Source organism: Ipomoea nil, unplaced genomic scaffold (assembly GCF_001879475.1).
Source record: "Ipomoea nil cultivar Tokyo-kokei standard unplaced genomic scaffold, Asagao_1.1 scaffold1043, whole genome shotgun sequence".
NCBI classification, from domain to species: Eukaryota; Viridiplantae; Streptophyta; class Magnoliopsida; order Solanales; family Convolvulaceae; genus Ipomoea; species Ipomoea nil.
Window position 1 is genome coordinate 13,854,949 of NW_017617471.1, and position 129,205 is coordinate 13,984,153.

The 129,205-nt window shown below is 37.0% G+C and overlaps 3 protein-coding genes, 2 long non-coding RNA genes and 1 other non-coding gene across 13 annotated transcripts; 2 read left to right on the forward strand and 4 right to left on the reverse strand.

Moving 5' to 3' along the window:
* Positions 1-10,161: 10,161 nt before the first annotated feature.
* LOC109181371 lies at positions 10,162-25,037 on the reverse strand. The gene is made up of 3 exons (XR_002054181.1): positions 24,770-25,037; positions 17,173-17,179; positions 10,162-10,172 (listed from the first exon to the last, which is right to left on the reverse strand). It is a non-coding gene; the product is annotated as an uncharacterized LOC109181371 (long non-coding RNA).
* A 7,802-nt stretch (positions 25,038-32,839) lies between these two features.
* TRNAQ-CUG lies at positions 32,840-32,911 on the forward strand. Its single transcript has one exon. It is a non-coding gene; the product is annotated as a tRNA-Gln (tRNA).
* Positions 32,912-34,345: 1,434 nt separating this feature from the next.
* Positions 34,346-35,048, reverse strand: LOC109182192. 2 transcript variants are annotated; one of them, XM_019332293.1, is made up of 2 exons: positions 34,611-35,048; positions 34,346-34,574 (listed from the first exon to the last, which is right to left on the reverse strand). In XM_019332293.1, the coding sequence occupies exons 1-2, from the start codon at positions 34,944-34,946 to the stop codon at positions 34,476-34,478; spliced, it is 435 nt and encodes a 144-aa protein (XP_019187838.1). In that variant the 5' UTR covers positions 34,947-35,048; the 3' UTR covers positions 34,346-34,475. The 2 variants fall into 2 exon arrangements, with proteins under 2 accessions (XP_019187838.1, XP_019187837.1); XM_019332292.1 differs by having other exon boundaries at positions 34,346-34,553; positions 34,590-35,047.
* A 16,141-nt stretch (positions 35,049-51,189) lies between these two features.
* Positions 51,190-74,585, reverse strand: LOC109182193. Its single transcript, XR_002054340.1, has 3 exons — positions 74,573-74,585; positions 64,160-64,162; positions 51,190-51,337 (listed from the first exon to the last, which is right to left on the reverse strand). It is a non-coding gene; the product is annotated as an uncharacterized LOC109182193 (long non-coding RNA).
* LOC109182191 (glucose-6-phosphate 1-dehydrogenase 4, chloroplastic) lies at positions 53,342-58,551 on the reverse strand. Of its 2 annotated transcripts, XM_019332291.1 has the most exons (13): positions 58,309-58,551; positions 57,947-58,051; positions 57,805-57,901; positions 56,964-57,103; positions 56,652-56,746; positions 56,315-56,429; positions 55,755-55,960; positions 55,550-55,658; positions 55,421-55,461; positions 54,775-54,895; positions 54,495-54,697; positions 54,105-54,305; positions 53,342-53,748 (listed from the first exon to the last, which is right to left on the reverse strand). In XM_019332291.1, exons 1-13 carry the CDS (start codon positions 58,426-58,428, stop codon positions 53,511-53,513), a joined length of 1,791 nt encoding a protein of 596 aa, XP_019187836.1. In that variant the 5' UTR covers positions 58,429-58,551; the 3' UTR covers positions 53,342-53,510. The 2 variants fall into 2 exon arrangements, with proteins under 2 accessions (XP_019187836.1, XP_019187834.1); XM_019332289.1 differs by having other exon boundaries at positions 57,805-58,051.
* Positions 74,586-82,418: 7,833 nt separating the features above from the next.
* On the forward strand, positions 82,419-86,899 carry LOC109182136 (pyrrolidone-carboxylate peptidase 1-like). 6 transcript variants are annotated; one of them, XM_019332205.1, is made up of 5 exons: positions 82,419-82,535; positions 83,270-83,555; positions 84,628-84,732; positions 84,827-84,874; positions 86,427-86,899. In XM_019332205.1, the coding sequence occupies exons 2-5, from the start codon at positions 83,292-83,294 to the stop codon at positions 86,664-86,666; spliced, it is 657 nt and encodes a 218-aa protein (XP_019187750.1). In that variant the 5' UTR covers positions 82,419-82,535; positions 83,270-83,291; the 3' UTR covers positions 86,667-86,899. The 6 variants fall into 6 exon arrangements, with proteins under 6 accessions (XP_019187750.1, XP_019187748.1, XP_019187753.1 ...); XM_019332203.1 differs by having other exon boundaries at positions 82,423-82,535; positions 83,232-83,555; XM_019332208.1 differs by having other exon boundaries at positions 82,426-82,535; positions 83,292-83,555.
* Positions 86,900-129,205: the final 42,306 nt, after the last annotated feature.

Genomic DNA, 129,205 nt, shown 5'->3' on the forward strand with positions numbered 1-129,205 from the left:
TCTCGTTTTTGTCGTGTATCCCTCCGGCCGACTGGTTGAGGAGTCGGCCACATCATCAGGCCTTTTTCAGTCTGACATCTGCAAGATTCCCCATATCTTGGGTGAATCTAATCTTTTCTGCACAGCGTGCGAATCTTGCTCTTCCCGGGCGGATTTGATGGAACTAATCTCTGACAGAGATTCGCGCCTTCCGTCCAATCTGGCTCAGTCATGTCAGTTACAATTTCCTCCGTGATTCTCGCCTAGGTATTCGCTTCCATTGGGCTATATAAGGACCCTTCATGGTTCGTGCAAATCACAATACATCTCATTTTCGCAAGCACGGAGCTATGAGCTACAGAGACGGTGATCGCCACTGGTCCATTCGTAACCAGGAGCATGCTCGACTGGAGAAACTGAAGCAAAAGAGGCTAGCTAACGGAGGTCGTCTGGTAGGCGACTCGGCCTCAGACCCCATTGTGGTGCCCCCGGACATGCTGGACCTGATGTGCAAGGAGCCTGCTGTCGCGGAAATGGAACCAGTGGTGGACGACCCAGGTCCAGAGGATGAAGAAGTGTGGGAGGTTCCTCCGCTCTTTGGGGTGGCTATGTCTCCGAGTGCCCTAGAGAGGCCCCTGCAAATGATCGATGATGGGAAGTCGGCCGTGTATCTGGACGAGGCGTCGGAGCCTGAGCCGAGTCCTTTACCTTTTCGACCTCAGTACTTCTTGGAGGGTCCTCCGCCAGCTCGCCCGTCGGAGGAGAAAGAAGCCAAGTCCTGATCTACTTTTTCCTTGTATCTTGCCTCTGGCCGAGTCCTCGGCCTTGTACTTTTCGTGTTTTATCGAATAAACTGTATGCTTTTCGTTTTGTTTGATACTTATACTTTCTTTAATCGATTTCTACTCCCTCCCTAATGGGATTTTTCTTGTTGAGGAGTCGCCAGATCTGGTGATCCGACTCCGAGACTGGAATCTTCTCGTGAGCCTTGCTTGCGTTGACTGACGGACCAGATTCCTTCGGATTTTTTCTGGAAGCTTCCAACTAGACCCGGTGGGCCCAAAGGCCGTGGCCTACGATGGGCTTCTGGCTTAGCAGGCCGGGTCGGTGTCACCGGATTTAAGCCTAGGGTAGACGCGCCGCCTGCAGGCTAGCCCTAGGCCTGAACCGTCTTTCCGCCTTCCGAGGCATTAATTACAGCGTCCTTTCACTTCTTGTCACTCTTCTCTTCTCTAATGAGAGGGTGACACGTGGCCGTCCGTTGGGATTCCCCCCCCCCCCCCCCCCCCCCCTTTTAAATAGCCATCTTCTTTCACTTCCTCTCACTTTTCTCTCAACTCTCCATACTCAGCGTCAAGAACCTCCGATCCTCTTCTGCATTTTCCTCAGTCCACACACTCAGGTTGGTAAATGTCTTCCTCCTCACACTCTTCTTCTTCTCGTCGTCGCTCGGTCGATAACCCGGCGGCGACTTCCCCGTCTTCTTCTTCTCCTTCCTCTTCTTCTTCTTCTTCTTCTCCTCGTCGCATGGAACTTCCGGCAGATCTTCCATCGACGTCTTCTCTTCCACCGACCCCCTCTTCTTCGGGGGCGGTTACTCCTATTAGCCCCGCTCCCCTAACGACGGTGGCGGCTCTGCCAGACGGTGCTGGACGGCCGCGAGGCAAGTTCGATTCAATCGTTCGGCTGCCCGGGCCACCGTCCGTCGTTACCGCGGAGGACCTGGACATGACCCGCTTTCTGCTTGGGCCTTCGGCCTTAGTTTTTGCCCCAGAGGGCCAGCCCATTCATGACCTGCCGGAGGGTTGTGTGGGTATTCACTTGCACTCGGTTGCCTTCGGCTTCCGTGTTCTTCCATGTCCATTTCTCTCCCTCTTCTTCCGCCACTATAATTTGGTTCCGGGTCAACTAGTGCCCAATTCTCATCGCCTCCTCACCTGCTTCATAAATCTCTGCCACTGGTGGCTGTGTGAGCTGGATCTGGACCTGTTTCGGTATCTCTTTACCGTGAACAAGGTTGGCTCGCACTCGCCGGGCTTTGTTCAGGTTGCCGCTCGTCCGGGGCGACAGCTTTTCGAGGGGTTGTCCGACTCCATCAAGGACTGGAAGCCCCTCTACTTCTTCGTTCGCCCCACTCTTTCTTCCTTCACCTTTCCGACCTTGTGGCCGGCTGCTTTATTCAAGCCCTGCTCTCGGCGCGCCGTCTTCTCTCAAGATGCGATCCAGGGTGGCGAGTTCTTGAGGGGCTTTGGGCCGTACTCTGTCAAGTACTGGTCTCAGGTCCGAGCTATGGCCAAACGAGGCTTGCTGCCAGACGGCGCGACCACCTTAGGTAGTTCTCCCATACCTTTCTTTTTCTTTTCTTTTCTTGTCCGACTGTTAACACTAATCTCTCTTCCTTACAGGTCCTTACAACTCCGACTCCACCAGCTCCGACGAGGCTGCCGCTCCGACTCCAGAGATGGCGGACAGAGCTGAAAAGATGAGGCGCCGACTGACTCAACGCGCCACCGACGCTGCTGCTGCCTCTTCCTCTCAACCGTCGCCGGCTCCAAGGTCGACTCCTCCACCACCACGTACCGTGGTTGACTTGACGTTATCGCCTGTCGTCTCGCCTACTCGACAACCGCCTCCTCCGCCATCTGAGAGTCCAAGCAACAAGCGGCCGGTCGAGCAGTCGGATGCGCCGGCTCCAAAGAGGATCCGGTTGAGTCACGAGGTGGACGAGGATGCCCAGATCTGGCAAGGCACCTCCTCCGTCCGCTCTTGGGCTGAACATGTCCTTCTTCCTAAGGACATGGAGGCGACTGGCGTCATGCCGGACGAGTACATCATCGAGGCCTCTCTTCGCCAATCCTACCGTGTGAGTGTTTCCGACCTACCCTTTTTTCAGCTCTTTTTCTTCTCGTTATCTGACTTCCTGTCACTTTGCAGAACCTCACTTTCCAGATGGAAATGCGTAGGCGACTGAGGGAGTATAAGAACGGGCTGCAGTCTCTGGCCCTTCGGGTGTGCCAAACTGAGGAGGCTTTCCTGGCAGAGCAGGCTAAGCATGCCAAGTCGGTGGAGGTGCACACCGCCGAGATGCTAAGGGTCACCCGCCAGTGGGAGGAGGAGCGGGACAAGGTCGCGACTATCGCTGCGACTTCGGTGGAGGACTACAAGAAGTCGGCAGCCTTCGAAGCGGACGTGAAAGCGGCGGTGGCAGCTCGACAGAAGGAGATCGCCCAGGAGTAGCTGGCGACACCGGAGGGGGATGACTACCTCCTGGATCTGGGCGAGCGTGACTATCGCCTTGGTTTCCGTGAGGCTCAGTCGGAGACTTATGCTGCTCTGCTGGCTCGTGATTCTGCCTTTACTCCCGAGAGCTGGGGCCTCAAGCCACTGCTGGACCTTCTTCTGGCGACTGATCAGCCTGCATCAACTGTGGATCCGGCCGCTCTCCCCGTGGTGGAGTCCGCAAATCCGGCAGCTCTCCCGGTGGCGGAGCCCTCAGAGCTTGCAGAGCCGCCTCCTTAGGCGGGAGACTCCTCACTCGTTCCTCCAGCTGGACCAACGGCAGGAGGGCAAGTTGAGAGGGTCGACGTCGACACTCCCCCCCCCCCCCCAGTAGCTTAGGGCTAGTCTTTTTTTTTTTTTTAGATAGCCTTCTTTTGTATGGGCTGGCCTCCCTCTCGGGCCTTTTTTATTAGTGAAATCTTCCTTTGCTCCCTTTGATTGTCTTCATCTCTTTTCCGCTCTTGAATTTTCCTAAAATAATTTAAGGCATCGGGCTCCTTCATTCTGTTGGACTTTCTTAGTCAAGGATTTGGTCTCGCCGAGTCCCTTGGTCAAGGCGACTTCTCTGTGCCTTCTTCACGGAAACGACTAAGGGTCTGGGCCCTTGTTTCACATCTCTCTCGCCGAGTCCCTCAGTCGAGGCGACTCCTTAGGCTTTTTCTTTACTTAGAAACAGTTAAGGGTCAGTGCCCCGTTGTTTCTTGATATATTCGCTGAGTCCCTCAGTCGAGGCGACTCCTTTTGGCTTTTTCACGGAAACGACTAAGGGTCTGGGCCTTTGTGTCCTATCTCTCTTGCCGAGTCCCTCAGTCGAGGAGACTCCTTAGGTTTTTTCTTTACTTAGAAACAGTTAAGGGTCAGTGCCCCGTTGTTTCTTGATATACTCGCCGAGTCCCTCAGTCGAGGCGACTCCTTTTGGCTTTTTCTCGAAAACGACTAAGGGTCTGGGCCCTTGTTTCCTATCTCTCTTGCCGAGTCCCTCAGTCGAGGCGACTCCTTAGGCTTTTTCTTTACTTAGAAACAGTTAAGGGTCAGTGCCCCGTTGTTTCTTGATATACTCGCCGAGTCCAAGCGGAATTTGGCCGTAATTCGTGCTCTTTTTATTCAAGTTTCGAAACTTAGGTGCGTGTACATGGCTAACCTCTTTCTACTGGTAGAATTTCTTCAAATGGATGACGTTCCAGATCCGGTCTACGGGCTTTCCCTCCAAGGTTTCAAGCCTGTAAGTGCCGGCTTGGACCACCGCGGCAATACGGTACGGTCCCTCCCATTTGACTGCGAACTTGCCCCCTTCCGTGGGCTGACTCGCCTGCCGGTCTCGTAGCACGAGATCTCCGACTTAGAAGGTTCGTGGGCGGATCCTTCGATCTCGATACCTTTTCACGGCTTGTTGGTATTCAACCATCCGGGTACCCACGACTTCCCTTCTTTTTTCTTGGAAATTCTTCTCAATTCGAAGGTTCTCTTCGTTCTCTTCTTCGGAGTAATTACGAACTCGATGAGTGGGCTCTACAACTTCTATCGGAACTTTGGCCTCGAAGCCATATGCCAGGGAGAACGGGCTCTCGCCAGTTGCTCGTCGTTGCGTAGTGCGATAAGCCCACAGGACTCGGTCAAGCTCATCCGCCCAATTCCCTCCGATGTCCTCTAACTTCTTTTGGATCCCGTCCACTATGGTCCGATTCGCGTTCTTGACTTGTCCATTGGCCTGGGGGTATGCCACGGATACCTTGGTGTGACGGATGTCGTGTCGGCGAACCCTTGACTGTCGAACTGTCGACCGTTGTCGCTAACAATATGCTCGGGCAGGCCAAAACGGCAAATCACCTTCTTCCATAGGAAGCGTCGACATTGATATTCGGTGATGGTGGCTAGCGGCTCGGCCTCGATCCACTTGGTGAAGTAATCGATGGCCACCACGCAAAACTTCAAGCTTCCCGGGGCGACTGGCAACGGTCCAAATAAGTCGATTCCCCATTTAGCAAAAGGAATGGCCGTGGTGATCGGGGTGTAAAAGGTGGTTGGCCGCGTGTCCTTCATAGCGAAGGCTTGGCACACGCCACACTTTGCTATCCACTCGATGCAATCCCGCATCATGGTCGGCCAGTAGTATCCTTGGACGACTAGTTTTCGGGCGAGTGTGTGGGCACCCTGGTGGGCGGCGCAGATGCCTCTATGGGCTTCATCCATTATCTTCTCGGCCTCGGGCCTGAGCAGACATTTCAAAAGAGGACCTCCAAATGACCGCTTGTATAGCTGTCCATCGAGGATTTGGAAAGAAGGGGCCTTCCGTCGAACCTTAGCTGCGACTCCTGGGTCTTTGGGTAACTCGCCTGTTTCTTTAAACCGTCGGATATCTTCGATCCAGAACATCTCGGGGTTCTTTTCCCGATCCCATTCTGCGCGGGTCACCTGCTGGACTTCCAACGGCGTCTCCTCGATACTCGGCCGACTCAGCTCTTCCTTCTTGCAAATCTTAACGAGGTGGTCAGGCACTCCTTCCAATGCGATCTTGGACAGTATGTCGGCTTCCACGTTGTCTTCCCGACAGTATCCTGAACTCTTTTAACATCTCCACCGCCTTTTCTTTGTAAAGGGTCATCCGGGCGTTCCTAGCTTCACACGTGCCGGAGATCTGCCCAACTACTAATCTAGAGTCGGTTTTGATCCGCAATCGTTCGACTCCCAGGGCCTTGACGAGCCGAAGACCATTCAGCACTGCCTCATATTCGGCCTCGTTGTTGGACGTTGGGAACAAATAGCTCAGGGCGTAATACAGCCGGAATCCTTCTGGGGTGATTAGCATGACTCCACCCCCGCAATGTTGTCGACTGGCGGCTCCATCCGCGTGCATCTCCCACCATTCGCCGAAGTCATCTTCCGAAGTGCGTACCTTCTTTTCTTCACTTGCTATGCATTCGACCAAGCAGTCGGCCAAGGCTTGGCCTTTTACGGAAGGCCGTGGCTGATACTCGATCCAGTACTGGGTTAATTCCACGGCCCACTTCACCAGACGACCGGACGACGAGGGGTTCCGCAAGACGCTCCCCAAAGGTTGATCAGTCAGCACTCGGACAGTGTGGGCTTGGAAATAAGGCGCTAACTTGCGCACGGTGATCACCAGCGCATAAACTATCTTTTCTAAGGCCGTGTACCGGGTCTCGGCGGCTTTCAAGGAGCGGCTCACATAATACACCGGGTGCTGTGCACGTTCCTCTTCTCGGACCAGCACAGAGCTCACCGCCTTCTGGGAGGCGGCCAAGTATAAATACAGAGGTTCACCCACCTGTGGGGTGGACAACACGGGAGGCGTAGAAAGGTATTGCTTCAATTCCTTGAACGACTGCTGGCACTCGACTGTCCAGGCGAAGCCTTCCTTCTTCTTCATGGCCTTGAAGAAAGGTATAGTTTTATCCGCCGCCTTACTCAGGAACGACTGAGGGCAGCCAATCGGCCCGTCAACCGTTGCAGGTCTTTGACGGAGCTGGGAGGCTGCATATCCACGATGGCTTGGACCTTCTCAGGATTAGGCTCAATGCCTCGCTTGGTGACCATATATCCCAGAAATTTTCCGCCTTGCACCACGAAGGCACATTTCTTTGGGTTCAAACGAAGGTTATATCTTATCATCACCTGAAAGCAGTCGGCCAGATCCCCCGCGTGCTTGCTCTCTTCCCGGCGTTTGACGAGCATGTCGTCCACGTATGCGGCCATGGACTTTCCCAACAGATCTTGGAATAGCCGGGCCACCATCCGGGTATAAGTAGCTCCGGCATTCTTGAGTCCGAATGGCATGACTCGATAACAATACACTCCATCCGGTGTCAGGAACGCGGTTTTCTCCTCGTCTGCAGGATGCATAAAAATTTTGTGGTACCCTCTGAAGGCGTCCATGAAGCTTAACAGGGCCGACCCAGCGGTTTCGTCGACTAGCTGATCGATCCGAGGCAAGGGAAACGGATCCTTCCGGCAGGCCTTGTTGAGGTCGGTGTAATCAACGCATATCCGCCAAGCCGGGGGCTTGGGTACGAGAACTACGTTTGCCAACCATTCTGGATATTTAACCTCTCGAATGTGGCCCGCAGCCAACAGCGTGCTCACCTCCTTCTTCACAAGCTCCCTCCGATCATTGGCGAGATATCGCTTTTTCTGCACAATCGGCCGATGGCCGGGATCTACGGCGAGTCGATTAGCAATGATGGATCGGTCGACACCAGGCATGTCCTCCGGACCCCAGGCAAAAACCAGCTGTTGCTCTCGGAGCACTCTAATGACCTCTTCTCGTACTTCCTCAGGGAGGCCGACTCCAATTCGGACCCGCCTATCCTGCTGATCGGGATCGATCTCGACTTCTTCCAATTCCACCGCCGGCTCAGGGCGAGGTATCATCGTCTTCTTTGGGGGTCTTTCCGTGATCTCATGGACCTGCATCTCACGCTTGCCCATTCCTCTACAGGCTTGTAGGTAACAGTCGCGGGCGACTCTTCTGTCGCAACGCACCGTCCTTATCCCATTGGGCGTGCGGAACTTCAAGCAAAGGTGCTCGATGGAAATCAGGGCTCCTAGGTCCTCCAGACCTGGTCGGCCGAGTATAGCATTATGCGAACAGGCCAGATTCACCACGATGAACTTCATACTGAGTTTCTGTACGTCGGGATAACTGCCAATCTCGACTGGTAGAGTGATGGATCCTTCTGCCTCCACCGAGTCCCCTACGAAACCGGCGAGTGGAGTTTTGACGGGGTTCAGCTGTTCTCGGGTCAATCCCATTTTGATAAAAGTCTCGAGGTAAAGCACGTTGACGCTGCTTCCGGTGTCGACCAGGATTCGCCGAACAACCACTCCGTTCACATCCATCGCTATAACCAATGTGTCCCGATGCGGTGTCTCTCCCACGGGTAGATCTTTGTCAGTGAACGTGATCGGTTCTCGGCACGCCTTCTTCGAGCTCTCTTCACGCCCGTATATCGTCCCGACGTATAGCTGTCGAGCCCAAGCCTTTCTGGTATTCGCCGAGTCGCCGCCCTCGGGCCCGCCGACTATCATGTTAATAACTGGCTTTTGACGCCACTGGGTTTCGTCCTCTTCAGAAGCCGGCTGCTTGCCCCGGCTGCACTCCTCGGCGGCGGTGGGATCCCCGTTTCCCCTAGTAGCCGACTTCCGCCTCCACTGATTAGGAGGCGGGGTCCTTTGCTGGATGATACCTTCCATGATCTTCTTCAAATAGAAGCACTCTTCCGTGCTGTGAGTATAAGACTTGTGGTAACGACAATATTTAGAAGTCTTACCTGCCTTATCGCTTATCGCGTGGTCGTCAGTCGGCGGAGGCGGGGGAGGAGCGACTGCTTGTATCTCATGTACTGGCCATTCGGGGATCGGCCGGTAAGGGTGTGCGACGGGCTTGTCGTATGGTCGTCTGACATCTGGTCGCCGGGTCGCTTCTGGGCGCCTTTCCTTCGTTTCGGCTTGCGTTCTCTTCCCGCCGGCGGATCCTCCGACCTCGCGTTGTCGTTTGTGCTTCATGGCTTGCTCCGTGTTGGCCCTTTTATTGGCCATGTGTATGGCTTCCGCGTATGTGGCCGGGCGGTTATCCCTCAGGTCTCGGTATAGCTGACCGGACCGTAAAGATTCGATGAAGAAGGTGAGCGCAGTCTGATCCTCGACCTCCTCAATAGATTGGATTTCTTTCTGCCAGCGAGCTAGATAGGTTTTCAGAGATTCGCCTTCCTCTTGGTGAACGTCTCCCAGGTGAGTCAGGTCCTTCTGAGACTTGATGTTGGCCGCGTAGTGGCTCATGAAGCGGTCGGCCAATTCTTCGAAACTATGGATCGACTTGGAAGGCAGCGCCACTAACCATCTTTGTGCTGAGCCTTTCAGCGTGGGCAAAAATGCGCGACACATCACCGGGTCTCGCACTCCCAAGACCTGCATTTTGGCTTGATAGCTAAGCAGATGTTCGCGTGGGTCTCCGGATCCGTCGATGGTGGCTTGTTCCGGAAACTTAAAGTCGCCAGGTACTTTGTAGGACATGATCTCGGAAGAGAACGGCAAAGCTGTGAGCAACGTCTACCCATAAGATTTGGTCTTTCCCCCCATTCGTTCTTTCTTCTCGGGCCAATTGGGCCACGTCGCCTTCATTGTGAGTGCGGTTTCCTGTGGATTCCGTACTTTCGCCGACCTCAGATTGGGCCGGTCGATCATCGTTGTGCGTTACTCGCTTGGTGCGTCTTGTCCGAGTCTTAGTTTTCCTGGTGCGAGCTCTTTCTCGATCGGTTTCCCGATATCGGGGCCCTGCTGGTGCGCGACTGGCTCCCTTTCTCCTAGTCGTTCTTGCGCAGTCTGCCGCCCAGCATTCAGACCCAGCCTTGAGTGGACTGATCGTACTGGCTGGCTTTCCGCCCGTCGATTTTCCTGTCCGTCTTCCGGCCTCTGGGACAGTTGTTGATGGCGAGGCATCGGCCGAGAAACCGACTGTTTCCTCACTCCTCGACTCGCGTCGGCGAAGGCTCGTCCGATCGCGTGGTGTTGTTCCGGGGTTAGGGGTATCATAGGCGGCTGCCGGTTCACCGGTGCCGTTTCGTTTCCTTGGCTCTGAGCATTTCGTTGGTTCAACTGGTCTCTTAGATCTGCCTCTATCCCGTTGTTCCAGTTGTTTGTTTGGTCTCGTCCTTCCGACATGTTTATGACGCTTTTTTGTCCGACTTCGGGACTCGCCTAGCTTAGAGAGTCACGTAGCTCTTTGTATCGATCCCCACGGACGGCGCCAGTGTTGGTTTTTGGATTTTCAGGCCTAGGGAGGTCCAACACAACCTTAGTTGGTGGATTCACCTTTCACACAAAATTGCAAAGAAATGGCAGAACTCGTAATAGCTTTCAGTGTGTCTCCCCTCTCTCTTGGGATGAACTTGTCCAGACTACAAGGGTGGTGGAGCCTTTATATAGCAGGCTCCCCTCCTACCGACTTGAAGGCCATTAATGGCTGACTTCAAGGCTAGTTACAACTATCGAGCCGTTGGGTGCCGTTACCGGATCGGCCAACGGCTCTTTGGATCCGTAACAGTCTGACCGAGTCCTGCCTTAAAAGCCTCCAACGGCTCCGGGGCCGGGTCTTCTTAAATGAGGCCTCTCGACGCTCGCCCAACGGCTCTGAGCCGTCCCTTCGTGGACTTGGGCCTGGGCCGACTCCTGGACTCGGCCCAAGTCCCCACTGGGCTTCTTTCACTGCTAACCCACGTTCCTTATCTTGGATTCCCTTCTTGGGCCAACCCATCTTGGGCCGGGGTTCTCACCCCATCAGTCATCTCCCAAATAATAATGGGATGTTTTTTTTTCCTTGTAAGAAGTGTTGTAATCTAAAAAAAATTAGGTGCAAGGGACATATATGGTCATCTAATTTGTGATGGAATTAATCCAAGTTATACAAAATGGATATGGCACAGTGAAGGAGGATGAGGGACTAGTACATCTAACATGTATGTTGACAACGAAGCAAATGAAGATAATGAGTCTGAAGATAGGGTGGAGGAAATGTTTCGTGATGTTGGAGAAGAGTTCACCAATCGATCAAATGAGTTGGATGAATTATTAAATGATTCAAAACAACCTTTATGGCTAGGTGTAGTAAATATACTACTCGGTTATCTGCTGTTTTGAAATTATTCAACTTAAAAGCTAGGAATGGATGGAGCGACAAGAGCTTTACTGCTTGAAACGTACGTGAACTTATAAGTATTAATAGTTATTATTAATAAGGTATGATGTCATAAAGTATTTATGTATACTTATCTCTTATAATTTTAGGTGAGTGAAATCAACAAGTTTGTTGAATGGAAAGTAATCAACTCGTCCACAAAATTGGATTAAAGTTTTGGTAAGTATTTTATACATTTGTAAAACTACACATATTTTATTGTTTTTTATTAAATAAAATTTTAAATATAATTTAATTCAAATGTAGTGTACCCAACAAGTTGGAAGTACGAAATGTGGGTATTATGTGATGAAATACATGCTTGAAATTTTTTTCCAAAGAAGCATGCATGCGCAGGGACGGAGCCAAAGGGGGGTGGGGGCAGCTGCCCCCCTCCCCACCCCACCCCCACCCCATATATAATCTTTGTATGTATATATGTATATATAGTATATGTTTTAGTATTAATATAAAAAAATTAGTAAATGTCAACAAGTAAGGAGTTAGATTAGTTGGTAAGGCATGTGTTTGGTAACGGGAAAGGTCTTGGGTTTAAATCCTTTACATATTTTTGAGTCCTTCCCCTATGGCTTCAACACAGTCACTTTTTTAATATTTAATATGTGTAATTTATAATGTATTTTCTATTCAAATTATTTTATCAAATTAATTATGTTTAATATTTTGTTATGAACATTTTTATAAAGTTTCGATGTGTTTTATTTTTCGCACATATCCAACAATATTTACAACTATATTTCTTAGGTAATGGTTATAAAAAAAATTCTTAGGTAATTTATTTATTTTTTTAAATCATCTCTTTTGTTTTAATGTTTTGCTTTTACTGGAAAAAATTTCTGAATCCGTCCTACTTTTTCGCCCCCCCCCCCCCCCCCTCCCCTTAATCGAATTTCTGGCTCCGTCCCTGTGCATGCAGAGGAATGAATAAGGCAAGTAATTTAATAAAATACCTTTCTCATTCTAATTTTAAAAATGCTAGCTTACTAATTATTTATTAATTATCAACTTGTAGATCATTGAGAGAATTGGTAGATAGAGCTACAATCAACAAGAGATTGATCAAGTAATAGACGTATGAGCCGACTTCTTAACTTATGTATGGTTAAATATGTGAAGTAATATTTTTTGAATGCATATGTGAAGTAATATAAGTGATCTTAGATTGATAATTTTAAATCGTATTATTAATTAGTAGATATTTATTACTTTTATTAAGCTATAGCTTATTTTAAGCTACTAATAAGTTATAAGCTCTGTTTGGTAATGTTCCAAAATAAGCTCTTAACTTAAAATAAGAGCTTATTTTGGAACGAACGCTAACTAAGCATTTCAAAATAAGCTCCTAGCTCTCTAGCTTTTTTCCCATCTTTATCTTTATTATTTTAAAGAAATGACATAATTTACGCTTTTCAATTAAAACTCTTTTCTCTTCTCTTTTATCCACAACTTTTATCGCAATTATTATTATTATTATTATTATTATTATTATTATTATTATTATTATAATATCTTAATTCGTACTGCATGCATGAAACAACAACAACAACAACAACAACAACAACAACAACAATAATAATAATAATAATAATAATAATAATAATAATAATAATAATAATATTGTTTGAAGCATGTAGTTTTATTATTATTATTATTATTATTATTATTATTATTATTATTATTATTATTATTATTATTATTATTGTTGTTGTTGTTGTTGTTGTTGTTGTTGTTGTTATTATTCTTATTATTTTATTATTTTATTATTATTGGTATTTAGGTTAATAATATTAATTATAATAATAACAATAATTAGTGTTTATGGTTTATTCTATAGTGATATTACTTTTAGCAATAATATTATCATTATTAATATAATAATAATTATTATTATATTATTATTATTATTGGTATTTATTTTATTATTAATAATTATAACAACAATAATAAAAATTAGTGTTTATTAGTAGTACGGAATTTGGTTGCATTATTATTATTATTATTATTATTATTATTATTATTATTATTATTATTATTATTATTATTATTATTATGAGTATTGTAGTGTAGTACGTAGTTGTTGTTGTTGTTGTTATTATTATTATTATTATTATTATTATTATTATTATTATTATTATTATTATTTAATGTTAAAAGTGCGCTTTTAATATGAAATAATATATTATTTATTTTTATTATTATTATTATTATTATTATTATTATTTATTATTATTATTATTTAATGTTAAAGGTGCGATTATTATTATTATTATTTTGAAATTATTTTTGGAAAATGGTGCTTAATGTATTAACTTAGAAAGAATACAATCCGCAAGATAATAGGGAGGTTGATCCAACCATTCCCCGCAACCTGACACAGAAACGGCTTCCCGAGCCAACAGGTGGGCAGCACGATTCGCAGATCGCTTAACAAAATAGAAGTCGACTCCATCAATAGTGGAAGCCACTTCTTTAATATCATCAACAATAAAACCAAAAGCAGAATTAAAAGAGTTTGTGCGTATAGCATAAAAAACTTGTTGTGAGTCCATCTCCACATCCACATCTCCCATTCCTGTCCCTTTGAGCCAACTCAAAGCTTCACGTACACAAACTGCCTCTGCCACTTCAACCGTATACTTGCCCGGCACACACAGCCCCTTTGCAGCCAAGAACCGGCCACCATGATCCCGCACAACCCATCCCATACCCATTACGTTAGCATCCTCATTAAACGCCACATCCGTATTCATTTTTATTCGGCCAAACGGTGGCGCTCTCCAGCTGGGCATATCACCATTCAAGGCCGCATCAGTTGGCTCCATGTCGTTAGCAAGTCGCCAATTCTTCCAGAAAGTGACCGCAGCATGCACAACAGCCATACAATCAAAAGCCTTCCCCTTCCACAAACGATCGTTCCTACTCCCCCATATAGCCCAGCACACCATGGCAAACATACAATTAAGATCATCCGCACGTGCAGCTAAGAGATTAAAGAGCCAATCAGTTACCGTACCTTGGGCGTATGTGGACATCGGTATGCCCATGGAAGTCCATACTGGAGCAACAACCGGACAGTCCACGAACATGTGCTTCACCGTTTCTGGAGTTGCTCCACACATGTGACACTGGACATTGCAGATAACACGCCTAGTAGCTAAGGCATCACTGGTTGGCAAGACTGACATAGCCAATTGCCAGCAGAAAATCTTCACTCTCGGGGGTACCTGCAGACGCCATATTAAGTGCCAAGGTTTATCGTCTTGAAACTCACCCATCAACATTCTGTAACTAGACTTTACGGTGTAATTTCCTCTAGACTCCCCCATCCAAACCCAAGCATCATGAGGTTTACGGTAACTCACCGGGCGGTAACTCACCGGGATATTAAGAATAGCTGTTGCATCCTGGGTATTAAAGACATCCTTCACACAATCATGATCCCAATCTGTTCCGTTTTCATTCATTAGGGAGGCCACCTTAGCACTCCTTATTGTCTCGTGCAAAGCAGTAGTCACGTAAGGGTTCCCCGCGCATGGCAGCCAAGGGTCAGCACCAATTACAGTACGTAGTAAGCCCATTGCCCACACTCCTATAGCAGCCAGCCTTGATAGCATTAACGGCCTCCAATAGCCCCTGCCAAACATAAGAGGGGTTACTCCCAGAAGTGGCCTCAAACAAGGAGCACCTAGGAAAGTAGCGACATTTATATACCTTCGCCACCAGAGAATCAGGCCTCGTAAGCAAACGCCACGCCTGCTTGCCTAGAAGAGCTAAGTTCATCTCTCTTAGTCGTCTGAATCCCAACCCCCCTTTTTCTTTCGGTGCACATAGACCAGCCCATGATTTCCATCTCAAACCTCGACCACTAGAAACTGAACCTTGCCACCAATATTTATTCAACACTGCTTCAATATCATTACAAAGTCCCACCGGTAGCAGAAAAACCATCATGGCGTAACATGGCATCGCCTGTAGAACATTTTTCAAGAGCACCTCACGCCCAGCACGAGATAGGAATTTAGAATTCCAGCCGCGGACCCGGTTCAAAATCTTGTCCTTCAGAAACCCGAGGATCATGCGCTTATTCCGACCCACCAAAGATGGCAAGCCAAGATATTTCCCAGATGTTTCACCCTGCTGAACCCCAAGTATTCCGACCACCTCCCTCCGAGTTTGCTGGGCCACATTACTGCTAAAGCACACAAGGGATTTATCAAAATTAACATGCTGGCCCGCAAGCAAAAGAAAGCAGTCATCCGCGAACAATAGGTGTGAAATCGGGGGGGCTCCGCGAGCAACCCTCACTCCATGGAGCAGACCACGTCTTTCTCGGTCCTCTATTAGGGCACTCAGTCCTTCAGCCACCAATAAGAACAGATATGGAGAGAGCGGGTCTCCTTGCCGGAGCCCTCTCCCTGGCTCAATTGGGCCCAAATGACTCTGCTCGTGTAGGATATGGTATTTGACACTGCTTATGGTCTCCATAATAATGTCCACCCACTTCTGAACAAACCTCATCCTTAACAGAACCGCTCGGAGGAAACGCCACTCTACTCGATCATAAGCCTTGCTCATGTCCACCTTGAGTGCGGCCACCCCTTCCCTGCCTTGTGTTTTGCGTTTTAGATAGTGGTGCGCCTCGTAAGCCAACATGATATTGTCGGTGATCAACCGCCCCGGCACAAAAGCACTTTGGGCACTAGATATGAGGCCTTCTAGCAAAGATTTCATTCGATTTGCACAAACTTTTGCCGCCACCTTATATATGACATTGCAGAGTGCAATAGGGCGCAAGTCTTTCATAGAGACCGGGGGTGTTTTCTTAGGAATGAGAACAATATAGGTGTCGTTGGCCTTATTCGGTAGTCTGGCTGTCTCCACAAACTGGCGACAAAATAAGGTTAAATCTCCCCCAATGACAACCCAAAAGTGTTGAAAGAACCCCGGCCCAAAACCATCTGGCCCCAGTGACTTGTCGGGGTGCATCTGGAAAAGTGCCACGCGAACCTCCTCCATACTAACTTGTCGAGTGAGACATGCATTCTGAACAGTAGTGACTTTAGAAGAAATGCATGAAATTACCTCGTCCATGTCCCCATCTTGTGCCTGAAACAACTGCTGGAAATAATTCAACATAACATCACCCACAGCACCCGTTCCTTCCACCCAAACACCATTCTCATTCTGCAACTTCTGTACTTTGTTTCTTCTCCTTCTAGTCTTGACGGAGTTGTGAAAAAATTTCGTGTTCAAATCCCCGCCCCTCCACCAATGCTCTTTGGCCCTTTGCTTCCAAAAGATTTGTTGTTGATCCAGCAAAGTAAGAAGTTCCCTCTCCACCCTATTGTATTCCCGTACACCCTGGGGGTCGCTGCGAGGGCGTAGAAACTCCAATTGGCGTTTACACCTCTCAATTCTCTTCAAGAAATCCCTATTAAACTTCCTGCCCCACCTCCAAATATCCTCCCCACACGAATTAACTCTGTCCAGTAACTCCCTTCCCACTGTATTTGACCAGCTAAACGTGACAATTTCTCGGCAAATAGACTCCTTCAACCACATGTTGTCAAAGCAGAAACGACGGCGTGTTGCTGCTCGAACAACCACAACCGGCACTAGGAGAATAGGAAGGTGGTCACTATACGGACTAGCAATAGAGCTTGCATGTGCTCCTTCGAACAAAGTCATCCAAGAGTCAGAAACAAGGACCCTGTCAAGCTTTTCTTCCACCATTGAAGGAGTACCACGGGATCGATGCCATGTAAACTGATACCTCGCAAAAGGGAAATCAAGAAGTCCGGAATCAGCTACCACTTGATTAAACCCCGTAATCCGCCACTGAGGATGTGGGACTCTGCCCTTCTTCTCATCTTGATGCAGTATATCGTTAAAGTCGCCCATTACCACCCATGGGAGATTACTCAGGCCAGAAAGCGAATGCAACAAATTCCACGAGGCTCGCCTCCGCGCCCCAAATTATTTTTAAATAAAGTACCCGACACGTCATAAAATAAAATCAGAAAAATATGGCATCTAGGAAGATGATCAAATGCTTAGTAAGATAATAAAAATAATAATATGTTGTTAACCTTGTTAAAAATTCTAATTACTCTTTTTTTTCCAAGTTCATGGATGAATTTGGAGCTTATTCGAGTTCGATGACTTAATTACCATCCCTAAATACTTCAATGACCTATTTGTACATTTCCCCTTCATAAATAACGTGGCGGTTTGATCAAATTCATCTAAGTAGGCTCTGGTCCTCCGCCATATCAAAAATGGGATCAAATTACGACACTCCTTTGATCAGTAAAGTTATAGACACAGGAGATTTAAAATAAAATAAAATAAATAAAAATTATGGCTGTTAGTTGGGTGTTTTAAACAAATTAGTTGGGTGGCCTCAGTGGGTGGTTTTGGAAAAATCTTGCTCCCTGCAGTGTCTAGAAATTTATGCGATAAAAGTACCTATGAAGTCTTTGTACTATAGTGTTTTATTTAATTTAGTCATTGTACCTTTATTTTGTTCAATTTAGTCTATCTATTTTAAAAAGTGGTGAAACTAAGAACAATTGTCCAAATCTCATTAGAAACATGGTTGTAATTATTTATTATGGACATACTAATTTAATATATTGGTGGTAAAAATAATTAATTTTAGATATTTATAAAGTAATATATGAGTAGGAATATAAATATCGTCAGCACCACGTAACTTAAGTTAACGGTAATATTAACATTGTTAACTATTGTCCTTAATTGCACAACTTTTTAAAATATAGGGACTAAATTGACCAAAATATAATATAAGAACCTCATAGGTATTTTGACCAATTTCGGCTGGCTGCTGGTCAAGGGTTTATCGAATTATTGACACCAATTTTAGTGTTGGTGTCTTTTAATTTGCATGTCCCAATTAATCCATTTTGGGGGGGGTTCATGTCCCAATTAATCCATTTGGGGGGAGGGGGAGGAAGACAGCTTGTACAAGACAATTTGTAAGAATTATTATACACTGAGACTCAAAACTTAGACCTCCCACATAGGGGAGCAATCCAATACCAATGAACCATAAGCCACTTGGTTTTAAGGATTATTATATACTACAATGAAGTTCGCAATGCGATTATAATTGGTAAAAAATTACAAAAGATTGGTTAGTTTAAACTAAGAAAGTTAATAGACAGGTTCACTAGAATTAAACTTAGAACCTTGTGGTTATCAAACTAACTGTCTGACCAATTTGGATGTGTTTGCCTCCAAATGCTACTATATGTTGAAAATATAATACACAAATATTAATATTATCTAAACTAAATTTAGGTGAACTTAATAGTTAGTTGTTTACATATATTTTTAATTATATTATATATGGATATAAATTTGATTTAGGTATAAAATGTATAAATCTTACATATATTAGACTTAAAAGTTAAAGAGTAGGGGTGAGCATAATTCAGATTATCGGAATTAATACCTGAAATTTGAATCAAATTTTAAATGTTGGGTGAATTCAACTAGTTATCAACTTGGATATTTTTAATAATAGTATATTCAAATATAAATTTAGTTGTTTAAACAGAAAATATAAATTTAGTTTGAATATTTGGTGTTAAAAATTTATCCATAGAGGAAATTTTAATTTTGGTTATATGACTATAAGGCTCTTGTTAATTTTAGTCCATGACTTTCAAAAGTGTCAATTTAGTACCTTAACTATGCAATTTTTGTCAATTTTGGTCACTCCGGTCAAATTGCCGACCAAATTTCGCCAGAAAATTTTAATAGTTAAAATAATGAGGGTATTTCGGTCATTTCACGCCTCTTTTCTTCTTCTCCGGCGAGTCCATCATTTTCTCTCCCGTTTTCGGCGTTTTTTCTCCCTATAACCCTATTTTTAATATCATCAAGCCTCCTTCCCACATCATCTTAGTTCATTGCATTTGCCGAAAATGGGAGAGGAAGGGATGGACACGCCTGGAAAGAAGAAAAGAGACGTGAAATGACCAAAATACCCTCATTATTTTAACAATTAAAATTTTCCAATGAAATTTGACCGGCAATTTGGCTGGAGCGACCAAAATTGACAAAAATTTAATAGTTAAGATACTAAATTGACACTTTTAAAAGTCATGAACTAAAATTAACAAGACACCTACAGTCCTAGGACTAAAATTGAAATTCTCTCTTTATCCATATATAACTTAGAATTTTTTGAATGCATATAACTTAGAATTTGAACTAACACGATTTTTTTATTTTTTATTTTTTATTTTGTAAATATAATAATACGAATTATATATTAATTATTAAATGTATTTCATGATTAATATTATATTCTGTATTAATTTTTAAAACTCTCTTACTTAATTATTATTATTATTATTATTTTGTGCTATTTTTTAGTTTGATGGTATATGAAAAATATAAATACATAAATAATAAAATTATTAAAAAATTTAAATTTGATAAAAATAAATTTTCAAACATCAAGGTATCAAATACATTATTTAAAATTTTCAAATATTCAAAATAAAATTTAGATCCCACCCGAAGTGACACTCCCCGTAATGAATAGGACAAGGTGAATGTAATGATAATGTAGCTATACATACATACTGGAAAAGGGAAATAAAAATATCATTTTGTCATTAATCATTATATAATTGTTTCCATGATTTTATATTTGTCCACAAAAGGTGAATTCTTTCATCCTAAGAGCCTATATTCCGGTCATAACTTGATAAAATGGTGAAGGGATAAACTATGATGACTTAATGCTATCTTAAGAGGGAAGACCATTGGAGAAGACGACTAGTCCGGTCGTCTTTTCTTAGAGAAGACGATCAGTCGTCATCTTCTTCGGGAGAAGACTCTAGGAGAAGACGATCGTAAATTGCAGCTTTTTTTTTTTTTTTTTTTTTTTGGTTTCTTCCAGCGGTCAACATCAATAATTTACCGGTAACCAATAATTTAGGTTTATTTGACTTAAAATGACAAGTTTAAGTGTTTAATTAAACTTTTTTAAAGTTCAAGGGCCTAATTGCACTTTTGAGTAAAGTTTAAGAGTGTATTTGACCCTTTTCTCATTCTTTTTCAATACATTTGGCGTGAGCAATGGATAAATAATATAAGGATTAATATTTGATATACTGTTAGTGTATAAATGTTATACACCAGCTGTGAAGAAAAATATGTCACATCATTTAAAAAAAAAAAAAGTAATATTGACCGGGTCTTTTCTTTCAAAATATTTATTAATTTCTAAATTATTATGTATTTTATTAGAAAACTCTTTGTTTTTAATTAACAAAATCTATCTAATTTCCTAAACATATTTATTACTTATTATATGTCTAATTTTCATAACATATTTATTACTCCATAGTCCACACAACAACATCCAATAAAGTAAAAAGAGAAAATGACACTTTTTCCCCTTTAGTTATATACTTATAGCGCTTCCTCCCTCCCCTCCCCCTCTCGAATTATTTAAGTGACTGTTTTTACCCCTGAAATGTTAAATGGACATATTTACCCTTAAAATAAATATTTTATTTATTTTTCTTCTCCAACAAATTATGACAACAATTTCGTTCAAACCAAACAGACACTATAGCAACCAAACCGAAATATTCTAATTACAATTTAGAATCGAAACCCGATTCTTAGAGTATTAAAATCGCGAATCGGGACGGACGGTTCATGTTCCGAACTGGAAAAAATAAAACACATTTATTATTGAATTTAGATTATTTAAAATAAAAAATAAAATTTTAAAATAAAGACGGTTCAAATTCGCGAACCGGATCCGGACAATAAATGTATTTTATTTTGTTCAGTTCGGAACATGAACCGGCCGTCCCGGTTCGCAATTTTAATAAACTCTAAATATTGGGTTTCGATTCTAAATTGTAATTAGAATATTTCGGTAATTGGTTGCTATAGTGTCTGTTTGGTTTGAACCAAATTGTGGTAATAATTTGTTGGAGAAGAAAAATAAATGAAATATTTATTTTAAGGGTAAATATGTCTATTTAACATTTCAGGGGGAAAAACAGCCACTTGAATAATTCATGGAGAAAAAATGCTATAAATATATAACTCAGGGGAAAAAGTGTCATTTTCTCTTATTATTATTATTATTATTATTATTATTATTATTATTATTATTATTATTATTATTATTAACTTCTACTTATTATTATTACTATTATTATTTTTTTTCTATTTTCATTTTTCCCCCTCTTTATGCACACAAATTTGTTGTTGTTGTTGTTGTTACGTTGTTGTTGTTGTTGTTATTATTATTATTATTATTATTATTATTATTATTATTATTATTATTATTATTATTAAATTATTGTTATTATTATTTCTATTATTATTAATATTAATATTATCTTTGTTGTAGAAATGTACAAATTCTATATAGGATAATTGTATTTAACAAAATTGAAAATTTGAGAAATGAAAAATTGGAAGAATGGAGAAATGGAAAATTGAAAAAATGGAAAAAGAAAACTGGAGAAATGGAAAACTGGAAATGAAAAAACAGATAAATGAAGTAAACGACCCCGTACTTTTGTTTCAAGCTTCAACCTCTATTTTTATGATATATCGAGATTGATTGCATTATTTATTTTTATTTTTTAATTTGAAATTAGAATAAGAGTCAAATAGGCCATCGAACTGCACACAATAATGCAATTACGTCATTGAACCTAAAAAACCAACAATTAGGTCCCTAAACTAACCAATTTCAAACAATTCTTTCAATTTGTAAGTTTCCAACATGTTATCCTCTCAAATTAATTATTTAAAAAAAATTAAAAATTAATTATTTAAATTTTTTAAAAAAACAGATTCCCGGCCGGATTCTGTTTTTTTATATATATATAAATTTTAATTTTAATAATTAATTTAGGTTTTGGGAATTTCTCTCGTGGTCACAGATGCACGAGAGTTGTGCTCTCGGTGCACCACAACCTCTCGTGGGAGGCATAACTTAGCCCGTAAGGCCAGCCCATTTCCGGACGACATTCGTGCCCGCAGGTGAGCTCGGGCTTGATTTCAAGCCTTTTTGATGTCCTCTAGTTGGATTTTGATTTTCTCAAGTTCTATGAAATTTGCATTACTCTCGAATTAAATTTTAGCGATACGGTGAATCTTCAATCTAATTAAGGCATGGAGTTCTTGTCGGAACTCGGAGCTTGTTGGGGCGGCGCTACCATAACGCCGCCTCCGGAGACGGCCGCCGGGAGTCAGAACCGCGCCGCCACTAGGCATGAGTCACGAAGCATAAACCCAACGAACTGGAAACCGGAACTGCATGTCATCTGGGAAGAAACGGTGTTGTCTGATTCCGATTTGGCGGTTAAGAAATCGTCGGTCAAAATCAAACCTAGTTCTATGACGACTAAGGTCTCAATGCTCGGCGAGGGTTGCAGGAAATCATATCGAATTGCCATGAATGCTTTCGTTCCATCGCCATACATGATATGATATATTCAGATCGTATGTATATGGATCTTTAATTTGAACACTTAACAGCCCCTCCTTTTATAACCTTTACTTTTATTGTAAACTGCAATATTTGGGAAGAGATTGAGTTGGAGTTGGCAAGCAAATTCAAGCTTTTGATTATATATTATTGTGAATGCGATACATTATCATCCCAATTTCACTGCAAAATATTCTATCTGAACGAATTTCGCAAAAAAAGTTTACTGAATATTTGTGTTGCTTCCACCAAGTAATAATTTTAAACATCATTAAGAGGGTCGGAATGCATGTATTTGATGGAAAACAAAATTAATTAGGAATAAGGGTCAAATAGGTCATCGGCACATGATAATGTAATTAGGACACTGAATCTAAAAAAAATTAATAATTGGGTCCTTAAATTAATTAACTAATTTCAAACAATTCTTTCAATTTGAAGGTTTTCAACAGGTCACCAGGTCATCTCTCAAATTAATTATTTTTTAAAAAATAAATTTTAAAAATTAATTATTTAAATAAATAATAAAAAAAAAAAACTAAAAACTAAAAGCAGGTCTCTGGCTATGGAGACGAAGAGTTTCTTCTTCTCTGGCCATGGAGACGAAGAGTTTCTTCTTCTCTGGCCATGGAGACGAAGAGTTTCTTCGTCTCCAGCCATGGAGAAGAAGAAACTCTTTGTCTCCGGCTTTGGATACGAAGAAACCGGCGGGAGACGAAGAAGGTTTCTTCATCTCCGGGGCGGAGACCTGTTTTTAGTTTTTTTTTTTTTTTAATTTAAATAATTAATTTTTAAATTTTATTTTTTTTAAAATAATTAATTTGGAAGGATGACATGTTGACATGTTGGAAACCTTCAAATTGGAAGAATTGTTTGAAATTTGTTAGTTTAGGGACCCAATTGTTGATTTTTTAGGTTTAGTGACTTAATTGCATTATCGTGTGCAGTTCGATGACATATTTGACTCTTATTTCAATTATAATTATGTTTAGTTCGCTTAAGCTTTCTTTGATTTTTTTTTTTTAAAAAAATCTCTAATATATCATTGTCATATATAAACATTTAAAAAAAAAAAAAAAAAAAAAAAAACATACCCTCTAACAAATAATTGAGAGTTTAATAAATCACTTGTAAACTAATAAATGAGCAAATATCAATTTTAGTCACACGAGTATTAACAAAATGATAGTTTTTGTCCACATGTTTAATTTCTACCAATTTTCATCCACAACTATTATTTTAGTACCAATTTTCATCCACGACTATTGTTTTAGTGTCAAAACTCATCCGCCGGTCACTCATTCGTTTAAGACATGTCAAAATCTAAAATTTTTAAGGGTATTTTTGTCTTTTTCAACTTAAGATCTCAATTTGAGCATGAATAATAAAATTGATCTCAATTTGCAGTTTTCCTCCTCATCCATCCTACCTTAATTTGAGGATGAGATCTGTGAATTGAGATCAATCTTATGGCTTCAATCCATTTATTTATCTTCAAATTGGGATCTTAATTAACCCAACAGGGTAGTTCAAGTGGCAAATGAGCTCTCTTTGTGGGGAAGAATTCCGGGATAATCGGGTTTGATTCCCACAAGTGACAACTCCCTCTGGGCTAGCTTCAATGCCTCTCAGAGCAAACCGGGTGGACCACATTGTGGTTTACATAAAAAAAAAATGGGATATTAATTTGAAAAAGAAGAAAATACCCTTAATAATTTCATATTTTTTGCATATATAATAAACAAATGGGTGACTGGTGTGATGAATTTTAGCACCAAAACAATAGTCGTGGATGAAAAGCCAAAACAATAGTCGTGCATGAAAATTGGTAGGAATTAAACATGTGGACCAAAACTGTCATTTTGCTAATACTCGTAGGACCAAAATTGGTATTTGCTCATTAATAAACCATATACAAAAAAAAAAATTCAATCTGAACAAATTTTCTCGATAAGCAACGTTGAAATCTTTCCAAACAAATTTTTTATATTTATAAGGGACTCTTCACATGACGTCGAAAAGGATAAATACATAATTAAATAAATTTAGTAGCTTCCCACACACTCGGAGAAAAGAATCTTACCTCCCATTGAAATAGATTTTCACTAACCCAAACTTTTCTAAGTCAAATCTTACACTATTTACTTTCCTTGATATCATTGAAATTAGATTTCCATTGAATTAAATTCTCATTGACCTGAACTTTTCTAAGTCAAATATTGCACTTGACGAGTAAATACGCACAAGGACTAATCCGTGGAGCCGATTTGTCTAAAACCACCCAGCAAGTCCGTTACAAGTTACCCGGTCGACGGGCTACCTACTATCAACCGGTCAGCGAAGTAATACCATTCGCAATATGGGGGTTGACCTGACCGGGGCATTCCCAATGGAGGCCGATCGAAAGAAATATGTGATAGTGACCATCGACAACTTCACCAAGTGGGTGGAGGCGAAAACATTGACAACTATCACCTCTCAGCAGTGTCAAAAGTTCCTATGGAAAAATGTAATCACCCGATTTGGAGTACCCGTCTACCTGATCACAAACAACGAAACACAATTCAACAGTCAACCGTTCAAGAACTTCATGGCCCACTTAGGCATCAGACACTCCCGGGCGGCCATAGCATACCCACAAGCTAATGGTCAAGTGGAAAAAACCAACCAGACGATCTTAGACGACTAAAGAAGAAGTTGCAGAGCGCGGGCCGAGGTTGGGTGGGGGAGCTCTTATATGTTCTTTGGACTTATCGAACAACTACGCGACAGGCGTCCAACGAGACACACCCTTCTCACTGACCTACGGATTCGAAGCGAGAGTGTCGATTGAAGCATGGCTCCGTACCGCCCAGGAGATAAACTACCAACCAGATGAAAATGACGAGTTGCAAGGTACAAAACTCAACTTCATATATGAGAAGAGAGATATGGCAGCCCGAAGAATGATTGAGTATCAGAAGGCCGCCAAGACCTACCATGACAGACGGGTGAAACCGCGCTACTTCCAAGTAGGTGACTTGGTACTTTGACGGAGAGAAGCTAGTAGACCGACCGATCATGGAAAATTTGCCAAAAAAAATGGGAAGGACTCTACAAAGTCTTAACTCTCTCCGGCCGACTAATTGACTTAGTGTGGAACTCCGAGCACCTCATGAAATTCTACAAGTAGTGTAGGGTCACTAGTATGTTGTTTGTATTTGGAACGACTAAATTGAAGTCCTTTTAAGATCTCATTGCAGAGTGTTCTCAACCCTACTCAGGGTGATTCGACTTGCTAAAAAAAACAACAACCAGTCCACTGACCGAATAGAAGTAAAAAAGCAAAAAATCTCCAGGCCTTTTCATTTGAGGTTTTGCCCGATTGCGTTATCCGGGCCCTACGTGCACGATCTAGCCAAGTCGAGTGGTTGATTAAATTAATTCACTTGTTATCTCCTGGACGTTTCGTTTGAGGTTTTGCCCTGTTGATTTATCTCGGCCCTACTTGCACGATATTGCCCGGTCGAGTGTGTGATTAAATTCACTTGTTATCTCCTGGACTTTTCGTTTGAGGTTTTGTCTAGTTGAATTATCCCGGTCCTACCTGCATGATCTTACCCGATCGAGTGTGTGATTAAATTCACTTGTTATGTGCTTAAAATCACTTGTTATCTCCCGACCTTTTCGTTTGAGGTTTTGCCAGATGGAGTTATCCCGACCATACCTTGCACGATCTTGCTCGGTCAAATATGTGATTAAGTTCACTTGTTGATTCTCGGAACTATCGGTTAAGGTTTAATCCGGATGGATTTTCCCGGCCTGATCGACACGATCTAGGCCAGTTGATCAGTTGGTTATATCCACTTGACACTCATCTTTACCATTAAGTTTGCATTAAACAAGTGACCTCATTAAGTCTTACTCATTGGCTACTCTGTATGGCTGAGGATCAATTATTATGCTTAACCACTAAACTTGATTTTTTGCAACTAAGTTGCAATGTCTTTGTAAGACATGTACCACGATGGCCAGAGTGGGTGACACCCGGTCGGTTGAATCAAACACATAAAAAGAAAGCTATATACAAATCACGTCAGATGAAGAAACATATGATACTTAAACAAAACAGACAGTCTGACATGCACAAGAACAGGGTCGGCCACCCAAAAACAAAAGTCAAGTCTAAGCTAAAAAGCAAACTAACTAGCAAAAAGAGTGCAAAGCATACAAGTCATCAACTCAAGGGTCTTGGGTTCTGGAAACAGCACTAGAGGAGTCGGTCAGACCTGCTAGAGGATCGTTGAAAGGTTCTAGACCAGGTGATGCTATATCTGCGGGTAACACAGCGTGGACCTACTCCCAATCCTCCAGAATGACCTCTTCCAAAGTTTGGTGCAAGGATTGCTGCACGGCCCTCTTTCCCCAATGGTAACCCCAAGCGGTCACCCTACGAAGCATTTTCAGCCCCACTAGGTCTCGTCACAACACATGAAATAGGGGGAGAGCAACATCCTCGGATGAACAAAGAGATAAGACCAGACTAGGTAGGTCGGCCGGTCGGGAAGCGAAGTGAGAGATGGCATCCTGAAGGAATTGATTGGAGCCCGGATATTGTCTCAGAGACCTGAGCTGGACGTCTTGTTTCTTTAGCGTTTCCTTGAGTTTTCTCAACTCCTCCTCATGCTCCATAGCAGAAAGTCGAGCCCAGACGAATAGCTCAACGCCCGTACTAGCAACCTAACATGTGCACAAACATATATAGTGGAAACAATTAACAATAAATAAATAAATAAGTAGTAGTTGGTCTGTCAAAGCAAGTACCTGGGACAAAGAGTGGGCGAACTGCTCTCCCACAAAGTCAGTTGTTTCGTTAAGGAAATTAGCAGGCGGAGGACTCAACTGAAACAACCGCTTGAACATTTCAGAGAGATTGACCATGCCATCGTACTATAAATGACTATTTAAAATTTTAAAATCTTTGTTTATGTGATTATTTTTTTAAAAAAAAAACTTTATGTTATTAATTAATATTTAATAAAATAATTTTTTAAAAAATAAATTCGAAGTAATAAAAATTACAAGGATTGTGTTCTAATTAAATATAGAAGTAGGAAGAACATTATAAATTCTTTAATTGCTTTGAAGATCATATAATCACATATATTAAACAAATTAATGGTGTTTGCAATTCTAAATAATTAATATATTAGTAAAGAAGGCAATACTATTGCCTTCTTAACTTTTAATTAAAAGATAGCGAAAAGAAGGCAATTACATTGTCTTCTTTTGTCGCTTTTCCCGGTCAAAGCAAAAACACAATAAAAGAAGGTAGTCCAATTACCTTATTTTCAAATAGTATAGGGTTTTAAAAAGAAGATAATGACATTAGTACTTTACACATTTTTGTCTAGAGTTTTGAATTATTGACACATTTTTGTTCAAATCATGTCAATATCACACATTTTTGGCTATGTCTCAAGCACAACAAACACATGGGCAAATGTAGTGATCTAACAGAGAAGCAGCAGCAATGAACTGAATGGTAAATGTGAAGATATTAACCAATGCGGCAATGCTACACAAGCAAGCTAAGATTTCATAAAACAACATACTTTTTCAACCTGAGTATACAAATTAAGCTCCTCTCCTTATTCCTCAATACACCTAACATAATAGCTCCTCTCCTCATTCCTCAACAAACAAACACCTATTATACTATCTCCTGAATAATAATGGTTTTTTGTGTTTTGGGTATTCACGACCATACCAAATCCTCGATCTTAGAAGTAACAAAAAATTTATTCATGATTAATATTATATTTGAAATGACATTTGTGCATATAAGTACTACATTTTTATCTTAACCCGACACGTCTCACGGTGATGAGACGGTCTCACATAAATTTTTTCCATTATTTATATAGGATGATGAGAAGAATACTACACTAAAAGAGTAAAAATAAAATTCCTCCTCCCCAAAAATTTTGGGAAACGTGTTAAATATAAGAAAAAGAAAAAACTGTTTTTCCCTAATTAATTAATGAGTTCTACTACATAGACTCCCAAAATTCTACTCCCTTATTTATAGTCTCTGAGGTGGCAAATCAGGATTGGTTATTTTCATCACGTGGGTCTACAGCAAAATGTCTACATCAAAAACATGTGAGAGGGAGTACAAGTTAAAGGTTTAAAATGAGAGTACACCAAGTATTTTCCTTAATTATATGACCAAATCATTTTGCTAAATGGTAATGACTGATGGGTTTGACTTTGCCATATCTTCATTAATGTAAAAGGTTAATCTCAATCAATCAATTCTTAATATCAAAACTTTTTTTTTTTTGAAGACAATATCAAAACTTTAAAACGAGCAAAAGTCCCTACTCATATTATGTTATGATATGAAATTATATAAATAAACTAACTTGCCAAGCACATTGTATTCAGATGATATATAATGACCTCTTCCATGTTGAACGTCATGAGATCGAGCCTCAGTGGAGGTAGACAAACTACCTTCCTTTAAATATAAAACACAAAAAAAAAAAAAAAAAAAAAAAAAACTATTATGTTATATATAAAGGTAGTTTCGATGTTTGAGCGTTAATATAATTTAATTCTGATCAACGTTTCATAACATACGTTTGTAATTTCATGGTATTAATTTTTATTCTAAATAATAAAATTAAAAAATATATATTAAACTTGCTTTAGAATTAATTATATTAATCACAAAAAAAAAAAGGAGAGAGAATTAGAATGATTCATTACAATTGCAATTATAAATAGTTAAATACATTGACCTACGGATTGATGGGTGAATGAGCACATCAAGAAAAACACAAATGAGTCATCACAATAAATAGTGGAGAAAATGGTGATTGATTCCAAAAGATTTGATCTTTGATGGTAAAGATTTGATCCCCAAATATATTTTAGGTAAATTGGATTTTTCCAATCAAATCTAATAGAGTATTAAAAATGGTTTTTACATTATATAATTTTGTCCAATTTAATTATTGTCTTTGAATCTTAATTAATATGATTTTTTATTTTTTAATATGATTTTTTTATTTTATTTTTTTGTTTCAAAAAAATAATAATAATAAAATAAATAAATAAATAAAGACTTAAATAATTAACTCAAACATATAATGATTTGTTTGGTCTCGTAACAATAAGATATCAAGCCTACTCATATGTTACAGGAACGTTATGCTGTGGAACCGTGCCGACCTTTCAAGGTCGGTACGGTTCTAAATTTATAATTTTTATGCTATAGATTCATAATTTTTAAACTATAGATTCATAATTTTTATACCGTAAATTTATAATTTAAATACAGTAGATTCATAATTTTTATACAGTAGATTCATAATTTCTATACTGCAGATTCAATAATATTTGTACTGTAAATTCATAATTTCTAAAATATATAGTTATCAAATTATGAACATATAGTTCTGTGATTTGTGAATACATAGTTCAATAATTGGGAATATCGAAAATTATGAACATATAGCTCTATAATTTTGAACATATAGCTCTATCACATGTTCACAAACCTAATACTGTAGATTAATAATTTATATACGGTAGATTAATAATTTCTATACTGTAGATTCATAATTTCTACACTGTAGATTTATACTTAAGACGAAACAAGGTGGGCACGTTTTCACAGCATAAGTTGCCTATGTCACACTGACTTTTGAATATATGAATTATACATGCTATTTTCAACTTTACCTTTCAACTAAATTTTAAACCAAGTTTCACTCTTGTATCTTTTTGAAAAATATAATTATTATGTGTGATTTTTTAAAAGTTTGTTATTAACTTAAATAAGAATTCGAGGTTATAAAACATAATTTTTTGAGTTAACTCCCTATATCTTGATTACTGCAGAAGTATGACACTATTATATTTGAATAGGAAGCAGTTGAGCAAAATGGATTGGGGTGCGGCCCTGAAATTGGATATGGCCAAAGTTTATGATAAAATGAAGTGCACTTTTTTTTAATAAGATATGCTTGTGATGTTGGGGTTTGCAGATAAGTGGATAAATCTAATTATGTAAGTGTTACTACAATGTCTTATAATGTTATGATCAATGGTGTTTGTGGAAAATAGGTTATCCCAACCAGGGGCTTGAGACAGGGAGATATTCTTTCTCCGTATTTGTTTATTATTTGTGTTGAGTGGCTTTCTCTCTTGTTACAACAGGCACAAGATTTGGGGGCCATTTATGGGTGTAGAGTTGCGAGGGGTTGCCCCTGCAATCTCACATTTGTTCTTAGTAGATGATAGCTTGCTTTTCTTTAAAGTCAATACTGAGGAGGCTAGAGTGATTAAGTAGTGTCTACATACTTATGAGAGTTTGTCTGGTGTCAATTTTCATAAATCAAATATTTGTTTTAGCAGGAACACCCAAAGTTCTGATCGTGATAGTGTGGTTGTCCTGCTTGGTGTCCCTCAAGCTGCAAATTTTGGTAAGAACATAGGCTTGCCAGCTTTTGTAGGAAAGAATAAACGGACAGTTTTTTCTTACATGGAGGATAAGGTTAAGCAGAGAATTGAGTCATGGAATAAGAAGCTGTTAACGTGAGAAGGTAAGGAAGTTCTCCTTAAAAATGTAGCTCAGGCTATGTTCACTTTCTCTATGAGTGTGTTTTGTTACTTGACTCGTTATGTAAAGCTTGGAGCATACTATGAACTGTTTTTGGTGGGGATCAGGATGCACTAATGGTAGGGGAATCCACTGGATGGCTTGGGATCGCATGTGTGTCCCGAAGATGTTTGGTGGTTTGGGGTTTAATGACCTACGTGCTTTTAATCTAGCTATGTTGAGAAATCAATGCTGTAGATTCCTCACTAAGCCACAATCTCTTGCCGCCCGTGTTTATAAAGCAAGAGACTTTCCAAATTCTTCTTTTATAGATGCTACTTTGAAAAATTGTCATAGTTTTTGTTGGAGGAGTATTATGGCCTCTTATGATCTTATCTGTAATGGAGTTAGACGAAGAATTGGTAATGGGGCTACTACTTTAGTTTGGGGTGATCCTGGGTTGCCTAGTGATTCAAATCCTATATGATACATACCATTATGCCATAGCACCAAGCCACCAACGTGGGGCTGCAATTGACCCTATTGCACAATATTGGGAGATTTTTTTGCCTAGTGACATTGATGGTATTACATGTTTACCAGTAAGTTCAGCTCCTGATGACGATTTGTGGTTCTGGCATGGGGACCCAAAAAGGTTGTTATTATGTTAAGAGAGGACATAAGAGTATTATGGGAGAACTAAATTCCCAACCTCATGATTTTAAGTGTTGGTCTAAACTGTGAAATTTGAAAGTCCTCCCAAGTGGAAATCTTTTCTTTGGAGGGCAGTAATGAATGTGCTTCCTACCATCACAATTTATATATATAACATAAGAGTGGATGTAGTCCTATCATGTCCAATGTGTGGTGTACTTAATGAAGATGTATTCTCTTGTTTTGTGCGTGTATGCTCAGCAAGTTTTCCATGCGTCGCAACTGGAAATTTCACATTTGGGAGGAGCAAATTTCGGTGAATGGTTGGAGAATGTTTTTCGCATGTTGGAGGGTGGTGACTTGGAGCTGCTTTCGGCTCTTCCTTATCGGACTCTGTGACCTGACTTTGTTTCAGCTCTTTTGTAGTAATATCTTTGATATTTATCCTAAAAAAAAAAACAAACAAACAAACAAAAAACAAAACAAAAAACTCCATATTCTACTTTTGGTATGTCTATTTTTAGTCCACAGCCTAAATAATTTTTATATTTGGTCTTCACTTATTGTGGCAATGCTACTTTTAGTCCTTCGTAAAAATAATAATAAAATAAAATAAATCTTTAATTATAGAACCACTGCAAAAATAATTTGTGAGTCGCCAATCAATCCACCTATCAAACACTAGTCCTCATGGGCACACAAGAGATCTAATTCACACCTTCCATCATCCTAATTTTTTTTTCTTATTCATATTTCTAGTGGGATTCAGACCATACACTGTCGCCTTCAATCGTGACATCAAATCAGACGTCTTATAGGCAATTTTTTGTAGTGCTCTTATAAAATCTCAAATAAGGAGAAGGAATTGGCAGTTTCCGTGGCTACCTGACGGCCCTATAAATCCCATGATTGAGACTTCACCCACACCGGAGGGGTCACAGCTCAAGGTCGCCATGCCAATCTGATAAGTCCAAACACAGGAGAGTAAACATTTTTTTTTATTACTAACGAGAGGAAAATCTGATAAAGAGAGGACAATTAAAGTACATCAGAATTCAGAGGCAACAATCCTCCAGCGAGGGAAGCCAAGAAAGACATCTTCTAAGATACCTAAAACATGGAAGGTCCCATGGTCTAGTGGTTAGGACATTGGACTCTGAATCCAGTAACCCGAGTTTAAGTCTCGGTGGGACCTTAAGGCTCAGTGAACAATTTATTTAACAATAGGGATAAGAGGCTGCTGCGTATAACATTATTATTATTTTTTTTTTAAATGACATTACAATTCCTAAAATTTGAGGTCAGGAGTCGCAAATTCCCCAAAGAATTGCACTTCCACAATAAAGTTTGGAATGTGAGGACCAGATTATTCCCCTAATAATCCTATATATTTCTTTAAGAATTGCACATGCATTTTGATCTTTATATTACTTATTCTCTATCAATTCTCATATATACCATACACTATAATTGAAATTCTCTGTAATTAATTCTATTCATGTTTACTAAACAATGAAATTTGAATTCTTACTTATTTTTTTCCCACGAAATTACAATTTCTTTTCTCTTAATTCCCTACTTGCAACCAAACGTCATGTGAATGTCTAAGTAAGTTGTTCAACCAACTTACCAATCGTGTCTTTTAGTCAATTGATTTTGAGAATGAAACTACTATTTTAATTAATTAATATTGAGACATCCAAGTAGCTTGTAATTCAACAACACATATGTGACTCTTCCAAATGGGAGGTTAGGTTCAAATCACAATGGAAATACTTCAATAAGAATTTATCTAACAACTCAATAATCCCACTAAGAGTTAATTACCGATTTGGCCCCTTAAATATGAGGATTTCACCAATCATCCTTAACTTTCAAAATTTCTCAATTTAGTTCTCGACTATACCTTTTTTTTTTATTCGAAATGGTCCTAACCGTTAGAGGTTCGTTAACTCAGGACCAAATTGATAATTTTGTCACAAGGGACCAAATCGTTAATTAACTCAATCCATTAAACTTTAGATAGATATTTATAACTTTTATTTTTAAATAGAAATAGAGAGTATTTGGGGAGAGAAACAAAAATTAAGACATCAAATTAGGTGAAGGACAAATCATCCCACCTAGGGTGTTCAATCGGTTAACCATTCTGTTAACCGAACCGTTTTAACCGAACCGAATTAATCGAAGTTCTTTTTTTCTTTAACCGTTAACCGAACTGAAATTTTGTCTACCGAATTCACCGAACCCAAAATTTTTTCGATTAACTGATTAACCGAACTTTTTAAAGTTAAAATTTAAAATTCTAAAAATAATACCAAAAATAGTAAATCCAATTAAAATAAAATACATATCATAATAAATTCATAACAAATATATAAAAAAAAAACATGAATTATAAACTCTAAACATCAATAACTTCAAATTAGTATATATATATTAAAAACTTCGGTTAACCGTTCTGTTAATTCGGTTAACCAACCTTTCGAACCGAATTAACCATTAACGGAAATTTTAAAATTTCTTTAACCATTAATCGAACCGAAAAATTTCGATTTGAAAACGGTTAACTGAATTTTGTTAATTTGGTCGGTTAACCGAAAATTATCCAAAATTTGCATACCCCTAATTCCACCAACAAATTATCATTAAACGCCTACCATGGAAGCCCAAAGATTTCTAAAATAGAATGTTTAAAAATGAGTATTACAACTTATAAGCCTCATCAAAATCTTGAATGACAAATGACTAGTACCATACTACAAAGAAAGATTGAGATCCAAGTTATGGCGATGATCATAATCTTCATATTCACTGTCAGGACCTTCTTTACTTACATTATTATTATTATTATTATTATTATTATTATTATTATTATTATTATTATTATTATTTTCTTGTTGTTTATCCTTTGAACCAGAAGGGCCTGCTGTTGCTTCACTTACAATGTTAAGCGGCTGTGTATATTCCTCCACGAAATCCTCCGGCCGAAACGACGGATTCCAAACTCCCACCGGCGACTGCGGCGGCGCCTTGTCTTGGCAGGCGCCAGTAGCTTTGTTGTTGTTGTTCTCCTGCGGCGGCGGCGCCAGTTTCCCGGCCATTCGATCCCGGAGATCTTTCGTGCTTCTTATCAGAGCATAGAAATTCTCTATCTTTTCTTCTTCGGTCTCTTCTTCTTCTGCCGCTACATTCTCCATCATCTTTCTCTTTCTCTTATCTCCATCCATTCTCTCTCTCTCTGATCTCTCTCTCACAAAACGTAGGGATTTGGGATATATGGAATTGGGAATGAAAGCATTTGGCTTAATATTTAAGGGAGTGGGGGAAACTGAAGGATTAATGGACGTGGTCCACGCGCAATTATTGTTACTCGGAGAATCGAGATCATTGAGAATTTTGATTTTGTTTTGTCGCACAGTCAATGCAAGTTAATTTTATATTATCGAAAGCGGCCTGCGGCCATTATTATATTTTGAAAAAATTGCATCTTTGGTCCCGGAAGTATACCAAAGTTCTGACTCAGTCCCTAAGTTATGATCGTATCCATTTTTAGTCCCTCGGTTATGAATGAAGTGGCGCATTTGGTTCCCGTCAGTTAAATTGACAGAAAAATTAAAAAAAAAAATTAATTTGAGGGATAAAGTAAGAAATTCACATTTTATTCTCTTTCTATATCAAAACCACTTTCACAACATTATTTTCACTTCTTAGGCTCTTATTTCAAGATTGTTCAATTCTAAAAGTATTTCAATAACATTCTTGTTAGGAATCTGGCTCTCGTATAACAAATTTAAGACTTAACACAAACAAAGAAACACTTGATCATGGTCTTCAAACGTGTCAATCATACTATCCTATCAATTTTCAATTTTCTTTACTAAGCAACAAAGGTAATCAAACCAAAACTTTTGAGATATAAAATGATGTCAAATTTCTCAAGTTGCTTTTATGAGAAATTCACCAACGGAATAACTTAAGATTTTTAATATGTAAAATTTTTTTGTATGTAGTAGTTTAGTCAATAATCGTTTTTAGAAATTACAAAAGTTTTTAGAATTTTCATAATTGAGTCTTAGGTTCCTTATTCATTACTCAGGTTTTTAGGAAGACAGAGGAGGTGAGGGATATATATATATATATATATATATATATATATATATATATATATATATATATATATATATATATATATAATTTTCATATATTGTCAGGATATACGATTCTTGATTAAGTTAATGCAGAGTTTACGAAATAATTTTACGTACTAAAATTCTCAAATTACTCCCTTGGAGAATTTGTCATAAAAATAACCTGAAAATTTTGATATCTTCTTGTATTTCAAAAGTTATGGTTTGATTAACATTATGTTTAGTAAGGGAAATCAGAAACTTTTAGGATGATGTATTTTACATGTTTGAAGACAATGATCAAGTGTTCTCTTGTTTGTACTGAGTCACAGGTTCCTTATACAAGACTCAGATTACTAACAAGTAATACGAAGATTATTGAATTGCTTTTGGAATTGGAGAACCTTGAAATATAATGCTAGGAAGTTGAAAATAATGTTGCAAAAGTGGTTTCAATATAAGAAAGTGAATAAAATGTGAATTTCCTACTTTACACCTAAAATTTTAAATATTTTTAAATTTTTCCGTCAGTTTTAATGGTCAGGGATCAAATGCGCCACTCCGCTCATAACTGAGGGACTAAAAATGGATACGGTCATAACTCAGGGACTGAGTCGTCACTACCACTATAACTCAGGGACCAAACTTAGCCATTTTCCCTTATATGTTAAAAGAGATATTTTTTAATTTATCTTTTTGATTAAAAACTCACACATCATTGTCCCTCCCTGTTTGGTAAAATAGTTAGTCTATCGGTCAATTTTAGCTTGTTTGATCACTATTAGTTGTTTGACTTGGTTAAACAACCTATAACAGGGCGTTTGGTTGGAGGGATTTTAAATTCCCTTCCCACTTAATTCCCACCTAATTTCAAAGGCCATTAAATTCCGTAGTTTGGTTGGAGGGAATTACAATTCCAATTCCCCCATTTTCATGGAATTAAAATCCCATGTCCCCCCTGGTATTTTAATTCCTGGGAAAAAAAGATAGTGATGAGTCAACATTACCCTTTCCTTTTTCAACTTAAAATTAATGTCTAACAACAATAATGGACATTTTTGACTTTATACTACTTATTCCCTTTCAATTCCCATGTATACCAAACATTGGAATTGAAATTCTCAGTAATTCTATTCCTGTCAACCAAACACTGGAATTTAAATTCCCACTTTATTCCCAGTAATTCAACTCCCATGGAATTACAATTCCTTTCCCACATAATTCCCGCCCTCCAACCAAACGCCCTGTAAGTGTTTGGTTAATTAGCTTTTTGTAACTGCTTATTGCTCCAAAATGTTAAAATTTAAAAAGTTGTACACCTAATAAGCTAACAGCAAATTTACCAAACATCTTTCTACAATCACCCAATACTATCAACTAATCAAACTCACTAATTCAATCAGCTAACAACTATCAGCCACAGCTATTTACAAAACACCCTCGATCATATTTTACTTGCTTTATCTTAGGTTTACCGAATTTTTGACTTAAGTGCATCAAACCCATGAGTTTAATTATTTTACCTTTTTTTAGCATATAATTCGATGGCTTATTTGAATTTTTTTTTTATATAAAAAAAATATGATTTCAATCTTAATTTAAGAAAAATTGCAGTTTTTTATCTTCTAATTTAAGAAAAATTATATTGTTGTTTTATAAATTATAGAGTTAGTGTATGTTTAGTTCCAATTTTGACCATTAATAGTTACAAAAGTAACTATTTATGTGTCGAATGTATTTTTACAATATGAAAATAGTCATTAAAGGCCAATTTTGAACTCATAGGCCCAGTTTGGTAAAATGGCTGTTAGCTGATAGATGTTAGATATTAGATGTTAGCTGATTGTATTAATTAGAGAGTATAAATAGTTGATAACATTAGTTGATTATAGAAAAATGTTTGGTAAATTAACTGTTAGCTGATAGCTATTTGGTATAATTTCTTTTAATTTCTCATAAAGTTAATTAAAAAAATTGCTTGGAGTAGCTTTTTGAATTTTAGCCTTTTAGAGATACAAAAAGCTAATTAACCAAATATTTATATTGATATTTTAACTAAATTAAACAATTATAGTGGTCAAATAAGCTAAAATTGGCCTATAGGCCTTTTTTTTTTTTTTACCAAATAGGGCCTTAATATTTATAGGCACAATTTTTGGGCAAATTATGTTGTGCATCCGTATGCACCATGCATGGTGCATACGGATGCAAAAACGACGTCGTTTTAATAAAACGCGCGTCTCCCCTTTAAAAAAAAAAATCAGATTCGATTCCCAACAACAACATATGAACTAAAATTCCATAATCGATGAACTATAATTCCATAATCGATGAACTATAATTCTATAATCTAATCTATGAACTAAAAATTCCAGAATGAATGAACTAAAATTCCATAATCTATAAACTAAAATTTCAGAATCGATGAACTACAATTCCATAATTGATGAACTATAATTCCATAATCAATGAACTATAATTCCATAATCTATGAACTAAAATTCCAGAATGAATGAACAATATAATATTGCTGCTTGGAATCGAACCTGAATTTTTTTTAAAGGAGAGACGCGCGTTTTTTTTTAATAAAACGACGTCGTTTTGGCATCCGTATGCACCACATGCACGGCATAACTATTGCAATGTTTGACAAACCTAGTTGAAAAGGTAGCTGAAAGCTGAAAAGCTATAAGGTAGGAGCTGAAAATTGAAGAACTGTTAAGGTAGTTGTTATGCTTGAAAGTGTTTGGTAAAATTAGTTTTTTGATAAGTTGATAAATGTAAAAAGACAAAAGATAACATATTCATAAAATTTAAATTAGTTTGTTTACATATTAAAATTTAACATTTTTCTTCAAAAAAATTAACATTTTGAAATAAAATTATTAGTATAATCATGATCTAGCATCCCATAATGAAGTAGCAATATTGTTGTGAATCTCCTTTATCTCATAATAATAATAATAATAATAATAATAATAATAATAATAATAATAATAATAATAATAATAATAATAATAATAATAATAATAATAATTGCGGTGAAAGTACAAAGCTCACGCACATTAGTCAACCGCACGGGAAGCACCCAACCGCACTAAACCTTTCATTATATATATATATATATATATATATATATATATATATATATATATATATATATATATATATAAATTGAAAATACATAATATGTTAATTTTAATAGGTACATAATTTATTAATTGTTACCTTGATACATAATGTCACTCTAGGTACATAATACGTTAATTGTAACATGTGCATAATTTATTAATTGTAGATATATAATACTCCCTCTGTCTCATTTTGGATGTAGGTCATGTTTACTATTCATTGGTCAAATCAACTCTTTCTTAATTATTTATTTTCTTTAATAATTTTTTAAATTATTTTTATATTTCATTTTCTGTATTTAATAGTACTTTTAATATAGTTTTTAAATATATAAATTTTATATACTAATATTAAACTTAATATTATGAAAAATTGAATTAAAAATAACTTCAATCAAGTCTCATTAACCAAATCAGACAAACAAAATGGAACGGGGGAGTATGTAATATGTTAATTGTAATAGGTACATCATTTATTAACTGAAAAACTGAAAAGTATATAATATATTAACTACAAATACATAATTTGGATGTCATTTTGAACCAGAGTTCAAATTGCAATGTGGATCTTGGTTTATGGTATAAAACAATTGAAGTTAATACTCAAATGGTCATCGACTATGGTGATTTTTCTCGATTTCGTCCTAAACGACTTATGTGACCCAATGTAGCCCTAGACTTGTGAGTTTTTGCTCAATGTAGTCCTCAGTTTGTTATTCCGCCTACTTGGTGTTAAATAGAGGGACAATTTGGTAATTTCAATATTTACCTCTCATTAACCTCTTTCACCCTTGATAGGGAATATACCTTGAGAACTGTGCATAAATGATGGTCAGTACCGGATCCCTTGCCCGAGACAATAACGACCCGACCTGAACCGACCGTACCCCTACTTTAACCCGACCGTATGGATTACCGATCAATTACTGGCACCACGACCACAAGTTCATCTGGCCTCGAGGCACACCCGACCTACTTTGATCGGGAATTAACTACTGACCTATACATAGAAACCCAGCGTTGACTAACAGAAACATTACGACACGTGAAGAAGCTCCTTGGGACCCTGGTTTGGGCCTGTGCATGGGCTCCACGTGCCCTTCATGCCGCACGATTGGAATTTGTCCCCTACCTACAGCTATAAATACCACACTTTTGGGAAGAGAGACTTTTGACATTTATTACTACTTGACCTTTAGCTCGAAAATCTCTAACCCACTGTTACGTGGACCGACCTTAAAGACTTAAACCAACAAGCAAACTAGACATAGGACCCAAGCCCGTATCGACCTAGGACCGTATACCGTATAGTAGATCGTTCGTATTTACTATATCAACCCTCTTCAATTTAATTTGTCACTCTTAATTTGTCATTTTCAAATTTTAAATCTTTCCCATTCTTAATGCCATAATTCTCTATAGCTTCTTTAAACTATTTCCTACTAGTAAATGTTAATCATTTGCAAAAGATGGGGTTTTCCATGTTAGTTTAAGAGGGTAAATGAGAGACAAGTATTACAATTACCAAATTGTTCATTAATTTAACACCAATTAGACGAAATAATAAATGAAGGACCATATTGAACAAAAATACACAAGTCTAAGACTACATTAAATCATAAAAATCCTTTAAAACAAAATTGAAAAAAATTAACATAATCGAGAACTATTTTGGATATTAACTCAAAACAATTGCTATATACACGCACCTGCAGAATAATGCAGATGCCTTCAATTTCGCTTTTAATTGAATTAAATTTTGCCACGTAACATCTAAATTATTGCATGTACCCTATATTTTTAATTTTCTGAGCAAACTTTAATAAATAATTTTTTTCCGTCTACGTCAACGTTGTAGAAGCGTTTTATATATAAAAAATAAAAATTAAAAATTAATAAACAGTGCGGGGAGTACCTGACGAATAATGAATAAATATATGAGTGAATTAATTAATCTTCGATTTTTGTAAATTTTAAGGTCCCGTTTAATTCGTAAAAAATATTTGAGGAGAAATAGAATTAGAATTACATGGAAAAGAAATTATGAGAAAGATTGATTCTGATGTCTTGTTTGTAGAAAACAAATTACTAGATGTTTGGTTGAGATTGGAAAAGTAAGGAATAATGAGTATAAAAACTAAAATACCCCTATACAATGATAATGATAAAAAAGTAAAGGGCAAAATTATCCAACTATGTGACACTTTCTTCCCAACTTTCATGAAAAACAAAATATATTTCTTCAAAGTAACAATGCCGGAGACACGACCCGGCGAATTAAGACCAGGAGCGCATCGCCAGCAGAAGGGACGAGACCGACCAATGACCCTCCCCATAAAAAACTTTTTCCTCAAAACTAAGAAAAATATTTTCTTGTGGAAAAATTTTTCTATAAACCAAACATAGGAAAATTCCAATTTTCCTCAAATTTGAAGAAAATTATTTTCTTGAATTTTTTTTTTTTATCCAACCAAACATGTTCTAAATGTAATTCTCCATAAATAATTTTGTCTCAGTTAACTTTTTTGATTTTTTTTTTTTTGATTTCATTAATATTTAATCTTTCTCCGTATAATTTGTCCCTCTATTATTAATTTTATGGAAATTATAAATTATGAATAACATTTTCTTATATTTGATAGAAAACAATATACTACTGAACTTACACCCACAAAGAGCTAATAACGCCTCCACTGAGGCTCGAACTTACAACCTTCCAAATGGAAAACCAAACCAGGTATCATTAGACCACATAATTCTAGTAAAACAATTGTTAACTTCATTTATAACATAAAACATTAATTCTATATTCCTACATCATATACATTAGGTTTTTGATTGAGTTTTCATGGTCCGCTTAGTCCAAATTGACGTTGTTTTATATTGAGTGTCAACCAATTTATCATATTTATTAACATTATCCTGTATTATGTTAATAATATATTATTTGCTCCATATGTTCATAAACCAAAACCTTAGTATACATAAAAATATCATATGTATTTCCGATCTAATCACTCTATTGTAAATTTATAATGTTGTTTCTATATATATGTTCATAAAAACAAAGTTTAATGTATATAAACATTACGTACACTACATGCACATCATGTTTAATGACATCTATCATGTACTAAGTTCATAATATTTGTTCTAGATGATCATAAAACTAAACTTTAATAATGTATATAAATACGACTAAACTATATGTACATCATATCTATTTTCATTCGCTCTATAATAGGTTCATAATGCTCATTTTATATGTTAATAAAACTATAAAAGCAAAGATTTATGTTTCATGAAGATGTTATGCACCCCCTCATTGAGTGTGATTATGCATGCTAAACTTGTTTGGCATGAATTCTTGTATGTGTGTATGGTGGATCTTTTTCAGAGTGGTTCCGGAATGCTATGTGTATGTTAACGTCAGATATTCTTGTTAAATTGGTTGCAGCTCTTTATCATATTTAATTTGGAGCACAAGGAATGGTGCGGTTTGGGACGCATGTATGCAACCACCACGACGGGTTTGGAGTCAAGTCTCTGCTCACACTAGTTCTATGTTCTGGGACTCTGTTTCTTCCCTTTTGCAGTAATTCAATCATTTGTTGTTTTGCTTTCAAAAAAAAAAAACACAGATTATAATATGCATAAAATTAAATTACATGTGCACCATGTTGTAATAATATTAATCATTTACTATGTTCAATTCATAATATGTGTTCTATATGATCATAAATCTAAACCTTAATGTATATAAATACTAAACTGCAAGTAAATCATATCTATTTACATTCAATATATAATAGATTCATAATGTTCTTTCTTTATGTTCATGAAAACAAAGTTTAAATAAACTATAATTAATAATTTCAACTTCTCTATAATTTTAACATTATTTATTATTTTATTCACTTCTCTATAATTAATAATTTCAACTTTATGATTATAATTATAATTTTAAATACAAATAAATTTAAATAATAAAATAAAATATTTATTGAACTTTAAATATCTTATTTCATAAACTAATCAAAATATAATTTAATAAATTAATATTTGCCTTCAAAATCGTCTATTAACATTTGTAACTGAGTACAAAATTTTAAATATCATATATACCAACAATTAATACAATTAAAAAATTTAAAATAAATCAAATATAAAAACAAAAAAAAAAAAAAAGAATAACAAATAAAAAACTAAAAAACAAACAAACAAAAAAAGAAACAATGTGCCGTTGCAAAACGGCTAAGAAAAAAGCAAAACCAAAAAAAAAAACATTATCTCTTTTTTTTTTTTTTTTTTATATTAATGGCAGCCTGTTCCCACCATTCGTGTTTGCGCAGTTGTTATATCGTAAACCGCGGTGCACATGCACAACGGTAAAGAAATGGCCCGCCATTATCATTAACGGAGTCCGCATGTTTGGTGTATTAAACACCAACTGACACTACAGTATATCTAAACTGACACTGGCCTCACGTATTATTTTTATATTATCAAATGAAACTGCATTTATATCAAAATGATACTGTAGTTGGGGTGAAATAAAACTGCAATGTATATAAAATGAAACTGAATAACATTTCACATATTTGAGTGTATATTGTACAATGAAGCTGTAATTATATCAAAATGATCATGCAGTTGTGTTTCAATAAAACTATAGTGTATATAAAATAAAATTAAATAACATTTCACATATTTGAGTCTATAAATATCGAATTAAACTGTAGTTATATCGAAATGAAACTGTATTTGTGTTGAACTGAAACTGCAGTGTATACAAAATAAAACTGAATAACAGAGTTACTTTTTTGCGGAAGGGTACAGAACGGCGGAATACGGATGCCGTTTCTTTTCATTTAACAAAACGACATCGTTTTGATGCGCGGTGCACGATATAATTTGCCTTGTTTGCGCGCTTGGGCTATACTTTCCCCCCCCCCCCCCCCTTTTTTTTTTTTTTTTGAAAACGGGCTATACTTCCCTTTTCATCCGGAGATAACTTTGTCTCCTAAAGATAATATTCTCTCCCTTCCAATCTGTTTTTCCATTTTTTACCTCTTTTCTTCTATTTAATCTCCACCATTAGAAATTCCTTTAAGAATTAAACTAATTAACGGTGATGGTGTGACGAAACTGCCCTCCTGAAAGTTCACGGGTAGCTGCCAACAACCCGGTGGCGTTTAGTTGGCATTTTTTACGACAAGGAATCTTTCACTTCATCATGCCTTACGACAACCATCATACCTAATGCTAATGGTGTGTCATGTGTGACGAACATACCATGACATCTCTTTGATTATTGCTTTCTTTTTCTTCTTTTGGTTGTTAAATTATGATTAAAATAATGTTTTGTTTTTCTTTTTTAGCCCAAAGAATCAATGCCTCCACCGAAATTTGATCATGCATGTGATCAATCATTTGAAATAGTAAGAGATGTATCATCACACTATATAGTACTCTCTCTGTCCCATTTTGTGTGTCTGATTTGATTAACGAAACTTGACTGAAGTTATTTTTAATTCATTTTTTTTTCATAATATTAAGTTTTGTATTAGCATACAAAATTTATATATTTAGAAACTACACTAAAAATATTACTAAACACAAAAAAAAAATCAAAATTAAAAATAAGTAAAAAAATCATAAACAAAGAAGAAATAGTTGATTTGACCAATGAATAGTAAATGTTGGGTAATAAGTTGGAAAAATCTCAAAATAATAATCCTACAGAAAGATTATTATCCTATGGGAAAAACAGAAAAACTGGAAAGGAAAAGGTGGAAAAACTGGGTAGAGGTTAGCACGAGTTTGAACACAAAGTTCTTTTCCTTAAAACCTTATTTGCTACCTCCCACAAGGGCTAGGAGCGTTGTAGCCTAGGTTTCCCATGATAAAACGTGCTACGATTCTTTGTTTAAGCACCTAAACAAAGAACCCGGCAAACAAAGCAAAGTATGAACACCGGTTGGCTAAAGAAGAGAGTAGAGGCAGAGTTTTGAGAAGCTAAAACTTTCTGGAATTCCTTTTGTTTCTGTAGTGTAAAAAAGCTACTGCTCTACCTCTCTTTATATAGGGTTGTTGGAAGGGATAGCAATCAATATGGACATTAAATTGGTATTAAAACAAATTATGTAACACTTGTAACAGCCACCCACTAACTAAGATTAAACTCAGTTTTAAAATTGGAATTAAAACAATATTAATTCCGTAACACGAGAGCACAAGGACCAGCAACACGAGAGTGCACCTCTCGTGTTCACCGTTGCACGAGAGTTGTGCTCTCGGTGCACCACAACCTCTCGTGTGCTACAGTTGGAAAATGATATCGAAGTTTGGCATAACTTATGCCCGCAAGGCCAGCCAATTTCGGACGACATTCGTGCCCGCGCACACGAGCTCGGGCTTGAATCAAGCCTTTTCGATCTCGTTTCTAATTGGAACTTGATTTGCACCCCCGCGCGAGAGAGCCTCTATGCTATACAATTCTACAAGCTAAAGAGCTCTTGTATATAAGGGGGCAAATCCACTTTCCAAACCAATGTGAGACAAAACTCACTTTTTCCCTTCATTTTCCAACTCAAATGAGTTTACTTTGAGAATCAATATCTCATTCACCCATTATTCGTTTTGAGCGTACAATATATCAATCTCTTCGTCTCACTACGAAGAATCCGAATCTACTTTGACTCGACTCAAATCGAAAGTGAACCCCACTGATAATTGTACCACAAAATAGCCACTTAATATACCATTTTATGTCATTTTAAGCTATTTTTTCTAACAGTAAATATGACAATAAAATGAGTCAGAGGAGAGTAGTTAGAAAAAATGCTTTGTTTATGGAGGCTTTGCAAAATATTCATTCAATTATTTCATCGCATCTCTTTTCATGGGATTAGATTATTAAAAGGGGAAAATAGCACTTTTTCCCCCTGAGTTATATACCTATAGCATTTTTTCCCCCTAAATTATTGAAGTGGCTGTTTTTTCCCCTGAAATGTTAAATGGACATATTTACCCTTAAACTAAATATTTAATTTATTTTTTTCTCCAACAAATTATGACCATAATTTGATTCAAACCAAACAAACACTATAACAACCAAATCGAAATATTCCAATTACAATTTAGAATCGAAATTCGATATTTAGAGTTTATTAAAATCGTGAACCGGAACGGACGGTTCATGTTCCGAACTAAAAAAATAAAATACATTTATTGTTAAATTTAGACTATTTTAAAATAAAAAATAAAATTTTAAAATAAAGATGGTTCAAAATCGCGAATCTAATCCGGAACCGCCGGTTCACGGTTCAAGATTCAGTTTTTTTGATACATAATTTTAATAAATTGACATTTAAATATTGGGTTCTAGATCTGAATTATAACCGGAAACTATTAATTCGATTGTTTTAGTATCCGGTTCAATTCAAACCGAACCGTGGTCATCCCTACGTATACGCAATAATTTGTTGAAGTAGTAAAATAAATAAAATGTTTACTTTAAGGGTATAAATGTCAATTTAATATATCAAGGGGAAAAAACACTACTTTTAGAATAATTGAGGGGACTAATGTGCTTACCTAAATAATTGAGGAGGAAAAAGTGCTATAAGTATATAACTCAGGGGTAAAAAGTGCCATTTTCCCTTATTAAAATTAAACAATACAAATTCAAATTTCATATTCAACGCACATATGTAGGAGATTTACCTTTTCATTACGAACATCTTCGCCATCGTCTAGTGTGACAGAAGGTTGTAACGTTTTCTTAATTATCATTATTATAACATTAGGATAAGTTTTGATAATATTAAGGTCCTGTTTGGTAAAAATTGGCTTATAGGCCAATTTTAGCTTATTTGACCACTATTAATTATTTGATTTAGTTAAAATATCAATATAAATGTTTGGTTAATTAGCTTTTTGCAACTCCATAAGGCTAAAATTGAAAAAGCTACCCCAAACAACTTTTTCAATTAGCTTTTTTAGAAAAGAAATTATACCAAACAGCTAACTAACAGCTAACAGCTAACAACTAATTTACCAAACACTTTTCTACAATCAGCTAATGTTATCAACTATTTATACCCTCTAATTAACACAATCAGCTAACAACTAACAGCTATCAGCTAACAATCATTTTACCAAACAGGGCTAAGTATTTTATATGTGGTACAATACTAATAATCTAATAACAAAAGTTCCATAGCAAGCAAAGCAATAGTCTAAAGTATGTGACTGTGTACAACATCACCTATTATACCAGAGGCATCAAGATGGCTGTGAAGATAATGATACCAAGACCAATTTTAGACAAATTCATTCATAGTAGAAAGACATTATATATATGAGTTAATACCCAATTTAGTTCTAAACGACTTTTTGTGTTTATTAATTAGGTCTTCAATTTTGATGATTTTACCCAATTGAGTCATCTGTTAAGATAACTTAGTAATTTCATATTTATTACGACTATAGTAGTATTATTCGAATTAGTCTTCGATTATAGTGGTTTTACTCAATTTAGTTTTTGACTCTAATAGTCGAGGTCTCAATTGAGTAAAACTAGTTATCAAAGTCAAAGATCTAATTAAGCATAAAAAGTCGTTTAGAATTAAATCGAGAAAAACCACTATAATCTAGAACTATTACTCCGTATACTCTTATACAGATTGAGTAACAGAAATTTGTTACCCTGTTGTAGTTTGCATCCCAACCTTTTCAGAAATTATGACCTGATAAACGTATTTAGTATAATGTCAAGAAATTAAAAGAGGTAAGATACAGAAGCAGATTTGGAAAGATTTAGCCTATGGTAATATTAGTACCTGTACACTTTGAATGTAATTACGATTCCATAATGGCATATAAACAAGATTAGAGAATCTTAGGATGGTGAGGTTTTCGATAGTGTTCCTTCCTAGAAGACGTGGAATACCAAACTGTTCACAGAAGTCTTCGATGACTTTCTTCACGAACTCTGTTTCTTGATCTGAACGAATCTTCACAATATTTATTCTTTTCTCATTTTACTACTATTTTGACAATTCAGGTAACCTTTCGGTCTCATTCTTTCTCTTCAAGAATAAGGTTCAAGTATACTTAGTGTACTCATCTACTACGTACTATACCCCTCTAGAGTATATATTTTTTTAGAGAATTTACGTGCAACTTAAAATGATTTTGATTTTCAAATAATGAGGATCACCAAGCACTATGTTACTTATATAAACCGAAAGGTTACTTAGACGATTCAATTCATTGAGAATGCACAATGGAATAGTTAACCATTTTTAGTGGTTTGCACTTATTTTTGTTCTTAAAAATTTATGATTTGAGTGTGAGAGAGTATGTAAGTGACCAGTAAAAACACAACACAGATATAGATATTTTTATAGTGGTTCGGCTAAACCAAGCCTACTCCACTCTTCTCTTTAAAATTCCTCAGGAGGTTTGCACTAATCCTTTTAGTACAAAAGATGACTCAAGCCTTGAACACTAAGCCGACCTTGAGTATCTAGGTTTTTCAACTCCACACGAGTCTACTCTGCATATTTCTACTTCTACTGAGTAGAGTTACAAAAGATTGAAAATAAAGTTCTTCAATCTTCAATTAACTAGAAGTCTTTGCTTTGAATAATCATGATCTTCTCGATTTGAGCAGCACAAGCTTCTAAAATATGGATATCTCTTTGTAGCTTTGGTTCTCACTCACTAGTCACGAATTGTGAAACTTTGACTGCTTTGAACGCTTAACAAATTTTCTTAGATTGACTACTTGCACATTCTTCAGTCTCGGAATGAGGTATTTATAGGCATTTTGAAAATGATTGGTTGGAGGGAAAACCCATTTCAAAAAGTCTATTATCCAATGACTAAAGACCAGCTTGTAATCCGAAGGTTAGGTAGACTTGTCAGACTTTCCTGTCATTAGAAACTTATTTTGCGATGAACATATCTTTTTGCTCTGCACAAAATGTCTGGACTTTTGAGGAAAATCTTCATTGAGATGTGAACCTAGGACTCTTTTTGTCTTAGTCACATTCACTAGTATTTTTAAGGTTTTGAACTGTTGGCTTAGATAATTTCTCGAGCAATTCATTTCGAATGGTTAATTTTACTATACAAGTTAACATTTCGAACCTTAACACTCTATAACCTCTCGGATATGAATGGTTGACTTTACCATTCATTCCACCTTTAACATTGAAAGGCAAACCCTTCCACCATTAAGCCTTTGCAACCTTTCGGTCTTCCAGTCTTCTATCCTTCGAATCTTCTTCTCGTACTCTTCAAGCCTTCAACTCTTTGAGGTCTTCATCTTCAAGCTATTCGAAAGGTAACCATTCGAGTTACACTATTCAAACTTTTGTTGAGACTATCCGAATTGAAACGTAACCTTTGGAGTTACTATTCGAATTATTCAAAATTGAGCAAAATTGATCTAAGTCTAAAAGATAAAATAAATAGGAGACTAAAATTCCTAACTTTTAATATCATCAAAATCTAAATTACAAATGTTCCTAACATCCACATCACCTTATAATCTCCTCTCCTATTTTCTCTCAAACCCTTCTTCCATGTTCTCGCTTTTTGTGGACCCTACCATCCACACTCCCTACACATCATTTATTATTTTATCCACTACTCTATAATTAATAATTTCAACTTTATAATTATAATTATAATTATAATTTTAAATAAAAATAAATTTAAATAAGAAAATAAAATATTTATTGAATTATAAATATCTTATTTCATAAACTAATCAAAATATAATTTAATAAATTAATATTTGCCTTCAAAACCGTCTATTAACATTTGGAACTGAGTAAAAGATTTTAAATATCATATATAGCAACAATTAATACAATTAAAAATTTTAAAATTTTGGGAAGAAAAATTTTAAAAATAAATTCAAATATTTAAAAAAATTTAAAAATAGAATAACAAAAAAAAAAACTGAAAAAAAAAACACACACACACACAATCATTTGCCGTTGCAAAGCGGCTATGAAAAAAAAAAAAAAAAAACAAAACAAAAAAACTTTTTTTTTTATTTTATTTTAATGGCAGCCTGATCCCAGTTTCCCACCATATATGCGCGTTTGGGCTATACTTCCCTTTTCTTTCGGAGACAACTTTGGCGGTATTTGGTAAAATAATTAGCTTATAGGTTAATTTTAACTTATTTAATCATTATTAGCTCTTTTATTTAGTTAAAAAATTAATATAAGTGTTTGGTTAATTCGTTTTTTTTATAATTCCAAAATGTTAAAATTCAGAAAGCTAATTAAAATAATTTTTTCAATTAGCTTTTTGAGAAAAAAAATTTTACCAAACACTTATAAACTAACAGCTAATTTACTAAACACCTTTCAACAATCAGCTAATGTTATCAACTAATTATACTCTCTAATTAATCTAATCAGCTAACAAAACAATTATTAGTTAATAGCCATTTACCAAACAGGATCTTTGTCTCTGATGGATAATATTCTCTCTCTTCCAATTATGTTTTTCCATTTTTAATTTTCACTCTTTTTCTCTTATTTAATCTCCACCGTTGAAAATTCCCTTATGAATTAAATTATTTAATGGTGGTGTGATAAAATTGTCCTCCTGAAAATTCACGGGCGGCCAACAAGTCAACAACCCGGTGACGTTTAGTAAATTCAATTGGCATTTTTGATGACAAAGAATCTTTCACTTTATCATTGCTCACGACAACTATCATACCTAATGGTGTGTCATGTGTGAGTGTGTGACGTCCATACCATGACATCTCTTTGATTCTTGCTTCTTCTTTTTTCTTCTTTTGGTTGTTAAATGATGATTTTTTTAAAAAACATGTTTTTTTTTCTTTTTTCAGACCAATGAATCAATGCCTCATCACTGAAGTTTGATCCGGTGACCACCTATTTGAAATGGTAATAGAAGTATCATCATACTATATAGTAGTTGAAAAAAAATGCTTTGCATAGGGAGGCTTTGCAAAATATTCACTCAACTATTTCATCGCATCTTCTTTCATGGGACTAGATTTTTTATTTTATTTTTTATTTTAGAATAAAGAAACTAATTCATTAATCATAGGCTGAAAGGTTTACAATAAAGATCGATGGAATGGTCAAACATTCCTTATAGTCAAACATAGAAACAACTTTCTTAGGGAAAACTTGATTCGATTTCACAAATTTGAAGCTGAATTCTTTGGAGGAACTTAAAGCTTCTTTAATGATTTGGTCAAACGTACCCAAGACTGACACTAGTTGAATAGTCTTGCACACCACCTGAGTATCTATTTCCATTCTTCTATACATTGACAATATATCCATCGGGCTGAACTGCATATCATAGTTCAGAGGAGTTTCTTTTCTATTGTCATGTTTGTCACCCAAGATGAGATTCACATACACCATGACTAGTTTTATCGTTTCACGCTTTATGAGAAAGAACTCGTCAATTAAACGAGAGGTAAAAACTCGTCAAAACAATGAGCGGAAAAACACAGAAACTGCAAACAAAATTAAACCAGTCAAACAAAGCAAAGGAAAACAACAGTGCGAAAATAAGGGAGTAACTATCGGTAGCGGTGGAGATGGAAGGGTGGGGCAAGGCGTAAGTGTAACCGATGGTGAAGGCAAAGAATGGAAGAGAAGACAGTGAAGGTAGAAAAGACAATGAAGACACACTGTCTGCAGTTAAAATGGCGGCAGGGGAAGACGATCGAACACGAACTCTGATCCGCTTGCTTTACGGAGGCGACAACCGTGTAAAAATATCATTTTTAAAGAAGTTAATGTCCCTATCCCATTTCCACTTCAACCAAAAACCGTACTAATTTTGAATGCAAATTTCAATTTTAATATTACAATTGATTTTGCATCATCACATTTATTTTTTATTTCTATTCAATTTTTCCTATTTGGTCCTTTATTACAAATTTCATTAAACTAACATTAACATAAAGACAATTCATTGTATTAAAAAAAAAATATTAAGACAATTCATTAATTATAAAATTTTAGTTGTGTTCTTTTACTTTAAAAAAAAAAAAAAAAATCATGAACAATATAATAAATAATAATTTGGTAGGGGCAAAATTGTAATTTAACAAGTCAAAAACCGCGAGTCAATAGCTGCCCCACTTGTTGCCAACTAGCCAACTTTTAATACAATTTCGCCCACCTTTGTCTATTCTGTTAAATTTCTTTGCATCTTCTCCTCACATGGCAGCCCAAAGGTGAAGGATGATGTGCAATGCCCAACATACTCGGCAAATTATACTATAGACCATGGTCTACCTTGCATTAACACATTTTGTACCTGATAGTTTCCATACTTGTAAATAAATTTGATACGAACTCGTATCGAGCCGGCACCGCTTTGAGTGGGTGCAGACTCCAAAGATGGAATTAGGGGAGGGCAAAATCAGAGAGAGAGGGAGAGAGATTTCAGAGAAGGAAGATGATAGTAGAGAAGAAAAAGATAATAATAATTCGCATGTCTTTCCCCCTAGCATGCTGGGTGATTATATACTAAGTTACTCCTATTATGCTTAGGACTATGATTCCTAATTAATAGACTAAACTAATGTATCCTATTACGAATAAACTTAGTCTAACAAATGTAATCAACCATCCATGCCGGTTTCCTTCGTTTTCTCCTTGGCATAGTAGCATGGGTTGTTTCTTTTCTTTCTCCCAATTCTTGATTTTCACCTTCTTCTACTGTGGATATACTCGTATCAAAATTGAAGATACATCACATGATAATTACAGACACAAAAACTATTAACTGAAGACACATAACATGTTAACCAACCTCTTATGTGCCTCTGCAATTAACATATTCTGTAAATGTAATCAATATTGCAAAAATCTCACCTAGACGCCAATTAATCAACAACTAGGCGCTAGTCACTGACCGACCGCCTAACGTATCATCGTAATTAGTGGTCTAGGCGATCGACTAGGTCACCTAAGCGCCGACTAGCCTCCTAGACCATTTAGTCGGCTGATTAACTATTGTTCTCTTTTTAATTAAATGGGTTATTTCACTTAAATAATCTTAAATTGTTCAAATTCTAGATGTTTTTTTGATTAATATTTAATATTTTAGTATTAACTATTCAAGTATTAAATATTTTATAATTACCAAGTCTTACAAAATCTAAAAATTTTAAACAAATTTTAAAAAAATAAAAAATAGATGGACATCTAGGCAGTGATTAATCGTCGCCTAAACATCCTAGGCGCTAAGTGCCCCCGGACACCCAAGGTGTGCCTAGCAATATTTTCAACCATGCCTGTATAACAACTGAACATACCCTCATATTTTTCACAACATCACACTAGTGATCTTCTACAACGCGAACTTTAAAAAACAAAAAACATTTATTGCCATCATAGTGGATACCACTCAGCAATGGTGAAGGTTTATCACAATTCACAAATGCTGTCTTAACAACTCTTCTCCTTGAATCTGTATTATATGATATGGGGAGCCCTTCCTACTCATCCAACCACTGAACTCCATGCTTTGCCCAGATATCAGCAGCCCCATCTGGACCCTTGCTTCCCAACTTGTACTGCTCTACCACTACGTTGCTATTGCCCATCTCATTCAGCACCGTCGACAATATATTCCAGGCAGCCGCAACCTCGTCACTTCTCATGAACAGGTGGTTGTCCCCGTCTATGACATCGTGCAGAAGTTGCTCGTATGAATCAGGTACCTCGATGTCATACCTGATCGCCCAAAACAATGAAACCACTCGTATACTAAAACGGGAATCAAGGAAACCCACAGCCACTAGGTAAACCCGCTGTCTTGTGACCCTAGCCGACAAAAGACTGGTTAGCTATGGTAAACCCGCTGTCTTGTGACCCTAGCTGGCAAAAGATCACAAGGAAGTAAACCAGTCTAGGTTGCCCATAGCTAACCGGCTCAAACCAAGAAAGTTGGGATTCGAACTCGTGACCTTGTGGTTACAAGTTTATATCCTTAGCCAACTTGACTGAGGTTGTCCCCTATTCTAGTGTTCACTTGTGTGAGAGGGTGTTGGGGCAAAGAAGCAAATGTATGTATCAATTTAAAAGATTACCTGTCCTTGTAAAGCAAATTCAATTCTGATGCATCCAATTGCATGCCTAGTCCTGGAACCTTGTTATTAATACGGACTAAGATCGACTCTTCAGGCACATCGCGTAAAATCAACTCATTGGTAGCAAGCTCAACACTACGCAGATTGTCTTTATGGTAAAGGTTCCCAGCGACATGACGAAATTGTATGCGAATTTCAACTCTGTAGATTTAATAGTTAAATTTGATTCAACAGTGAAAAGAAAATCTTCCCTTCAAGTCTTCATACTTCAACTATAGGATTCAAGAAAATAAAAGATAACCTCTTTTTCTTCCCCAAGAGGAAGGAAATTATTTCATGATAAAAGCAACACCATTAATATTATCACTAAAAGAGCAATTATAATCTCACCTATTTTTGTCGAGTCCTCGGCCAGCTTTGATTAGAAAAGGTACACCATCCCAACGTGCATTGTCAATGTACAAAGCAGCAGAAAAATATGTCGGTGCCAGATTGCTCAAATTACCATCAACCTGACCTTTAGGATTGGCGTCATATCGTCCAAGGATAACATCAGAGGGTTCTATTTTTCGGATTGATCTCAATACCTTGACCTAAGTAAATGCTTCTGATTAAATTCGACAATACAAATTTGAATTTCAGATTCAACGCACATATGTAGGAGATTCACCTTTTCATTACGAACATCTTCGCCATCTAGTGTGACAGGAGGTTCCATAGCAAGCAAAGCAATAGTCTGAAGTATGTGACTGTGTACAACATCACCTATTATACCAGAGGCATCAAGATGGCTGTGAAGATAATGATAACAAGACCAATTTTAGACAAATTCATTCATAGTAGAAAGACATTATACAGATGAGCTAATATCCAATTTAGTCCTCGACTATAGTTATTTTTTCTCGATTTAGTCCTAGACTATAGTGATTTTTTCTCGATTTAGTCCTAAACGACTTTTGGTGCTTAATTAGGTCTTCGACTGTGATGGTTTTACCAATTGAGTCATCTGTTAAGATAGCTTGGTAATTTCACATCTATTAATACTCAATTCAGTCTTCGACTATAGTAGTTTTACCTGAGTTAGTCTTCGACTATAGTGGTTTTGCCCAATTTAGTCCTCGACTATAGTGATTTCATCGATTTAGTCCTTGATTCTAATAGCCGAGGACTCAATTGGGTAAAACCACCGAAGTCTAGGACCTAATTAAGCACAAAAAGTCATTTAGGACTAAATCGAGAAAAACCACTATAGTCCAGGACTAAATTGAGTATTACTCCGTAACTCTTACACAGATTGAGTAACAGAAATTTGTTACCCTGTTGGAGTTTGCATCCCAACCTCTTCAGAAAATATGACCTGACAAACGTATTTAGTAGAATGTCAAGAAAAGAGGTAAGATAGATAAGCAGATTTGGAAAATTTTAATCTATGGTAATATTAGTACCTGTACACTTTGAATGTAATTACGGTTCCATAATGGCATAAAAACAAGATTAGAGAATCTTAGGACAGTGAGGTTTTCGATAGTGTTCCTTCCTAGAAGATGATCTATCCTGAAAATTAAGAGCAGACAAAGGTGAATAATGATAGTTTAGAATTATTAGAGGTAGATATATCCCTATGCACATGCAAGACAAATGCATTCAGACCTATATAACTGCTTCTCCTCAAAGTTCGAAAGAAGAGAACTTGTCAACCGATGAGAAGACAATGAATTACAACCAAACGGTTTTTCAATTATTATACGATTCCATCCCTTCTCAGTCTGGGCATGTTCAGCAATTGACAGCGCAACATCTGACAATGCTTCTTGGGGCACAGAAAGGTAAAATATCCTGTTTGTTTCAAACTTCCCCTGCAGTAATTATGTTGTTACAGAATGGACTATCATCCACATTCTTGAGAGCTAAGTAGACAAAAGGTAGCGGGTAACCCCATCCAAGATGGCTAAAGAAGTAAAGATACAAACTTGTAACCACAAAGTCACGAGTTCGAATCCCAGCCTTTTTGGTTTGAGCCGGTCAGCTATGGACAACTTAGACTGGTTTACCTTCTTGTGGTCCTTTGCCAGCTAGGGTCACAAGGCGGGGTTTACCCAGTGCACACCCTCAGGTAGTAGCTGCGGGTTTCCCTTGTCACCACAAAAAATTAGACAAAACATAATGGTAAACCCTATCACCGGACAATCTTATATTCAGTAAAAACTTACTTCAACATGTTCCATTAGGACATGGAGCTTTAACATTCCTTCTCTGTTGTTGAACCCTCCATTAAGGTAGTGAATTCTTTTGAGAAAAGCTTCCATTTTGTCTTCACAATTCTGTCTGCAAAGTACATTTTGATGGCATTAAACAAAATATTGCATGTCAAACACCCAGAAATACATTCACACAATTTGTATTCCCCTACCCCACTTTCTGGTCTTAATCATTAGAAATCCATGCATTGTCCTATCTGATAAACACAAAAGCTGGAAGATAATCGATTCCAGCTTATAGGAATTTTTTTTATTGAAGAAAAAACAAAAGAAACGAAGAGAATTGTACTGTTCATCAATGCGGCAAGTTAAAGTTGTGGCTATTATTGCTCTCAGGTCTTCATCCGTTAGTTCTTTCCTTGAATATCCAAATATAGCAAAATTCTGTAGCAACAAGCAAGCCAATACGACAACAAATCAAGAAAGAACACACACAAGATTAATTCAATCTAAACAAAAAGAGAATGTTCATTGGAAATTACAACAGGATTCCCAATCTTCAACTAATATAACAGGGTATCTTCAAGTAGTTTTATCCTGGAATCTTGTGGACATTTTATCAAAAAGAAAAAAAAAAATCAAGTAGAGATGAATGGATTACCTCTGGTAGTTGACCACTGTAATACAGAGCAAACAGCGCCGGGAAAATTTTTCTCCGAGCTAGCTCCCCAGTAGCTCCAATAACAGCAATGCTAATAGCAGGTGATCTTCCAATCTGAGTGCCATCAGTGAGGCTTGAGACTGGAACAAGAATGAATGAAATTTCAAGTGAGTTACTGCTTTAAAGAAATCAACTTTTCTTCTTCATCTTGTAAAAAGGCTAAGTAATTTCTTTTCATAGGAAATGTTATAGGAGAACCAATGGAGAAAAGTTCATATTTTGCTTTGTGCTTGTGAGCTAGTTATCCTGGAATTTAAAGAACATGTCAAAATCTGTTTTATGCAGTGTGGTCTCTTTTTCTTTAACTATACAAAAAAAGAAACGAAAAAAAAAAAAAAAAAAAAAAAAAAAAAAAGGAGTTAATACCCAATTTAGTCCTAGATTATAGTGGTTTTTCTCAATTTAGTCCTAAATGACTTTTTGTGCTTAATTAGGTCATCGACTTTGATGGTTTTACCCAATTGAGTCCTCGACTGACGGCTGTTAGAATCAAGGACTAAATCGAGAAAATTCACTATAGTCGTGGACTAAATTGGTTAAAACCACTATAGTCGAAGACTAACTTGGGTAAAACTACTATAGTCGAGGACTAAATTGGGTATTAATAGAGTTAAAATTACCAAGCCATCTCAACAGATGACTCAATTAAGTAAAACAATCAAAATCCAGGACCTAATTAAGCATAAAAAGTCGTTTCGGACTAAAAAAACCACTATAGTCGAGCACCAAATTAGGTTTAAAAAAAAAAACAATTCAGACCAGAAATGATTCTGATGCTAACCATTTGATAGAATGGCTGCTGAAGATACTGCAACATGTTCTCCATCATGCAATGGAGTTGTTCCTGAAAGGCTCATTGCCCAGACCCTGCCTTGATATTGAAAATTCTTGAAGTCGTTTTTCTGCTCACTTATTTTATTATGCCATTGAAAATTCCCATTCCCAAACATCCATACTTTCATGCCATAACAATTGTTCAAGGATATATTACCACTATATGAACATATACTTGCATACTTTGCTGTTACCTGCATATATATAGCAATAAATTCTTTAAATTACCATAAAACTGAAAACTAGTGACCATTCCTTAGAGTTCAACTAGGTAACTGATCTATGAAATTTAACGTATGCATAAACATAGTATCATCAAGGGAAATCGAATTTATACTCATTTTAGTACAGGAAATTGAAGTAGTATAGTTGGTTTACCAATATATATATATATATTAGTTTGAACTCAAGGTGTGCTGAAAAGGGGAAAAAAAATTGATTGGAAAAGTACAGGAAAAATACGGATGGGTGCAGCGTAGGCGGCGATGTTCCGAAAAAGGAACGACGGTGACGCGTTAATTGAACGCTCCGGCGATACAGTGAACGACGAGAGGGACAGAGCTGCCGCCATTGAGCTCGATTCCAGAATCCAGAGCCTTGGATTCTCCGAACCGGTTCGCGGCACTTCACATGTCGACGATTTAACTAGAGTGTTAGATTCGTTGGCACAATTTTGAGGATTTCTTACAAGTTTAAACAAAGGGGCAAATTATATATTATGGAATAGACCAAGACTATGTAGTCTAATGGTACTCGGATTGGATTTCCATTTGGATGGAAGGCTGTGACTCTACAATGTAATAGAGCCAGTAATATTTAAAATATATATATATATATATATATATATATATATATATATATATATATTATGGAATAGGGTATAACTTATATCGTGGACTCTTGATAAAAAATAACATTCTGTTAATATATTTTATAATGCAATTAACTGTTTATATATCTATAAATAAATTGAAAGCACATAACATGTTAACACAAACACATATAATGGTTTAACTACAATAAAAATGCGCATAGACAACACTAGATAACAGTTTTGTCCAAAATCATTGTATTTGATTCAACACTTTTGTCAAAGACAACGATTTTTACCTAACCGTTGGTATAAGTGTGTTGTCTATGTGCAATTTTTTCTTTTTTGAAAAGACAACGGTTTTATTTAACCGTTGGTGTGTTTTCTTTAAGCACACTTGAATACACAGCACTACAAAGACAACAATTTTTAAAATTGTTGTCTATGTGCATTTTGTTAATTTAAACGACAGTACACTTTGATAATTATAATTTTACTATATACTTAAATCATTATAAATCATTATATTCTAGATAATTACTCCATCTGTCCCATTTTATGTGTCCTACTTACTATTGATTGGTCAAACCAACTATTTCTTCTTTGTTTATTTTCTTTATTATTTTTTACTTTTTTTAAATTTGATTTTTTGTCCTTTCAAAAAAAAATTAATTTTTTTTGTGTTTAATAGTACTTCTAGTGTAGTTTCTAAATACGGAGTATATAAATTTTGTATATTAATATTAAACTTAATATTATAAAAAATTAAATTAAAAATAACTTTAGTCAATCCTTGTTAATTTAACCAGACACATAAAATGAGACGAAGGTAGTACTTAATATGGAAAAAATGATGACTTACCTAGAAAAAAAATCTTTAAAAAAATAAAAGATAACATAATTGAGTATTTATTTCCTCTCTTACACAGTTAAAAAAAAAAAAAAAAAAAAAAAAAAAAAAAAAAAAAAAAAAAAAACTATACACCCACAAGCTGAATATATACCAAAAAGGTGAAAATATAATCTTAAATCACTAAATACTTAAGCAGCAGCAGCCAACACAACAAATTTGGACGCCCTCCCCAGCGACGACGACACCGCCTCCCCCCGATCCCCTGCTCTCCCCAACACCGACGCAACAGACACGGACACCTTGCCCTATGACGACGACGCCACCGTCTCCCTTTGGCTAGCCCCCCGGCTTCCCCTGCGAACACTACAAGAATGAAGACATTTAGTGACCAATCTTTTGTGACACTTCATAATTTAGTCACAAATAATACGCTTTTTGTGACCAAAAAATAAGTCGACACTATTCTGTGGGATAATTGTGATAACTTTTTTTTGGTCACGGATAGTATGGTAATTGTGACAAGAAAGTATTTGTTACGAATAAGTTGTCACTATTACTAGAATAATAGTGTCGTAACATACGTTGTCACTATTACTAGAATAATAGTGTCGTAACATACGTTGTCACTATTTGTTGTCACTAAATGTATGTGCATTTTGGCGGCATTATAATTATGGCGGGAACGAATGTAATTGCGACAAAATATTATGTGGACACAAATGTTTGTATTTTTTGTGAAAAATAGTTGTTGGTCACTCTTGTTTATAATATTTGTGACAACTTTTTTTTTGTCAATAAAAATACAATATGTTAGTACAATTAGAAATGAGAAACAATTGTGAGAAAAAATATTATTGTCACTAATATTATCACTTTTTGTGACGAAATTGTTAAAAATATTTGTGACGCTCTATAATTCCGTAACAAAAATTGCTAAATTGTGATGATATTTATGTTGATTTCAAGATTTGTCACTAATTTATGATAATTGTGATGAGTAATTAGTTGTTACAATGACAGTGTCCCTATAATTAAATAGCTAATATTATCTGAAATTATGTTGTAATTAATGTTTGCCACTAAAATTGCATTCAAGTAGGTGTCAAGTAATTTGGTGTGAACTATGTATTAAATATTGTGGTCACTTCAAATGCAACTATTTAGTGCCTCTTAAAATAAATGTAATTGTGAAAATACATTTTATAATCACAAATTTTTAAACTTTTTTTGTGACAAATAAGTTCAGTATCATTTATTTTACTAATTTGTCACATCAATTCCTATGAATTGCTTGTTCTACTATCAATATGGCGTCTTCATCCCAAAGTTTGATTCAAAATTAATCAAATTAATCGAATGACTATCCTAACGACATTAGTCTACTATTTGTACATTAAGAGATATCCAATGTAACGTAGTACAATTTTTACAATATGATTGTATCAAATATATAATATAAAATAAATTATATATAATAAAAAATTAGTTATTTGGACAAATTAATCAAATTAGTTAAAGTATAATTTAGTTTGGTTGATTATATAACAATTTCTCAAAATGAAAATTCAATTAGTTTGAATAAAATTAATCAAATTAACTGAATTATTACTCCTAAATCATTTGAATCATTGAGGAATTTTGTATCGCTTTTTGTGGTTCATTTTGCTGTGATGGGATCCTAGGCATTCTGCCATCATGGAAAACAACAATGAAATATTACTATGAAAAAGTGTGATACCCGGTTTTTCTAGCCTTTCTAAATTCTTCTTTTTTTCTGATTGATCACCCATTTCCTTTCTGATCAATCCTTTTAAAAATAAAATCACATCATTTTTATCCTATTATTATTGTTGTTATAAATAAATATATAATAAAGTATGTATAATTATAATTTTGATTAATTATAAGTATATGTGTATTATTTTGAAATACAAAATAATTATTTTAATATAAAATGTGTATATATTATTTTGGGTCATATAATTGTATATGTATATTTTTTATACTTACGTATTATATGTGTGACGTATGTACATATATTATTTGTAAAATATATATAGTATAATTAAGTATATATGTGTGTGTGGGTTGGCCCGCGGCATTTCCGTTTTGAGATGGCCTGGTTGCTAGATGAAGATTGTAGGGAGGTGGTGGAGGAGGCGTGGGGATATGGGGTGGAGGATTTGCAGGCCCGTTTGGAGAGATGTGATATGAAGCTCCAGAGGTGGGGTGGTGATCGTTTCTACAAGTTTGGGGAGCGGATCGCTAGCCTCAAGAAACAACAGATGAAATGTCGGGGTTGTATGAGCCCCCAGGCGTTAGCCGAGTTTCGCCGACTGGAAACTGAACTAGTAAGGCTTGAGAAGCAGGAGGATGTATTCTGGAGGCAGAGAGAGCTAAGCAGCATTGGCTTCGTGGGGCGGATGCATATACACGCTTCTATCACAGGTATGCTTCTGCCCGTAAACGTAAGAATACTATTTTACGCCTTAAGGATGAGTTGGGTGGTTGGGTAGATGGGGATGCTGTGAAACCAGTCATAATGAATTATTTTAATGACATTTTTACTGCTAATCCGAATGTGAATGATGGGACGGATTTTTTTGCCAATATCCCCACTCGTGTAACTCAGTCCCATAATGATTGGTTGAATCGGCCTTATGATCCGGGAGAAGTTAGGGATGCTTTATTTTCTATGTTCCCAGATAAGGCTCCGGGTCCGGATGGAATGAATCCGGGCTTTTATCAGAAGTTTTGGGACATTGTTGGGACAGATGTAACTGATTGTGTGCTGGAATGCTTAAATATTGGGTCTTTGCCAGTTGGTCTTAATGAGTCGAATATTGTGCTTATTCCAAAAATGCAGTCCCCTGAGGTGGTGACTGATCTCCGCCCGATTGCCCTGAGTAATGTTGTTTATAAGATAATTGCAAAAGTTATTGCTAATCGTATGAAGCCTCTGTTGGGTGAGGTTATTTCTGTTTCGCAGAGTGCGTTTATCCCTGGCAGGTTCATAACGGATAATATATTGGTTGCTACTGAGGTAGGCCATTTCCTGAACAGAAAGCAGTTGGGTAAGGTGGGATGGGGAGCCCTGAAGTTGGATATGGCGAAGGCCTACGATAAGATGGAGTGGTCGTTTTTTAGAAAGATGATGTTGGCTTTAGGCTTCCAGGTGGGGTGGGTAAATCTAATTATGGAATGTGTTACTACAGTATCGTATAATGTTATGATTAATGGTGTGTCTGGAGGTCAGATAACCCCGTCCCGTGGGCTCCGTTAGGGGGATCCTTTATCCTCATATTTGTTTATTATCTGTGCAGAGGGGTTATCTTTGTTATTACAGCAGGCTCAGGATAGGGGTGTCGTGCATGGATTGAGAGTGGCGAGAGGGGCTCCTGCTCTGTCACATCTCTTTTTTACGGATGACAGTCTCTTGTTTTTTAAGGCGAATGTTGGGGAGGCACAGGCAGTTAAGTGGTGTCTTTCTTTTTATGAGGAGCTATCTGGTCAGACCATTAACTATCATAAATCAAATATTTGTTTTAGTAGGAACACTCAACAAGCAGAAAGGGACATGGTGTCTGCGGTTTTTGGGGTTCATCAAGCGGTAAACTTTGAAAAATATTTAGGGTTACCGGCTTTTGTGGGGAGGAATAAGCGTGCGGTGTTTGCATATGTGGAGGATAAGGTGAGGCAGAGGATTGGGTCCTGGAATAAGAAGCTTTTGTCTCAGGCAGGGAAGGAAATATTGTTGAAATCTGTTGCGCAAGCAATGCCAACGTTTACTATGAGTGTGTTCCTATTGCTTGACTCGTTGTGCACGAACCTGGAGCGTGTAATGAATAGATTCTGGTGGCGCAATGGAAGGGATGAGGGAGGGATTCATTGGCTTGCCTGGGATAAAATGAGTATACCAAAGAAATACGGGGGGTTGGGTTTCAAAGATTTGAGAGCTTTCAATGTAGCTATGTTGGGCAAGTAGGGCTGGAGGTTTCTGACTAACCCCCAATCTTTGGTGGCAAAGGTATATAAAGCCAGGTACTACCCAAATACAAATTTTTTGAATGCCTCAGTTGGAAATAATCCTAGCTATTGTTGGAGGAGTATAATGGCTGCCCAGGGACTTATTACTCGTAATATCAAGCGGAGGATTGGAAATGGATACTCCACTTTGGTTTGGGGTGATCCGTGGTTATTATGTGATTCGGAGCCAAGGGTTGTGTCGGAGAAACCTCCTCATTTAGGGGAAGTTAAAGTCTCTGGATTAATAGATTCAGCATCCTCTACCTGGGACATTCCGTTGCTAAATGAGCTGTTTTCGGCTGGGGAGGTTGAGCGAATTGCTGCGATACCAATTAGCCCTGCCTATGATGATATGTGGTATTGGCATGGGGACCCAAAAGGAGTTTATACAGTAAAAGCCGCTTACCGTGATTTAATGGGAACCGTTATTGTACCCCTCGGTGTTTTTACATCTTGGAATAAAATTTGGAACCCGAAGGCACCCCCTAAGTGGAAGGTTTTCTTGTGGAGAGCGGTGATGGGAGTGCTTCCCACCACTATTAATTTATATAGTAGAAGGGTAGAAGTCCCATTAGCATGCCCTTTGTGTGCTCTGTGCTGAAAATATTTTACACTCTTTGGTACAATGTGATTATTCTAAATGTGTGTGGAATATTTCGGGCTTTATTGTGCAGAGTACGGTGGGAGACGATTTTGGTGTATGGCTCGAATTGGTATTGCAAAATGTTGATGAGGATCAATTTACTGCTATGGTGGTTATTTTGTACCACATATGGTTGCAACGAAACTCGGCGGTTTGGGAGCATAAGGTGGGTAGGCCACGGCATGTGTACGAGAGAGCGATGGCGTCTCTTCATGCGTGGCGCGCGGCTACGGCTCGTACGGGAAGGCAGCAGCAGACAGCTGCACGGGCTACCGCTGCTGGGCAATCTGCCGCACTGTGGTGTTCTTTTGATGCGGCCTTCTCGGCCGAAACAAGAAGGGGGGCGTATGGCATTGTATTGCAAAACGCGGATGTGAGTTTTATTGCAGCCAAAAACGGCCCTTTGCCGTTATGTCAAGGACCCTTTATGGCGGAGGCCTACGCATGTAAGGAGACCCTTTCCTGGCTTAGAGATCGTGGGGTCATGGATGTGGTGCTTCGGTCAGATTGTTCAAACTTGTGCCACGCTCTCAGTAATTCAGCGATGGAGATTCGCACTTATGATGGTTTAGCTGTTTCAGCATGTCGGGACTTGATGAATCTATTAGTTTCTTGTTCTGTTATTTATATTCCTCGTACTTTAAATGTTTTAGCTCATTCGTTAGCTCAGTCAGCCTCATTACAGGCGTACTCTTCGGTGTGGGAGGATGATCCTCCTACTTTTGTTTCAGCTTTGATTGATTAATATATGCAGCAGTTTACTTTCAAAAAAGTATATATATGTGTGTCGTGTAGTATATATTTATAATAGGTAGTATAATTAAGTATATATGTGTGTGTCATGTAGGATATATTTATAATAGGTAGGATAATATTAGATATAAATATATATATATGGAAAACGTGTGAACTATTATGTAATATATATATATATATATATATATATATATATATATATATATATATATATATATATTTATTTATTTATTTATTTATTTATTGTATACTGATATATATGATAAGAATCTTTATAATTAATATGATTGGGAGTATAACTTAAAATATTCTCCCATTAAGTTGACTAAGGAAGGATGATGACCAATACAATTATTTTCGTTCTTCTTTTATCCTATCTTGGCCGATCTTTCTAGCAAAAGAAAAAAAAAAAAAAATCCTCTCTTCTTCCTATCTCTCCCTTTCAGCATTTTTAAAGAAAACAAAAATTCTCTTATACTTTTCAAGAGTTGAAGCAATCCACTCATCCAAGCCCAAAGGTGATTTGGGTAGTATTATTTGAAAAAAAAAATGTGACCAAATAATGGTCACCAATAAAAACATCAAGATTGACAATAGTGACACTATTTCAACTTATTTTAGTGACACATGTTTTGCCACTAATTTTTAGTATTGTTGTTACGACTTTAATTAGCACCAATGATTGTTTCAGAGTTAACTTCTTTTTGTCACAAATAAATACAATATTTGTTACCATGATTGTTGTCACAACAAAATAATTATTTGTTACAACTTTTTAGGTCACTGATTATCATTTTTGAGTCAATAACAATTCACACAAATAAGTATAAGTATTGTGACTAAAGTGTTGTCACAATAAAATAATTAATTGCAATGATTTTAGTTATCACTAGATCAATTTTTTGTAATAACATATTTCGTCACCAAATGTACATTTATTGTGACGACTATTGACATCACTCAAAGACTACTTTTAGTGTACGTAAACATTGTCACAAAAGTCTTAGTAATTGTGACAACTTTTCAAAAGTCGTCACTATTACAATAGTGACGGGGGATATAGTGACGACAGGTGACGACTTCAAAAATTGGTCACTAATTTCAATAGTGACCAAAATCGATAGTTTTGGTGACAACTTCTATTATCACCAAATGTGAAATTTCTTGTAGTGGAGGTTGCGCTACTAGATTGTGTTTGACAAGGGAACCAACGCCACAGGGTTAAGATAAAATATAATATTTTAAAAAAAAAAATTATATACATGTGCTTTTTAAAAATTTATTATAAGGTATACATATAATTGAAAAAAGTGTCAAATTGACCCCCTAAGTCAAGTGGATAATGCAATTGGATCACCTAAGTGAACAAAGTTTCATTCAAGTTCCTTAAACCGGTAAAATTGTTCAATTAAATTCAATTTGACTTGTTTATCAGGTTAACTCGATACAGTGTTGACACGTGTCCTTTTTATTTTATTTTCTAAAACAAAATGTTTTTTATTAAAAATTAAAAATATTATTTATTACAAATAAACTATACCATTAAAAAAAAAAAAGAACATCCATCGGCTGTCCGCGCCGGACAGAAGGTGGCTGTCTTCTTCACAAACAGCAGTGACTGTCCGGCAGGACGGCCACGGCCGTTTAAGGAAGACGGCCATGGCCGCCGCCCTCGTTCCAGATCTAGAAGATGGCCGTGGCCGTCCGGCTGTCCGTGAAGAAGACAGCCACCGACGTGCGGATAGCCGGTGGCTATTTAAAAAAAATTGTTTAGTTTATTTATTTATTTATAATAAATAATTATTTCTAATTTTTAATAAATAAAAAATATTTTGTTTTAAAAAATAAAATAAAAAAGGACACGTGTCAACACTACATCAATTTAACCTGATAAACAAGTCAAATTGGACTTAATTGAACAATTTTATCGATTTAGGGGACTTGAATGAGCCCTTTTTCACTTAGGGGGTCCAATTGCACTATCCACTCGACTTAGGGGGTCAATTTGACTTTTTTTCTATATAATTTGGTAAAATAGTTAGCCTTTCAGTCAATACCAATATGAGTGTTTGATTAATTAGCTTTTTGTACAACTTATTGCTCTAGAACATTAAAGTTCAAAAAGTTGCTCAAAGCAGTTTTTTCGATCAGTTTTTTTTTTTTTTTTTAAAAAGTCATGTTATATGTAATCAACTCACAGCTAACAACTAATTTATTAAACATCTTTCTATAAGTAGTTAATGTTATCAACTAGTCAGAGCCACTAACCCAATCAGCTAACAGTTATTTACCAAATACTCCATATAATAATAATTATAATTATTGTTATTATTATTATTATTATTATTATTATTATTATTATTATTATTATTATTATTATTATTATATTGTATAAACCGCTTTCAAAATATATTGTATAAATCAAATATGATGTAGATGTGCCAGGTGGATGGTAACAAGTAAACAAAAATGATAAAACGGATTTGGATAAACGATTTTAATGAATTCAAGTGTGAAATTGAAACTTTTAAAGTTTGAGGACCTATTTGACAATTTTTCTTAAATTTAATAATATAATTTTATTTAAATATAATAAATAATTATTATTAATAAAATAATTAATATTTTATAAGAAAAAATTTTATAATATATTTATATTCATGTTTTTAAAAAATGAACCAAAATAAATAATTTTGTTGTGTTTAATTTTCAACTAAATAGAGAAAGATTGTTTTATGATTTTCAGTCAAACACAAAAAAATGAAAATATTTGTTGATAGTAGAATTAATTTAAAGTATTATTTAAATTTAAATAAAACTATACTGTATTAATAGATGGGTATAAAATAAAAGATGATTAAAATGATAGTTATAACTATTGTATGTAGATGTTCTTAATAATCACTTTAAAGAATATGATCAATTCATGATTTGATGGCCATGACTAATTGACAAGAAGCAAGTTCATTCTTTGCAGGGAAGAAAAATTAAAGGTCTAATTTTAATTTTTTAAAATAAAGCAAGAAATTAAAATTTTATTTATTCTCGATCTTCATATATATTCAAATAAGAAATTCCCTAAACTTAGGATTTGCATAACACTTTGACAGAACTTATTTGACATAACAGCTATATAACGTGTAATCTAATCTGTCTCCTCTCTTCAGAAATCTTAAACCTCAATCAAGTTTGAGATTCAACTATTCAAATTAAATAACACTCAACACAAATAATAATAATAATAATAATAATAATAATAATAATAATAATAATAATAATAATAATAATAATAATAATAATAAAACAAGAATAATATAAGTTTTTTTTTTTGTATGCACTAACTAGTCCCGGCTTGAACCTACAAGGTAGGTAGGTAGTTAGGGATATCGGAATAATGCATCCACTGGTCCTGATCGTACGAAATCACGGCCGCCGGGAGGTCCTGATCGTACGGCCTCATCACGGTGACAGGTTGGGGGCAAGATAGCAAACTGCTAGGCATAGGCGGCTCATCTTTCGTCATCATTAACGGATCCTTCATCACCCCGACCTCAGCTGCCGCCGCCACCAGATGACGTCCATCATGATAAGGTAGCAGATTTATCATAGCAGGATTTCTGTTGTACGAGGTTTGTTGAATGCTTTCCATCTGCGGCAGTGTAGCAGGTATATAATCTTATTTGCTACCTATAACACCCCGCGTTACAACCTTCAAACCCGAATTAATTATTAAATTAATTCCATTAATTAAAGTAATTAAGAGGGACTTAATCCAATTATAATTATCCTAATTAACCCGGACGGTCCACAATGGATCGTGGACCTTTACCTGAACCAGGAACCTTAAGCCCATAGGGAATAAGGAAACGGGCCATTACTATTTAGACTCTGAATAGGTTTTCCTTAAAAGTATAAATAGGGGATTAGAAAGCAAATATAACCTTCTTTCTCCTCTCCCTCACTCGAAATACTCTCAGGTAATCCAGCCAGGGAAATCCCACACCATCAAGCCTAGGAAGATCTATTGGTAGTAGAATCTTAGAGAAGAACCTTAGTAGCCAAGGATATTGATTAGGGCTAAGACGTAACCCATGTCTCAACAAAACCTAATTTCCTTACTATATCTTATTTATTGGCTCATTTGATAATCGTATGTGTAATTCTATGATTGAGTCTTGATAGAGCCCTTGCATAGGATTTATATTGTGCTTGTTTAATAATCTTGATGTTCTTGATATTGTGATTGATTATATGTGTGATCTCGTGTTTTAATTATGTCTAGAGCCCTAGGGTTTATATCGTGAATTTCGTATTATGATGTTCTTGGTATATTTGGGTGGGATTATGCATGATCGGGTGTTGAGTCTAGCCTAGGACTTGTATTTAGGACTTTGCATATAGATTCATTGATGTTCTTGTGGTTCCGGATGTTCCTGAACCGTTATATGATTAATGTGGAGTCTTGGCATGTTTAGGAATCGTGTTAGAACGTATTTGGTACGACTCTTGATTTAATCCCGTTAATTGAATTCGTGGTGTTGTCGTTATGTGTTGGAATGTGTATGGACATGGTTTCGGGTTCCACGAGAGATCCCGGGACCGAAAAGTTGCCTGTGTACCAGTGGGGGGTAAGTGGGGGGGACGAACGCCCGCCACCTACTCGCTGCCCGAATATACTGTTCCAGCGGGCAATCGGCGGGCAGTGGTCTGCCAGCCAGGCACCCGCTGGAACAATGAGTAGTCGCCGGCGGGTGGTCCTCCACCCACCACCCACCCGCTGGAAACTTGCCGTGGTTCGTGATGTTTTTCCCTGTTTGATGTTTCCCCGTGTTCCGTTGTGGCCCGTTGTACCCCGTTTGTCGTGTATGAGTCCCGTTTTATGTTTTGAATACCGTTCTAGGAATTTGTGTAGTACGTGTCGTTGTTGTTATGTTTTGATTGTTATTGATTGATTATGTGTTGATTGAATGATGATGAGTATCGTGGTCATTGCGCAATAGCCGATGTGACTAATGATGATGGTGATGATGATGAGATTGTGATTGGTGGAAATGAATTGTTGGCGGTTGGCACCACTTGTGCCCGGTCATTGTACTAAAGGTACAGGCCTAGCGGTTACTGTGCTAAAGGCACAAATCCACCTTAGACCTGCTTGCCGTTGAGCATGGGTCAGGTTATAAGTGCTGCGGTGTCATGTCAGGGCTATATGCGCGGACCCCTTGATATTGGTACTAGATGTGTGGATCATGTGAATGGCACTAGACGTGTGGATCATGTGAATGACACTAGACGTGTGGATCATGTGATCGAATGGCACTGCGGCACCATCTTGATATGTGGTGGTTGAAAGGTGGTTTGTCGGTGGGGGCATGTAGTTGCCTGGAGGAATAAGGGAGGCGATATAAGGGTGGCCTGGAGGTATAGGTTGGAACTGGTATAAGGACGGAGGGGAGCTACAAGGTTGGAAGATGGATTGTGTGCTTTGATGATTACTTGCTAACTGATTGCCTTGAATGCCGTTGTTGTCTCTATTTGTTATTTATATGCTTGTCTGTCTATTATGCCTTGTATCGTGTTCTTAGGACACATGCTAGTCTTTATGATTGTTCTATAATATCGAGTCTATTGTTGTGTCTTGAGTCTTGATCTTGGATTTAAATTAGAGTCTCGTAAGTTATATATGTATTCCAGTTTCAAAATGATTTTCTTATATCTACTTATATTGTAGTTAACGCGTTGGAGTGAGTTACCAGCATTATTCGCTGACGGTTGTTACACCGAATGTTTTTCAGGTGATGAGCATTAGCTACGGAGCACGCTAGTCAGAACTTTGGACTTAGCTTAATTAGCTCTAGCATAGTAGATGGCATGCATGCCTTGGATTGCATTTGAATATTGATTTATGGATTAACCATACTCGATTAGTTTAGCCTGTGCATCTAGGTTCTCAAACCTAGGTGTGGCATAGCACCCCGACACTTATGGATAGTTTATGCTCTGTTTGGGATTTAAATATTAGATTCGCCTTTATTTTATAAGTTTTAAATATCTTAAAATTCAGGGGTGTTACAGTTGGTATCAGAGCCTAAGTTCGACCCTAGGATAAGACCCCTAAGACAAAACTTTAGGGCATTAAGTTCAGACTCTAGGTGCTTAAGTACATTAGGTCTAGGAAACTTAGGACGCGCGGTGAGGCAGTGAGTTTATTTAACGTTACTAGATAAAGAATTCTTTCTCCAGAGCAGGGAAAATAGGATAGAAATGTTTATTGATTAAAAAAGAGACGAGCATACATCATGGGAACACTGGCCCTGGTACAGACTAGAAACACAAAAGGAAAGCAGGATCATGACTTGGCCTGCTCCTCGGATGGACGAGAACGAGACCCCGCAGCAGGTGGAGGAGGACCTTCCAGAAATAACTGAGGTCGGAAAGGAGCCGGAACTGGAGCTTGATTTGGTATGTCGTCTACGTAAACCGGCGGCTCCCCATCATCTATCATTTGGAGAGGCCTTTCCTGGGCACTGGAAGACATGGCCACTCCAAAAAGAAGAGGAACCTCCCATACTTCTTCCTCATCCATCGGCGGCTCGCTTATCACCGGGTCCACTCTCCGGCTGGCAGGATCCACCGGGACTACGTCCAGAACGTCCGGAGAAACCACGATGGGGTCTGAGCCTGAGTCGCCCACCAAGTGACCGCCGTGTGCCAGCCTCCGCTGCCTCAGCTCTTCCAGTCGAGCTTGCTCTTTCAGGCGAATAGAGGAATGCTGTTCACCATCCCTGTAGCTCATATCGAAGGAAAGGAAATGGTAACGGTTGCAAGGGGTACAAGGAAGAAAGGTGAGAAAGATAAGGAAAAAGAAGCCCTATTTATAGCCGGGCCATGCGAGTTTTTCGGAGCAAATTGCTGGGGAAAAACAAAACTACCATCACTTGGCAAAAACATAGGGAGTGGTAAAAAATCAGGAATATGCGTCAGTGTAAAATCCCATCAACCCCGCTGGGATAGGGCGAGATTCCTGCCATGACCTGAAAAGTAAATCTCCCTTAGATATGAAGGACCGCAAGTGTCAGACCTCGGGTGGCACGAGAGCCGACCGATAAGTCGGAAGGTAATAGGCATAGTCGTATACTCAAAAGAGAAAGAGGAAAACGTAAAGGCCAAGACAATTCATGCATTTTATTAAGGAAAAAGGGGGGGTCTAGTACATTGAGAGAAGGGGGGAAATTTATTTATGCTTAGTAAATTCCCCCGCGATCCTTTACTCGTCCTCACTCATCATCACACTTAATCGCTCAGATGTCTCAGGCTGCGCGACTCACTTCTCCCGCGAAGATGGCTCATCCAGAAAAGCCATCTTGTCCGATGAACCAGAACCAACAAGAAAAGGGCAGACAGTGTCCAAGAAGGCCGGCATCAGAAGCGGGACCACGGGTGCCTCATCATCTGGATACAGCTCCAGGTAGCGTGCATAGTCGGCGTCCGACATCAGGTCAGAGGCTGGTCCTTCAGGATCGTGCAGCGGGATGGTAAAGGTCATCTGGAAAGCTAGTTGTTCCGGGACGGCCACCTCTACGAAGGTCCCATCCTCGGCTGTCACACGAGCCGTGGTCTGGAGAGGAGAAGGGTCAGCGGTCGGAAAAGAAGGATTAGCGGACGGAGGAGGAGCCTCGGTCGTCATCTAGGAACCCAAAGAAGTGGAGCCCGTGGAGTGCTTGCGAGAAGCAGGCTTATGAGCCTTCTTTCTCCCTTTTTCAAACTTCGACCGCTTGGCCGGAGGGGAATGGGACGACGACCTGAAGACGATTTTCTTCCCCTTGATTGGTGGACGACCCATGTTAACAAGGAAGATGAGGAGAAACAAAGGCAAAGACGCCATTTATAGGTTTGAGGAGCAAGGGAGGAGTTAAAGCGGATCAGGAAGATCACGGAGGATCCGGCCACAATCCGGCCATTGAAGAGAAAAGATTGAGGAACGATTCCAGTGATCTGCAGTAAAAGGGCGGATACTTTCCAATATTCGAGTTGAGGAAATTGCTCAATATTGGAAAGTGAGGGACTAGTTGATGGGGGTGTGAACCCCGTGGGCTTGGGGCCCAAGAGGAAGAAGATAAGCTCGAGAAGAAGAGAGGCCCAAAGGGAGAAAAAAGGCCAAGTCCAGAAGAGGAAAAACCCAAGGGAGACAGGGGTTAGAGACAGGAGGTCGGCGCGAGTGCAAGGTCGGCGCAAGTGGGCAGGCAACACGGAGATAGCCGTTAGAGCATTTAAGAGGCCATTTAAGGGGCCCAGCCAGCAAGCCGTTGGGAGGCCCAGTAACGGCAGCCCAACGGCTCTTAGAATTAATAGGTCGATTTATGGCCTTAAATGTATACTTTTGAATGATTCCGAGGAGACCCACTATAAAAGGGGACTCCTCAAGAATGTAAGGGGAACGACAAGATCAGGCCAAAAATACACACATACTTACAGAGCTATTGTTTCCCTTCTATTTCTGAAAGGTGAATCCATCGACTAAGGTTGTGTTGGACCTCCCTGGGCCCAAAAAACTCTAAAACCAACAATGAGTGTGGTAAGAATGTGAATATCACGCCTTATAAAAAGCTTAATTGGGAGTTTGAGGTATCTGGTGGCAACAAGGCCGGATATTTCTTTTGGAGTTGGAATACTTAGTAGATTCATGGAAGAACCAAAAGAATCACGGGCTGCAGCGAAGCGAATTCTGAGATATGTCAAAGGTACGAGTAATGATGAAATTTTTTACTCTACTAATGAAGCTGTGAAACTTGTTGGGTATACAGACAGCGATTGGGCTGGAGATATTGAGACTAGAAAAAGCACATCAGGATATGCCTTCTATCTTGGTTCAGCTATATTTTCTTGGCCTTCAAAGAAGCAGCAAATTGTAACACTTTCAACCGCAGAAGCAGAATATATTGCAGCAAACTGTGCTACTCAAGCAGTTTGGTTGAGGAGAATTTTGGAGTTCTTACAACACGAGCAGGAAGCACCTACGACTATTTTTTGTGACAACAAGTCAGCAATTTCGTTGTCCAAAAATCCAGTCTTTCATGGTCGCAGTAAACATATTGATATCAAGTATCACAAAATCAGAGAGTTGGTTGCTGAAAAACAAATCAACATTGAGTATTGTTCAAGTGAATGTCAAGTTGCAGATATCTTTACGAAGCTGTTGAAGATGGAGACATTTCTTAAATTGAAGAAAGAAATTGGGATGACCAATATATCCAACTTGGTTTAAAGGAGCAATGTTATAATGTTATAATAATAATAATATTATTATAATTAATTAAACCAAGTCAACTAATGCAGTAAATAAACATGCGTGTGTGGTGTGTCATGTATGATTAGTTAATGTGAAGAGTGACCTAGATTATAGCACTACATGAAGCATTAGTTCCCTAATTATTAGCTTTCCTTTAGTATAAATATGTTGCTTTTGTTCATTTATTAATCATCCTAGCAATAAACATTATCTGTTTATTCTCTCTCTCTCTCTTCTCAATTATATATATAAGGAATAAGGGTCAAATAAGTCATCCAACTACACACCAAAATGCAATTAGGACACCAAACTCAAAAAAACTACAATTAGGTCCCTGAACTACACAAATTCATACAATTTTACAAAAAAATGACTTGTTTACCTGTTGTGTGGGTTACAAATTAAAAATAATTTTTAAACTTTTATTTTAATAATTTTAAATAATAAATTTTTTAAAAAAAAAACTGCCGGAGACGAAGGGGTCTCCGGCTGTTTTTTATTTTATTTTTATTTTTTTTTATTTTTAATTTTAAAATAAATTTTTAGTTAAAATTATTAAAATAAAAGTTAAAAAATTATTTTTAAATTTGATAATCGACACGTCAACATATCAATAGGTAAACAAGTCATTTTTGGAGAAATTGCATAAATTTGTGTAGTTCAGGGACCTAATTGTAACTTTTTTGAGTTGGATGGCCTAATTGCATGTTGGTGTGCAGGATGGCCTATTTGACCCTTATTCTTATACTAGTTTTGACCCGCGCTTTGCGCGATTAGACCAATGCCCAATGTGTATTTATAAATTAGTGTTCCTTAATTGGTTAAAGTATTCATATAATAATGAGAGAAAGAAAAATGCGAAATGAATAAAAGATAAAGAAATAATCTTAGTGCTTATATATTTTAATAAAAAATAAAGAAATTTGAAATAGCTAAAATAGAATTAAAGTAAGTAAAAACAAATAAACCACTAACTAAAGCTGACTATCTATAATGAAAAGAGTAGTAATTTGAGCAGAGTAAAATTTATTTTTCTTAGTGCATGTTTGTTGAGGCTCGGAATTGTCTTCTTCTTTTCCATCTTTACTGAAGTTGAGTTTCCTTTTTGCTGGTTGTGTGTTTATTGCATGTTGTTTACTCGTGGTAGTGAATGACAATGAATCGTGCAATGATGTTATGGTATATGATATCATGTTTTTGCCTTGTTGTGTGTAGGATTGAGACCTCAATTGTATTATATATTCTTCATCTTGTAAGCGGTTATTGATATGTTAAAATCGTAGTTGTTGACCCTGCAAGATGTTTATGTAGTTAGTCATAGGTTAATTTACTATAAAACATGAGTGATTGTGGGTGGTAAAGGATGAATACCTGTTGTTCCAATTGCATAACTTGTTTGCTCGTAAAGAGTAATAGTTGTTCAACACATTTTATAAACACAGATGCAACAAGGCATCCACTTCCATCAGTAATTTCCACATCCAGTTTACACCTATTATGAATGTTTAGATTAGCATTGTTGTATTATGTTTGTGTAATGATTAAATTGATACTGACCTCCTTCTAACAAAAAAGAAAAGAAAAAACTGTGTATAAAAATTGTTACTTACCGTGGTGTTCCCACTGCATTCAATTCACCACAATGCATGCAATTAAATTGTATCACTTTCCGCGTAAACCTTTTTCATACAATGACTACATCCAATGTACAATGTGTTTTTTATCCGATGCTTAAAGCTGATTTTCCCTTTTATCCAATCAGGTTTAATCTACAAGTTGTCATGAGTAAAAAAATGAATATTAATGTTAAATATAAAATATTGAATTATTGTGTAAAACCTATTATATATATACCAGATCAATTGATGGAGGGATATTAGCAATTGTAAAAAATTTTGCAGTTTCTGGATTTGCAAGTTTTATTGCAACGTCATTGTAGTCTCGACATCGTTTTAATGCATATAGTGTAGCACGATGCTTTGTTCCCCTAATAATATATACAAAAGAAATGTATTTTTAAAATAATGTGTGCGAGTGAGTGTGTATATAATTCATATTATTTTATATTTTATTACACGTGGGGAATCACAGTTTGCTGTTTGAGATAATTGTATGACCATGTGCTTAGTTATTATTTTCATTATTATAACATTTACTCTGATTTCATAATGTACTTTTGCCGCGACGTTTTTCGTTAGCAGGATCCATTGTTGCATAAGCATTTCAGCGTCTCAAGTTCCTCTCTGCACGTAGACTCTCATTACAAGCATACCGCTCCCTATAAATAAATAAAGGAGTGTGCAACACAAAACGGAAAAACCATTTATTATATTATAGGTGTGAATAATACATATACCTTTGCATTTTTAGCTGTGAATTCTAAAGCCTACAAAATCAATTCCATAGAAAAAATAAGTCCACACAGAACCCCTAATGGGCATCATTTGCGTTAAATAGGGAAAAGTCGGGGACACCGGGATACAAGGTTATTAGAATGTAATCAACTATCCTTACAGTAGTATACCAGGACTATGTGGTCCAATGGTACCCGGGTTGGACTTCCATTTGGAAGATTATGAGTTTGAGCCTCAGTGGAGGCGTTATTAGCTCTTTGTGTTTCAGTAGGTTGAGAAAGTATATGAACAGATACTACATTGTAATAGAGCTAGTAGCATTCAAAAAAGTATTGCATTATCAAAATAAATATAATAGCAAATGTATATACTACTAAGTATAACGTAAAATTTACTGTTTTCACAAGTCAAACATATCAAGAACCCACACAGTACAACTTATTACTGCAATTTAAGATTATGGAATATGCCTTCCCTACCAAAATATCATACCTGGCTTCCCTCTTATGGAAGGCCAGCCCTCAATATTCATTGATCTTGTAAGGGTTTTCATGCAAGTTATGATGCAAGCACCACTTCCCCCTAAGGAAAGACATCTACCACCTTCACCACCTCACCCCACCCAATAAATTAAAAAAAAAAAAAGGCATCAGGAAACAGTCAATCCATGTTCAGAAAAGTGAAGTGAAACAAAATACCACCATCTAATTTAATGAGATACCTTGCTGAAGTAACCAGCCAGCAGAGCACTGTGAGGACGCACAGGTTCCAAAAATGAGAATAGCAAGTTCATTAGCTGCCAATCAAAATTAAAAGTCTATTTAAAAGCATTTTCTTCCAAATAAGAATAAATAAAGCACAGTGAAAACATGTATTGTCACCTCTTCATCATCAACCAAAGCTTTGAGAATTATATCAACCTCACAAGTAAAAATTTCACAAGCAATAAAAGGAAACATATTCACCCACATGAACCCAAAAAAAAAATTAGAACAATACAACATATTCAAGATAATGTAAATATGCAAGAAATTAATAGGCAGAGCAAAGATATTTTTTAAGTAACTCACTTAAATTTTCGTTTTTTCTCAGTTTCATCTGCAGCCTCTTCCACTATATATCTGACAAGTTGTTCCACTTGACTTCTCTCCCGTAAACTTCCAGATATCCCACAAGTGAAAACAAATATTTTAGAGTGGCAGTAAATAGAAAGTTTACAAGGAAACAGCTCAAAGAATTTATATTTACAAATTTCAACATGAGAGATAATATTGTAATAAGGTAGGAACAAAGTGATGAAGACACGAGCCTTTATGTGTGAGGTGGTGCCTTAGAAGGTGGGGGTAGTGAGCATTTAGCATACATACCATAATTAACCAGCAACTAACTAAATGGACAAAGGCTGAAAGCATTAAAGCACTGCATCATCTAACTATCAAAATTAGATGTTAAAAAAAGTTGAAGATGCATAGTAAGAATATGTACTTACAAAAGACACAACATGAGAGTTAATCAAGCATGTTTACTTTCCATAGTCTAGAGGCAAGTAAGCTGAACATTAGCAGAACAGAGGTAGGTACCTTCCATTATGATCACCTACTGAATTAGAATCACATACTGAATTCTCATCAGCCATACTGTAAGAATATCCACCCTGTGTATCTGCTTGCAAGTTGTGTTCATAGCAATTTCTAATATGAGAAGTAAGATAGGCAATAGAAAATTACAATTCCAGATTTCTACTACTCACTCTCACTCAGGACAAAAAGGAAATCAACCTGCCATGGCACCAGAAAAGCTTTTCTAATTGACCTTCATCATCAACAATACACTCATAGCAGAACATAGAATCTGATCTACTTAATTTTATGATGCAAATCTCAAGTAATGCATAGACAAAATTAAAGCAAAAGCAATGCATTGACAATTCTGCAAGATCACAGAAACTCATACTTGGTATGCTTGAATTAATTGGAGTAATTCATAATCTATACTTGATGTGATTTTGCCTCAATAAACTCAGAATCTATACTTAGAACAAATTAAAACCTAGCAATGCCATACTTAACTAAGAATTAGTTTGAAGCAAATTAAAACAAAATTTAAAGCAAAAACTATAACATACATCCAAACCATTCCAAAATTCTGCACTTTTTTCAAATGAACTAATTAAGTCCCAGCAAATTTGAGAAAATGCTACCCAAAATTTTTACTTCCACATCGAAGCAAAACCCATCTGAAATATCACAGATTTGCATTCCACTCAAGCTACCCCTACTTTCATAGCAAATAGGTAACTTTTCAACCACTAATATGCGATTGCATATGCATAGATCAAAGATGAAACTTTACAAGAATTGAATTATTGTCAAACCATTCAAATCAGTGCCATAGATGTAATTCAATCTCTGCATAATTGTAAATAATTGCATACCAGACGCAAAGAGACCAAATCGGCTTTGTTTACTTTGTTTCTTCGCTGGTGTGTGATTCTTCTTGCTTCTCGTAATTGGCGGTGCTTCTCGTAATTGACGGTCGACTGTGCTTCTCCGCTGGATTTCTCCATCATTAATCGCGGTCGGCTGTGCTTCTATGCTCACCCATCATTGCCGATGAAAGGAGGCTCAGGCGGCAGGCAGTCTTCATCGCGGTAGACCGGAGGAGAAGGGCTACGGAATCTGAGTTCTAGTAAGGTAGCTGGCAGTCTTCATCGGGGTAAAGTGGAGGAGAAGGGCTACGAAAACTGAGTCCTAGTAATTGCCATTTAATTTTACGAAAATTTCAAATTTGCCACCGCTAAACATCTTTTGACAGAATTGTTAAGTTTAACAGTGAAAGTTTGGTATAATTTAGAAGAATGAGGTTATATTAGGAATTTAAGTTGGCATTGTACAATTTAAAAAACGCAAAGTACAGTTTTGTTGAGCATGTGGCGTACCGACATTTTTTTTGTTCCGGTTAAGGGTCTAACAATATTCGCTTTTATTAAAATTGTAGATTAAAATTGTAGATATAAATATATATTATAGATATATTATATTATATTTAATATATATTATATTAAATATATTATATTTAATATATCAAACAAAATATATATATATATATATATATATATATATATATATATATATATATATATATATATATATATATATATATATATATATATATATATATATATATATATATATATATCAAAAGAGTGTTATTCACAATTTTTTTAATCAAAAGTATTAAATAATTAAAATTTTGAAGTATTCAATTCATTTCATTTTCCTACTCATTTTCTGGAAAATGAACCAAACACACAAAGACAATTTTCCGTTGTGTAGCCAAACACCGAAAAGAAAAATATTTTCTAGAAATTGACTCATTTTTCAGAAAACATTTTCTGGAAGTCATTTTCTGAGTTTCCAAACGCACCCTAAATCAAAGGCTGAGATTTATGCGCATTTTTCACTTGGGAGTTCCTTGGTACCTGACCCTAAGCCTAAAAAATTGTCAACAATGCAAAAGCATAATTAAAATATTGGGTCTTATTTTAAATAATTAAAAGAAGATTAATTAAACAAAACAAAAAGGAAAAAAAACATAACCTAGATTTATTTTTAAAAAATGCAAGAAAATGATTTTCAAGGTTCCTTATTTGTAATATTTAATGTTCAACTTTGAATGCTATGTATATGGTCTGTCTAATTAATTGACCAAAGTTCATGTTAAATTTTATATTGTATTTGTTTTTTTTTTTTTTAATATACTCTAACATATCCATAGTATATGTTCAACAATTATGCCAACCCTGATTGAAATGGCATTCGAACCTAAAACCTTCTTAATGGAAATCAATGAGTAAGTTAAGAATAATAAATAGTTAACGGGATATTTCGTTACTAAAGTTTACACTAACGGAATTCGAGGGACCACGTTTTTTTCTTCATTTTTTCATTTTTCTTTTGTTTTTCCTTCATCCGATAGTAATGTTTCTCCTTCTTCATATTAGGGGATGGGTAATACATGTTATGTTTTGAAAATTGAGGGACAACATTTACACTAGAGTTAATTCCAGCAATGGTCCCCTGAGTATGATGATTTTCCATAATTAGTCCTCGACTTTTAATTTGGACAATTTAACCATCTGACTATCAAAATCTTTCCAATTGTAGTCCTTCCGTTAGATCCGGGTTAAATAGACGTTAGTTTGAGGGTTAAAAGTGTCATTCCCCTACTAAGTGTATCAATCCTCTTCGTTGGAGTGGGGGAAGGAAGCCATTAAAGCTGATCTTATTGCAGCAGGGCTCTAGTCAGAATGGGTGGATTTCAGCAAGGCCGCCGCACCAATCACATGAGGACAAGCCATTGAATTAGCAAACAAAATATTGAATTATGCTTTTCTGGTATCCAGATCTAACCCAGTTGCTGGTTTTACTCCAAATATGGTCCCGTAAAGTTAATTGTTGCACTTGCAGTTGGATTTGAAGCTAAGAAAGATTTAATAGCATTACCTTCGTATGATCCAACAGAACAAGCTGATAATAAGTTAGCATCCCCAACAAGGCCATCACCGTTGGACACACCGTTGGCAAGTATCATTCTGATTCCACCGGTTTTCTTCACAACCATTCCCTTGGCTACTCGCGGATTGCTCTCGCGATCACAGATCACGATCTTACCTCTAACTTCATTGGGATCAAGTGAATTTTCCATACACAATGAAGCAGACCCTGCGTATAGTGATACTCCCGAAAACTTCCTACCGTCGCTCAGGATTACTTCCGCTGGGAAATTCTGGTCGATTGTGCCGGTGCCGACTGTCATCAGCCATGGAGCAAGGTTAGTTACGGACATTCCGTTAGGCCCATCGTTGCCAGCTGATGAAGACACAAACACGCCCCTTGAAACGGCGTCGTAAGCTCTAATGGCATAAGATCTAGGTAATACGGCGAAGACACACCGTTGCCTCCTCCAATCGAGATCGAAATGACATCTACACCGTCCACAACCTGACATACTAGCACGGAAAGCATACCTTCCTGCTGCGGTGGAGGCGGTGTGAGTGCCGTGACCGTCGGCATCTCTTGGGGATCAGAACTCAATAGTGTCATTGATACCGCCGCCGATCCGATTCCACCGAATCGCCTGCCTCATGGCCCTTGGAGAAAAACCGAGCTCCAACGATTTTCCCAGTCCAATGGGGAACGAAAATGATTGATACACTCAATAGGGGAATGACATTTTTAACCCTCAAACTAACGTCTATTTAACCCGGATCTGACGGAAGGACTACAATTGAAAAGGTTTTGATAGTTAAGTAGTTAAATTGTCCAAATTAAAAGTCGAGGACCAATTATGAAAAATCATCATACTCGGGGGACCATTGCTGGAATTAACTCTTTACACTACTAATAATTCAAAAATGACATTAATAATTCAAAAATGACATTAATAATTGACATATTTGTCAGGAGCATAAATTACAATTTTTCATTCCGTTTATATTTTGAGATAAACGGAATGTTACGCAATGTACATATTATAACAAAAATTGATGTGATTGCATGATGTGTAGTTAAAAACTCCAAATAATGTTGCTATCCTATCAACTTTGTATTTAAAATAATTACATAAAATTGTCATTCATGTCTACATGACTAGGACATTTAAATTAAAAAAAAAAATAATGTGAAGCCCATAATCATTCATCGCACGATGATTACGTTTAAGAATTTTTAATGTATTAATGTAATGAAAACGACCTACCACTACCGCTGTCTTTTATCATGTTCTTTCAATAGTTTATATATTTTATTTATATTATTATAAACGCATATCAATCTGCTCGTAGTGTCCAGACTTAATCAACGTTGTTTAGATAAGGCCGGTGGTTGAGTCATTTCTTCTTTTGATTTTGACTCTCTCTCTCTCCTCTCTCTTTCTCTCAGCTTTCAGGTGAGCGTAAGGACAATATTACTTGTTTTCAGCTTTAATCTCTTTCCTTGTTCCTGGACTACGCATGATTTTAGTGTGTTCTCGATTGGAGGAGAGTTCATATCTTTGAGGTTGTTGATCCGATAAGTTGTTTTATTTTGTTCTTAATGATGAAATTAAAGTCAGTTTTCATCTTCGGTATTGATTTTGTGATGTGTGTTGACTGCTTCCGCGGTGGATTTGGGGTTAGAGGGGTTTAGGAAACCTCTCCCTATTGATTTTGGATTGGAATTCTGTGTTTTGATTGATCTTAATATCGTTGAACGAAAATTGCACTTTTCTTCTATTCTGAAGTTCCAATCTTGCATACTTATAGCTTGAATTGTTTCTGTGTGGTTGTTTCTCCTTCGTGCTCTGTTGTACTCTTGAGAGAATGAGAGTTCACGCTCATCATGGATTTTATTTTATTGTTTTGCGTGAAAATTTTGCTAATTGTGTGTATAGGAAAAAAAAAAAACCCTTGAGATTTAGGTTTATTGCATGTCAAATCAATATGCATAGTTACAGAAATACAACATACACATGAATATACTTGAGGTTTGAAGGTGGACTTATAATGATTTTGTGGTAGATGTAAGATGAGATTTTGATTTAGTGTGTTCACTGTAGTAGTGTAGTCTCCTAAGCTGTTAATTTCAGTGGATATGTATGATGTAGATATTTTTGACGAATATTTGCTGCTTTGGCATTTGTAGATTCATCTGAAACTGGTAGTAGATGGGATCTGAGGGTCCTCCAGCTGTAACAGTCTATGTTACTGGTTTTAAAAAATTTCATGGAGTAGCAGAAAATCCAACAGAAACGATTGTAAGTAATCTTCAAGATTATGTGAAGAAAAAGGGCACACCCAAAGGGCTCATCCTTGGGAGTTGCACTGTTCTTGATACTGCAGGCCAGGGAGCAGTCGGTCCTTTATACCAGACATTGCAATCTGCTCTGAACAATGATGGGTCTGACTCATCGAATTCCAGAATTATTTGGGTCAGTCTCTTTGACATTTCCTCCTTTCCTAACCACTTGGTTACAAAAAGATGCAATATGGGTAAACATCTTTAAATTTCACTAAAAAAGAGTTAGATAGCCAGCAAATTATGTTACGATTAAAAGTATTATCAGATCAAACTTGTGTTTGGTGCCTGGTGGAAACACAGTTTGATGGTGAATTTCTAGTTTCTTTTGAATTTCTGTCAGATGGCATCTTGGACAAGGCATTATAAAAAACATAAAATCCTCTTTTTTCATTTGGGGATGGAAATATTGGATACTATATTCATAACAAATTAGGCAGTGGAGAATTGTGACAAGGTGGGCCTTCCATGTTACTGCCTCCATCCAACAGTACATGTAAAACAATCCTGGTTCAGCTTGCTGACTTGTGCTTGTTTAACCAATATAATACCCAGACTGCTAATAATATTCAGTATTGGATATTTACATTGTTAAACTTGACTAAATTTTCTATTCCTGATATAGCACCAACAACAATGGACTCAAAGTAACTTCATATGATCATTTCCCTTTCTAACAAATAAGTTTATTTGACATGATTAAAGAAAAGAAACTTTAATTCACCAAAAAAAAAGGAACTTTAATATGTATAAACAAGGTAAATTTTGTGCTGTGTAAACTACCCAACTGGGTTTTGATTGTTTTTTTTTTTCGCAACCTATTATGAGCCCTGTGAATGCTTCATTTGTCTGTGAAGTTGGTTTAATTATATAATTCCCAAATGGAAAGATTAGGAAAACAAAAATGCATGTGCAGTTTCTTCCTAACCTTTTGAATATTTCTTAGCTTTCTGGTATAATGGAACTGCAATTATAAATATTTTCTTGGAGGACGGAGCTAAATTCGCCAATAGATTGTTGGTACTCTTATGAAATATCAGCTTAGTTATTGATAAAGGTTATAAGAACATAAACAGCTGTAAGATTACACTCCAAAATCTGCCTGAATACTAGAAGTTTTGTCCAATCAAATCTTGTACAGGTCTAAACCTACTATTTCCCACATCATGTATCAAGTTTCTTATCTAGCAGTGATCTATTTTCAGGTACACTTTGGAGTTAATAGTGGTGCTACAAGGTTTGCTATAGAGCAACAAGCAGTCAATGAGGCTACCTTCCGCTGTCCAGATGAAATGGGATGGAAGCCACAGGTCAGTGCAATGTCTTTGTACTCTCTCCTCTCTCGTGTAAATCAGGTGATTCTTTCTTATTTATTCAGATCCAACCCTACTTTGGTGTTTGCAGAAAGTTCCCATAGTTCCTGCTGATGGTCCAATTTCACGAACACGAAAGGTGAATATTCTTTTACCTTAGTCCTTTATTTTTCATGTGCACAGATTCTCATATTTCCAGTATTCTGACTCCTTAAGGAGAGAATATTATTGTGTAAAATGAATTATGATTACTTTTCAATTAAGGCTACCAAATGCTGTCAACGTGGCTACCTAATTGTTAACTGAAATTAGTTGGTACTGGTATTTCTTATTCTGAATAAGGGCTGTTACAGAATGGATATTTTTAAGCAAATTATGCACTAGCTCTCCACTTTGCGATTCAATTAGATTGTCTTTGACATTTTTAATATATGCAAGTATTCAACCAGTGAAGATGAGATAGGAATTCATAAGGGATCCATTTCATTGTTTTCTTACATATTAGTGTACATGTTTCATGAGCAATCAAAAAGCTTCGAAGTGTTTTGGGAAGAAACTCTTGCAAACTGTGTGATTTATGCCTCTCCTGAGTCTCCTCTGAAATCATAAGACCAGCTAGCAAATTTTTTTACTAAGTTACATAAAGGAGCAGGGGTGAATTATGTTTGCACCAAGCTCGAATCATATGATTTGTGTGCTTCCATTTTAGAAATGTTAATCTGGCACTTGCCACAGTTGCCATATTATATAGATCATCAATTCTATCTCATAGGTTCCTACATTGACTAGATAATAGTGTTAATATAAAGAAATAAGAGATTTATGACATTGCTGGGCAAGTGCTTAAGCCATGGAGTTAGCTTTCCGTTTGTTAAATTAAACTTTAGATTATGTTGTATAATAGGCTACTTCCGTTTGTTAGCTTCTTTGGACTGATCAAATGAGAACAAGGTCCTCCTGTAAAAAATGAGGACTGATCTCAATTCTCAACCATCCATCGGGGTTCATCAATGGTTGAGGGTTTTAGTAAACAAAAACACGGGGTCAATTTTATAATTATTGGAAACTTTTTTGAGAGTTTAGTAATGGTAAAATCCTAACTTTTGATTTCTCAAGATGGAGGGTGTAGATGTGTCCACACTTTTTACAGGAGGGGTAGGATCAAATAAGAACAAGGTCCTCTTATAAAAATGAGGACTGATCTCAGCCATCCATCGGGGTTCATCAATGGTTGAGGGTTTTAGTAAAACAAAAACACGGGGTCAATTTTATAATTATTGTAAACTTTTTTGAGAGTTTAGTATTGGTAAGATCCGAGCCTTTGATTTCTCAAGATGGAGGGTGTAGATGTGTCTACACTTTTTACAAGAGGAAGTGTTCTCACCTATATATATATGCTTGGTTCTTGAATCTTGAATGTAACGGTTGACTTTACCGTCATGGTTCTTTTGAAAACTTAGTATACATAGGTTCGCTTCTATATTTCTTCTGACATTATAATTACATAAGAACATCATGATTTTAATTTTCATCTTGATAAGAGCTTCATGGGTCACTTTTGCATATAAACTTGTTCATTTGGTTTGATGTGACCACATATATTGTAAACTCCCCTTCCCCCCTCCCTTCCATTCCCCTGAAATGTTGTACAAAACTCAATCTTGTGGTATTATGTTTTCTTTACAATATAGACTTGTCTTCCGGTTGAGGAGATCACCAAAGCATTAGCAAAGATGGGCTACGAAGTGATGAGCTCCGATGATGCAGGCCGGTTTGTTTGCAATTACGTTTACTATCATTCCTTGCGGTTTGCAGAGCAGAATGGAATAAAGTCGCTATTTGTACATGTCCCTCTCTTCTTAACTATAGATGAGGAGACCCAAATGCAATTTGCTGCTTCTTTGTTAGAGGTACTTGCCTCTGTATACTAGTCTCCTACGTGCTTGTCTGTCCTCTAAAATCCTAGCCTGTATGCGCATTTTCTGTTCTTTTGGGTGTTTATGTGAGTCGATGAGGAACACTATGTATTGCTTTAATAAATGGTCTCAAATGAATGGAAACTGCATTTGTAGTGCACATGTCGATGTAACACGTGGTTTCCGGGATGTTTTCTAAATCCTAGTAATGGTTTATATATTCGAAAGTTGTATTACTCTAGTTTGTACATTGCAGTTGTCTCCTTGCATTGTTCCTGTTACTAACCAATTTTTGCGGTAGCCACACAAGTTTGCCTGTTATATATTGCCAGTGTTTACGTTTTGGTGAGAATGCTTGCTTTATTCTATGTCTCTTGGAACTACTTTTTTGTGACCTCTGACTACAATCCAAATCTTTGTGTTCCTGTTTCCTATGATTCTGTTTCAAACTTTGTTTTGTGGCTAATATGGATTGCAACTGAATGCCACTCAGAGGAAAGAGGGAGTCTTAAAGTTAAATAGTGTTTTTTTTATGAATGAATAACTTGCAGGGATTATCGAGTTTCTACCTTATTGTAGCTTTACTCTGTAGGAATACAAGTGATAGGTGTAACTAATTCAAAGAGCCAAGAAAAGGTCATGTTTAATAATTCAAAGTTAAAAACTTCAAGAATTGCTTCAGGGATTCCAAAATGATTATTGTTAAATTCTAAATGAGTTTTCATAGTGAATTCTACATTCCCTGTGTTAGAAATTAAAATGTTACTCTCTTATATCTAAATGATTGATATCTAGGCATATTTTTTCTATATCCAATATATATACATATATGGTCTGACACTCTGACTCCATTAGAACAAGGCTTTCCATTAAAGGTGTGGGCGAGTCATCGATCTCTGCAAGATAATGGTGAAAAAAATAAGGAAAAACGGTAGAACATATGATAGTATTTTTGTAATTATCTTTGGATGTGCAGTAAGAACAGCTTGTGAGTGCATTCATGAATGTTAAGAGTCTCACATTGATAAAATAAAGGAGAATATATGAATTTATAAGGTCATTAGTTAGATTAGTTAATTGGTCAGATTTAATTTTTTAGTGTGTTTTGACTTGTGTGCATTATAGCTCAATTGAGTGACCCTGTTTTTTGTTTTTTGTTTGTATATGGATGAAGTACGAAAATATCATTGTTTTTTATTTTTCTTCTTTTCTCCTTATTTATAACCATTAGATCTTCCAATAGAAGGACAATTTGTGAATACTTTTTACCTAAGGCAATGTTCTTATTTTACCCTAAGACCAATTATTTTTTTTTAGCACATCTCTATATCATTCTATCGCATATAATTGGTCTCTGATCTATGTGTGATGGCAAATTATGCTATGCAATCTTGTGCACCATACATGGTGCACATTATTCTATGTTTATAATTACTGAATTATATGTTCATAATTGTAAAGCTATATATTCATAATTTTTGAACTTCATATTCATAATGATTGAATTCTATATTCACAATTACAGAACTCTATGTTCACAATTTTCGATGTTCATATTCTCAATTGTTGAATTTTGTATTCACAAATCACAGAACTATATGTTCATAATTTGATAACTATACAGTTTAGAAATTATGAATTTACAGTACATAAGTTATGAATCTACAGTACAGATATTATGAATCTGCAATATAGAAATTATGAATCTACTGTATAGAAATTATGAATCTATTGTATTTAAATTATGAATCTACGGTTTAGAAATTATGAATTTACAGTATAGATTTTATGAATCTACAGTATATAAATTATGAATTTATAATATTGATTATGAATCTATAGTATAGAAATTATAAACCTATAGTATAAAAATTATGAATCTATAGTATAAAAATTATGAATCCAATTTTGTGTGCACTTTGCATGGTGCACACAGTTACACAGCATAACGATCTGTGTGTGATCATGCAGGCTCTTAATAACGTTAGCAGTGATATTAAGCATTTTAATCATCACAAATTAAACAATGAGCATTGTTTAGCAGCACATCATTACTACTGAAGTCACAAGGATATTATGGACTTAATGTCATATGAGGTTCTCGAGTATATAGTGATTTTGCCACGTTTAGTCCTTAATTTTCAAATTGATCGCCCATGGTCTTTCGACTTTTAAATTATTGTCAGAGAAAATTTCAATTTTGATCACACGACTATAGAGGCTTTGTTAATTTCAGCACCTAACTTTTAAAAGTGACAATTTAGTATCTTTAGTATGTAACTTTTGTCAATTTTGCTCACTCCAGTCAAATTGCCGGCCAAATTTGACCAAAAAAATGTAATCCAACATTTAGTCTAAAATCTTGGGGGCAAAATGGTCTTTTCTATCCTTTTTCCTAATTGCCAACTACCACCACTGGTACTCCTCCGCCGTGAATTCTATAGACGGCAGCCGTCATTCCTCTCCGCTCAAGCTTGTCTACTCTTATGACTATGCGCTTCACGGCTTTAGTGATATGTTGTCGGATTGTGAACTTGAAGCCCTGAAAAAGTCTCTGGGATTTGTTTCGGCTTATAAAGATCGGAGCTTTGAGCTCCAAATCACGTACACGCCGACTTTTTTGAAGCTTAATTCCAGAACTGGGCTATGGCCGGCGTTGAAGTTTGGAGAGGATGTGATAATAGGCGTGATAGACTCTGGTGTTTGGCCGGAGTCTAGGAGCTTTAGAGATGACGGTATGCTAAAGATTCCAAAGAGGTGGAAGGGGGTTTGCAAGGAAGGAACATAGTTCAATTCTTCGTTGACAGTGTTTCCTACTTCGGCTATGCGCCGGGGACGGCGAAAGGAGTGGCGCCGCGCATGGATGAAGTAAGCGTCACTTTCGACCTCATCGCCGTCATGGACCAGGCAATAGCCGACGACGTAGATGTAATTTTGGTTTTCCTCGGTTACCGACACGTCCCTCTGTCAACACCAATTTGGAGAAAGGATAAAAAAGATCATTTTGTCCCTAAGATTTTAGACTAAATGTTGGATTAAATTTTTCCGGTTAAATTTGGCAGGCAATTTGGTCGGAGTGACCAAAATTGACAAAAATTACATACTTAAGGTACTAAATTGACACTTTTAAAAGTTAGGTACTGAAATGAACAAAACTCTATAGTCATGTGACCAAAATTGAAATTTTCTCATTGTTATTATTCGTGATTCAGATTAACCACCTATAGTCCTTCAAATTTCGAAATTTAACTAGCCACGATCCTCTTAGAAGGACCATGTGTGGCTAAAATTTGATAGTTAGAAAGATCATAGGTGGTTAATTTGAATCATGGATGGTAAAAATTTGAAAGTCAAAAGATCATGGGTGATTACTTTAAAAGTTTAGAACCAAATGTGAAAAATCACTATACTCAGAGAACTACAAATGATTAGTTTAAACCTAACCAAAATTTAGGGATCATTCATTATCTCTTTCTCCATGATGTCTCTATTGAACATGGATATATAGTGTCATATTTGTATTGTACGTTCAACATCACATTTCACAATTGCTATACCCTAGACCAGGTAGATCTTGTATTGTGGATTTTGCTCCAAAATACATTTAAATTACGTGCATACAATTAATATAATATGTACTTTCAGTTAATAAATTATGTACCTATTATAATTAACATTTTATGTATTTACAGCTAACATATTATGTACTTGTAGGTAAGTACGTTGGTAATAAATTATGTACGTATTGTGTACCTACAATAAACATATTATTGATCTTTAGTTAATAAACTTATTATATATGTACCTGCAGTAAACATATTATTGATCTTCAGTTAATAAACTGTGTACCTATTTAATTAACATATTGTGCACATTTAATTTATTTACAGATACATAATACGTTAATGAAGATACATAATATGTCAATTGTAGGTACATATTTTATCATTTTTAAACCAAAGTTCACAATGTAAAGTGAACCTTAATCCATTGTATAATTTGCCACCATTTCATATCACAATTTAAATATATGAAAAACTAATAAATAGATTGAAGTGTGATGACACCCCGGCTATCTATCCAAGTGGATGGTCAAAGGTTCAAACTTAGGTGATGGGGGCTTAGATTCTTTGAGTTGAAAATATTTGAGAAAGTATAAAAAAGATACTACCTTGTAAAGAATTATAATTATTACAAATAGATTGAACTTTTGTAATTTGGGAAGTTGTACCATTGAATAAAAAACATGTGCAATTTAGGCATCTCAATCAAAAATAATAATAATAATAATAATAATAATAATAATAATAATAATAATTGTTGAATTACCATTATTTATTGGCTACTTATAGTAAAAACCAAACAAACTGTAAAGTTACAATCGTTATATCCTACATCACGGTGCACATAGCACTGTGCGCCGCGCGCCTCCCAAAACGACGTCGTTTTGGGGTAGTGTTGGGAGGCGCGGTAGGAAGTTGCTGAGATTATGTGTATTTGTTCACAACGTTATGTATATTTGTTCACAATGTTATGTGTATTGGTTCATACAGTTATGTGTAGTTTTTATACAATTATGTACATTCTTTTTATACAATTATGTACATCCGAATCAGAAAATTTGTGTGTATTATGTTAAGAGTTGATGTGTATTATGTTAAAAGTTTATGTTTATTATGTATTATGTTAGATTATGTGTATTATCTTTTAAAAAGAGTATGTATATTTTGTTTTATAATTATGTACATTCATGTATAACATTATGTGTATTCTAGTATAACATTATGTATATTCTTGAACAGCGGGTTTTTTTCTAAAGAAAAAACTACTGCCATTCACTGGGGCGAGAAATTTCAAAAAAAAAAAAAAATTAAAACGACGTCGTTTTGCATCTGGGCGCATAGTGCAATGTGCGCCGTGGTGTAGGATATAAATTGCCGTAAAGTTAGCGTATAACATGACTGATTATAAAATGTTAGTGTTCACATGGACATTACGGGACATTTATGTGTCAAGCTAAATCTAAAGTTTTATTTTACTTATCAAAAAGTAATAATAATAATAATAAATAAATAAAAATCTAGGACTTCCCTGGCTGCAAAGGTGGAGACAACTTGACTGCCTTCTCCTCTCTAACTTTGATGAGGAGGCAGCCATGGTTGCCACCTTCTCATCCAAATTAGAGGGCTTCACGAATGCTTTTCTCTTGTTTGGATCAGGATAATTTTTAATATAAAAATTTTTATGGAATATATATTTGATATATAGAATTTCTATATATTAGGCAATTTAGGTTTTTAGGTAGGTAGGACATATGAAAATTTGTTTCCTATTCGTAGTCTTCTAGTACTTATTTATAGGGCTTTGTATTCTCTATTCGATGACAGTTTGAGACAATATACGACAACACATTAGAAACTCTCTCTCTTCACTTTCGTAACATGGTATCTGACCCTTTACGATAATTTTTTTTTTCTTTACTCCGTTGACATCACCGCCCACCTAGGGAAGATCGCCGGTGACCGGTGACTAGATCTGGAGGTTTTGACGCTGTTCTGGACAGCGCGTGAAGCTCACGCGCTGCCGCAACCAGCCGCCACTCGCCCCATGCGCCGACGCGTGAGTGCTTTCTGACCACCAGAAAATTTTTCTGTCGCTTGTTCCTGGGTCGCCTAAGTCCCCTCTCCTCGGTTCTGGACTTAGTTTGGACCAATGTCTTTTGCTTTCCGGTCAGGTTGTTACGTATCCCTTCAGGCTCCCTTTTGTTGTGTGGTTTGTGATCTGTTTGTGATTAGTTTGGTAGGTATAATTGTGTTGTTGCTGCTGCCTTGGGATCTCGTGACGAAGAGGGTTATTGGTGAGGGGCTTGTGTTCTTGACCTCTAGAAGGATGGAGTCCGTTTCGTGTTTTGGTGCTGTCTCGTTTTGTGTTTTAGTGCTGTCTCGTTTCATATTTTAATGCTGTCTCGTTTTGTGTTTTAATGCTGTCTCGTTTTGTATTTTGGTGCTGTCTTGTTTTGGTCCTATCTCGTTTTGGTGTTGCCTCTCCTTTGTTTAGGTGATGTCTCTCCCTTTTGATGCTCGTTGTTTGGAGCATGTTTCCCTTTTTTTAGTCAAGATAATTCCCTTTTGCTCGTAAAGAATTTGTGTCCTCCAGTTTTGAGTTTGTCTTCTTTACCTTGTGTAATCAAGCTTGTTCGGTCCACTTTGTGTTCACCCGGAGTTGTGGTATTGGTGGCGTCCAAGCTTCCGGTTTAGGGGAGGGTCAAATTCCAAGCTTGTTCGGTCCACCACGTTGAGTTCACCCAACTGTCCGTAGGTATTGGTGGCGTTCACAGCTTTCGATTCAGGGGGAGTATCCCATCTCAGGCTTGTTCGGTCACTTTGTTCACCCATTGTTCGTGGGATTCGTGGCGTTCGAAGCTTTCGTTGGAGGGGGAGTATGTGTATCTAATCTCAAGCTTGTTCGGTCACTTTGTGTTCACCCGTTGTTCGTGGGATTCGTGGTGTTCGAAGCTTTCGTTTCAAAGGAGTGTCGACCTAAATGGATTTTTGTTATTTGTTATTTAGTTTTTTTTTGGATTATCACTCATTTGTGTAACAAGTTGGGAATTATTAAAATATATGCTCCAACTTGAGGGGGAGTGTTATGGAATATATATTTGATATATAAAATCTCTATACATTAGGCAGTTTAGGGTTTTAGGTAGGTAGGACATATGGAAACTTGTTTCCTATTCGTAGTCTTCTAGTACCTATTTATAGGGCTTTGTATTCTCTATTCTATGACAGTTTGAGACAATATATGACAGCACATTAGAAACCCTCTCTCTTCACTTTCGTAACAAAAATAATATAATAGTAGTGGAAGCGACTAGCTCATCTTCGTCAAGGATAGAGGTGGAAGTAGTCATGGTTGCCTCTTTTGTCCACAATGAAGGTGGAAATTCTTAGGACTTTGTGTTCTAATTACACTAGAATTTCTTCACCCTCTCTCTATATTATTGTAAATCTACCTTTTATCATTCCTAACCTGACTAGGACTCTTTGTATTCTTATTAATACACATCTTCTTGTACTTTGTAAATTGGATTGATCAATAATAAAAAGTATCTCTATAAATTCTTGTTTTCATATGGTATCAGTAGACCAAAATGATCCATCGCTGCAGACAACCCATCACTTTATCTCCCTCAAACTTATCTCCTCCAATTATTTATTATGAAAAACTCAGCTTGTTCATTTTCTCTACGGTCAAAATCTCATTGGATACGTTGATGGCACATTCCTGTACTCGGCTTCCTTTGTTCAGGCTGGATGGGTGTTCCGTTGTAGCCAATCTTACATCCTAAAATTAGGTTTGTCAGTATTCCTCTATTTTGTATATGCTCATCCCGTCTTTGTCCGGTGAAATGTATGTTGCTGTGGGGCATGCCACGTCTCGGGCCCTACGGCAAGCTATTGAAGTTGCATTTGGGTCCACCTCATGGGTACACACTTTGAGTCTCCTTAGTCAGCTGCAATCTTTGTGCCAAGGGGATTCTATTACAAGTGAGTATCTTGGCAAAATCAGGTGTAACACTCCACTTTTCTTAATCTAAAACCCGATTATTTAACTTAACAAGATAAGCTAACAAGAAATAAAAGAAAGATTCAATACTTAAATCAACTAAAACCAACCAAAGGGTGTTACCGCCACAGTCACCACCCACGGTGACTGCACAGGCTAAAAGGGAGAATAAACTAAACGAGTCAACTTCATTAAAAAAAATCATAAAGCTTGGGGTACAACCCCAGTGTCTTGCACCAACAAAAGATCGAACTAAGTCAGGAGTCAACAAACAACTAACATCAAACATCAGTATCTAGTCAACAACACCAAACAAAAACTATCTAGAATCTAACAACTCATCTACGCACTACAACTAAACTCGTGCGCGCTCAACAACTGTGCCCACCTGAAAGGGGTTATAAAAATAATAGAAAATAAACCCGTTAGCAAATTAATACTAAGTATAAAACCACTCAACCCTGTAAAGTACTATAGATATAGGTTTCAAAAATCATTTGGCAAGCACACATAATCTTAAACACTTCAACACGTAACAGTAATCTCAATCATACTCATCCATGCTTATAACAATTCTATATGCTTGCAACCTATTCAACACAAAATCATGCTATCCCAAGTACTCTGCTTAAACACATAACTCATGCTTCAACAAATACAACCAAACATAGCTCAATATACAACCTCATGCTATCATGCCAAACAATAAGCAATAACAAGCTATCATGCTAACTCAACAATCAATAACAAGCTATACATCTCAACATACTCTAAATGCAACACATGCAAGTCAAGTGAAAGGAAAAACCATGATGCTATAAGTATAAATATATACTCTCACTCTAAAAAATGTATACTTTTACTTTGGAGGTTTCTGTTGAGTCATAATAACCCGCTTTTCTCTTCTTTCTCTTTGAGTCACACGGACTCACTTTCTCTTCTTTCTCTTTGAGTCACACAAACTCACTTTCTCTTCTTTAATCGCGGGCGAGGTAGGAACTTCACCACGTGTGAATGGACCCGTCCAGGCTCGGCATCTAGCTGGCCTAATACCAATCTCGCCCACGAAACCACTCTCAGGGTTCTAAACTCAATCTCTGTGGAATCAGGTATCGTACTTGTCAGTGTGCACAACCCCTAACCATGATTCCAAACCCGGCGGGTAGTATCCAACCTAGTAACGTGGGAATACGCCTCGTTACTTCATATCGGATCGCAATGTCCGTTTCTTTCTCAAACTTTCTTTCTTTCTCCTTTCTTCCGAAAGAACATAGTCCTAACGGGCCTCCGAAAAACCTATTGGCCTCACAATAGATATATATATATATATATATATATATATATATATATATATATATATATATATAAATATGCCTCATGCAACATCTTTCTCATGCCACAAACTCTTCTTTTGCAAACTCATGCACAAATAATCTCAATCAACTTCTCTTTCTCACAACTTTGGAAGTCAAATATCATGCAATTCTCAATGCAAAAAGATAATGATTTTCCAAAATAGATATAGATTTTTGAAATAGGACTTAGGCTTACTTAGAGCCAAATGATGCACTTTAAACAATGAAATGCACTAAAACAACCTCTTTACTGTAAATCAATCTCAACTTCTCATTCACTGATCCGCCCCGATTCGATCAATAATGGGATTCTTGGCTGTGAACTCAAGGAAATATGCATTGTTTAAGTGGAAAACTCAAATACTTAGCAATACTTCTCAATAAATACTAACAAGTATTTAGGCATGCTTCTCAATCAAATAACAACGCTCAAAAGCCAAAACCACATTTACTGGAATTCAACGCTCAGACACAACTTCAACAACATTAACAGAGAACTCATTAATCACAAATTCAACTGTAAAACATGCTTCACAACTCCAAATTCAACGAAACCAACTCTACTTGAGCGTCGTAACGAGCCCGAGTGTCTAAGCCTTAAGGGCCCATGAGTCCCGGTCCGAACAACGCGTAGCTGAGCCACAAAGGGCCCGGCCTGAACTGGGATTGGCTTGGCGGAGCCAAGTCCGCTATGGTCCGTTGCCATGGACCGTCCCTCAACGGGGCTGGTCAACGGACCATGGCATGGTCCGTTGGCTAGCACCGTTGGGTGATCTAGTGCACCATCTATGTGCACCAGACACCTTCTTCTTCCCTAAAACACAAACTAGTGCAAAACCAACACTTTTAAACTAAAATAAATCAATCATAAATCATCTACAACACACCAATAACTCAACCACAACATCTATCTAGCATTTCTACACATCAAACCACTATCTAACAGTTAATAGAGAACAAAAATAATAGTTTGGGAGTCCATGGTTTATACCTTTGCTTGTTCTTCTTCCTTGTATGGATTTCTTCCTCCTCTCTACTCAACATCCACCACTTCCACTTCCTAGACCCCTCAAACAACCACACAAACAACACACAAGAAAAGAAACCTCAGAGATTGAAGGTTAAGAGATGAAACTAGAAGCAAAATGAGGGAATGAATGGTGGAGAATAGCTTGGGAAAACTTACTATGAATGGTTTCTTCCTTCTAGCAGAGAACACAAGGGAGGAGAGGCAAGGGAAAGAGATCAGGGAAACAATCAATGGAATAGTATGGTTTATAAAGGGTGCAAAACCCTAGGAGAATCTTCAATGATTGGTTGAGGGTGGGATGGTAATTTGGCTTGCTTTCTACAAGATTAGACAAAGGTGTAAAGTCTTATGGTCCACCTTGCATCATGGACCAAAGTCTAAAAAGTGAATTTTGGATAACTTGGGGTCAAAATGGATTTTCTAAAAATGTTTTCTAGTTAAAACACTTGGTTCAGGTTTCTCAGATTCCTTTTCGGTTTCACTCAGATTGACTTTTCGGTCAAAACATGGTATATAAATGTACCCGAAATTTAGAATTTTCGAAATAGAATAAATCTCGGTGTTGAATTTATTTAAAAACTTGGTTTAAAATATTTAATTCAAACACCGTTTTCGAAATAAAATTTTGGAAGAATGAAAATGGCTATTTTGAAATTTTGTAAGATAGAATTTAATTATTTTTGGGTTGTCACACCAGGGTTTTAATTGGATTACTTGTAGAAGTCGACCGACTAATTGGTTTAGATGATTAGAATCTATACCTGCTTAAAGGTTTCCACCCTGAGCACTGTGTGATGGTCTCTTCATTGACTACAAAAGAACCTGTGAGAATTGATCAACTAAACGACTATCTCATCGCCATCAATAGCTACACTAACAACATTCCTCTACCGATTTCCTCACAGCCACTTGTAGCTCTTGTCGCTCAACAAGGACCACCTATTGCCTTACATTCGAAGCAACCTACCCAGAAACCTCGTGGTCGTAGTCATGGACATAGAGGATGTATTCAAGGGAAACCAATCCTCAAACACACATGACTGGTTTCGAAGTGTCAAATTTGTAACACTTTTGACCATATTGTTTTACAGTGCTATAATAGGTATTCAAGGGATACCAGCGCTCAAGCACACATGACTTATTCCAACAATCTAGGTATTGTACCATCATCTCAGAGCTGGTTCCCAAACACTGGTATCACCCATCATGCCAGTCCGGATCCCTCCTTGATACAACGATTAAAAGAATACACGGGAACAACACTTTTCGAGTTGGTAATGACACATGTTTGAGTATTTCTAGTGTTGGGCATACTTCTATATCTTCTCCTTCACGTTCCTATAATTACAAGATGTGTTACATGTTCCTACCCTAACCAACTCTCTCATATTTGTCAAATGGTTTACCATTGATAATAATATCTTCTTTGAGTTTCACCCCTCCTTTTTTGTTGTTAAAGATCTCAACACTAACAAAATTCTACTTAAGGGAGAAAGCTAGGAGGGAAGGGGGGGGGGGGGGGAGGGGGGAGGGTGTTATACGAACATCTAACACAAAATCCAGTTAATTGCATTCATTACATCAAAAGCACCTTTAGAAGTTTGGCACAATCACCTCAGTCACCTCACTCAAGAGTCTTACACAATGTACTACGTCACTGTCCAATGTCTAAGTCATCAAATAACGTTCGTTCTCTTTGTACTGCCTATCAACTAAGGAAATCATCATGATTTCCACAAGAAAAAGAGTTAATAAGTTTAGTTATGCTTATTAGATTTGGTTTACACATACATTTAGGGGTCATCCCCAACTCTATCTAATGAGGGTCATCATTATTTTGTCATTTTTGTTGATGATTACTCTCGGTATACCTGGTTCTTTCCCATAAAGCTAAAGACAAATATCCATACAATTTTCCATAGGTTTCAACCATTGGTTAAGAAAAATTTCTCTTGTAAAATTAAAGTTGTGCAGTCTGATCTAGGGGAAGAATACAAAAGATTAGACAAATACTTTTTCAGCCTAGAGATAAAACTTCGTCAATCCTATGCTTACACACGTGAACAAAATTGACATGTAAATAGATGATATAGGCACATTGTCGAAACCGGTCTCACCTTTCTTGCTTAAGCATCTGTTCCTCCTAGGTATTGGATCTATGCTTATGAAACTGTGGATTTTCTTATTAACCATATGCCCTTTGCCACCCTAAACAATATGAGCCTTTATGCTCTCATCAACAAAGAAAATCTTGACTATTCATCTCTTTGTGTCATTGGTTGTCTGTGTTTTTCTTATCTTCGTCCCTACAACAAGCACAAAATAGAGCTTTGATTTGCCCATTTTGTCTTTCTTTGTTACACAAAGTATTGGGCGTCAGTCGGGTTGGCCGAGTTCAGCCCCTGCTCGATTCAAGACGTGACATTGTAGCTTACCATGAAGAGATGTGGTTAAATAGTTAATATCCAGCTACTTAGCACCAATTGGTTTTAAGTAGGATATGACAACCAGATAGCCAAAGAACTCTAGATGGTGAGGTGAAACCCGAGTCTAATTTCGGATGGGATGTGGGTGTAGGTCGGGCCAAGGCTAATCCTAAGATGGGATGATGGGCGCAAAAGCTAAGGACCGAGTCAGGCATGCTGTGCAACTAGGCTTGGTGTTGGTGCTAGGAGGGGGATTGTTGGGCGTCGGTCGGGTTGGTCGAGTTCAACCTCTGCTCGATTCTAGACGTGGTGATGTGGCTTACCATGGAGGGATGTGGTTAAATGATTAATGTCCACCTACTTATCCGAATTTATTTTTAAGTAGGATATGACAACCAGATAACCAAAACACTTTGTGGTTAAGTGTGCTTGACTTACGGTAGTCACAGAAAGGGTGACCTATTGAGAAGTAAGCACAGTGTCCATCAATTGACACTTAATCTAAAAGGTTGTTATTTTAAATTAGGGTCCACCATGCGAGATGGACCTTAGTCCACAATATAGTTTACCCTTTTTATCACTATTGGTAAGTGATTGCATAGGTGTAGTTAGGGGTGGGCATTTCGATTTTCGGCTCGATTTTTTCGGGTTTGGTTTGATTTCGATTTTGAAAACAAATGAAACCATTCAATTTCAAATTTTATTTCGATTTGGTTTAGGTTCAGTTTGAAATAGTTTAGTTTCGACTCGGATTTAGTTCGGTTCGGATTTTGATTCGGTTTGAAGACTCAAACATTTTTTAGTTCTCTTGCACATATAACTATTTATTTATTTTCACTAAAAATTTAAATTTGAAAACTCTAAAAAATAAGTCCACATAGCATATTTCAAATTTCTTAAACTAAAATAAGTCTAACCCAAACCGACATCTTCACATGCGTCTGCCGTCCGACAGACACTTAGAGAATAATTGGGAACAAAGAACGATTGTGAAAATTTGGGTTAAAAGATTGAGGATTTAGTGTGTGTGTGTGTGTGTATATATATATATATATATATATATATATATATATATATATATATATATATATATATATATATATATATATATATATATATATATATATATGGGTAAATTTGTAAATATAAAAACTTTGGGTATAACACACACACAAATGGGTTCTCATGCAGTTGGCCACCTTAGGTGTGGTTGTGCGGTTAAATTTGAGTCATTGATCTGTCCTAAATCAATGTCCAAGATTAATAGTGATTAAAAAAAAAAGTGCGGTGGCAATTTGATCTTTTTGCATCTAGGTCAAATTTAAGGTGCGTGAGTTTTGTGCTTAAGGTGAGTGATTTTTGTACTGTGTGGCTTAAGGTGCGTCAGGTGTTGAAAACTTAAGCGCGTCAATCTAAAGCTTTAGGTGCGTGGATTTCCTTCTTAAGGTGTGTGGTTTTCCTTCTAAAGGTATGTAGTTTGTGTGCTTAAGGTGCGTCAGTTGTTGAAACTTAAGGTGCGTAGGGCTAAAGCTTTATGTGCGTGGTTTTCCTTCTTAAGGTGCGTCATTTTAAAACTTTAGGTGCGTGATTTGTGTACTTAAGGTGCACTATTTAAATGCTTAATGACGGTAATAACGTTACCGGTAAATAATAATATAACAATGCTATAAGAGAATACGATAGTTGTATTGCTTTTGTCTCAGTATAGAAAGTACAATGTGTCCCCTGCTCAGCTGAGGGAAGTTCTATTTATTCTAGGTCCTAACGGTAACAACATGAAGAGTCATCATTGGGGAGCTGAGCTAACGACAAGAATATGAAGAGTCATGAATGAGGCGTTGAGGCTTTAACTCTCTCTCATCAAAGGTGGCATCAATGGTGGCTTCAAAGACAATAAAGGTGACACCTGTTGGAATTCCTAACCGTTGGAGTTCTGCCCGTTGGGTTCCCATGTGATGCTGAGTCAATGCCCATTTGTGATCCGGGTCGGGTGCCAGCCCTATTATCCTGTCACCAGTCCCCCCTACTCCTGAGGCAACGGATGTGTTTGAGTTGACTTAGGAGTAAAGCTGAATTTGCTTGATATCGTGCAGAATCTCGATTGATCCCGAGTATGTGATTTTATTTTCCAAATCACACATGATTTTTTTTTTTTTATGCTGGCCGAGACGGGCTGCGGCTTAGGCTGGCCGAGGTGCGTGCCTCGGCCGAGGCGTCGCCTCAACCGAGCGTGGTCGAGGCGTCGCCTTGACTGATCGTGGCCGAGGCGTCGCCTCGACCGATCGTGGCCGAGGCGTGCGCCTCGGCTGGCCGAGGCGTGCACCTCGGCTGACCGAGGCGTCGCCTCGACTGATCGTGGCCGAGGCATCGCCTCGACTGATCGTGGCCGAGGCGTGCACCTCGGCTGACCGTGGCTGAGGCGTCGCCTCGACCGACCGTGGCCGAGGCTGCGCCTCGACCGACCGTGGCCGAGGCGTGCGCCTCGGCTGAGGTGGCCGAGGCGTAGCCTCGACCTATCGTGTTTTTTTTTTTTTTTTTTGCCGAGACGGACTTCGGCGTTGGACGAGGCGGGCGCCTCGGCCAACCCCTCGACTAATCGTGGCCGAGGCGTCGCCTCGACCAATCGTGGCTGAGGCGTGCGCCTCGGCTGATCGTGGCCGAGGCGTGCGCCTCGGCTGATCGTGGCCGAGGCGTCGCCTCGACCGACCATGCCGAGGCGTCGCCTCGACCGATCGTGGCCGAGGCGTCGCCTCGACCGATCGTGGCCGAGGCGTCGCCTCGACCGACCGTGGCTGAGGCGCGCGCCTCGGCTGACCATGGCCGAGGCGTAGCCTCGACCGATCGTGGCCGAGGCGTGGCCTCGACCGATCGTGGCCAAGGCGTGCGCTTCGGCTGATCGCGGCCGAGGCGTAGCCTCGTCCGATCGTTTTTTTTTTTTTTCGCTGCCGAGGCGCGGCCTCGGCCTGTGGCCGAGGCATGCGCCTTGGCCATGTGGCCGAGGCGCGACCTCGGCCACTGGCGCCTCGGCCACTTGGCTGAGGCGCGGCCTCGACCAGGAGGCCGAGGCGTGTGCCTCGGCCTTGGTTGAGGCGCGCCCTCAGCCAATTTTTTTTTTTTTTTTTTTTTTTTTTTTTTTTTTTTTTTTAACAACATGGTCGGACCACAAGCACGAGATATTATTCCAAAAGATTTCAGAATGCAAAGCGGGCGGACCGCGATTTCCAAACACCAGTTCCAAACGACTACTAGAATATTAAGGAAAATACTTAATCAAATGTTCCTAGCTCCATACCCGATCGATCATCCTTACAGATGGTGTGGACTTATAGATCATTTCTGCCAATCTTTTTGCATGCTTTAACGTAACAACTGCGGGCCGCTCGCTGGTCTCCTCTGACGACCCCTATCCCGCTTGGATTGGGGAACTTCATACACAAGTGTTCCACCGACACTATGGTCTTGAGGTTCTCCAGTGCCGGTCTCCCCAATATAATGTTGTGCGTGAAAGTGAGTCTTACCACGATGAATTCCAAGTCAAGTTTGCGAATGTTAGGGCTCGTGCCTATCTCCACTAGTAAGACCACTGACCCCTCCGTCTCCACTGAATCACCCGTAAATCCAGAGAGTGGGGTACGTACTTCTTTGAGCTGGTTCCTAAGTATCCCTAACTTGGTGAAGGCATCGTAATACATCACATTGACTGAGCTTCCCGTGTCGACTAAGATGCGGCGGATAATGACATCATTGACGTCCATCTCAATTACCAGGGCGTCACGATGGGGTAACGGGCCCTCTGGGAGATCATCATCAGAGAAGGTGATGGCCTCCTGTCTCTGTTTCTTTTCTCTGGGAAGACTCGCCACTTCTCCCACGTATAGCCGCCGACTCCACTTCTTTTTTTCCGCGGGCGTGTCGCCCCCTGCAGGTCCACCATAGATAAAGTGTATGGTGTGCTTCTTTTGTCGTCTGGGCGCCACCTCGGTTTCTTTCTCGCTATCACTCTGCTCAGATATTTGGTCGTGGTCTCTTTTTTTGGCGTTTGAGGTGGACGGCTCGGTGCCATCCTCATTCCTCCAGACATTTTTTGGTGGATTGTGTTGCGGCTGTTGCTGCTGCTTGGATCGCTTAACGAAATGTCGGAAGTAGCCCTGCTGGATGAGGTCTTCTATTTGTCTCTTCAAAACGTGACACTCATCCGTATCGTGTCCGGCATGCCTATGAAACCTGCAGTACTTTGTTTGGTCTGCCTTTGGGGAGACCTTCATGCACTCCTCGGGGAATTCTACCATTCCCATCTCCTCAGCTTGCTTTAGAATGACACTGACGGGATGGGTAAGAGGAGTCAAATTACGCAAGGGGACCAGGCGAGGCCGTTCGTGGTCTCGGCCTTTCCCTGCGGTCGGGTGGTTCGAGAGTGGTGCCTGGCTGGGCGGACCAGCTTTCCCAGGCTTCCCATCTTTCCTACCATCCTCTTCGTCCTTCTTCTTCCTGTCGACGTCCTCTGCTTCGGCATAGCGGCTAGCCGTCCTCATCAGATCTTCGTAAGAGAGGGGGTGGTGAGCGTTCAGCTGCTTGTGGAAATACCCTGATCTTAAGGCATGGATAAATATCGGGATCGCCGCCTTGGAGTCGAAGTCGTAGACATTATTGCTTCCTTTTTCCATTTGATCAGGAAGTCTTTGAGGCTCTCGCCTCTATCTTGCTTCACTACACAGAGGTGAGAGAAGGGTTTCTTGCGATGTATGCTACCGGAGAAGTATGTTAGGAAGCTCTTGGATAACTCCCCAAAGTTTTGGACCGACCCATCTGGGATGGTGTTGAACCAGTCTTGGGCCGCTCCATCCAGTGTGGACAAGAACGCTCGGCACATGATGGCGTCCCCTGCCCCGATCATTACCATAGCAGCCTTGTACCTCGTCATGTGGACACGTGGGTCAGTGGCCCCCGTGTACTCCTTGATGGCGGGCAACCTAAAGTCCCTCGGCAAAGGTACGTCCATGATGCTAGGGGAGAATGGTGCTGCCATCCGTACCTCAGGTTCCGGCGACTGCTCCCGTGCCTCCACCCTTCTTGCTAACTCCTCGATTCTTCTCTGCAGCCTCTCGACCAGGGCCGACTCGTCAGGGTGCCGACGCGGGGCCGGCTGCTGCTCCTCCATGTGTCGGCGTGGAGCTAGTTCATCGACGTGCTGTCTATCTGAGTGTCGACGCAGAGCGGGTTCCTCGACGTTCCGTCCATCCAAGTGTCGATGTGGGACCCGCTCATCAGCGCGTCGCTTCTCCGCCGAGTGCCGACGCAGAGCCGGCTCATCGACGTGTCGCTCCTCCAAGTGTCGACGTAGGGCCGACTTATCAACGTGTCGGCGTGGGGTCGGCTCCCGAGACTCGCCCACCTCCTCTGTGGGTGATCTCTCGGCTTGTCTGTTCTCGTGTTGGCGAGGGCCTCTGGTAGAGGACCCCTCGGCCCGTGATCCTAATCTTTGCCGCACGGGCGCCCTCTGTCCCAATCGTTCTGGCGCAGATTGGGAAGGGCCTGGTTGTCGTCTGGCCGGTCCACTTCTTTGGGCCTCTACCCCTATTTGCTGGGGCCGCGGCGTGGGCACTTGGCCTTGCAGTCCCACCGACACCTGATTTAGCGCCGCCGTCACTGCTTGCTGAATGATATCGGCGGTCGCCTGGAGGTTCACGGCTTGGTTCACCCCCCCATTGTTGAGTTGGTCTTGAAGGTCCCCGGGCCTCCCGTTCACGGCTTGGTTTACCCCTCCATTGTTGAGTTGGTCTCGAAGGTCCCCGGGCCTCCCGTTGTTGAGCTGTTCTCGGAGGTCCCCTCCGCGATTGTTGGTGAGTTGGTCCCGGAGGTCACCTGAGGCATTGCCATTGTTCACGTTGCGAGAACCGTGAGAGCTGCGGGACGCCATTCTTTCAGGCTTGCTGTTGAAAGAGAAAAAGAGTAGTGTTGTAGCCTGCTTGAGTATTGGACTCAGGCTCTCAATGAAAGCACCAATGACGGTAATAACGTTACCGGTAAATAATAATATAACAATGCTATAAGAGAATACGATAGTTGTATTGCTTTTGTCTCAGTATAGAAAGTACAATGTGTCCCCTGCTCAGCTGAGGGAAGTTCTATTTATGCTAGGTCTTAACGGTAACAACATGAAGAGTCATCATTGGGGAGCTGAGCTAACGGCAAGAATATGAAGAGTCATGAATGAGGCGTTGAGGCTTTAACTCTCTCTCATCAAAGGTGGCATCAATGGTGGCTTCAAAGACAATAAAGGTGACACCTGTTGGAATTCCTAACCGTTGGAGTTCTGCCCGTTGGGTTCCCATGTGATGCTGAGTCAATGCCCATTTGTGATCCGGGTCGGGTGCCAGCCCTATTATCCTGTCACTTAAGTTAGTACGTCTTTTTGTGGTAACCGCACAACCACACGGAAAGATATATTTGCACGATCCGCTCCACATATATATATATATATATATATATATATATATATATATATATATATATATATATATATATATTAAAAAACCATTCTTTTTTTCAGTTCAGTTTGGTTTTTAACTGAACCGAACTAAAATCATTTGGTTTATAAAATATAGAACCAATCGATTTTTAATAATAAACTAAAATCTAATCGCTCGGTTCGATTTTGATTTGGTTTAGCTCGGTTCGGATTATCCGAAACGAAATGCTCACCCCTAGGTGTAGTGTAGTACAATCTCGATTCATATAATTTGTTATTATTTTTATTTTTGATACTGAAAGTTTGCGAGTCTTGAATGCAAGGATCCTAATTGGTTCCCACTTAATTTTAGACAAATTAATTATCTGGATTACGACCTATGCCAACATAATACGAAAATTAACGACAAATAAATAAAGGAACCAGGCACGCACGATATTTTGACGCAGTTCGGAGAAACTTTTTCCTACGTCTGCGGGCTCACTCAAAAATGTAATCCAACTCCACTAGATGATCATCGAGATTACAAAAGGTTGAATTGGTTTTCCATACAACACTATGGTCTAATCATTCACACCAAACCCAATCTTCATCATCTTCTTGAATTGGTAGAATTTCTGTAATCCACGTTCCGATCAATTCTCACTTTTTGGTCTAATAGACGTCACCACGCCGCAATGGAAATAAGTCAGTTCGTTCACTTGATTGCCTTTTGAACAATTCCAAGTTGGGTAGATAATAGAGCAGAGAGTAATTCAAGGAAGTAGATAATTAAAATTGTAGAATTTTTGTCTTGTTTGGATCTTCATGCCTCTTTATGTAGTAGAATAATATGATTCTTGATGTCTGAAAATAAGTTGCGTGAAAACTCCTTGAATTAAGGAGAGATATTCAATTTAAATTGTCTGTCTGAATACTTTGTACTCTAACAAAATTGTATTGGAATATTCGCTTAAGCTGAATTACGCACTGTCCTAGGCACAACATGCCGAACTTCTGAGCTCAGGGGCGGACCGCGGATCCACAATGGGGGCAGTGGAGGCCGCTGCCCACTCTCCCCATCCCCATCCTTTTTATATATATTTTTTGTATGTATAGGCCTCTTATATATATAGACTAAACATGCATAAATACTAGATTTACAAAAGTTAGTCTAAAGGATAAATTAGCTTAGATGGTTTGTTTATGTTTGTGTGTGAAGTGTTTTGGGTTTGAATCTTGGTGGTGTTGATTTTCTTAATTTTATTTTTTGGCATTTTTGAATATTAATAGTGAGCTTATAATTGTGATTTATAAGATTAATTTCTAATTCTAATTGGATTCTTTATATGTACTATTTGAATTTTCTTTGGAATATTAATAGTGTGATGAGTGATTTATAATGTAATTTCTATTTGAATTATATTTTTGTTTTGAATGTTTTTTTATCGCGTTTTAAAGTATTTTAATTTTTTTTTTATCCCTAGTCAACAATATTTATGACTTGATCTACTCCAAGTGTTAGTTTCATTTCATTTTTCTTTCGCCCCCACAAAAGAAAATTTCTAAATTCGTCCCTGTCTGAGATAATATAACAACAAAAGGTAGACTAGAACCACAAAAAATAATTAACCGGTCTAATATTGTTTGTCAAATAATTAGCCAAAAATAAAGTGTTAAAACGTGTATAATTTGTACATTTATAAATACATTTGGTTAATTTCACAATATAGACTAGACTAATCTTAAGTCTTCAAAACCCCACATAAATCATGAGTCGCCCAATCAGTCATCAATTTCTACCTCTGCCTTGTAGGCTCTGCACACAAAAAGTATTCATTACTTCCAACCAAGTTTTTGGGATTATTATTATTATTATTTTTTTTAAATCCGAGCATTGGACAAAAGTTATATTGGAGGATGATGAGCAGCGGCGACTTAAGAGGAGGATGGGACATGGATGAAGCCCGTGCACCGGCCTCTTTAACTTTCCGCAGCACGCCCAAAGGCAGCGATTCCTCCGATCCATCTTCATTTCACAAATTTATTCACTACTTCGGATAATCATTCATTTTTCACTTTTCTAAAATATTTCAACCCTCACTTTGACCTACATTTCCCACTCAAGGAAAAACTATTCTTCCCTTTATGCACATGCTTATCAATTTTGTATTTTATTAAAAAAAAAAAAAAGCAACTACTACTTCATCCACACATTAATAGCCATTGGTGTATGGCCTTATGTATTTATTTTGAGTTAATCCTATTTTTATCATTTAAATACAATATTAAGTTCATATTTAACTTACGATTTTCAATTTCCAACAAATTTTTTTTTAGTACTATTGACTTTGTTGCAATGCAGTATCTGTTCATAACTACTATAACTACTTTCTCACCTACTGAAGCACAACATTCCATATGGGGGAGCAATTTGGTGCTACTAGACCACATGGTCTTTGACAATTTCAACATATTTAGATCTTTACTTTCATTGCCAAAAAAAGATCTTTACTTTCAAATGTTCCTTTGTGATTAAGGGTGAAATATGATAAAATGTCAATAAATATGAATTGAATTTGAAACTAAATTACGAAACGTGTCAAAATTGGAAGTTAGGAATTAAATTCAATGTGATTTTCTTAACATGTATAATATTGCATAGATTAGAGATTGTGAACCGACATATTAGATAATATGCATAAAATTACATATTTGTATATATGCAGAAAATCATGCATATTGAATAATAAAAGTACCGTTCATTGGGGTTGATCGTGCTGATAACGTGTTGTAGAAGGTTATGCCTGATGGAATTAATTAAACCGGGGGTCCGACTTAACTAACCCGAATAAGAGTATGGATAATAAATGAATGATACGAATGATATAGTAAAGGCCGTGAGACCGTAGATTGTATTAGATGCCGTGGAACTAGCTATTACAATGATTCTTCAGTACAAAGTGTGTCTGTAAAGTAGACCGTGTCCTAACTGGACAAGGTGGGGGGTTTTTATACGACCCCCGCCCCTAACCGCCACCCCCTAAAGCGGGGGGTGGTTAGATCCGAGTTGACCGCGCCCGGTCTCGCGACCGGGCCGTGCTGGGGGGCCAGGCCGAGCCCGTCATGGGCTCGGGCCGGGCCCATTTGGAGGTCGGCCCGGCCTCCGACGTGGCCCGTGCGGGGCCACGTGGCGAGGCCCCGTCCGGGGCGGGTACGCGGCGCCGCCCCGGGACCCGTTCTTGTCCGCGCCCCCGGGTCGGTGCGGGTCGATTCCTAATATATCCGTCAATGCCGTTGGCCGTTAGCTCCTAACCGATGAATTGCTTTTGCAGGATAGATATAATAAGAAGAGTAAAAGAGAGAAAGTAGACAATAGTATAGTGTTGGTAACCAAGATTTCCATTCACCTCTTAACAATACAACATATGTAAGTATATATACAACACAAATATAACGGATACAATAATAACATGCTTAATTACCGAATCGTTACGTCCGTTACAATAGAAATAATTGGAGTTCATTGTCACGACTTGAAGTGAATTAATATTGGTGGTTAATCTCTCATATTTCATATCTTATTAGTGTGTTATTGAAGTGTTCTAAGGATTGTACGTATCTTAAGAAGGGTTCATGGTGTGTTGAAGTTTGAAGAATTATTGTGGGAATAAGGGTCAAATAGGCCACTGAACTTCACACCAAACTACAATTAGGTCATCGAATTGAAAAAAGATGCAATTAGGTTCTTGAACTACACAAATTTATGCAATTAGGTCTAAAATAACATGTTTACCTGCCATGTAGCTTGCGAATTTTAAAAATAATTTTTAAATAATTTTAAACAAAAAATTAATTAAAAAAAAAACAAAAAAACCAGAACGGCTAGAGACGAAATCGTCTCCGGTCGTCCTTCGTCTCCATGGCAGGAGACGAAGATCGTCTCCATGGCTAGAGATGAAGTTCTTCGTCTCCTGCCATGGAGACGAAGAACGGTCGGAGACGATTTCGTCTCCAGCCGTTCTTTCTTTTATTTTATTTTTTTTTTAATTTTTTAATTTTTATTTAATTTTTTGTTTAAAATTAATTTTAAAATTCACAATCTCCACATCAGCAAAGTATTAGGTAAATAGGTCATTTTAGACTTAATTGTATGAATTTATGTAGTTCAGGGACTCAATTGTACTTTTTTTGAGTTCGATAGCCTAATTGCAACTTGGTGTGCAGTTCAGTGGCTTATTTGACCCTTATTCCATTATTATTATTGTGTCATGCACGATCGCACTCAACGTAAATGTTTGAAGATTGAGTTGGTGTAATTGGTTAAGGTCATTGTGTGTTTGCTTTTGTCTTACGAACCTTGTAATAATCTTTGGTGATCATCTAGTGAATTGGGCTGACGTGAGTTGCCCCGCACACGTGGGAGGTTTCGCTGCGAACTGCATTAACAATTGCTGTGCCATTGGTTCCTTTTCTGTACTTGTTTTTTATTTTGTTCTATCATTGCATGAACATTAAACCTAAATTAAGATAAGTAATTGGCTAATAAAAGTAAGTAAGTCTTTTTAGGAATCACTTGCATTCAAGATCCATGATCCTTTTCCATTAGTCATAAGCGTTGTACCACACTCCTTCGTCTGACCCCAAGTTAGCAAGAAAGTCGGTACATTTAATTTGTTTCCTTCTCTCAGAACATGTGAAACCAAAGGTAGTTAATTCTTTGTCATGTATTGTTGTTGGAGTACAAAATTTTTCGCATGAAAAATAAAGAGAATCTTTTCAATCAAATCTGGCCGTTTACATAGCTTCAGTTGCGAGAATATTTTATGCAAAGCTAAATTATAGTTTGTACAATATTGTGCTTTGCGTACATTCGCTGCGATTACTGTAAAATCATCCCAATAGATTGAGCTAAAGAAGGTCAAATTACAACACGTTATTAGCACCAGCCTCCATCATAATCTCCAATGAAAAATACGCTTGGTTCCTTTTCTTGTGCATTTTATTCTTGGAAACCATGACATTGTTTATCTATAAATGATAAATCTTATCTGTATATATGCCTATGAGTAAAATAAGTTATCTTCTATGTATTGGCTATATACGTGTGTACATATATATCTCCAAGTGTTCTTGTTGTTGCACCAGAATGCTATATATATATATATATATATATATATATATATATATATATATATATATAGCATGTAATCATGTAAAATAACCTTTCATTCACTATTTTAATTTGTGTATGCATGAAAAATTATAGTTTTTCGGCGTTGACATCCGATCCGCTGCTTTGTAAAAAAAATACATTAAAAAAATAATATTTTATAGATAATGCCTTTCATCATTAAATGTGAATTTTGTTGTATTTTGGGAGTGTTTCGGATATAATATTTAACGAATGGTTATTTGTTTAATTTCTGTGACGTGTGTATAGACACACTGCCTTAAAAGCTAATTCCGGAGACCGTGCGAGTCTTTTATATCCGGGGCTTTCGACCAGCAAACACAGGGGATACTCACGTATAGGTTGCACAGAGTATACGTATTAGCGTAGTTGCTGAATGCATTTGCGGTATGGGAAGGCTAGGTATTTATACTAGTTTATAATAACTGCCTTCCCACTACTACCACAATTAAGAACGCAAAGAGAGGATAGCTAGCGCACAAACCAGCCACTACGCAGCTCGAATTGCTCCTGTCCACAAGAACGTTTCCTGAGCGCAAAAATCGGACTAGAAGACTGATTCAAGAGTAAAAAATTCGGACAAAGAATAAAACTTTGGCCCCACCGCAACGCGCGAGTCGGGCGAGCGGCGGCGGCGCACGCGAGGCTCCCCCTTTCCTCTCTCTAGAAAACACTTCAAAGGACCCATTTGGGTTGGTAGTGAAATAGTGGGAAATATCCTCTTGGGAAACCAATGTGGGACAAACTTATTTGCTAAAACACACTCTTTGGATGTCTTCTTCCCAACAATCCCCCACACATACAAGGAGTGTGGTTATTGCGATGCTTGCTGACCTTAATGCCAGTGTAGAACTTGAACTGACACGTAGTGACCTGAGTAACTTACTTCTCAGGTAGCGCAACACACGTTTTAGTGCATGCCAATGTGCTTCACTTGGGTTGTGTGTGTAACGACTGAGTCGGTTTACTGCTAGGGCAATATCAGGTCTGGTGTAGTTCATTAAGAACATCAGACTCCCTATGAGCTTTGCATAGTCTTCTTGTGCTACCCCTGTTCCAGTGTGTTTCGTCAGCTTGACACTGGAGTCATAAGGAGTTGGAGCCGGAGTCACTTCAAAGCTGTTGAACTTTCTTAACAGCTTTTCTGTATAGTGACTCTGTGATAACTTGTAGTTACTCCCACTCTGGATAACTTTCACCCCAAGTATCACATCGGCCTCCCCCAAGTCCTTCATGTCAAATTTCTCACATAGGGACCTTTTTGTCTCTATTATTGCACTGACATTAGGGCTGAAGATTAGCATGTCATCTACATAGATGCAGATGAGTACCATGCATGACTCAAACTGTTTTGAGTATAGGCATGCATCTGATCTATTGACTGTGTACCCCAATTCCATTAGTGTTCTATGAAATTTTTCATTCCATTGTTTAGGGGCTTGTTTTAGTCCATAAAGGGACTTTATGAGTCTACACACCTTTCCTTCTTGTCCTGGGTCTACACACCCAGACGGTTGTTCCATGTAGATCTCTTCCTCCAGATCTCCATTTAGGAAAGCTGTCTTGACGTCCATTTGGTGGACTGTCCATTTGTGCGCTGCTGCCAGCGCAAATAGCACTCGTATTGTAGCTATTTTTGTCACAGGCGAGTAGGTACAGAAGTAGTCTTCTCCAAACTTCTGTTTATAACCTTTTGCTACGAGTCTTGCCTTGAATCTCTCTATTGACCCATCTGGTCTTAATTTTCTTTTGAAAATCCACTTGCAACCAATAGGTTTTGCTCCTTTTAGAAGCTCTGCTAGCTCCCACGTGTGATTAGACTTTATTGAGTCTAGTTCACTCTGGACAGCCTCTTTCCAGAAGACAGCATCAACCGAGCGCATAGCTGCCTCGAACGTTTTTGGCTCCTCCTCGAGGATTAATTGACATACAAACTGTTCAGATAGCTCATTTATATCTTTTAATTCAGTTATGTATGTGATAAAGTCTGAACCAAAGCTTGTTTCAGTTCGTTGTCTCTTGCTCCTTCTGAGCTGATTAGGCTCATACTCACTCTGTGAGGGTGGGAACAAGGTTGGTTCGTCCCTTTGAGAGCTATTAGGAGACTTCAAGGGAAAGACGTTTTCAAAAAAACTCGGCTTCCCTTGCTTCACACATAGACCGACTGTCTAAGTACATGAACCGGTATGCTGCACTATTTTCTGCATACCCAACAAAGACTGCATCTGCAGTCTTCGGCCCAAGATTAGGCCTTTTAAAGGAAGGCAGCCCAACCTTTGCCAAACACCCCCACACTCTGAAATATTTCAAATTTGGAGTGTATCCTTTCCACATCTCATAGGGTGTTTTTTCGTACCCTTTATGAGGTATCCTATTTAGGATATGATTAGCTGTAAGTGCAGCTTCTCCCCACAGTGCGTTAGGGGCACCTGAGCTTATTAAGAAAGCGTTTATCATCTCTTTTAAAGTCCGATTTTTCCTTTCGGCTACACCATTCTGTTGAGGGGTGTATGGTGCAGTTACTTCATGGATAATTCCATGTTTTTCAAAAAGAGATTTAAAAGACAAGGACTCATATTCACCCCCCTCCCCCCTGTCTGAACGTAATCTCTTAATTTTTAGACTTAATTGATTTTCTACTTCATTTTTGAAAATCACGAATTTTTCTTCGGCTTCATCTTTAGTTCTTAGCAGATAAATTTTAGAAAATCGAGTAAAGTCATCTATAAAAGATATGTAATACCTTTTCCCACCTTTAGATTCAGTATTTCTAAAATCTGCTATATCCGAATGAATTAAGTCTAATGCACACTTTGAATTATGTTGAGCTAATGAGAATGGGTTTTTCGTAAACTTTGTGTCGACGCAAGTTTCGCATCTAGTTCCGTTTTCACTTGACACATTATGCAATAAATTCATATTTTTTTAATCTATTCATGCATTTAACGCCTATGTGTCCTAACCTAGCATGCCACATATCAAATGAGATAGCAATATAAGCAGAATTGCCAGAACCACTGGCCACGTTATTTACTTTATTCGCATTATTTGTAATGTTCACGTTGGTAAATGCAATGAGAGGCAACACAAACAGCCCCCCACGCAAATACCCTTTTCCCAAATATTCCCCCCTGCGACTCATGATCATTTTTTCAGATTCAAACACCAACTTGATCCCGGCTCTGACCAACAGCGGCCCCGAGACCAAGTTTCTACGCAGAGTGGGTACATACATTACATTGCTCAATAGTAAATTTTTGCCAGAGCACAGCTTTATTTCTACACTACCACTACCTCTTACCTCAGCCATGCTATCATTTCCCATGTAGACTTGATCACCTTGTCCTTGAGCAATTGCCTGGAAGTTCTTGAAGAGGCCTTTATTTGAGCAGAAATGACGTGAAGCTCCGGTGTCCACGACCCATTCTTTGGAATCTTCTACTATGTTTGCTTCTAGCGTTATTACTGCTGCTACCACTTCACTTTCTTCCACCACATTGGCTTGATTCTTGGGTCCGCCTTGATTTCCCTTCGGGTCATTTCCTCCTTTCTTGTAGTAGCACTGTGCTGCCCGGTGACCATGCTTCCCGCAGACGTAGCATGGTCCCCCTTTACCTGCTTTGTGATTCTTATTCGCTTTGAAGTTGTTGTTGTTATTGACTTTCACATTCTTTTTCCAGGTTTTATTTTGGCCAGCATTTCCATTTTTAGACTTGTCACTCGTTTCTATTACATTAGCCTTCATTTTTTCAGAAAAAGAAATTGAGCTCTGCCTAAGGCGAAATGCCTCCTCAATATTGATATGGTTTACCATTTCTTCCCACGTACATTCCTTAGGCTCGTGTTTCATTTTATTTTGGAATCCTGACCAGGATTCTGGTAATTTTTCAAGAAGAGAATAAGTTTGAAGGGCGTCACTTACAGGTATACCTTCGGTGATTAGATCTCCAACCAAATTTTCATACTCATGCACTTGATCAATGACTGGCTTACCATCCATCATTTTGTAGTTCAACCAGCGGGCAACGGCATATTTCTTCCGCCCTGCGTCGTCTGAGCCGTACTTCTTTCGCAGTAAATCCCATATGGTTTTGGCACACTTGTGGCTGGCATAAATGTCCAGTAGTGCATCGGACATATAATGAAGCAGAATACCCCTTACCGTTTTATTATCGCGCTCGTACTTGGTACGAGTGTCTTGGGTTCGATCGTCTGTCTTGGATGAAAGTGGCGTCTTCGGATCTGCTGCTGCTGCATTCTGTTCAGTGACTGCATTGTCTGACTGCTCATCATCAGTCGCGGCTGGTTGTGCAGGCAGGACAGCTTCTAGCAGGTTCGCCGGTGGACCGTTGAGGACGACATAGTCAATTTCGAGGGCTTCGAAATGGATCATTAGCTTCACCGCCCACCTGCGGTAGTTGAGCCCGTTGAGGGGTTCGATCTTCGTGAGGTCAGCAGCAGCTTTGGCGACGAAGGTAGACATATTGATTTTTGGTACGGAGGGATTAGCTTTTAACTGTTGTATTTTGGGAGTGTTTCGGATATAATATTTAACGAAGGGTTATTTGTTTAATTTCTGTGACGTGTGTATAGACACACTGCCTTAAAAGCTAATTCCGGAGACCGTGCGAGTCTTTTATATCCGGGGCTTTCGACTAGCAAACACAGAGGATACTCACGTATAGGTTGCACAGAGTATACGTATTAGCGTAGTTGCTGAATGCATTTGCGGTATGGGAAGGCTGGGTATTTATACTAGTTTATAATAACTGCCTTCCCACTACTACCACAATTAAGAACGCAAAGAGAGGAAAGCTAGCGCACAAACCAGCCACTACGCAGCTCGAATAGAGTAAAAAATTCGGATAAACCAGCCACTACGCAGCTCGAATAGAGTAAAAAATTCGGACAAAGATCAAAACTTTGGCCCCACCGCGCGTGCGAGCCGGGCGGGCGGCGGCGGCGCGCACGAGGCTCCCCCTTTCCTCTCTCTAGAAAACCCTTCAAAGGACCCATTTGGGTTGGTAGTGAAATAGTGGGAAATATCCTCTTGGGAAACCAATGTGGGACAAGCTTATTTGCTAAAACACACTCTTTGGATGTCTTCTTCCCAACAAATTTATCAGCTCACACTTGACGGGAATAATTATTTAACTTGGACTTTAGATAATGAGATATATCTCAGGTATGAAGAGTTAATCCAAACCATTGTTGCTTAGCCACAGAGTACTAGCGTCCAGAAGGTGCAAACTCTAATTTTCTTTCTTATGTCACCCGTCACTTGAATCACGATTTAAAAAATAAATTATTAGCATTATGAAAGTCCCTGAAAAACCGTTTTGACCAGCAATCATCGGTAGTTACGTTCTTCCTCAGGTACATTTTAACTGGCTTAATCTTAGATTTTAAGATTATAAGTCGGTATTGCGTGCAAAGGTGCATGGAAAGAGGCACTCATTGTTGTGTTTGTGCGTGTGAGAGTGAAAGGAATTGCCCATTTTTGTAGTGCTGTTGGACAGGAAATGAGGAAATAAGTTATCTACTCTTGTTGCCCAAACTAACGCACGAGTGTCTCTTTCAATTTACTCAAACAATTTGTTGCACATTATTATTGGAAACCCACCCACCCTATGCAACTACAACTTGGGTACTGTTGGCCTAGGATGTCAAATTGTATATCCATCAATATTACCTGAGTCTTTTTTTTTTTTTTTTTTTTTTTTTCTGATATGAATTTGCATAAATGATCCGTGCGATAAGTGGATCAATTTATAGCCAGGAGATGAATATAAAAGCACATAAAATGTGCTGCATCATTAAATAAAATATGTTATGAATAAAAATTAAGATAAATACCATTTTAAAGTTATATATATCTTAAATTCTTAGTACTACTAACTCTGTTATAATGTAATATCTGTTCTATTTTCTTATCCCAAAAGGCTGAATTCCCAACCCTAAGGGTCCCCCACACTCCGACCCGACAGAGCATGTGGGGGATGTAAATATCTGTTCTATTTTCTCAATATAGAACTCATGACCTCCTAATTAAAAAAGTCACTTTGTATCACTAGATCACAAGTTCATTAACTTTATAGTTATATAGTTTCCCTTTATAGTCGAACACTATTTATATTTTTTATGCATTGGCTGACATGAAAAATGATTAGATATGATGACTCATAATGGGCTAAATTATTTACGAGGAATCAATAAGCAAAGAGTGAACTATAATTGACAATATTAATGTAATTAAATAACAAGGTATCAAAACTATGTGGTCTAATAGTACTTAAGTTAAATTTTTATTTGGAAGGTTGTGAGTTCGAGCTTCAGTGGAGGCGTTATTGATTCTAATACAACACTGTAATAGAGCCCCTTTATATAGGTGTTTGGAAAATTGGATCAAACAACCTAAAAGGTAAGAGGCAATTTATATCGTGCACTAGGGCGCGCATTGCATTGTGCGTCGTGATGCAAAACGACGTCGTTTCAGATTTTTTTATTTTTATTTTTTTGAAATTTCGTTGCCCTGTGTTTGCGGTTAATTTTCTTTAAAAAAAAATCTCATGTTCAAAAATGTACATAATTTTATACTAGAATACACAAAATTGTATACATGAATGTACATAATTATATAACAAAATACACATATTTTTTTTTATAAAAAAAAAAAAAAAAATTCCTGATTCGGATGTACATAATTGTATAAAAAACATGTACATAATTGTATAAAAAATATACATAATTGTATAAACAAATACACATAATTGTATAAATAAATACACGTAATTACGTCAACTCCCTACCGCGCCTCCGAAAACGACGTCGTTTTGGGAGGCGCGGGGCGCACAGTGCTATGTGCGCCATGGTGCAGGGTATAACGATTGAAAGTAAGATCCTTATAAAATAGATCTTGACTAACTACCACAAGAATAATTTAAGAATGAAATTATTTATAATAAATATATCAGAATTATAATGATGGTCCAACAAATGACACTAGTCATTAAAAGGATCAAAAAGGAAAAAAAAAAAAAAAAAAAAAAAAAAAAAAAAAACTCTAAATTAAATTAATAGTAATAAAAAGATTATATTGCATGTAAAAACTAAACGTACGTCTACCTCAAGTTACATCCTTTATTTCTAAAATTGTTTAATCTTTACAGTAAAGTTTAGATAAAAGAAAATTACCTTAGTCTACTAATAAAAGATATGAGTTAATGTCATATGTGATTCTTCAAGTAGGGTGGTTTAGCCACGTTTAATCCTAAACTATTAAATTGACTACATGTGCTTCTTTGACTTTCACATTGTTACCATTCGTGGTCCAAGTTAACCGCTCATGATCCTTCAACTTTCAAAATTTAAACAATAATGGTCCTCTTGGAAGGACAATGAGTGATTAAAATTTGATAGTTGAAGGATCATGGATGGTTAACTTAGATCACAGATGGTAATAATTTAAAATTCAAAGGACCACAGGTGATCAATTTAAAAATTTAGGACTAAACGTTGTAAAATCACTATACTCGGAGGATCTTATATGGTATTATATTAATCATCGATCTTTAAAAAAAAGAGTATTTTAAGTGAAGCAAGATTTACTTTGTTTAGCAACCTACCCAACCAACCTCCACTGATAAGTTATTTCATCCTTGATGAGATCATATGCAGTGTCCTTAATTATTTTGTATGTTACTATGATGGGTTGTACCATTTTAATGATTTGGATTATAATAACAAATTAAAGGCAATTTAGTGATAAGTCTACTTTTGGTAGCCTGTTTGCACCTCTCATTCTTTCCTGATATCTACTAGGCAACAAAGATTCCAATTACTCAAGTAACATGCTATCTATATGTATATGCTTCCTTTAATCATGTGCCTAGCTCCTAAGTTGGACAAAGGGGTATAAATTGCTTTCTGGTTTGTTTCAGTTAAGGTTCTAAACTAAGATGGAATTGTTCTCCAACGTCATATCTTATGATAGTCTAGATATATAATAGTTATATCGTGGACAAAAGTACATGTTACTACATGTACCTAAGAGCACCACCATTTATGAGCACCACCATTTATGAATTTTAGATAGTTTTTTGTGGGGTCAAGTATGAAGTGAAGGAGAGATAACATAAGAGAGAAAAAAAATCAAACCTCCCTACGAGGATTAGTTTATTTTGTGGGGTCCATCGACAAAATAAAATTAAACAAAGCTTTATTCTAGTGTCCGTGTTGTGCATCAGGTGCGCCAGTTGGGCGCATAACTTTAGTTTTTTCCTTTTTTTTTTTTTTTGCGAAAACTCAGTTTTTTTTCTTTGTTTCTCTCTCCTACATGGACCTGCAAAAATCAAGAAAAATCTCATACTTTTAACTGTTGGAAAATAGTCGCAACGTCAACCCGCGATCTAGATGCCTTTTAAGAAGCACGGACACTACGGGTGTATGGTTTGAAAGAAAATCTGTGCCGTGTTATAATAACACTACCTTAAAAGCGTTATTTGCCTGGTAACGGTGCAGTTAGAACCCTGGCACACTTTCGACAAGCTACACAGACCTACTACTGATAGCTTGCATTAGCAATCACGTAAGCGAACATCACTATTGCTCAGACTTTTAATAGGCAGACACGAAATTTTATATATATATATATATATATATATATATAATAATAATAATAATAATAATAATAATATTAGTCTCCACACGAGAAGGAATGAAGAAGAAGATATATATTTTAGTTTGTTTTAGACAAAGGACACGCTCCTCCTTTATATACTGTAGGGTAGGGGAGATTTCAACTCATTTTATCCACACATTAGCTAGAAATTAGGGAGTGGAAATGAGCAAACCACGCAGCTCCTTTGTACGCAGGTAAGGATAAGTCATTAGTGACTATCCAAAATATGTGCTGCTTCTTTGAATGGAATATTTCTAACAATCCCCCACACATTCAAAGTAAAAGGCTAGAAGAGAATAATATCTGAGCAATACAAATGAGTTGGTCTTAATGTCAATGTTTGAGAACTTGAACTGACACGTAGTGACACTGAGTAATTTTCTTTGCGGGAGTGATATGAATCTTGAACTCATCGGTTGGATAAATTTTGAACTCTAATGCACACACCAACTCAAAAAAACAGGTTCTACGAAAGTCAAACTCTTTGACTTATTATGAATACCCTTAGTATTCAAGTATGTTATATCTATCTCAGTATAGACTTCTACCCTGTCAAAGTCTATCTCAACATAGACTTTTAACTCTGACAAGTCTTACCGCATTACAGATTTCTATGTCTTGTCAAGTCTATCTCAATATAGACTTTTAACACTATCAAGTCTATCTTATTATAGACCACCATTAAAGGCTTATAGAGTAGTTAAAGACATAAATCAGTTGTAAGTCTTTTCTTTCTATCATAGGCACTGTTATTTGCAATGCAAACAACAGTTTGTGAATCAGAATGTGGTGAAGGTGTTGGACACCCCCACAACTGCACGGTTATCAACATGTTTCTTAGCCACTCAGCTTCTTGGGATAACCCCATTATCTCTCATAAGATGCAGTTAGCCATTTTCCACTCAAGTCAGGGATCTCTTTAGGTCTACCTCAAAATAGACCACCCCATTGAGTATAAGTCACCAAGAGCACTTTTGTACTCAAGTCATTATGCGGTGAATTCATTAGGTTTGTCTCAACAAAACCACCATTCTCAAAGAGTTATGAATTCATTAAGAGTTGTAGCTCAACCTCACAAGTACACACATTGTAGAATGATCGTCATCGACCAATTAGTGTACTACTTTGCGACTCTTTTCATGGCTTCGTTTGACCACAAAATTGGGATGCACCACGAATTCATCACCTCATGGGCTTTAAGCCATCCATCAACAATTCAACGACTAACCTCATAATTAGTCCTCTCTATTAAGGTAAATTGATCCTCTCGATCAAACTTACGTACACTTTGACGAGTACTTTGTTTACTCACAAATAATTCCCTTAGACTTTTCATGTTCAACATGAAACATTCTCTTTTACCATTATTGTCGATACCACTGAGAGACTTTTAGGAAAGAAATATATATAAAGAGTTAATTACCCCCACAATGCAACACTTACAAATATTTTTCTCAAAAGTATTTGATCTCTTACCCAGATTGATCTTTGGTGCCCAACATTGACTTCTTTGTAGATTGAATTTTGCTGATTTGCTTTGGGGAGCATTATAGTAGCTTCGCGCTTTGCCTGATACATACTCAATACTTGAATATATTTCAACAAACTTGGTTATCTCAACCCATCTTAATTGCCCTTTAAACAGGAATTATAGGTCTTTCAAGATGACTCAACCAAGAATTTAAATTTTATATATATATATATATATATATATATATATATATATATATATATATATATATATATATATATATATATATATATATATATATATATATATATATATATATATTATACAAATGCTCATTGTTAGTAAGCCATGGAGATAATGTTGTCCACATGCTACATCAAGTTGAATAACATAATCACAAGTTTCACATCATATTCTTATAAGAAATTAATCTCATACACAAAGAATATGTTCAAGCTCATATTTATTAGGAAATATCTCTCAACAAAGAGACTTCAGAGTTGCCACCTGCATAACTTTTTCTTCACTTGAGGAGATTAAAACTCATATAAAGCATTCATATGATGCAGATCAATATTACTATTGCAGTACTTCAACAATTTCTATTGCAAGGCTTTGATTGTTTAACAACATATGAAAGTCAACCTCATTTCAGGTGGAGATCAGGTGGCGCTCTAACTAGCCTGCATGTCAACACCCTACTTCTTAAGCACTCCCAGGTCGATTGGTGAAACCTAAGTTTACTTATAAACTATCTTCCTAGACAGAGTGTTCAAGAATGATGACGTTTCCATGTTCTCATTAAATTGCAATTGAAGCCTTTGATATATGCTCTTATATTATTTTAGTAAAATATTTGAGCAATATATATGCATAAATCATTTCAATCAATGTCATTAGTATTCAATATACTGAAGAAATAAGTACTGCTAAGTAATCAAACGTAGGCAACCCAACTACTATTTAGTACTAAGAAAAACATACTTCATGCGAGCCGTTAGAGCTAGAGCAATTATAGTTACTCAAAATAACTACTTATTTAAAGAGACTCAATACTCATCTTGCTCTAACAGATTGACTTTTGCTAGTTTTGCCCTTGCGATGGTAGCACTGATATGCTCGGTGTCCTTGCTTTCCGCACGCAAAACATCTTCCTTTGAACTTCTCGACTTTTCCACTCCTTTTGTTGTAGACGGTTCTGACACTTTGATTTTCAATTTCATTGGCACCGTACTTTTCTGACAGTGATTCCCAAATGACTTTTGTCGAGTCTTGTTTGACATAGATGTCGAACAAATTGTCATTCATTTGTGACAGAAGGTATCCTCTGGCTGCCACGTTGTCATTTCTGAACTGCATCAGAGTTACACCCGGTTCTTGACCCGGAATGTAATCAATTTCAGGAATGCTTTCTCTCGATTCTTCACCCGGACTGTAATCAGGTTCATGGTTAGCTTTTGTATCACCAAAAGGAGAGAACACTGTTGGAGTAAGTTCAGGTGCAATTGAATACATCACGTAAACCAACTGTAATTGTTCAAAGAGGATACGCATTCTTTGAGCCCACCTACAGTAATTTTTTCCATCAAGCGCAGTGATCTTTGATAGATCAGGTATGACATAAGGTGCTATAACGCTAAAGGTCGACTGTTGCACAATAACGGTTTTAACTGTTGGAAAATAGTCGCAACGTGAACGCGCGATCTGGAAGCCTTTTAAGAAGCACGGACACTACGGGTGTATGGTTTGAAAGGAAATCTGTGACGTGTTATAATAACACTACCTTAAAAGCATTATTTGCCCGGTAACGTGTAGTTAGAACTCTGGCACGCTTTCGACAGGCTACACAGACCTACTACGGATAGCTTGCACTAGCAATCACGTAGGCGAACCTCACTATTGCTCAGACTTTTAATAGGCAGACACGAAATTATATTATATTATATTTTATATATATATATATATATATATATATATATATATATATATATATATATATATATATATATATATATATATATATATATATATATATATATATTAGTCTCCACATGAGAAGGAATGAAGAAGAAGATATATATTTTAGTGTGTTTTAGACAAAGCACACGCTCCTTTATATACTGTAGGGTTGGGGAGATTTCAACTCATTCCATCCACACATTAGCTAGAAATTAGGGAGTGGAAATGAGAAAATCATGCAGCCACTCCTTTGTAGGCAGGTAAGGACAAGTCATTAGTGACTATCCAAAATATGTGCTGCTTCTTTGAATGGAATATTTCCAACACATACTACAGAGTAAATGGAAATAGGTATGATGCACATGTAGTTTAGTATTTATATACATTAAGGTTTAGACGATTTATGATCATATATAACAAATATTATGAATAGTGCATGATAAATGTTATTAAACATGATGTGTTTGTAATGTAATGTTTATGTACATTAAGTTTTATTTTTATGAACATGTAAAACGAACATTATGAAACGACTATCGAGTGAATGAAAAACATATGATGTACATTATTTAGTTTAATGGTTATGTACACTAAGATTTAAGTTTATGAATATAGAACAAATATTATAAACATAGTACATGCTAATATTACCAAATATAATTAATGCAATTGTTTGTACTGAATATAACACCGAAATCATTTTATATCAGGTCCACCATTGTAAGTGTACAAATGTTACACATTTTTACATAAATTTAATTGGCTAAATTATTTTACAAAACTTAATTTATAATCTTATTATATGGTTTTGGACCGTACCCCTATCTGGATCTCTTTCAGTGCTGCAGTCTCAGGATTTCTTTCAGTCTTCGTCTGAATCAGTGTCAGCAGCGTATCTCAGCATTATTCTTTAACATAATTCTGTTTGGTTGAACTAATTTTCAGCATGATTTTAAAATGAATGGTGATCATTATTTATCGATTTCTCTGGTCAGCTTATTTGTGGGAAATTAGTTACGCATTGTTGAGTATAAAAGTGGAAGTTTTGGACTTCTTTTTCACGGAATTTAGATGCTCTAATTCAAAGGACTATCTCTCTATATTAAACAGATTATTTCAGGCTATTAATATGTGTTAAGTTGATATTTTCGTGGCTATCTTCCTGAAGCATGTTCAGCGTGATAGAAGCTTGATGGTGTATTTCGGCATGCATTCTGTTATTTGAGTAGTCTCTTGGTGCGTTACCTCAAACAACTTCGCACCGATTTTGTGCACAATGTACTTCCGGCTCCCATCATCAATGCTCTTGTTGGTGATTCTACATGTGAAACTTCCTTCCCATATCTCCTTTTGGAACTCGTAGAAAATGTTTACGGTGTATAGTGCAGCAGCTTCGCGTTCAACTTCGCTTGTTTATGCCTCTGCTCTTCTATGGCGCTGTTGTATTGCATGAGGAACTCTACCAGACTAGAGTGGTGATTAGTGAATTTCCCAAAATAACTATTCTCTGATTCCGAACGTGATGCTGTTTTGAGTAGTCATCCCATGAATAGGTCTTGGAAATACACTGGTATCCACAATGCCCGCGCCTCGTATAGTTCAAAAACCACTTGTGCTCAACAAGGTTGTAATATTTCATTACCTTTGCCCATTTCAACTCAAATTCTGTGGCACTTAATGTTTCATCCCACACTGTATTGTTCAGCGCCTTCCTGAACTCAACATTAACAGATCAAGTGAAAAAGAAGCCTTAGTTGAAAAATAGGGTTTAATCTCATTCATTGATTTCGTAGAGATCAACATTCAGAATGAAGCAATTTAAAAAAAAAAAAAAAAAAAAAACGGTAGCATTATTGTAATTTTATTAATTTGTGTAAGTTAATGTTTTTTTTCAGAGCATTTTTCTCTTCTTGCAGAGTACATTGTTATGTCTTCCAGAGCACAATGTTGTGCCTTCTTTAGCATGGTAATATTCCTTCCAATGTACATTGCTTTGGTTAATTAATAAGTTAATTTTTTTTTATCTTTCGGTGCATTTTTTGCATTTTTTTTCCTTCTTGCAGAAAATAATGTTATGCCTTCTAGAACACAATGTTGTGCCTTCGAAGTGCTATTTAAAAAAAAAAAAAAAAGCGGTAGCATTATTGTAATTTTATTAATTTGTGTAAGTTAATGTTTTTTTTTTCAGAGCATTTTTCTCTTCTTGTAGAGTACATTATTATGTCTTCTAGAGCACAATGTTGTGCCTTCTTTAGCATGGTAATATTCCTTCCAATGTACATTGCTTTGGTTAATTAATAAGTTAACTTTTTTTTTTTTATCTTTCGGTGCATTTTTTGCATTTTTTTCCTTCTTGCAGAAAATAATGTTATGCCTTCTAGAACACAATGTTGTGCCTTCGAAGTGCATATTATTTTGCATTAGAGTGTATATTATTGAGCCTTCCAGAACACATTGTTGTACCTTGCAATGCATTTTGTTGTGCCTTGCAATTTTTAGATCGTAGGTGTTATATCTCTATATATAATATAGCAGAATCAAGGTAAAAAAAATTTCCCTCCATTTTGTGCATTTGAGAGTTATGGAATATCAAAGGTTTAGGAACTTAATAATCATCATAAGTCTTTATATATATATATATATATATATATATATATATATATATATATATATATATATATATATATATATGAAAGAGATTGTTGAGTTTATACAACACAAAGATGCAAGATAAAAAAAAATACGTACAAATTTATAAATTCATGTAATCATGAATTAATTTCTACGAGTATTATATATTAATTTTGATTATATAATATGTACTAACTTTTTAATAGTTTGTAATTTTGATTAGTATTTTAATAATTTATTTACAAAGAAAGTTAGGTAAAGTAAAATTAAGTAGGGAAAAAAATTTTCCGCCTAACTGTGAATGCATATTAATAGACTTGTAAGATCATTATTTTTTTTTTTATGTAAACCACGAGGTGGTCCGGGTCTTTCTCTGTCCGTTTAACTTTGTAAGATCATTATTGCAAATGAGGTTAGCAATATGAATGCACTTTTTGTTATATATTGTCTTTAACATTTAAATATTACAATGTATAACTAAACTTACATTTTTAATAAAATTAATGAGTTAATACCCAAAATCGTCCTCGACTATAGTGGTTTTTCTCAATTTTGTCCTAAACGATTTTGGTGACCTAATATCGTCCCAGACTTTTGTGTTTTTGCTCAATTTAGTTCCTCATTTGTTATTCTGTCAATTTGGTGTTAAATAAATAGACAATTCCGTAATTTTAATATTGTCATCTCTTTACTCATAGACATGTGAACTGCGAAATCCTTTTTTTTTTACGAATTACTCCCAAAATTACTCCTAAAACTGCGAATACAAAATTTGATTTGCAGGTCCGGGAGTAATTCTGGGTGTAATTCGTACAAGAAAGATCAATTTCGCACTTCACAAGTTGAAAGTAAAGAGAGATCAATATTGACATTATTGAATTGTCCATTTATTTAACACCAATTTGACGGAATAACAAATGGAGGACTAAATTGAGCGAAGCACAAAAGTCTGGGACAATATTAGGTCACCAAAGTCGTTTAGGACGAAATTGAGAAAAACCACTATAGGCAAGGACGATTTTGGGTATTAACTCTAAAATTAATTCTACTATGTATCATAACATTACAACAATACTTATAAATTTTTATCCGTGCATCGCACGGGGCAAATACTAGTATATATATATATATATATATATATATATATATATATATATATATATATATATATATATATATATATATATATATATATATATATATATATAAAGAGCATTTAATCTTGAATAAATTGTGTACTAATTACTAATTTTAGTTTAATATTGTTATCGTTTATGTTTTGTGTTGAAAATCATGCATTAAATTTACTTTTTTCAATAATTGCTTCATATTTTTCTGCCTTACAATGCACATTTTTACCTTTTCAGAATTTCAATGCATATTGTTATGCCTTCCAAAGCACATTGTTGTGCCTTCTACTTTTAAGATCGTAGGTGTCATATATATAAAGAGCATTTGATCTTAAATGAATCACTATTTACTAATTTAGTTGAATATTGTGATCGTTTATGAATTGTGTTGAAAATCATGTATTCAATTTAGTCTTTTCAATAATTGTTGCATATTTTTGTGCCTTACAATGCACATTTTTATCTTCTAGTGCATATTGTTATGCCTTCTAGAGCATATTGCTGTGCCTTCGGGTGCACACTGTTGTAGATCGTAAATGGTGAAATTTTTTTTAAAAGATAAGTTGATCTAAAGGCTGAGATTCAATCGCATTTTTTATCTGACCTTCACCGCACCAGAACCTTAGCTTGTGTGTGTATATATATATATATATATATATATATATATATATATATATAGTTTGGAGAGGCTTGGTAGAGAAGGGGAAAATAAAAATCACTTGTTTCTATATGTAGTTGCATGATACTTCATCTTGCTACATATTGTTTCTACAATGTTACACTTTTTGTAGGTTAAAATACAGGGGAAAATAAAAATCACTTGTTTCTATATGGTTGCATGATACTTCATTTTGCTACATATTGTTTCTACAATGTTACACTTTTTGTAGGTCAAAGTATATGCTAAGTTCATGTATTGTAGTGTTTCGTTCAATTTAATCCCTGTATCTTAATTTTGTTCAAAATTAATCACTGTACTTTAAGATTTAAAATATTAAGGATAAAAATTAACGCCACATAGGCATACTTAACGAAAAAAAATAAGCGGTGTTAAATATTATCCTTAATTGTTCTAAATCTTAAAATATAGGAATTAAATTGAACAAAATTAAAATACAGGAATTAAATTGAACGAAACGCTACAGTACAAAGACTTAGGAGATACTTTAACCCTTTTTGAGTTTTGTAATATCATATTTACTTACCCCATTATTCTCGCCATGTTAATTGTCTCTATTTTAGCCACCTATGCACGTTATTATCCATTCCAAGTAAATAATATACTTGGAGATCGAGAAATTGAAAAAATCTTTTGCATAACAATTTCCCCATAATTAACAAAACCAGCCATGATATAACAATAATAAAAACTCAAATTGAAGCACCTTAATTAGTAAGAAATTAAAGAGTCACTTGCTGACACACTATATGTTGTAGCGTTTGGTTCAAACTTTGGAATGAGAATCGTAATTAAAATCAATTAAATACTTAATAATTGTAATATGTTTATGTAGAAGAAATCTTTTTGTTAGTAGTAAATAAGAATTAGAATCAAAATAAATAAATAAATAATTAATTAAAACAAAAATAAATAAATTAATAAAAATATACAATATATATATATATATGTGTGTGTGTGTGTGTGTGTGTGTGTGTGTGTGTGTGTGTGTGTGTGTGTGTGTACTAGTTATCACATACGCATTGCGCGAATAGTCTAAGGTCCAATATGTATTTTTAAATTAGTATTTTTTAATTTATCGTATCACTCGGTATCCTAACATATATTAATGTAAGATTATCAAATTTTTCATAAAAGTAAATATTTCAAGAATGAATAATATGACCTGTGACATAATTTTTCATAAATTAAATGGTGCAATAGTAGTTTTAGATGGAAACACCCTCACTGGATAGTACCGAAACATAATTTTTGCAACACAAACCCCTATTAATTGGAGTGAACCGCGTGATTCATGCTTCTTCTTGTTGCCACTTCCGCCAGAAATGAATTCTTGATTTAATCTAGTCCACTGGTGTGCTTCACTACAATTTTAGTGTCTTGACAATGCACCTTCAAAAGCAGAACCAAATCCTCCTTCCCTAAAAAGAAAATGATAATAGACATAATTTATCATCTGTGTTGAATATATATTTTAAATTATGTGTACTATTTCATCAATTCTCAATGCGTGATTCTAATTAATTGACCAAAGTTCATGTTAAATTTTTATATTGTATTTTTTAATACACTCTAATAACATATGCATAATATTTGTTTAACAATTATGTCAACTTTGATTTGGATGTGGTTCGAACCTAAAATCTTTCTTATAAAAATCAATGAGTAAGTTAAGAATAATAAATAGGTAATGGAATATTCCGTTACTAAAGTTTATACTAACGGAATGCAATGGTATTTAAGAAAAGTAAATGATATAATAGAGAGTAAAGTAGGAAAAATAAAAAATATATATACTAAAATCAAAATAATATTAACCATTCATTTTAACAAACAATAAACATTTTTTAGTTAGGGGTCTAACTTTATTGACTTTTATTATGTTTGTAGATATATATTAATGTTCTTACCCCCAAATACTGCACACTAAATCATTGAGTTAAGCCCATGCCGGTATATATTAATGTTTTGTATTAAGTAAA

Bases quoted from the DNA above. Each gene is read 5' to 3' on its own strand.
- LOC109182136 (XM_019332205.1), top strand. From the start codon at position 83,292: ATGGGATCTGAGGGTCCTCCAGCTGTAACAGTCTATGTTACTGGTTTT. The intron at 83,556-84,627 runs GTCAGTCTCTTT...ATCTATTTTCAG, and splicing joins CGAATTCCAGAATTATTTGG to GTACACTTTGGAGTTAATAG. The intron at 84,733-84,826 runs GTCAGTGCAATG...TGGTGTTTGCAG, and splicing joins AAATGGGATGGAAGCCACAG to AAAGTTCCCATAGTTCCTGC.
- LOC109182192 (XM_019332293.1), bottom strand. From the start codon at position 34,946: ATGGATGGAGATAAGAGAAAGAGAAAGATGATGGAGAATGTAGCGGCA. The intron at 34,575-34,610 runs AATAATAATAAT...AATAATAATAAT, and splicing joins CAAAGGATAAACAACAAGAA to AATAATAATAATAATAATAA.
- LOC109182191 (XM_019332289.1), bottom strand. From the start codon at position 58,428: ATGGCGGCAGCTCTGTCCCTCTCGTCGTTCACTGTATCGCCGGAGCGT. The intron at 55,961-56,314 runs GTAAGTTTTTAC...TAATTACTGCAG, and splicing joins TCCTAATGGAACATGTTGAA to GGGAAGTTTGAAACAAACAG. The intron at 54,896-55,420 runs GTAACAAATTTC...TTATCTTCACAG, and splicing joins GGGATGCAAACTCCAACAGG to CCATCTTGATGCCTCTGGTA.